The sequence below is a fragment of the Dendrobates tinctorius genome, unplaced genomic scaffold (assembly GCF_039654945.1).
Source record: "Dendrobates tinctorius isolate UK_male_01 unplaced genomic scaffold, ASM3965494v1 ptg000104l, whole genome shotgun sequence".
In the NCBI taxonomy this organism is placed as follows: domain Eukaryota; kingdom Metazoa; phylum Chordata; class Amphibia; order Anura; family Dendrobatidae; genus Dendrobates; species Dendrobates tinctorius.
In genome coordinates this window covers 7,425,959-7,570,137 of record NW_027361772.1, presented here as the reverse complement: position 1 = coordinate 7,570,137, position 144,179 = coordinate 7,425,959, and the positions used below count along the sequence as shown (strand labels likewise).

The following is a 144,179-nucleotide window of genomic DNA, read 5'->3' as shown; positions in this document are numbered from 1 at the left end:
GTTCCTGCAGCAGAAACCGGGGGAAGTAGCAGGTGTGAATGCTCTGTACCCAACTAAGGCTCGGAGGCCCCAGCATCGACGTGTGCGAGGCAGAAGGAAAAGGCTACAGCTGTCTGCCATACAAGTAAAGTCTGAGGAACATCTGTTAGACAGGAGGCGTTTCAGTGAACCACGGTCCTGTGAGTGCTTCCCCCACAAGCGCTAGAAAGGAGACGTTCAGGAAGGTACATGTTGGCGGAGTGTTGGAAGGGAGCTTTCCATTCTGGTCCCGGAGGTTGGCAGAGGTCCTGATCCGGAGGACACAGCACGGAGGCAGGCATCTGTGTAACCTGCAGACTGTGAGTAAAGCTTTGGAACTGCACGCTCTGGTGTCCTACAGTTATTCCAGCACCGCTACATCTGGGTACCAGCACCTACACCGCCTGTGCCTTTCCCCCATCACTACATCTACACTTCCCTGGGACTCCAGCTCCACCTGTGGGGAGCTTCACCATCTTTGCTGCACAACACCATCAGTCCCAGAGGATCTGCATGCAGCGTCGGCCTAACATCTATGTTGCCGAACACCACAGGTGTATATAAACTCTTTACCATTATACCACGCCATTTACATGGGCGCCCAGGGCCACCGTCCGGGTCACCGCTGCTGTGACACATCCGACTGACACTGGCCCGGTACCGAGTACCCCACAGCCCTGGGAGGGCGACCCATATGCCGACTGCTGATCGGGCGGCATTATTCCCACGAACCTCCAAACAGCGTCCCTGAATGCAAAGTTTTTGGTTTCCGGGGGCAGTATGATTGCAAAGCTGAACCTTAAAGGAATGTCCAAAAGGGCACCACCAGGAGTGGAGCCTGTGGCTTAATTGGACTGCACCCGGGAAACCACTACCATACAAGCTACAGAAAAGATGGACAGATTGCAAGCTTTGTCGATTCTGTGTGTGGTGTGGTATGTCCGTTTGTAGTTGTGCTAGCGATTTCTCAGCTTTATTCCGTTAACGACCGAGACTCCGGCATGGCCCCGCGGTACGCGTCAAGCTTACTAGAGGGATACGCGAGGCTGTGGCACGTGAGATCGAGCAATAACAGGTCTAGCATTCCAGTACACGTCCGGGGCTGCATGCACGTTACACTGAAAGGACCAGCTTTTGTCGCTTACAGGTGCAGATAACCTGCTGAACTCCGTTAGTGATGGGGATCAGGGATTCAGATTATTCCCCGCGAACGATGATTTCCCAGTAAGTTCAGGTCAACCGCAATTCCGGAGTTAGGCCTAACCGTCATTCCTGAAAAAATTACGTGTCCAAACCACAGGTGCTGTAGCTTGCTTAACAGCTCGGCAGCCGTTCTCAGGCCCAGTATGGATTCAACAACATTGTAGAAAGTTGATAAAGGGTACAGTTTCACCGGATAACACGTATATATGTAGCCTACTTTACACATTAAAAATATATGTCTATAGATCAGGAGGCAGACTCAGATGTTCTCAGGCCCAGTATGGATTTGACCAGATTGCACAAAGTTGAGAAAGGGTACTTCATCACTGGATAGCAGGTACATATAGCATAGTTTAAACATGTAAAATCTCCGTGTTCTCAGTATGGATTACACAGCAATCTAAAAAGTGGAAAAAAGGAAATGCATTTGAGGCGTACACAACTATATACTTTTGGTGTTATTTTTAAATCTTCATATATATTTCTGTCTCAGTAACACAGTCCAGCCTCTCCGCAATAGGAAATGAGATGCATACAATTAGTGACATAAAGGCTATTGATTGCAGAAATCTAGGAATTATTATTCACGGGAAAAACTTCCGTCACAATTCTCATAGGTGATGCTGACCCTCAATTAATTTGTGTGTTGAGACAGTGAAAACATATTTTTGTGAATAAAGTCTTGCTGTATCGCACTTCCGTTGATTCCATCACTGTTACTCATCTCAATCCAATTTTTATCACAGGGAGCGATGTAAACATGATGCTCACTGGCTATCATGATCTGTCACGTAACTTTGGAGTGCAAAAGACAGAAGCCACAGGCCGTAGGCGATTCTATTTGATTGGCATGAGAGGGCACATTTTGAAATGTGCGCCGGAATGTCACACGTTTGTGAGTAGGAAAACTGTGAAAGCTGATGATAAACCACCACTGCATGTAATTGTGAGTCGACGTCCATAAGAAATGGAAGCCACTGATCATCTGGAGCTAGAGCCCGGCCAGCAGGACAGGGCATAGCTACATCTTAACCATCATCTTTCAGTTCAATCAATTTGTAGTGGCAGTCCCAGTGAAGGATTTGACAGCACAGACTACACAGCGGAGGAGCAGGGAGAGGTAAACATTGCAAATGCTGGAGCCCTGCCCAAGCAAGGGGGGCACACTCGTGGGCGTTGGTACTGGCACTGGGCCCCTCATAGTACGGCGGTGTGTCTGACGGCGGGTGTGCACCACCACTGTCAGAGACACTTGATTGCACTATGAGGGACCCTATGCCAGTGCCCGCACCCAAGAGTCGGCCTACCCACCTGTCCAGGGCAACGGCACTCGCACGGTTTTGTGCGCTAGGAGGTGACCCCGGCCATGGGGGGGGCCACCCACTTAGGGAGGTTTACAAAGTGGCATATGTAGATGTGGGTCATTCAGCTGCTGCAAAAGGCGAAATAGGTCAAGTTCGCGGAATAGGAGGAGGACCAAAGCAAGCCATTTTTTCTGGCAACCTATGTGTCATCAAGGGAAGGTGGGACAAAATCCTTGGAAACCCATGCATGGTTCATTTTAATGAAGGTTAGATCATCCACATTTTGGGTTGACAGACGGGTCCTTTTTTCTGTCAGGATTGATCCAGCTGCACTGAAGACTCTTTCCGATAGCACACTAGCTCCTGTAAGGCATAATGTGCCAATTCAGGCCAGGTGTCCAGTTTAGCGGCCCAATAGTCAAAGGGGAATGACCTGTGTGGGAGAACATCGATATGGGAGGAAAAGTAGTTGTTAACCATAGTTGACAACTGCTATCTCCTGTCACTTTCCATCGATGCTGTATTAACAGTTGTGTGAGCGGTCCATGAAAAATCAGTACACAACATTGTCATGAAAACCCCTGTCTCCAATGCCACTTCTGCTGTGTGCACCACGAACACCTCTGCCAAGCTGCCCCCGGCCCGTACGGCTCGTGTGAGAACCATCACCGCTGCTGTGTGCTGGGAATGCCTCAACCAACCGGTTAACCAGAGTTGCTTGTTTAGTAGCCAATATTAGGTCAAGGTTCTCCTGTGGCATGATGTTTTGTAATTTGCCTTTATAGCGTGGATCCAGGATGCTGGCCAACCAGTAGTCGTCATCGTTCATCATTTTGGCAATGCGTGGGTCCCTTTTTAGGATCTGCAAGGCATAATCTGACATGTGGGCCAATGTTCCCGGTGTCAATGATGCACTGCGAGTGCTGGTTGGAGGAGCACTTTCTGGCAAATCCACATCCCTCCAGTCACGCACAAACCCTGTACCAGACATTGCCACGCCAACATTTTCACTTGCCCCACGAGATGCATCCTCCTCCCCTAAGTAATCATCCCCATCATCCTCCTCCTCCTCTTCTTCCTCCACCTCGTCCAGGAGAGGTCCCTGAGCAGACAATGGCTGAATGTCATCAAGGATTCCCTCCTCCTCATCAACATTGGCTGCAGACGCCTGCTCCTTAAGGTGCGTCAAAGTTTGCATGAGCAGACGCATAAGTGGGATGCTCATGCTTAGGATGGCGTCGTCTGCGCTTACCAGCCGTGTGCATTCCTCAAAACACTGAAGGACTTTACAGAGGTCTTTCAGCTTCGACCACTGCACACCTGTCAACTCCATGTCTGCTCTCAAAGTGCCTGGCCGTGTATCCTCCCACAAATGCATTATGGCCTGCCTCTGCTCGCACAGTCGCTCAACCATGTGCAGGGTGGAGTTCCACCTTGTTGCAATGTCGATAATGAGGCGGTGGTTGGGAAGGTGGAGCAATCGCTGCAGCTTCTGCATACGAATGGAGTGTACAGGCGACCGGCGGATGTGCGCGCACAGTCTTTGCACCTTCTGGAGCAGGGCTGTTAACTCCGGATAATTATTGAGGAAGCACTGCACCACCAGGTTCAAGGTGTGAGCCAAGCAAGGTATGTGGCTGAGTTTTGAAAGGGCTATGGCTGCCACAAAATTACGGCCGTTATCACTAACTACCTTGCCTGCCTCAAGATGTACACTGCCCAGCCATGACTCAGTTTGTCGCTGAAAGTACTCGGCCAGCACCTCGGCGGTGTGTCTGTCGCCCAAACACATCATCTGCAACACAGCCTGCTGACGCTTTCCACTACCTGCTCGATAGGGGGACACCTCGTGTGCAACAGTGGCAACTGCAGATGGAGTGCTCGTACGACTGCGCTCTGTGGACGAGCTTTCGCTTCTGGAGGAGGAGGAGGGTCGAACGCCTACAGCCAACTGTTTCCTATATCGTGGGCTAGGCAGCACTGTCCCACCACCGCTGTCCCCTGTGGACCCTGCATCCACCACATTAACCCAGTGCGCAGTGATGGACACGTAACGGCCCTGGCCATGCCGACTGGACCATGCATCAGTTGTGAGGTGCACCTTTCCACTCACTGACTGCTTGAGTGCATGGACAATGCGGTCTTTCACATGATGGTGGAGGGCTGGGATGGCTTTGCGAGAGAAGAAGTGGCGACTGGGTAGGTCATAGCGTGGTACTGGATAGGCCATGAGTTCGCGGAAAGCAGCGCTTTCCACCAACCGATAGGGCATCATCTCTAACGAGATTAGTTTGGCAATGTGGGCGTTCAAACCCAGTGTACGCGGATGAGAGACTGAGTACTTTCTTGACCTACTCATAGTGTCTGGGAGGGTGAGCTGGACTTGAGAGCTGCATATGGTGGAAGTAGCGGTGGACAGGGCGGACTGAGAGAGAGTTGATGATGGTGATTGAGTTGGTGTTCTTTCTGATGGCTTAGATTCAGTATTTCGTTGATATAACAGTGGGATTCCCTGACTGCTGTGGCCTTGCAACGACACCTCAACATTTGCTGCTGTGCTAACCGGTGGGCTTACAGTGGGGGAAACAATGTAGCGTTGCTGACTACCTTCTTTGTGATCAGTTGCACATGTGGTACTTGAGGTTTGGTGTTGTGTCCACGCTTGCAAGTGCATGCTGGTTAAATATCTAAGCATGCAACTGGTATTCAAATTTTTCAGATTTTTCCCTCGGCTAAAGGTCTTTGCGCACTTCTTACAGATAACCTTGGCCTGATCATGAGGATTTTGTTCAAAAAAGTGCCACACTGCACTCTTCCTACTTTGGCAGACATTTTGCGGCCTAGCACTCTGTGATATTTTGACCCTCAGGACACGCTGTCCAGCAACTCTTTTGATTTTTGGAACCTGTCTTTGAAGTGCTCCGGGCCTGCCAGATAACAGCTGTTGCGATGTCGATGTCTGCTGTGGATGCTCCTCCTCATCTGAGTTATTGGAAGCAGCACCCTCTTCCCCCAATGGATGCCAATCTGGGTCAACAACTGGGTCATCCATCACCTCCTCTTCAATGTCATGTGCACCTTCCTCTGTGTCACCGTGTATGGTGGTATAGTGTGCGGGAAGGGGCACCTGAGTCTCATCAGGGTCAGAATCTGGCTCTGTACACTGCGAGGACAATGTAGTGGTCTGAGTGAATGTACCAGCAGAATCATCCATCAGCGGCTGTGCATCAGTGCACTCCATGTCAGATTCATCTTGGCCTGGGTAATTCACCATTTCACTTGATAATCCAGGCATGGTATGTGAAAACAGCTCCATGGAGTAATCAGTAGTATGGCCCGCGTCATCCTTCAATCTTGGTTGGGGTGAAGGACACAAGGAAAGGTGTGGTTCATGAACATGAGCCTCCAATGACGACTCAGTGCTTTTATTTTTTACAACTTCAGAAGAGGAGGCGATAGAGCTGGAGGCTGAGTCAGCAATGTAAGACAAAACTTTTTCCTGAAGCTCTGGCTTTAAAAGCGGTTTGCCAACTCCTAGAAAACTAAGCCTTCGAGGCCTTGTGGAGCCAGACGATGACGCAGGCTCAACACCTCCTGCATTCGGTCCTAATTTGCTTTTGCCACTACCATCAGATCCACCACCAACACCATCATTACCAGCTGCCAACCCCCGCCCAATTCCATGGCCTCTTCCACCAGCCTTCCTCATTTTTGGTAGAAATGTAGACAAAACCCAACAAACTATATAGTAATGTAAAACAAGGTACAAGGTGTCTATAGGACAGGGGAGATTTTGAATTTCTGCACACACTTGTGGACACTGGACACTTTTGGATTGTGTGAGGCCCACTGAATATCACAGCGCTATGTCACAGGCTCGATGTCGCAGGTGTGAAAAATGTCACTAGAGGATAACGGAGATTTTGAATTTCTGCACACACTTGTGGACACTGGACACTTTTGGATTGTGTGAGGCCCACTGAATATCACAGCGCTATGTCACAGGCTCGATGTCACAGGTGTGAAAAATGTCACTAGAGGATAACGGAGATTTTGAATTTCTGCACACACTTGTAGACACTGGACACTTTTGGATTGTGTGAGGGCCCACTGAATATCACAGCGCTATGTCACTGGCTCGATGTCGCAGGTGTGAAAAATGTCACTAGAGGATAACGGAGATTTTGAATTTCTGCACACACTTGTGGACACTGGACACTTTTGGATTGTGTGAGGCCCACTGAATATCACAGCGCTATGTCACAGGCTCGATGTCGCAGGTGTGAAAAATGTGACTAGAGGATAACGGAGATTTTGAATTTCAGCACACACTTGTGGACACTAGACACTTTTGGATTGTGTGAGGCCCAGTGAATATCACAGCGCTATGTCACAGGCAGAAATTGGCTTGTGTATGACAAAATACAAGGTGTATATAGAATTGGGCAGAATAGGAATCTCCCTAGAGTGTAGGTCTGTAAGAATGGAACAAGTCCTCGACTTATCCTTACAGTGCGACACACAGATAGCTTCACTGTGGCCGTGATAACAGCCGTTACACGGTACTGAGAGAGGAGTGTGCACGTACACGGCTGTCCGGTGTACGTAAAATTGTCAAGCTCTGTGTTTTTTAAGTATACGGACTGACACACGCTGTCTCTCTATAGTTTTGAATGTGATCAAACAGCAAATATATTTAACTGTTTGAAAACTAGACAAAACTAGAAGGTGCAGGTCTGTAAGAACGGAACATGTCCTCGACTTATCCTTACAGAGCGACACACAGATAGCTTCACTGTGGCCGTGATAACAGCCGTTACACGGTACTGAGAGAGGAGCGTGCACGTACACGGCTGTACGTAAAATTGTCAAGCTCTGTGTTTTTTAAGTATACGGACTGACACACGCTGTCTCTCTATAGTTTTGAATGTGATCAAACAGCAAATATATTTAACTGTTTGAAAGCTAGACAAAACTAGAAGGTGCAGGTTTGTAAGAATGGAACATGTCCTCGACTTATTCTTACAGAGTGACACACAGATAGCTTCACTGTGGCCGTGATAACAGCCGTTACACGGTACTGAGAGAGGAGCGTGCACGTACACGGCTGTCCGGTGTACGTAAAATTGTCAAGCTCCGTGTTTTTTAAGTATACAGACTGACACACGCTGTCTCTCTATAGTTTTGAATGTGATCAAACAGCAAATATATTTAACTGTTTGAAAGCTAGACAAAACTAGAAGGTGCAGGTCTGTAAGAACGGAACATGTCCTCGACTTATTCTTACAGAGTGACACACAGATAGCTTCACTGTGGCTGTGATAACAGCTGTTACACGGTACTGTGTGAGGAGTGTGCACCGCTGTATGGTGTGAAAAAATGCACGCTCAGTACCTCACCAGGACAAAAAAAAAAATGAGATTGCTTTTAAAAAAGCAGTTTGCAGAGCAGTGGGTAAACAGCAATGCAGCCATCAGGAAGCCTTAGAAGGCAGCCTAACCACCAACACCGCTGATCCAGCAAAATATAGCCTCCACTTGCACTGCACACACAGTGACTGGTGTGTTGTACAGGCAAAATCGCTAGCAGCAGAAGCAGTTTTTGGTGTCTTCTTCCCTGCATAACGCTCTCCCTACAGAATCTGCAGCAGCAGCAACCTCTCCCTATTCTGAGATCAGCATGAGTAACATGGCGGTCGGCGTGCACGCCCTTTTATAACCCCTGTGACGCCCACCAAAGCAAGCCAATTACTTGCATGCCTTTCTGAAAGATGTTGGTGACCCCTGCCTATGTCATCACGTTGCCCACAGTGTCCGTGGATCCTGATTGGCTGAAAAAGAGCGCAAAACAAACTTTTGAAACGCGACTTTGGCGCTTAAGTCGCCGACCTCGTGGCCGACCTCATCCTAGGGTCGGGTTTCGTTTCATGAAACCCGACTTTGCCAAAAGTCGGCGACTTTTGAAATTTTTCGACCCGTTTCGCTCAACTCTAGTCATAACTCATTAAATTTACCGCCTTAGTACAACCCTGTGTCTCTAGTACTTTGTATATCAAAGAAGGTTTCCCTCCCAGAAATTGAGGATGACCCTCGAATGGCTGAAATGGGGAAGAGTATATAGAGATATCAAGCCCACATAGTTTTCGAACCCTACGCCAGGTAAGAATTGTGGACCAGAGTGTTGGGTGTTCCTTACCATCGTTAGGAATTTCTTCATTATGTAGGTGTATTAGGGTTGCTAATGAAATTTGGTGACAAAGTTGTTGCTCTACCTGTACATTAGCAAAGTGGGACTTCCCCGTTATCCAGTCAATTGCATAACGAAAGTTCACCGCTAGGTTATATTTATAAAGATCTGGGAAGTTAATTCCGATTTATGAAGTAACAGGGGGAGTGTCTGGAACAAATACATTCGTTTGGGGAAAATTACCATTTTAATTAGATGACATCTGCCTAAGAATGTTAAAGTAAAATGTTTCCAGGAAGGAAGAATCTGAATTATGGATGTAATTAGGGGTTTGTAATTAATCCTTTAGAGTTGTGTTGGATTAGCTGGGAGGTGTACTCCCAAATATTTAATGGAATCAGTTCTACAGTGAAATGGGAATGAGTCTAGTCCAATTTTTCCCGCCCTGAATAATGCTAGGGCTTCTGACTTGGTATAGTTTATTTTAAATCCTGATATTTCCCCAAAGCTATTTAGAGTCTCCATTATAACCGGGATTGCTTGGGATGAATTAGAGATAAAAACTAGGATGTCGTCTGCAAATGCTAAAATTTTAACCATTGCTGGTCCTATCCCTGTTCCCTCATATATTGTCAGGTTTTGCAGTGTTCTCAGTAAGGGATCCAAAGGCTATGTTAAAAAGGAGAGGCGAAAAGGGGCATCCCTGTCTCTGTGCCTCTCTGAATATTGAAAGGCTGAGAAAGGGTGTTATTGATCATCATTCTAGAACTAGGGGCCTTGTATATCATTCTGACAGAATCCCGGAACCAAGGACCAATTGTCTAGTCTCTAGTAAAATCCCCCCACTCTTAAGAGTCTTAACCCCTTTATACCCCTTTATACTATATACTTATACTTTATAACCAGGGGAAGAGTCTTGAGGAGATCATTTGCATATTCCCAGTGCCTTCTGGGATAAGTGAAGAGTCTCCGCGAGCTCAACGATCACTGGGTTTTGGCCGTTGCAGCTGAAAAGAGGAAATTGGAAAAACCGCGCGCCGATAGGTGCGCGAAATTTGGCTCATCTTTCATCGTTTTTAAGAAATCTCAAGATGGAAGAGGCCAGGAGCCATTTGGTGAGCTGCATTTCTTGCTACATGTTCACAGATTTACCAGTGGAAAAGCCAAACTTCACATGCCACAAATGCAAGCTTGTGTCCCTGTTGGAGGAAAAGTTGCAAAATCTCGAAGAGAGGTTAGCTACGTTGAAGATCATTAAGGAAGGTGAAGAGTTCTTGGACAGAGCAGAATTATCTCTTCATGTTACAGAAAGAGAAGAAATTCGAAGTGCACCTGAAGAAACAGAGGAATGGAGACATGTGACCCAGAGAAGCAGGAGGATCAGGAGGCAGTCAGCACCCATACTGCTCAGGAACCAGTACCAGGCTCTCACGCAGGAAAACGATGAAGAAATACATCAGGATAAGACTTTGCCAACAAACAGCAACCTTGTACGCCCTCAGAGTCCTCCTGGATGGAGAAAGAAAAATGTTGTGAAGAAGAAACGGAGAGTGGTGGTCATGGGGGATTCCCTGTTGAGAGGAACAGAGGCCGCTATCTGCAGACCGGATATAACTACAAGAGAAATGTGCTGTCTTCCAGGTGCAAAAATTAAAGATGTGTCTGACAGGATATCAGGACTCTTCAGACCTACAGATGACTACCCATTCCTGCTACTACATGTGGGGACAAATGACACCGCAAGAAACGACCTGGAAACCATCTGCAGAGACTTTGAAGACTTAGGCAAGAAAGTGAAAGAACTGGGAGCGCAGGTGGTCTTCTCTTCCATCCTCCCAGTGGATGGCCATGGAACAAGGAGGTGGAATAAGATTCTGCAGGTGAACAACTGGCTACGTCGATGGTGCCGTCAGCAACTATTTGGATTTCTGGATCACGGAGTGAACTACTTATACGATGGACTACTTGCTAGAGATGGGGTGCACCTTACGAAGACTGGAAAGCATGTATTTGGAAGTCGCCTTGCTACACTTGTATGGAGAGCTTTAAACTAGAACAACATGGGAAGGGAAGCAAAAGACCAGAAAAAGCCATACACCTGACAAATGCTATTGAGAACTCTGCTATTAGAAGTGGAAAGGAAGAACAAAGACGAAAGAATCTAATTAATAAAAATATTGGAGAAAGAGAAACCAATCACAAACTAAAATGTTTCTATACTAATGCACAAAGCATGGGCAACAAACAAGGAGAATTGGAACTACTAACACAGGAACAGAAATATGATGTAATTGGAATCACTGAAACTTGGTGGGACAATACACATGATTGGAATACAAGACTAGAAGGATACAACTTATTTGCAAGAAACAGACTTGATAAACGAGGAGGGGGTGTCGCATTGTATGTTCGAAACGCGTATATCTGCACAGAGATTGAAGCTTCAGAGACTGGGAGTTCTGTGGAAACTGTTTGGGTAAGAATACAAGGACAGAACAATGGAAAGGACACCATTTTAGGCATTTACTACAGGCCGCCTGTGCAAGCCGAAGATATAGATGAACTCTTTATGCATCAGATGGCCAAGTTCTCCAAAAAATATGACATAGTTGTCATGGGAGATTTCAACTATCCAGACATTTGTTGGGAATCTCTCTCAGGCAAAACTAACAGGTCAAGGAAATTCTTATCCTCTCTTGCTGACAACTTTATCTTCCAAAAGGTAAGGGAGAAAACAAGGGGAACTGCTACCTTGGATCTAATCCTTATAAACAGGGAGGAAATGGTTGAGGAGGTAAAAGTGGCTGGGACCCTAGGAGGTAGCGACCATGCTATTTTAGAATTTTGGATTACTAGAGGTGGAAGACCTGTGAAGACTCAGACGTCAAGGTTAGATTTCAGAAAGGCAGATTTTAAGGGATTCAGAAAGAGAATTGGAGGGATCCAATGGCTGGATATCCTTAAAGACAAAAATGTCCAGGAAGGATGGGAAATCTTGAAAAATGAAATTCTCAAAGCACAGTTGTTAACAATTCCGAAAAGAGGGAAGAATAGGAAGCATTTAAGGAAACCAGGATGGATGAACACAGAACTTAAGCACATGCTAAAAAGGAAGAAAAAAATGTTTATAAAATGGAAAGAGGGAGGCATATCTAAAGAAGAATATAATGCTGTCTGCAGAACCTGCAGGGCACAAATCAGATTAGCTAAAGCTGAAAATGAACTGAGGCTTGCAAGAGATGTCAAAAGCAATAATAAAGGATTTTGGGGATATGTCAAAAGTAAAAGAAAAGTCAAAGATGCTATAGGATTTTTACAGGATGAAAATGATGAAATGGTAAGACAGGATGTTGAGAAGGCTGAACTTTTAAATTCCTATTTTGCATCTGTTTTCTCTCAGAAAGGAAATGCAACATCAACTGTTATTCACTGTCCTATTAAGGGAATAGAAGAATCCAGGATATCTATAAACAGAAAGATAGTGAGGAAACACTTAGCTAACCTAAATGAATTCAAGTCTCCAGGTCCAGATGAATTACACCCCAGAGTACTGAAGGAGATAGCAGAAGAAATTTTTGAACCCCTCTCCATAATCTTTGAAAATTCTTGGAGAACAGGAGAAGTGCCAGAAGACTGGAGAAGAGCAAATGTTGTTCCTATCTTCAAAAAGGGGAAGAAGGTGGACCCAGGCAACTATAGGCCGGTGAGTCTGACTTCTATACCAGGAAAGATCTTTGAACAAATTATTAAACAACATGTATGTCAATACCTGGATAAGAATGAAGTGATTAAACAGAGTCAGCATGGGTTTCTAACTAATAAGTCATGTCAGACTAACTTAATTTCCTTCTATGACGGTATCACTGATTGGGTGGATCAAGGAAATGCTGTAGATATAGTATATCTTGACTTCAGCAAAGCATTTGACAAAGTCTCTCATACAATCCTTATTGAAAAAATGACTAAGTATGGAATGGACAAGGCAACTGTTAGGTGGATTCATAACTGGCTTAGTGATCGGACCCAAAGAGTGGTCGTAAATGGCTGCACATCCAGTTGGAAGAATGTCTCAAGTGGGGTACCACAGGGCTCTGTCCTGGGCCCTGTATTGTTCAACATCTTTATCAACGATTTAGATGAAGGAATTGAGGGTAAACTGATTAAATTTGCGGATGACACAAAGCTAGGAGGGATAGCTAATACTAGAGAAGAGAGAGAGAGGATTCAAAAAGATTTAAATAAACTGGAGAAGTGGGCAGCAACTAACAGAATGGTTTTTAACAGGGAGAAATGCAAAGTACTACATCTGGGCAATAAAAATGAAAAAAGCATATATAGAATGGGAGGAATAGGGCTAAGTGACAGCACATGTGAAAAAGACTTGGGTATACTAATAGATCACAGACTGAATATGAGTCAACAGTGTGATGCAGCAGCAAAAAAGGCAAATGCAATTCTAGGATGTATTAACAGAAGCATACAGTCTAGATCACGTGAAGTCATTATTTCCCTCTACTCCTCTTTGGTCAGACCTCATCTGGAATATTGTGTCCAGTTTTGGGCACCACATTTTAAAAAAGACATCAACAAACTGGAGCAAGTTCAGAAAAGAGCGACCAGAATGGTGACCGGTCTGCAAACCCTGTCTTATGAGGAAAGGTTGCAGGATTTGGGAATGTTTAGTTTGCAAAAGAGAAGACTGAGAGGAGACTTAATAGCTGTCTACAAATATCTAAAGGGCTGTCACATTGTAGAAGGATCAACTTTATTCTCATTTGCACAAGGAAAGACTAGAAGCAATGGGATGAAACTGAATGGGCAGAGACACAGATTAGATATTAGAAAAAACTTTTTGACAGTTAGAGTGATCAATGAGTGGAACAGGCTGCCACGAGAAGTGGTGAGTTCTCCTTCAATGGAAGTCTTCAAACAGAGGCTGGACAGACATCTGACTGGGATGATTTAGCGAATCCTGCTTTGAGCAGGGGGTTGGACCAGATGGCCCAGGAGGTCCCTTCCAACTCTACGATTCTATGATTCTATGATTCTATGATTCTACTCAAGGGTGGTTTGCAAGTCAATGACCGAGGTCACCGCGCGTACAACAGGGGGCCGCGCTTTGGGCAGAGCGGGGTTTCTGCTGCGTCCAAAGCGCTTAAAGTACGCAGCGTGGAAACATACCCTTATAGGTCGAGTCGTTGTGTACGTGGAAATTCCAAATATGTGTACTTTTATTGTTTACATATTTTTTTCATTCAAATATTTATTTATAGATACAATATCTTTAGATTTTTTAAATTAATTTTGATTTTTTTTAAAAAATGTTTTTGCAATTATTTAACTTTTTTTTTACTTAGCCCCACTATGGGACAATCATTTTTTGCAGGATGATCATTTGTACAGCAAGGATATGCAGCAGCATCCCCATGCTGTAGAAACTGTCAGATCTGTACTGACAGAGAGACTTTCAGATCATGCACTGCGCCTGATCAGCATGTTTCCTAGCTCTTGTGACCCGGATGTCGTCATGACGACATCTGGTCACCATGGCAATGATCAGGACCCCGTGTCAAGCCACAGGGTCTCCCCGATCCAAAGGCAGAGGGGCTGTCAGTCCTCTGCCGGATCTCGGAATGCTGCAATCTCGTTCTATTGCAGCATTTTGCGGGTTAAAGTGTCGGGAGCGGTGCATGACCGCTCCTGGCACTTAGTGCTGGGTGTCAGCTGTCAGAATCAGCTGACACCCGGTGGTAATCGCCCGCACACCACCCGTGTGTGTGGGCGATCGCACAGACGTAATAATCCGTCCATGGTCAGATAGGCCCAGGTTACATGGACGGATTATTACGTCTAATGTCAGAAAGGGGTTAATATAAATAAGTGCAATGCATTGACACCTTTTAAAATCTGTCATTGCAAAGATCATATAATAGAGATTAGCAATTTTTTGTTTTTAAATTAAAATTTACAAGTTTTGCTGAACTTTTCCTAAATTTTATTCATGGCAAATCGATTTCTGGGAATCAAAAGTACTGCAAATGATCATAAAAACATTTGTAGCACTCTGAGGTCTCCTAAGAATATATTCAACAATTTTCAAGTTCTATAATGCAAACACAGCCCTAGTAATGTGAAAGTAAATCCAACATACGGTATATAATTATAGGTAACCAGATGGCAGTCATTCTTCACTGCTCTCCTGTCCCTCTCACTATCCAAATTCCCTGTGAAATGGCTGCTGCATTCCCTGCCTCAGCTTTTACACAGGCTATGATAGTCTCTCCTGATTGGCTGTGCTATGACATGTGATTTGATAGGTACAAGGCATTTTGAGGACCTCAACTAGTCACATTCAAAGACATGTGAGCCTACTCTGGCTTATGCAATCTTCTGCAATGTTTAAAATGCAAAAAAGAGGGAAGCAAAATTTGACAATAAGCCGATAAATACAGACAATGAGAAAAACACAATCTTTATGACATAAATATCTCGAGATAAAAGCACGAGTCCAATCGTTTGAGAAGTAATACAGGAAACTCAACATTGGTATAAGTAATGTAGCAGCCATATAAATAAATCAAGAGGACCCAATAAACGGAAGTGAAATAAAAACTGTGCCTATAAAATGGTTCTGAAAATTTTAGAGCTGCAACCTAATGCATAACGGATGTCAGGTGTAAGTGTACATAGTCTAGCAGTGTACAGATAAGTCTCCAAGGGGTGGTAAGTGTACCCATGAGAGTCGTCTCCTGCTGGAATGACGCCAAGCCCATAATTAAAAGTGGCAGAAGTCATTTTAGGCAATCGAACTGCAAATTTTCCTTTCACATGCCCACAAACTTCTCATTATTATAAAATAGTCAAACCCTTTCGAACTCTGTGGTCCAATTACAAGGAATGTCTCAAAAAAAAAACCAACCCAGCAAACGTGACTAATGGTAAGTTTTTTCGATGGCCATTCCACCCAATATAAATGGTCTACCGGTCCGGCACTTCTACTCAATATGAGTGACCATGGGGGATCTTCAAAAAAAGCATGAGAGTTTTGAGTTGCATCGTTTGTTACTAAGCTATACCCTAAAAAATATTTGAGTCTCTGCAAGACTAAAAAAGTGTTCATTAGATTAGACTACCTAATTAAAAATTACAATGACACATTTCAATTTACCACCGCCTTCATTTAAATAGAACATATGCAAAAAAAAAACCTAGAATAAACTATATAATTATCTGTATTGATCAAGGAACGAAGTTGCAGGAAAAAAAACACATCACAGGTGAAGTGTTATCCACACCTGTAGAGAACATGGGTGGAGAGCCAACCGGACCTACCCTCTAATACCCAAGCTAAATTGCCTTATTGCATCACTGAACAAATATGTGTAATGATTGCTCAAGGCTGTTTCTTCCATACAGGAAAAATATTACAGGGCATAAATCATATTGTTAAAAGTTGCTGGTGGTATAACGCCTACCAATTTGAGACCCGATATGGGACAAGGACTAATGTCAGTGATGACAATCTCTATATAGTGTTGTGGACTATGTTGGTGATGTATAAGGAAAATTAAAAAGAACATTGAGCAGTAAAGTCAATTATTAAAAGAGTTAAAAAAAAACATGAATCTATAAATCTGCCATCAGTAGATCATCCGTAAGTAGGTTGCTCTAACAAATTGGGTGGCAAATGGCTCAAATGAAAAGCAAAATAAATAAAAGATGGGTCAAGAGATCGACGAGGTGAATGTGGCTTCTTTTAATCATTCAGATTTTAAAAAAATGTCATTATTGGACAAAGGCATGGGTGAGGAATGCAGTTACTGAGCTTGTGCAATAAAATGTTGCCAGGTTGTAATTTTATGGAAAAGTCCCTCCGCCCAAAAAAAAAGCCTCTAAGGGGTAACGTATGTCCTTGTGGAGAGTGACATTCTTGACATGCTAGCGTAAGGAGACTTAATGACTTTTATCCTAAGTCACGTGACAAGGCTCGTTAAAAGGTCGATATTGACTTATAGGATTGTTACTTCCAATACGTTTCACTAGAGTTCAGGTCCTCTTCCTCTCTAAAGATGCAAATAAAGAAATCAAATCGACAAAGGTTCTAGGCCCAGAAGACAAGGCAGGGGTATAAGGGGAACCACACTCATTCCAATGAAAACTCTAGATGTGTATTAGATACAGCACAGCCAGAAATTATATAGATTTTTTCCATCTCTCTACATGGCGGCTCTCCTCCATCGCTATAATCTAAAGCATGCCATACATCTTACATAGCTGTCAACTGATCACTTGTTCCACCATCAGCTATCTCTCAGCTCCCCCCAGTCACATGAATGTTCGGCTTGGCCAAGCGTTCTTGTGCTTTTAATGGGAAAAGGGAAGAAAACAGCTGTCAGATATCTCTGGAAGAAGCTTATTTTCCCTAAAAAGGAAAGGATTGGGCATAAATATTTCAACAGGCTGATCCCGTAAGTTCCTCATACAGGTTAGATGAACTATTATTATTATTATTATTATTTATTATTATAGCGCCATTTATTCCATGGTGCTTTACATGTGAGGAGGGGTATACATAATACATACAAGTACAGTAATCTTAAACAATACAAGTCAAGACTGGTACAGGATGAGAGAGGACCCTGCCCGCGAGAGCTCACAATCTACAACGGGATGGGTGAGGATATAGTAGGCTAGGGTAGAGCTGGTCGTGCAGCGGTTTGGTGGATCGGTGGTTACTGCAGGTTGTAGGCTTGTCAGAAGAGGTGGGTCTTCAGGTTCTTTTTGAAGGTTTCCATGGTAGGTGAGAGTCTGATATGTTGTTGTAGAGAGTTCCAGAGTAGGGGTGATGCGCGAGAGAAATCTTGTATGTGATTGTGGGAAGAGGAGATAAGAGGGGAGTACAGAAGGAGATCTTGTGAGGATCGGAGGTTGCGTGTAGGTAAGTACCTGGAGACGAGGTCACAGATGTATGGAGGACTGAGGTTGTGGATGGCTTTGTATGTCATGTGACTTTTCCCTGGCAGATTCTGCAGTTGAAACTTGGATGCTGATCTTCTGTTTTCAGAGATGATAAGCTGCAAACAAGATAAGCTACCCTGAGCTGAGTACTCCTGGGTATGGGACAGTCAGTGGTAACTTTCAGCCCAACGAGCATAGCCAGTTTACCGTACCTCCCCAAACATCATCTGACAGGGGATAGTCCAAAAGGTCCCACCAAAATCAGCGATAAGACCAACTTCCATTTAATGTGCATAGGGGGTTTACAGAGAACCTATAGGGTTGAAAAGCTCCATGTTATAGTGAAATCACCAAACTAAAGTAAGCGTACTGACAAGATAAGAATTTCTTTACCAGAATCTGGATCAAAATTTGATGGAGTCAAGTCATTTGTAGCTCCGGCGTCTGAGTGTTTTCCCTCTCTCCCTGCAGAGAAGCCAGCATACTCATCGTCGCAGCCCCTGTTGTTCTGCTCCGTCTCTTCCTTCTGGGTCTGCAGCTGCCCGGGGTGCGTGCACAATACACAAGTCCCCGCACACTGTGCTTAGGGCACGCGCGCACACTTACCCTTTCTTAAAAGTGCTGTGTGCATTCTCCTAATGAGTCCCCAGCCAATAGCTGGAGGACACTTACTATTTAAGGCACCTCCTATAACATGGAGGTGCCTGTGCAATGTGGTGAGTTTGTTTCCTAACACTCTTGTTTGTTCTCGGGTCCCTGTACGCTGCAGCTGCTAGAGCTTATCTCCATGCTAGCCAGTCCCGATGCACCTGCCAGAGCTCATCTCAATGTCAGCCGGTCCAGTGGCACCCGCCAGTGCTCATCTTAATGGCAGCTGGTCCCATTGCACCTGCCAGAGCTTATCTCAAAGTCATCCGATCCTGCTGCAGCTTCGAGTTCTCACCTCTAAGTCACCTGGTCCAGCTGCATTTGCTAGTGCCCATCTCTCCGTCAGATGATCCAGTCTACAACCGTGGTTCCTGTCATCATACTCCGTCTGCCTGCGTTTGTTGGACATTCCCTTGAGCCTCCACCCCAGAGCTACCCGTTCCTAGGGGGTCGGCTGCCATCTACCCAAGGTCAGTCCCGGAGTAGCATCTGGATCACCTCCCTTGTCTGTCCTTGGATCTCGGTATTGTATGCTGCTGTGTATCCATGGTCAGATAAGGGAAGGCTCCTAGTCACGCCTCTCCAGGTCTTCCTTGGGTTTTGGCAAAGCGGGTCCACCACCCAGCCCATAAACATCAATAAGCTTTATGACATCTTTTGGTAATTATTTTACTGGTGATCAAATGTACAGATTCTTTACAATCCCTTTTTGGAGGGTATCACGTCCTTAGTCATAGCATCTTCTTTTTCTTTGTTTTTGGTAATTTAATTCTCCAGCAGTACCAAAACAGGGCATTAACTGCGCAATGTGCAGAAATAAAAGGTGTTTTAGTGGTATGTTATGAGAGAAGATGATTTGTTCACAAGTAGGCCATTTGAAAATGGGTTTTATCGAAATGAGACAACCCTGTTAGGAGGAAGATACAAGAAGCGTCTGGCGTTTTTATGGTCGCAAGAAGTTGGAATGTTATGCTTCCTCTTTCCAAATCCAACTCAATCTTCTTCTTTCTGTAGAAATGTTAAAATGTTATAATATCATGTATTGAGAGAATTAATTGCATGCTCTTACTTCTGCTTTTTTTTTTATACATTCTTAGAATAAAAACCCATCCAGAATTTTATTTGTACAGTGTATCTGTATTTCCTTTATTTTGTCACCACACATTACAGCTTAAGGGCTTATTCCAACTTGCAATGAAATCGGACGAATGCAATCCGATAAAAAATCGGATTGAATTCAGACCACTATTGTTCTATGATTGTGTCTTCATCTGCGTATTTTTTTTCCAGCTCGGATCGGATCATGATCGGACTGGAAAAATAATCGCAGCATGCTGCGATTGTAATCGGAAATCAGATTGCATCCCGCAATAAAAGTCAATGTGTGCGAGAAAAAAATCACACAGCACTCGCACCATGCAAGTGCTGTCCAATTTTTACGCACCGCTGTCCTTTGAAAAGCCGGCAATTCATGTGCGGCTACAGTAAAATCACACTGACAGCTTAAAAAAGAATAGATAGAATAGATATATACACATAGAATTCATATATATATATACAGTATATATATATATATATATATATATATATACACACATCAGTGACACACACACACATACATGTATTTATATTAGATAGATAGATAGATAGATAGATAGATGAAAAGACGGTAATTCATATGCAATGTACAGTAAAATCAAACTGACAGGGTAGAATAGAATAGATATATACACATAGAATACATGTAGATATATATATATATAGATGTCAGTGACACACACACATATATACAGTATGTATTTATATTGCATAAAGAGATAGATAGAAGTAAAGCCAGTAATACATCTGTCGTGTTCTGTAAAATCACTGCAGGAGCCGACAGGATAGAAGACATGGTTTACATACAGTAAAGACAAATGGAATAGGTTGATATATATGCCAGTGACAAATACAATTAGTACAATGTGTGTGCAAATTATTGGACAGGTATTTAATAAATGATTATTTTTCTGAAAAAAATGGCGTGGGTTCCCACGCAATTTTCATAATTAGCAGAGGGTAAGCCAACGGCTGGGGGCAGATGTTTATAGCCTGGGAAGGGGGTAATACCCATGGCGCCTCCCAGGCTGTTAATATCAGCTCACAGCTGTATACTTAGCCTTTCTGGCTATTAAAATGGGGGACCCCCAAAAAAATGACGTGGGATCCCACTATAATTAATAGCCAGCAAAGGCTATGCAGACAGCTGCTGGCTGATATTAATAGGCTAGGAAGGGGCCATGGATACTGCCCCTTTCCCCCCCCTGGCTACAAACATCAGCTTTCAGCCACCCCAGAAAAGGTGCATCCCTAAGATAAGCCAATTCTGGCACTTAGCCTTGCTCTTCCCATTTGCCCTGTAGCGGTGGCAAGTGGCATATTAGTTGGTGGGGTTGATGCCCCAAGGTTAGTAATGGAGAGGCGTCAATAAGACGCCATACTAAAGCCATAATCAAATTATAAAGAAAACACAGACAACCAGTAAAAAACCCTTTAATTGAAATAAAGACACAGAAGACTCCTTTAATATTCTTATTTAAACCATACTTACGAACAAAGCCCTCAATCTCCTGTAATAAAAGTAAAATAATAAACCAACAAATATACAATACCTGTCCGTTGTTGTGTCCCACGCAGTAATCCATATCTGGGGTATATACAGTTTTCAACATAGACAGTGCCAGGATGCGACCGCCTCAGCTGAAAACCACTGGGTGAATGAGGAGATGCTGCGAGCGCAGCCTCAGTGACTAGCGGTGACATCACTGAAGCTGCGCTCCCTCACAGCCTGAACTGCGCAGACCTCTGGACCATGTGAATATGCCAGTGATGAGGGCACCACAGTTCATGCTCAGTGTATTCACAGCAGATGACACATGCATTACATTCATCCGACTCTCCTCCATCAAAATCGGGCCGATTTTAAAATCGCTACTGTGTCTCCAGCCTAATGCCACAGGTTACAAAAGAAAAGATACCACTTTAACAACTTATTCTTACAAAACTCTTTTAAAGAAAAGTTATTTTGAAGAGGGGAGAGTGGGCTATGGATAACCATTTACACTAGCCATTGGTTGGTCGTTAACAGCCCTTTTGCCCCATAGAAAGACAAGTATATTATACATGTGAAGTGTGTTTGACACAAGAGTAATCAGGAGTATGTAACGGGTGAGACTCTGCAGCAAAACATGTGAAAGCAACTTACTTCACCCTCTATATCCAATCACTTGCACGCTGTTATTACCTGCACCTCAAAAACATCTGCAGAATCTGACCATTTCTTACCTTTGGAACTGTAATAACTCGTTCGATTCATTCTTGTCTTAATTACTGCAACTCATTACTAGCCAGTCTCCTTAAACTTGCCCCTATGCAATCTATCCTAAATGCAGCAGCCAGAGTGATATTTCTATCCAACTGCTACACCAATGCCTCTGGCTCTGTGCCAGTCATTGCACTGGTTCTCCATCCACTAGAGAACACAACATAAACTTATCGCAGTCACAAAAATTCTCCACCATGCTTCACTGCCCTAAATTGTCTCCCTCATCCAGTCTACAACCCTGCCCTTGCTCCTTATTTTGCTAATGATCCTCCATAATCCAAACTTCCCACTTTCATCTCCAAGACTTTTCTTGTGCTGCACCAGTTCTCCGGAATGCGCTTTCCCAAACAACAGTTTTAACCATGCCCTAAAATACATCTTTTAGGCACTCCTATCATATCTCCTCAACAATCTAACTTTTCTCAGTTCTCCCTTCCTAGATTAATCCTCTGCTTTTGATCCCTTTTATCATCTGTTCCCACTCAGTGGAAATTTATGGCTGTATATAATAGATCAGGGGTCGTCAAACTACGGCCCGCGGGCAACATGCGGCCCACCGAGGACATTTATCCAGCCCCTGAGATCAGCAGACATTGAAGTTCACTACAGTTCAATGCCGGCGAGCCCTCTAATCGCGGGCGTAATGACGAGGCAGCGAGGAAAGGCTATGCGCAACCCTCCATATGCAGCACAGACCATGTGATTGTCATCATGTCGCCTGTGCCAGAAGAAGATGGAATCGAGCGGGCGCCTCTTCAGTGCAGCGGGGAACATAGGTGAGTTCTGGTATTTTTTAAATTTTTTTTAACGCCGTATCCGGTCTATCATGCAGACCTATACTGCCTATTGGGGACATTTACCTGCCTATTGGGGACCATGCTGCCCATTGGGGACAATTACCTGCCTATTTGGGACTCTCGCACCACACCAGCCTGAGCCTGAGGTAAAAGAGAAGTTCCAGTTATATGGGCACTGGTGAGGCTGAAATGATATGGACTAGCAAAGCTGCATTGATGGGAACTGATCAGACGGCATTGATGGGCAGAGCAGTCTGTATGTCTCTGTGTGGGAAATTTTATTGCTGGTATATTGTTTTTGTAGCACTGTATTTTATATTAGAATTTTACTAAGAGCAATTTGGAATCCCTAGGATACCATGATATCAAGAAAGAGAACAATTGCTTCACTTGCTACGACTCATCAAAAAACAAACTAATCATAAAAATTATCTTTATTAGTCACGTTAAAAAAACATCAAAAATTGAAAAAAATGACAAAACCAAGCAACCAATTTGCTGATCAAAATCACATAATAATGCACAAAAACAAAAGAAAAAAGTGCAACAAAAAAGTGACTAATAAAGATAATTTTTTATGATTCGTTTGTTTTTTTGATGAGTCTTTTTGGAGAACTAGGCTTCTGTGATCCCTAATTAATTTCTTCACTTGTTAGGACCAGCAGTGACAAATATTGAACCAGACATTGATCATCTCATTAGCCAAAAGCAGGCCCATACTTCCCCTTGAAATACCGGTAAGTTTGTTGATTTAGCTTTACTTGTTCTTCATTTTAAATATTGTATTTGTTCCTGTCTTGTTTTGTTTTTTTACATCAAAATAAGATATGTGCAGTGTGCATAGGAATTTGTTCATAGTTTTTTTTTAAACTACCATATATTCCGGCCCTCCAATGGTCTGAGGGACCGTGAACTGGCCCCCTGTTTAAAAAGTTTAAGGACCCCTGTAATAGATACTGGCTGGTGGCAAATTCCTGCAGCTTTCCACAAATGCTTCTACTATATAAACATTATTATTAAGGGAATGCTAGATGAGCGCAATACAGTTTTAATGCACTGTATGGCAGTGACAGTACAATACAATTTAAGTGTCTGATTCAAACAATCAAAAACGTGTTTAGATAAACTCTAAGGGTCTGTGCACATGACATCTTAAAGACACCTGTAAACCCGCATCATTTTTTAAGCAGAAAACCATTCTGGAAAATGCCAGCAGTGATTGTCAAAAAGCGTCTGCCTTCTCTTTTGTGAAATTTTTGCAGCGTCTTTGCCACTGGCATCTTTTTATTAAATTCGATATATAAGTGGTGTAAGTGGAAGCTCTTTGAAGCAATGATCATATCAGTGATTGCTTATTGAGTGACTGTTCACCAGAATCCACCTGACAAAGACACCTTGTGCCCCAACGCTGTGCAGAACAATAATATCGTAATTGAATTCATCCCAACAACGTAGTAAGTCACAAATCCCCTGATCTTATACTGCACAGTTTATTTCGTGATTTCATGAAATACTACTTTTTATTTTAACTGCTTTGTAGAGAAGGGATAAAATACTATAGAAGCCTAGAGCTGCTTTAGTGATTAAAATAACACTATGCTGCACTATAATCTACAGAAATACAGAAGTTTAGTCCCAAAATTACAATAATGAGAAATTACCACCACCAAATTGATACTAAATAATGTTACAATACTGAATAATATCACCATGTTGTGACCAAACAATAACTCCATACCGATCAGGGCCGTATTTGCCACTAGGCACTTGAGGGCACGTGCCTAGGGCGGGACTCTGTGGGGGGCGGCACCTAAGCGGTGTTTTTGGATTTTTTTCTTTTAGTCCGGTGGAGCCATAATCATCCCTGCAGACAGGGGGCGGCAGAGCGGCAGTCAGTACACGTGGTGCTGGTGCCGACTGTCCCTCCTCCCTGCTGACACACAAACTGAGACAGTTACTGCAGGGGCGCACCTACCATGAGGCAAGTAGAGGGCAGCATATCCTCTCCTACATCTGCTTGGGTTGCTCTCATACATGACTACTCTGTGCGCACAGGACCTGTTACGAGGTCGCAGGAGGGGAGGAGTCAGGGGTCACATGATCAGAGCCCTCAGTGGATGCAGGACTCTGCTGTGCTGGTTGTCATGGTGCTGGATGAGGGGAAGTTTCTGTGTGGGGTCAGGAGGGGTTTACTACACTACAGGGTGGATGTAGCAGAGCTGTATGTGTACGAGGTGTGTGGAGCCGAGCCGCGTGTGTACGAGGTGTACGGAGCGGAGCCACGTATGTACAGGGTGTACGGAGCGGAGTCGCGTGTGTACGAGGTGTACGAAGCCGGGCCGTGTGTGTACGAGGTGTACGGAGCGGAGCTGCGTGTGTACAAGGTGTACAGATCCGAGCTGCGTGTGTACAAGGTGTACGGATCCAAGCTGCGTGTGTACGAGGTGTACGGATCCGAGCTGCGTGTGTACGAGGTGTACGAAGCGGAGCCGCGTGTGTCTACAAGGTGTGTAGAGTCAAGCTGCGTGTGTACAAGGTGTACGGAGTAGAGCCGCGTGTGTACAGGGTGTGTGGAGCGGAGCCGTGTGTGTACGAGGTGTACGGAGTGGAGACGCATGTGTACGAGGTGTGTGGAGCGGAGCCGTGTGTACTTTGTGAGCAGAGCCGCGTGTGTATGAGGTGTGCAGAGTGGAGCCACATGGGTGCGAGGTGTGCGGAGTGGAGCCGCGTGGGTACGAGGTGTGTGGAGCAGAGCCGTGTGGGTACGAGGTGTGCAGAGCCACATGTGTGCAAGGTGTACGCAGGAGAGTCATTTGTGTACTTGGTGTACGGAGCGGAGCCGTGTGTGTACTTGGTATTCGGAGCAGAGCCCTGTGTGTACGAAGTGTACAGAGCTGAGCCGTGTGTGTATGGAGCGGAGCAGAGCCGCATGAGTACGAGGTACATGGAGCAGAGCCACATGTGAACAAGGTTTACGGACTGGAGCCATGTGTGTACGAGGTGTATGTATCGTGGCTGCGTGTGTACAAGGTGTACGGAGGGGAGCCATGTGTGTACTGAGTGGAGCCGTGTGTGTGCGAGGTGTATTGAGCGAAGCAATGTGTGTGTGCGAGGCATACAAAGTGGAACCATGTGTGTATGAGGTGTGCAGAGCGGTGTATGGTGGGGAGCATTCATACCTCCCAACAGTCCCAGATCGAGCAGGACAGTCCCGATTTTGAGCGTCTGCTCCGCTGTCCCATCTGGGAGCTTACTTTTCCTGTGGACACAGGAGTACACGGCGGAGCCCTGAGGAGCACTTTAAAATTCATACGTGACGTTCCACCGGAAGTGACGTCCTGGAAGCTGACCGGAAATGAGGTAATTTCGGGAGGTGATTGTGACGGAACCATGGAGGCACTTCAGGGAATGCTTCAGATCCATCACCGTGTCCTCCAACAGTGCGGACAGCGAGATCGCCTTGGAATCGGGGATGTTGACCATGTGAGCGGATCATGATATGTCCTGCATCAGGAGGCTCAGGTGGGCACTACAATGGAAGTCGGGCTGTTTTGTATCTTTATAGAATCTTTCTTTCTCTGTTTCTTTCTTTCTCTGTGTGTTCTTTCTTTCCCTCTTTAATCTTTCTCTCTGTTTCTTTATTTTCCCTCTCTTTCTCTGTTCTTTCTCTCTGTTTTCTTTCTCTCTCCTTTCTTTCTTTTTTCTCTCTCTGTTCTTCTTTCTTTCTCTCTCTGTTCTTTATTTCCCCTCTTTCTTTCTGTTTTCTTTCTTTCTCTCTATTCTTCCTTTTTCTCTCTCTGTTCTTTCTTTCTCTCCCTGTTCTTTTTTTCCCCACTTTCTTTCTCTCTCTCTGTTCTTTCTGTTTCTTTCTTTCCCCTCTTTCTTTCTTCCGCTCTCTGTTTTTTCTTTCCCCTCTTTCTTTCTCTGTTCTTTCTTTCGCTCTCTGATCTGTCTTTCTTTTCTTTTTTCTTTCTCTCTCTGTTCTTCCTTTCTCTCAATAGATCTATCTATTATTTATCGGTGTGTGTAACCATTCTTCACTGGAGTATGTAAAATAAGAGGTTGGACAAAGAAATGACACCACAATTATTTTTCTCGTTAAATAATAGATCTTTATTTATAGATCTTTATAAGGCCTTTATAATAATTTAGAAGATCTTTACAATAATAGATGTTTATAAGGCCTTATTCAGAGACTGGACAGTAATAGAATAATAAAATCCATCTTGTAATCCTCCAATGTCTGCTGGACATGGTATGGGGAGAGTTTATAGCTCAGTTAGTACACAGACACCATACTTCTTGTTGTTAACCAGTTAATGCTTTCTTGTCCACCACACTGCAGTGTCAAAAGAGGAAGACAGCGAGACAAGCAGCAGCATCGCATCAGAGAGATCTTGACCTCGAAACAGAAGATCATCAGATCCTGGTATTATGACATAATATTAAGAATATTTATTCATTGATATTACGCTATCAAAAGGAACCTGTCACCTCGTTTTGCTGCTATAAGATGTGGCCACTGCCATCAGGGGCTTATCTACAGCATTCTATAATGCTGTAGATAAGCCCCCGATCTAACCTGAAAGAGACGAAAAACAAGTTTTATTATACTCACCCGGGGTGGTCCGGTCCGATGGGTGTTGCAGCGATCCGGCAGTTTTTCCGCATCTGCCACAAAATGGATCACTTAAGACAACACTGCGTTCGGCCTCATTGATTCCCTATGGGACTTGCGAACATGTGCTACACTTGTGGTTTTGCACTTGCAATGAAACAAAAAACCACTGCTGGCAGCGTTTTTTTCCGTTGCTGCAAGTACAGCATTTACCGAATGGCGGCAAAACCGCAAGTGCCGCACATGTTTGCAAGTCCCATAGGATGCGGAAAAACTGCCAGATCTTCCGCGAATGGCAAAAATCGCTGATGTGAAAGTAGCCTAAGTCACTGCCGACAGTGTCTGCATTAGTCATACTCACCAATGGGGGAGGCAGCACTAAAAGTGCCTAGGGCAGCACAAACTCTAAATATGGCACTGATACCGATACAGGAAAGATGTATATCTTTGTACCGTGTTAGCCAGTAGATAAGAATATATACAGTATGTCAAAGAAATATATAATGGGGATGCTGGTGGTGCACAATTTTATTCTAATGGACTTTATGCTAATGGTGGTACAATAAAATTGGGGTATCAGATTTGAAATACTACCACACTGTTACTAAATAATACTAACATTCTGTTACTTAATAATACTACCATGCAATTAGAAAATACTATGACCATATTGTAAATGAATACTACCACCTTTACGTTACTAAATAATACCACAATACTGTATACCACCAGAATAATTTAACCGAATAATACCCCGATACATACGAAACATTACCAATATACTGTGTAGAGATGAGAATACTTAGGAAGGAAGGCACAACAGTCATAAATGTCCATTAAAAACAAATATTTTTATTAATATAGATAGATAAAACATAGACCAAGAATTAGACAGGGAGGGGAGAAAAAACCAACAATATATGGCATACAAAAGGCAATAGCGACCAAATACGTCACCAAGATACTCCAGGAATTAGTATACATGAATCTATGTAGAGCATGCTATCAGGCTAAATAACCATGAACATGGAATGCCAAAACCGAAGAAGGGGAGATTTAACACATTAGTAGTAAAGATCATCCCTTGTGGGAACTCACGGCACAGCATATACATGTAAATATGGAATAATGAGTTGCATATATTGCCAATATCAGCAGCCATCTGCATTCCATGTTCATGGTTATTTAGCCTGATAGCATGCTCTACATAGATTCATGTCACATCTTTATTAGGGGAATATGCTCTAATGAATGCACTTATGGGACATTTTCCCTTTGTATACTAATTCCTGGAGTATCTTGGTGACGTATTTGGTCGCTATTGCCTTTTGTATGCCATACATTGTTGGTTTTTTCTCCCCTCCCTGTCTAATTCTTGGTCTATGTTTTATCTATCTATATTAATAAAAATATTTGTTTTTAATGGACATTTATGACTGTTGTGCCTTCCTTCCTAAGTATTCTGTATATTGTACAGTTGTCCGCGATTTGGTCCTGCAGGTATATGTGGCCTGGAGTGACATTTCGTCATTTATCTGACCATCTGTTTGGCCACATGTATACCGTTTGTTCCTCAATCTTTGTTTACTGTGTAGAGATGAGCAGATTGATTTGTGTGGCACAGATGATGGCGCACCAACCCTGACAAATCAGGTACAGCACCAGTGACACCAATAGGTAAGAGATTTATGGGCCTCCAGTCTAGCTGTCAACTACAGTGGGTACGGAAAGTATTCAGACCCCTTTACATTTTTCACTCTGTTTCATTGCAGCCATTTGGTAAATTCAAAAAAGTTCATTTTTTTCTCATTAATGTACACTCTGCACCCATGAATGTACACTCAGCCACAGTGATCTTGGGGTTCTTCTTTACTTCTCTCGCCAAGGCTCTTCTCCCACAATTGCTCAGTTTGGCTGGATGGCCAGGTCTAGGAAGACTTCTTGTGGTCCCAGACTTCTTCCATTTAAGTATTATGGAGGCCACTGTGATCTTAGGAACCTTGAGTACTGCAGAAATTCTTTTGTAACCTTGGCCAGATCTCTGTCTTGCCACAATTCTGTCTCTGAGCTCCTTGGCCAGTTCCTTTGACCTCATGATTCTCATTTGGTCTGACATGCACTGTGAGCTGTGAGGTCTTTTTGTCATGATCCAGCATGGATCTGACAGATTAAATGGATAAGTGAACTTTTTTTCCTTTGGCTAGGTGCCAAAGTGATGTGATTGCCCCCGGTGGCCATTAGAATTATTACACGTGGTGTCGTTCATTCTAAGTTGCCCCGGTGGTGGTGAGCGGTAGTACACTTTAGTTTCTTTGGTTTAGTGCATGTAATTATAATTCAGGTGTGAGGCTCTATAAAAGAGAGCCAGGTGTGTTCAATCACTGTTGGTGATATTGTGTGTTAGTCATTCACAAGGAAGCCTGGGTGAAGGAAGGAGCTGAACCTGAGTCCTGCGCTGCCCAGCCAGAGGGGACGAGTGGCAGCTATGTGGTCTGCAGGAAGGGCTGGCATGGCGTAGTGGAGTCAGTTTATGGTGTCGGCAGGAAGTGCTGGCATGGCTTGGTGGAGTGGCGACGATGGTGAGAGTTGCACTCAGCATGCTGGACTTGGTTGCTGAAAACTGGACTCAAGCATGCTGGACTTTTTGGCAGAAGCTGGACTCATCTTTGGGACTCTGTTTACTGGGCAGCTGCAACTGGTGGTGGACTCTGCTCCAAGGCTGCACTATGGTGAAGGATCCAGTTATGGTGATGGATCCGGGTGGAGGAGAAGATGCACACAGGTGGTGGGCTCTGTTGCTAGGAGCGTACGCAACAGAGCAAAGCTAAGTGGTGTTTCCCCTGTATTGTCATTTTCCCTTGTGTGTGTTTAGTGCAGTGGTGGGATTAGTTTCTGCACCGACCAATTCCCTAGTGAGGGTTTAGGTTCAGGGCGAGCTAGGGTTTTTAGGTTCCTGTGCGTCGCCCGGTGCGGAACCGGCATAGGGAACATTAGGAGTGCAGGGACACTGGCTCAGCGGAGTTCTGGAGGTCTCCACTTCCCTATTCCCTATTGCAGGGCCCACCATTGTTAATGTTACCCAGGTTCCCCCTTTATTATTTAAATTCGCCTTACTGGAGGCGGGGTTTCCAGACTACTGTATGTATAACGTGTAATACCTAAATTCGCCAGTTGGAGGCGGCGTTTCCAGCTGCACATTTTATTATTTAAATTCGGCCCACTGGAGGCGCTGTATCCAGGGTCACGGGTGTCTTATGGTTTCGCCTTGCGGTACTCGCTGCGTCCAGACACACGTGACCGTGACACTTATATAGACAGGTGTGTGCCTTTACAAATCAAGTCCTATCAGTTTCATTAACCACAGCTGGACTCCAATGAAGGAGTAGAACCATCTCAAGGAGGATCACAAGGAAATGGACAGCATGTGACTTAAATATGAGTGTCTGAGCAAAGGTCTGAATACTTATGAACATGTGATATTTCAGTTTTTCTTTTTTAATAAATTTGCACAAATGTCTACATTTCTTTTTTTTCAGTCAAGATGGGGTGCAAAGTGTGCATTAACTGTGTTTTTATTAGATAGAGAATGAAGTTTTAATATTCCCTATAACAACCAAAAGATCGATATGATCCGTGAGAGACGGTTTCGATTAACCAATAACGTAATGTTTCTGATAGCAATGAAGATAATGACATAGAACATGCGTAATCTACAATGACTTGCAATAATTTTAGATGGAAAAACACAAGTGACGTAATGTAAGTGGAAAAGACTTAATTTTCTCTATAAAATAAAAACCATGCTGTTCCGCCAATAAATCAGAAATCATTTTGAGACTCAACTGCTTCTGTTCAGACTCCCCACATCTTCTGTTCTGATGTTTGTCAATCTCTACTAGTCTCTAATTTCTGGTTCCATCTGGACACAGGAAATGGCCTCAACCAGTGTTTCCAAATGGAGCAGAAAGTGAAGGACTGGACATATGTCGGGATGGGATCTGCAGGGGATCATTGAGGGTGTTACTTTTTTTATTTTTATACTAGGCAGCCCTTAAAAAAAAAAAGTTATTATAACCCCCTATAGATCCAAAGATTTAAAGGTGATTGATTCAATGAATTTTTTTGTTTGCTTTACCAGTCTTCTCCGTCCAACCCAGACCATCATGAAGACGTCTTTCACCTATGACTTGTCTTTGCGGATTTTGATGCACAGACATATTAGGCTCCACTTTATCCCAGCACATCCTGATTATGTTCACAAGACCCAAATCCTGGAGCCCCCTTTAATAATGTCAAATAGTGGTCCAATAAATAGTTGTATAATATAGTGCTCCATATAAAGTGGTGCCGTAAATAGTAGTATAACATAGTGCTCCATATAAAGTGGTGCCATAAATAGTAGTATAATATAGTGCTCCTTATAAAGTGGTGCCATAAATAGTAGTATAATATAGTGCTCCATATAAAGTGGTGCCGTAAATAGTAGTATAATATAGTGCTCCATATAAAGTGGTGCCGTAAATAGTAGTATAACATAGTGCTCCATATAAAGTGGTGCTGTAAATAGTAGTATAATATAGTGCTCCATATAAAGTGGTGCCGTAAATAGTAGTATAACATAGTGCTCCATATAAAGTGGTGCCATAAATAGTAGTATAATATAGTGCTCCATATAAAGTGGTGCCGTAAATAGTAGTATAACATAGTGCTCCATATAAAGTGGTGCCGTAAATAGTAGTATAACATAGTGCTCCATATAAAGTGGTGCCATAAATAGTAGTATAATATAGTGCTCCTTATAAAGTGGTGCTGTAAATAGCAGTATAATATAGTGCTCCATATAAAGTGGTGCCATAAATAGTAGTATAATATAGTGCTCCATATAATGTGGTGCCATAAATAGTAGTATAATATAGTGCGCCATATAAAGTGGTGCCATAAATAGTAGTATAATATAGTGCTCCATATAAAGTCGTGCCATAAATAGTAGTATAATATGGTCACAGAAATAACTTGAATCTGACAAAAGTAATAATAAATCAAAAATCTATAAAAATGAACAAATGAAAGTCAGACATTGCTTTTCAACCATGCTTCCACAGAATTTGTAAAAAAATAAAACTCAGGAAACAGGCCAGGACAGAAATGATGGGACCCTTAACTTTTGTTGCACAACCTTTTAAGGCAATCACTTCAATCAAACGATTCCTGTAACTGTCAATGAGACGTCTGCGCCTCTCCACAGGTATTTTGGGCCACTCCTCAAGAGTAGTATAATACAGTGCTCCATATTTAGTGCCCAATATAAAGCTTTGTCCTCACTGACAGCTGCACTAAGGAGGATTGCGTCTCTATTACCTGGGGCAAAATACCTCCCTGCCTGGAATCTGGTTACTCACTCACTGCTCTTCCTTTCTTTCCTCAGGCGCGCATATGACACAAACACTACAAGAGTTATCCCATACATTGTAGGAAAGTTTCTGTGAAGTGCCGGTGAAAGTCTTCTGAGGCTACAAAAACACTTTGGAATATACATATATACCAATACTATGTACATACATGTACTATGGTGATAGAACAAGTACGTATTCATCGGAAGTCTGAATGAGGCCTTAGTCCTATTATTCCTCCGTCATTTAGATTACACAATAATATCACGTTGATAGCGCTGCAGACAATCACCGAGCTCAGCGCACAGGCACAAACCCTTAGAGCTGCTGAGCTCAGCGATTGGCTGCAGCGCCGTCAGCCTCATGTCAGTACTGCACACAATAACAGTATCAGGAGCAGCAGTGGAAACCAGTCACTGGACCAGGGAAGGGTGAGTAAAGAACAATTGGGAAAAGCCTTTAAGTAAATTTCTGGCCACTCATTGGGTATGTGCAGACGTTGAGTCTTTGCAGTGGATATTTCTGCATTCAAAAAACACGTCTCTTGGCAGGAAAAACGCAGAGTATAATGCACACATTTTTCAATTCCATTTTTTATGCTTTTTTATTGCGCATTTTTTTAGCAATTCATTTGAATGGGTGAAAAACGCTGAAAGAATCGACATGCTGCAGATCTGAAAAGACGCATGGTAAAATACACAACGTAAGAAGAAAAAAGCATAATGTGCACGAGGTTTCAGAAATCTCAGTCATTTTTCCTGGTACTGTAAGGGTGTGTGCACACGTTGCGGATTCTACTGCGGATTATTCCTCGCAGATTTGGCTAAATCCGCAGGTCAAATGACCTGCGTTTTACCTGCGGATTTAGTGCAGATTAGCCTGCGGTTTTCCCCTGCGGTTTGACACCTGTAATGGAGCAGGTGTCAAACCACTGCGGAGTCTGCATGAAGAAGTGACATGCTGTGGATTTAAAACCGCTGAAAAATCCGCAACGTGTGCACTGCGTTTTTCATTTTCCATAGACTTAAATGGTACTGTACAACGCAGCAGAAGCTGCTGCGGATCTGCAGCAGAATCTGCAACGTGTGCACATAGCCTAAAACACTGCATTTTCTTAAGTACAAAAACACACTGAAAAAAAAATACTGAAAAAAAACCACTAAAAAAGAAAACACTGAAAAAAAACACTGAAAGAACAGTTGCAAAAAATCAGTGCGTGAACAAGCCCCATAGTCTTTTGAGATGACGCTAGGAAGTAAATACCATCAGAGATCGGGGACGCGTCTGATTAGGAGTTGCTGGAGGTCAATTAGGGTGAGGGTTTATTGTGAAGGGAATCGGTCTCTATTATTCTACCTGTGCCTGCTTTATTGTGAAGGGCATTAAGGGCCCGTTACACATAGCGATATCGCTAGCAATATCTCTATAACGTCACTGGTTTTGTGACGCAGCAGCGATATTGCTAGCGATATCGCTGTGTCTGATACTTACCTCCGACCGCTCCCCCGCTGGTTATCGCTGATCGCGCGAGAACGTCCTGGACCATTTCTCGTCGTCAGCTTCCTGCTGTGGCGACGCGTGGACGCGGGCGGGAGGACGTCAGGATCGTCTCGTCTGACAGGTAAGTAGCGACCCCCGACCGCTGCTATGTCGCTGGTGAGATCTGCCTGTGTGGCAGCTCACTAGCGACCACTTAGCGGTGCACCAGCGATCCTGACCGCGTCATATCGTTGTCGGGATCGCTGGTGCATCGCTAAGGCTACTTTCACACTTGCGTTTTTTTGCTGCGTGCTTTTTGCACACACAAACGCATGAAAAAAACGCATCATGCGTTTGTGTGCATTTTTTGCGGGTTTTGGTGCCTTTCTTAAAAAAAAATGCATGCTTTTTTTGCGCATACGCGCACCCATACGTGCACCCATAGACTTTAATGGGTGTTTTGCTGTAAAAAAAAAAAAAAAAACGCATTGCGTGCGCATGCGTTTTTTTGGGGCAAGTCGGACGCACAAAAAATGCAACCGGAAGCATTTTGTGCGCCCGAGCGCACACTGCAAAAAAACGCAGGCGCATACAAACGTGTACGTGCGCATATGTATGCGCACATATGTTAAAGTATAGCGGGAAAAACGCCTGCTTTTTTGCGCTAAAAAGCAGCGCAAAAAAACGCAAGTGTGAAACCAGCCTAAGTGTAACGGTACCCTTAGTCCGAAACTAAGGAAACCCCACTGGTGAAATCTACATGTACATGTGGTATCTTGAAAATCCAGTTCTCTAAATACAAGGGAGAAGAATAAATAGCACAATGACAAAAAAGAAAAAAAGGAAGCCGGGAAAAACCCCGGTATTGTGTAAGATCCTGAGCAGTCGCCTGTCTATAAAAGCAGCCGCCCGTCTGCAGGCAGATCAGTAGCTACGAGCACACAGGAATCAGGACGTCTCCAGGACTTCTTATTTTCTACAGCTTTTCTTTTTAAGGTATTATCATTTTTCCTTATTGCGCGTTTTATGTGTCACCTAGACATATTTGTGTCGGTCTGGATCTATTCCCTATATATTTATGTTGTATATTTATCTCTACAGACATAATGGCAGAAGTCCCAGAATATAATGACATTTCAATGGAGTACAGGTAATAAAAGAAGGTCGGGGCTTGTATTAGGATATGCACAGGGCTATGCAGAGCGCTCAGTGTGCTGCCGTAATAACTATAGGAGAGAATATCACCGTGATGTAACATAACACACATGCTTTACATAATTTAAAAAAAGAATAAAAAAAAAATTATAAAAAAAAACAGAAAATCCGTCATTTGTACAGGGTGAAAAGATGTAAAAGATGTTATATCTAATATACATGTTACACAGAGAAATATTAGTTAAGTTCTAAAGAATTTTGGAGGCTTCGGGCTACAGAATAATCAGGTCTTACATCACAATGTTTTATTGCCTTTTCCTTGCAGTGAGCATGTGGAAGACTTTTACACTGATGAAGTATCCATCAAAGCGAAGGTAATGGACATTTGATTTTATATTTTAGTTTACTGAGGATTATTTTTTATTGAGTAAAAAGTGTTTGAAATGAAAAGTTGATACTAAAATAAAAATTTTTTGCATTGTTGCAGCAATTTTGTAAAACTTTAGACGATTTAAGGGTTTGGCCACTACATTTATTTATTGATAGACCATCCTTAGAATAGGATATCGATCTCTGATCGATGGGGGTGTGACGTCCGGTAGGAAGTTTTCGGAGACTGAGGAAACACAGCAGCTCCATTACCTCCATAGTGGCCGCGTTGGGGTACTACAGATCCACACCCACACCCATACGGGAAGGATCTGCCGTAATCGGCCACAGCCATTGTACTTTTGAAAGTGTTCCTGCGTTCTGATAACCCATTAATAAAAATGTATCAACACTAGTGCATAGGGAATCAGCTTGGATCTCTCATATTTTAATTTCCCCTTGAAAAAATAAAATTGGCAATTTGATTGGCCGCTACGGACAACCGCTACACTTTTCTCATGCACTAGGTTCTGAAAAATATCCTAGAGAAGAATGCAATATGTTAATGGACAATTTATTAAAATTAATAAATGTACAGATACATCCAATAATATCATCTATGCTCTCTTCCACAGACGATATTTTTGCATTGATCATAATAAATTTTTCATTTTGCCGGTGTCGAATGTTCAAGAACTAAAACAGTTCCTATGCGGACAACAGATCTTTAAGGACCATTCCAATAACAAACCTGTAATTTTTTTCTCTCCAGACCAATAAGAAGCATCTACAATGGAAACACCATGAGGAATGTTGGTCAACTTATCTTCCTCAAATAAAGCCTGAGATAAGAAAGCCCGAAAAACCAATGAGCTGCTTCAAGAAAGTCGTAATGCTTGTGGTAGTGGTGGAAAAGCTGAAGGGAATAAAAGGAATTGATAAGTTGAGCTTTTTCAATGATGATGACCTGTTGAATCACATCCTTGTGCATGGTAAGATCATTCACAATTATTCAAAAATTACCTTACCGATAATATGTCATTTTTTTACTTTATGTAAATGTCGCTTTTCCCCTGAATCCGGCGTTGTTTTCCCTTTGCTCCTGCGCTGCTTCATTCCTGAGATACAGCCCCTTCTTCCTTGTATGTAAATCGAGCCTTGTTATCAGAGTGGGTGTGGTCAGGAACTCTTCTCTGTGGGAGACCACGCCCAGTTAGCTAACAAGACTAAATTTACCTACAGGGAAGAGAGGGCCATATCTCAGGAATGGGGAGGCACAGAAACAAAAGAGGAACATCGCCAGATTCAGGAGAACAGCAGAATTTATTCCAGTTAAAAAAAGTTACACATTTATGGGAAATGACACGTCCCTTTTAATAAATAAGGGTCTTATTAAGGTAAAACAATAATGACGTATTGCCAACTGATTTCATTGCACCCTATGTAAAAGTATTTTTTTTTAAATTCTAGGTTGTTAACATATAAGATAAATGCATACTTATGATAGTAACAATTGCTATGTATTTAGTTCACAATCATTTTGATATGTTGCATTTTCTCCACTACCAAGTTGTAACTCTTATCAGAGAGAGATGTCGTCGATATATCGGTGCATGAATTACTGATAAAATTAAATACTTGTTTCATTTTTTCTTATAACAGAAGACATCACTTGCAGTTCAGTTGAAACGCAAAATGCAGTCAGCACTCAATTTCTGTACAATAAGACGACAGTGCACGTTATTCGTGACCAAAGACAGAAATGCTTAACTCTGCAAGAATTCCAAGGCAATGCCCGTCTTTTGGCCTTGTTTTTACAAGGGCAGAATATTCAGCAAGAAGGTAAGGCTTTACTTACAGATATTAATTTTGTATTCTAAAAAATAATGTATTTCACAAAATATTTGCGTCTAAAATATTGCGTGATTTTAACACTTTGGCTTCTCTTGCAGCAAAAATAAATGTGGGCACCTACTTTACAGCAAAACCTGATCTAGAGAAGCGTCCAGTCACATTGGGTATTGCGGGACGCCAACTTTATTTGTGCTGCACTCCTGAAGAGGGTACGACAGATCCCGTCCTAAGCCTAAAGGTCAGTACATCCCTCCATTCATTGTCTATGGGAAAATCCAGTCATGGCTTCATTATAATGGAGCATTTCAGAGCTCTGTTCTTGGGATTAGTGGAGGTCTCAGTCTCACAATGATCAGCAGTTCATTACCTTATCCATATATATGTGATAACATTCATTGTTGGGAAAAATGCTTTAGTAAATGTAGTAACAGATATTCTGGAGCCACAAGCTGGACACTTGGGGACAAAAATGATGTCCAAAATGCAAAAGTTGTCACACTTGACCTATGGTGGCTTTTTGCTCTTTGGCCCCAGTAGTGAAACATGTTCAAAAAGGCATCATGACCTATCACCGCAAGACAACTTTAGTATAATGAATGCCATAAATTAGTGTACATTGCAGCTGAAATCAATGCCAAATTGGGATTGTCAAAGATTTTATCTTACGGCACATGGGCAGCCCAAAAAATGTACTTCTTATCAAATTTGGCAGATCTTAGGGCATGTTTCCGTGTTCAGTATTTGCTGCGGATTGGATGCTGCGTACAGCTGCAGCTTCCAATCCGCAGCGGCCAGATGTTACAGCATAGTGGAGGGGACTTTATGAAATCCCATCTCCACTATGCATTCAAAGACGCAGGTGGCAGACCTGCGTAACCGGACATGCGGTGCAACCTTATAGACAGCAGCATGTCTATTTATCGTGCGGAGACGCTCAGTCTCCGCAAGTTAAATATCACCATCTATGTATTGGATGCGGTGATTCCGCGTGGTGCAATTAATACATGCGGAATCACCGGGCATACAAAAGCCGGCAACGCTTTGGACGGAGCTGCGTCCAAAGTGCTGCCTAAATGGAACATGGAAACATACCCTTACTCCGACAGGCTTTAGGTTCAAGACTAGCATGCAAAATATTAATCCATAAAATTTCAACTTAGTTTAGATTTGAGCTTTGACCTTCTTGGGCTGGGTGTTTGGTGATGTCTACATTGTTATTAGATTGGGGAGAAAAAAATGTCAAAGGTGTTGAGCCTCCCCATACACATAGCCTATTCTGTCGATAACAATGGTTTTGGTCAACACTCTAATATGCACAGTAGTCTTAGACAATTGATTGCCGGGAAAGTTAAGGATCCGGCACGTCTGAATTCAATCTGGCGATCCTTTTGTTCTCCTGGAGATAAGTCTCCAACAATCATGTCTGGTGGCGGGACTCAGAGAACACAGGAGCTCTTAACCGAACAAGCGATCCCTTGTGTGGACGGATGATCGGCCGAACCATGTGATGTGTATGGCGGACTTTACACTTCCTGTCTCGCTATATGAATTAGGGATCCCTTCAATTACATTTCTTTTTAGATATTTGGTGAATGTCTTTATTCCTGGAGTTTCCTAAATTTCTCTTTTGTGTCTTTCCTTTAGGAAGTGGCCGACATTAAACAAAAACAGAGCGATGACTTGTTACCCTTCATCTTCTACAAGAAAGCGAGCAGCACTAGGTACAACTCCTTTGAATCCGCCGCCTTCCCGGGCTACTATATCAGCACATCTCAGCAAGAGCGGCAGCCGGTGCAATTAATCCCGGAGAACAATCAAACCTTCCTGCAAGATTTCATAATGAATCCAAATTTATAGTTTGCGATCCAACCATTGTGTATATGTACCGTGTACATATTGTAATTAATTCTTTCAATCTGTATATTATTATTATTATTTATTGTTATAGCGCCATTTATTCCATGGCGCTTTACATGTAGAAAGGGGTATACATAAAAACAAGTACAATAATGTTGAACAATACAAGTCATAACTGGTACAGGAGGAGAGAGGACCCTGCCCATACCAACACTTCTGGCCACAATTTTGAGACATTTGTAAAATTTCCCCCAACATCGTCCTGAAAATAATGAACGACTGAATGAAAATTTTACATAAATTTCACCTTAGTGTCTCGCTCATAGAGAAAAACCGTACAAAGCGTCCTTAGAAATAACAGAATCTGTTGTATTAATAAACACTTTCATAAAGTTTCATTTCTCAGTGAGAGAAGAGATCAGTAGCTCCATGAAGAGTTAATATATTGTGTAAAGCTATATTTAATATTATTATTTTATATTACATAAAAGTTTATATTTTTTTCCGTTTTGTATTTTGTCTATAATTTGTAATTTATTATTTTATGAAAAAAAATGCTGCTTTTATACTATTTCAGGATGCATTAATAAAAACATTAATTAAAATATACTGTACAGTGTTAATATATGGAATTGTTATATTAAAGAAACACACTTAAAAAAACAATGAGTTTGTAATTGAGATGATGACAACAATGTAAGTGATATATTTGATAGAAAGCAAGAAAAAATAGGGGCAAACAAGTATAAAACATAAATAAACTTAATTATGAATATATGCAAAAGATAAATGCACAGTAGTAGGGAAAGATCAGACTAAAAGAGAAATATCAGAAAATATAGATAGTAATTATGATCTATAATTGGACCAAAGTTACTGATGTAAAAGGCAAAAAAAGAAACCCCCAACCTCCATTGTAATGACAAAATAAACTAGATAAGGAAAAACATTGGCAAGAAATAAGTCCAAAATTTAGACTAAATACCTAGCTGTATGTGTGGCACTCGTGCCTGCATGTGTAATATACTTATATATGTACTGCCAGCTATAGTGAGGGATGGGAAAACTGCATCCACACATTTTACCTGATCCCTTAGGCTGTGTGCACACGCTGCGGATTCTGCTGCGGATCCGCAGCGGATTTGGCCCTGCGGATCCGCAGCAGTTTCTGCTGCAGTGTACAGTACCATGATTCCCTATGGGAAAAGGAAACCACAGTGCAGATGCTGCTGAATTGTCCGCGCGGATTTTGCTGCGGTTTCTAAACCGCAGAAAGAATTGCATGTCAATTCTTTCTGCGGATTCCGCAGCGGTTTACCATCTCCTCCATTGTGGAGATGGTAAAACCGCAGGGCAAAACCGCAGGCTAATCCGCAGGTCAAAAGACCTGTGGATTTATCTGCAGATTTTGAAAATCCGCGCTGATCAATCCGCAGCAGATTCCGCAGCATGTGCACACAGCCTTACTCTGGAAGATTGTGCAGTTTTGCCTGAACCAGAAAGTGTGCACAATCCCTCAGGGGGGAGGAGGTGCTTCTGAGAGGTTGCAATGTTCTGAGCAGAGACCATTTAGGAAGAGGTAACATGTTGGAGATCCGCAGGCATAGGAGAGGAATGTGCTCTCCCTGCCAAGACAAGCTGCATGAGGCAGGGTATCAGTCCCTATAGCACAGAGACTTCCAGGGTCCATGCTAAACTGATAGAAGGCTCCGTTTTCAAGTAACGAGCTGCCCAGGAGCACAGCAGCACATACACTGGGGCAGGGGCTGGCTGGCACTTTTCAGCCTGGGGGGCAATCACAAGGCAGTGGCCCTCCAGTTGCGGTGCTTTTGCCCTGCTTATCTTTGGCCGCTGCATTAAAGAAGCAGAGATAACAGGCTTTAAAAACAGGGTGGTACATAATTATGGGAACAGAACGGAGCTAGCTTCATATATATGGAAGCAGAACCAAGCTTACTGCCTACATAGATACTGTAACAGAAGCAAGCTGACTACATAGACACGAGACCGGAACCAAGATTGTTAAGTAGATAAGGAAACAGACTGGAGCTTACTACAGAGATATGGGAGCAGAACCAAGCTTACTACAGAGATATGGGAGCATAATCAAGCTTACTACAGAGATATGGGAGCAGATCCAAGCTTACTACAGAGATATGGGAGCAGAACCGAGCTTACTACAGAGATATGGGAGTAAAACCGAGCTTACTACAGAGATACGGGAGCAGAACCAAGCTTACTACAGAGATATGGGAGCAGAACCGAGCTTTCTACAGAGATATGGGAGCAGAACCAAGCTTACTATAGAGATATGGAAGCAGAACCGAGCTTACTACAGAGATATGGGAGCAGAACCGAGCTTACTACAGAGATATGGGAGCAGAACAGAGCTTGCTACAGAGATATGGGAGCAGAACCAAGCTTACTACAGAGATATGGAAGCAGAAAAGAGCTTACTACAGAGATATGGCAGCAGAACCGAGCTTACTACAGACATATGGGAGTAGAACCAAGCTTACTACAGAGATATGGCAGCAGAATTGAGCTTACTACAGAGATATGGGAGCAGAACCGAGCTTACTACAGAGATATGGGAGCAGAACAGAGCTTACTACAAAGATATGGCAGCAGAACCGAGCTTACTACAGAGATATAGGAGCAGAACTGAGCTTACTACAGAGATATGGGAGTAGAACGGAGCTTACTACAGAGATATGGGAGTAGAACAGTGCTTACTATAGAGCTATGGGAGCAGAACTGAGCTTACAACAAAGATATGGGAGCAGAACCAAGCTTACTGCGGAGATATAGATCAGAATGGAGAATACTCCAGAGATATGGGAGCAGAAAGGAGCATACTACAGATATATGGGTGCAAAACCGAGCTTATTACTGAGATATGAGAGCAGAACCGAGATTACTACCGTGGTATGGGAGCAGAACCAAGCTTACTACAAAGATAAGGGAGCAGAACCTAGCTACCTACAGAGATTTGGAGCAGAACCAAGCTTACTATAGAGATATGGGAGCAGAACCAAGCTTACTATAGAGATATGGGAGCAGAACAGAGCTTACTCCAGAGATATGGGAGCAGAACCGAGCTTACTACAGAGATATTGGAGCAGAACAGAGCTTACTGCAGAGATATGGGAGCAGAACCAAGCTTACTACAGAGATATGGGAACAGATCCAAGCCTACTACAGAGATATGGGAGCAGAACTGAGCTTACTACAGAAATATAGGAGCAAAACGGAGCTTACTACAGACATATGGGAGCAGAACGGAGCTTGCTACAGAGATATGGGAGCATAACCGAGCTTACTATAGAAGTATAGGAGCAGAACGGTGCTTACTACAGAGATATGGGAGGAGAACCGAGCCTTAAGAAAAAATAATGGAACCTGGGTGCCCCTATCACTAACTAATAATGTCCCCATTTATAACAAATAATGTCCTCTGATTGCCCACAAACCTCTGAAAATATAGAATGAAGGCCCTACATAACACAAAACACAATACGATGGTCCCCAAAGCCCTTTATTATACATTGAGGACCCTGGATCTCCCTATATATGGTAAAATGGCTACATAGCCCCTATATAAAATAAGATGTTCCCATTGCCCATAAATATAGTATGAAGGTCCCCACTGCTCCCTGTAAATAGTATGAAATCCCCACTGCCCCCTATGTATATACAGTTGAAACCAGAAGTTTACATCCACTATATACTGTATAAAAACACAAATCTGCATGTTTTTCTCTATCTGACATGAAATCAGAATAAACCTTTCCCGTTTTAGGTCATATGTGTCTTTTTATATAGTGCATGGGAACTTCTGGTTTCAACTGTATAGTATGATGGCCCTACTGCCCTGTATATATAGTATAAAGGTCCCCACTGCACCAAATAAATAATATGACCCCAGTTCCCTCATATATAAAGTATGATGGTCCCACAGCCCCTTATATATAGTGTGAAGGCACCAGTTCTCCCCATATATATATAGTAAGATTTCCCCAGCTCACCCCATATATATGAAGACCCCAGTTCCTATATATATATATATATATATATATATTAGTAGAATGGCTCCAGTTCCCTCATATATATAGTAGGATGGCCCCAGTTCCCCCACATATATAGTTGGATGGCCCCAGACCCCCCTGTATATAGTATGATAGCCCCAGACCCCCCTGTATATAGTATGATGGCCCCAGATCCCTCATATATATAGTCGGATGGCCCAATTTCCCTCATATATATAGAAAAAAACAAAAATTGAGCTTGGTTTGAGTTGGTACACATGCAGCATATACCGTAAATGCATGTTCACATGGCCAGAAAGCATACAAAATCTACAAAAGACAAAATGAAAAAAAAACATGCTATAATTAAATAAGTAAAAAGCAAAAGTGCATTTAAATCATACAGAGTTCTTAGTAATACTGTATTTGATCAAACATAGCATAAAAGCCGTCCCACCATCGACAAGGTGACTCTGTGGTCGGGGAGGTCCTACACTGTCTAGTATTAGTAACCTTATCATGTGTCAAAGTTGACATCTGTGTGAATAAGGGCAGACAAGGACCGGGTCCCGACCACCGGACACCAGTCAGGGGAAGCCTTTAAATACAATTTCCAGCTCAGGAGAGGGTGGCCACACTCATATATATAGTCCCCAGCCCCCATATATAGGATAGTAGGATGGCTGCAGTTCCCCCCATATATACAGTAGGATTGCTGCAGTTTCCCCCCCATATATACAGTAGGATGGCCGCAGTTTCCCCCCATATACACAGTAGGATGGCCGCAGTTTCACCCCCCATATACACAGTAGGATGGCCGCAGTTTCCAACCCATATATACAGTAGGATGGCCGCAGTTTCCCTCACATATATATAGTAGGATGACCGCAGTTTCCCCCCCCCATATATATAGTAGGATGGCAGCAGTTTCCCCCACATATATATAGTAGGATGGCCGCAGTTTCCCCCCATATATATATAGTAGGATGGCCGCAGTTTCCCCCCCCATATATAGCAGGATGGCCGCAGTTTCCCCCCCATATATATAGTAGGATGGCCGCAGTTTCCCCCACATATATAGTAGGATGGCCGCAGTTTCCCCCCCATATATACAGTAGGATGGCCGCAGTTTCCCCCCCATATATACAGTAGGATGGCCGCAGTTTCCCCCCCATATATACAGTAGGATGGCCTCAGTTCCCCCCCCCATATATACAGTAGGATGGCCGCAGTTTCCCCCACATATATATAGTAGGATGGCCACAGTTCCCCCCCATATATAGTAGGATGGCCACAGTTTCCCCCACATATATAGTAGGATGGCTGCAGTTTCCCCCCATATATAGTAGGATGGCCGCAGTTTCCCCTGCATATATAGTAGGATGGCCGCAGTTTCCCCCCCATATATAGTAGGATGGCCGCAGTTTCCCCTGCATATATAGTAGGATGGCCGCAGTTTCCCCCACATATATAGTAGGATGGCCCAGTTTCCCCCACATATATATAGTAGGATGGCCGCAGTTTCCCCCCATATATACAGTAGGATGGCCGCAGTTTCCCCCCCATATATATAGTAGGATGGTTGCAGTTTCCCCCCCATATATAGTAGGATGGCCACAGATTCCCCCACATATATATAGTAGGATGGCAGCAGTTTCCCCCCCCCATATATACAGTAGGATGGCCGCAGTTCCCCCCACATATATAGTAGGATGGCCGCAGTTTCCCCCACATATATATAGTAGAATGGCCGCAGTTTCCCCCCACATATACCCCCACATATATACAGTAGGATGGCCGCAGTTTCCCCCACATATAGTAGGATGGCCGCAGTTTGCCCCACATATATAGTAGGATGGGCGCAGTTTCCCCCACATACACCCCCACATATATATAGTAGGATGGCCGCAGTTTCCCCCACATATACCCCCACATATATATAGTAGGATGGCCGCAGTTTCCCCCCCATATATATAGTATGATGGCCCCACAGCCCGTTCATATCAAAAATAATAAAGTTTATACTCACCTCATCTTGATTCCTGGCACTGTGGCCTCCGTGTCCCTCTTCTGGCCTGTAGATAACTGGAGCGGCACGAGACAATGACGTCATCGCGCTGCCTGCGTGCACATCACAGTCTGTCTCATAAGCCGCAGACCGCGGCCAGCAGGAGCTCGGGGCTGACATCAGTCAGTGTACCACTCAGAATACACTGATGTCTCAGCCGCACCTTGTGAGACCTGGCCAAAACCCTGTATGTGAATTGTAGGGAAGCTTCTGGAACTGTTTGCAGAACTTCAGGAAAAGGTACAAACTGATCATTACCCTAAAGACCACGTCACACACAGCGATCTCGCTAGCGAGATCGCTGCTGAGTCACAAGTTTTGTGACACAACAGCGATCTCACCAGCGAGATCGCTGTGTGTGACAGCGATCAGCGACCGGCCCCGGTATCGCTGCTCGCTCTTGGGAAACCTCTGGACTTTTCTTTGGTCGCTGGTCTCCCGCTGGCCAGCACGCATCGCTGCGTGTGACAGGCGGTACACCAGCGATCTGCTGGTAACTAATGTACACATTGGGTATCCAAGGGACGTGCGTCCCTTAGATACCCGATGTGTGCGTTAGTTACCAGCTCCCTGCATCAGCGCGCTGGTAACTAACGAACACAGCGACGACGCGCGCTCGGCATCGCTGTGCTGATCGCTGGTGAAGCTGTCTGTTTGACAGCTCACCAGCGATCATGTAGCGACTCACCAGCGATCCTGACACGTTGATATCGTTGTCGGGATCGCTGGTGAGTCGCTATGTGTGACGGGGCCCTAACGCTGATTATTCTCTGCTGTACCATTCCTGATCCAATTCCCCTGGGAGCCAGCCCTAGTTGGGAGGGGTTAATCCTCTGCCACTGTCTATCACCACTAGTGATGAGCGAGTATGCTCGTTACTCGAGATTTCCAAGCACGCTCGGGTGTTCTCCGAGTATTTTGGGCGTGCTTGGAGATTTAGTTTGTGTCGCCGCAGCTGCATCATTTGCGGCTGCTAGACAGCCTGAATACATGTGGGTATTTCCTAACAAACAGGCAATCTCCACATGTATTCAGGCTGTCTAGCAGCCGCAAATGATGCAGCTGCGGCGACACAAACTAAATCTCCGAGCACGCCAAAATCAGAGAACACCTGAGCATGTGTGGAAATCTTGAGTAACGAGTATACTCGCTCATCACTAATCATCACCTAACTCCCTGGGTCCCTCATTAGTGCCCAGCCATACCAGCCCGAACATCCCAACTGGTGTCACGAACCTTTTAATTACTTTTATCATTAACACCACAATTGACAAAGAGTGGCACGTGCCCCCAGTCGGACTCGACAAGCACTTGGCTGTGACCCAGTAATGTTACAGCAGTGGCCCAGCTGGGGTGGCACATAGGGCGTAATTGTATAAAGGCCTTAAATATTACCCCAAAAGAATATGGCAAGGACAACTCCCATAACAACATAAGCCTAAGGGATGCCCAAAATATCAAAAGGACCCACATGTGCCTGGATACAAACTACATGGTTGTGCATAAGTAATATATACGAGACGTAGAGACATGGTGTGCCAGCAGAAAAAAAAAAGGAGGATAAGTGACGCAGAAGCACCTCGGCGTGCGTTTCACCAACATTTGGCTATATCAAAAGACATGGCTTATTTAGTATGTGGAAAACTATTTACATAATGTCTTATCTGCACATAAAAATTGCTGCACATCTCAGAATGATGCATGACTGCCCGCGATGTCCTGACAACGACCATTATTGCGCACATCACCTGGGCAACAAGCAATGTGATGAAAAAAGCCATCATATTTTGTCACCTCCTGAATGGGAAAATGCAGACTATACTTACAGGCCGGACACCCATCAAAGGTGTCTCCTCCTAGACCTGCTCCTGCGACATCGGCTCCTGTCACCATGCACAGCCATATTCATTCTGTAGGTGGTGCTGGAGGATATATTGTGACCAGAAGCTCTGGCGGTGCAGGCTTTGTCCAGCCACAGAGACTAAGGGGTGTGGGACCTGTAGTGTCACCTAGTCTGGAAGTATTGGTGATTGTCACAATGAGTTTGTGATTAGGGCTCTGGAGTCTGAGTTGGAGACGTGGAGTCGGAGCCCATTTTGGTGGAGCCGGAGTCATGGAAATTGAGGAGTCGGAGGTTTGGCTTACTGACTCCACAGCCCTGTTTGTGATATATCTTTTCTGTCCATGTGAGCTTCAATACATAGGAAGGACCACAAGAGAGAATTTATGCAAGGACCACAAGTTTGAAGTTTTAGTAGGGTGTGGTACTGTCCCTGTGTAGTGTCGGTGGTGGGGTGCCGAGCTGGGGGGGTGGTCCTACTTTTATACCGCGCAGAGATGACAACAGAGACGAGATGGAGGCAGATTCTGGGTGCAACAGGTCCAAGTTTATTTCTTCACTTGCCGTCCGACTGACGGCACACCTCGCGGCCCTCCGTTTCCAGAGCCGCTTCTCACACCGTACACTGGAGACGTGTCTGCACACACCGTCCCCTCCTTTACTGTCGACGCTCCTGACAGTTCCGTCACTGTGGCCGCCTTAGGCCCATTAACCAACAGCGCTTCTACTGCTCAGTCGTCGTGTCACATATGGTGTCTTACACCCAGTACCTCGTCTCAACTGCGGTCCTTTCCTGTCAGGACCACCCCCCTGACGTCCTCTCTCCTCAGTCCCCCTGGTCTGGATTCTCCTCAGAGTGCACAGACTGTCGTAGTCCTCCTGTCACTTGAGCTCCCCCTGGGGACTGGAACTTTCTGGAACCCTCCCTCAGTATTTATAACTCCCCCGGTTCCTTGAAACTGTCACTCTAACTGTCACCACGCCCCCCATGACCAACGGTTTCTAAAGCCCTAAGCTGCTGTAAAGTCCTTTGCTCACACTCCACCCTGCCATCTAATGGTCATCCCAAGGTACTGCACGTCCACTACACTTTCCTAGTTGTTTCCCCACTGTAATCACTGACTCCTACCTACACTGTGCAAACCTATCTTTCTTCACTCTGACTAGTCCGTCCGTCCGTCAGGTCACCTTCCCTACACTCCTCCTTCCTTTGTCCATTGTCGTCCTCGACAATCGTCATCCCTGCCTTCGTCGTTCTGAATCTACACCTACATTCTGTTGTCGGACCAGAAGTTGAGCCAAACCCACTATCTGCGGGGGCCGAACTATACTGGGAGCACTATGCTCTGAGCAGCCTACTGCTACTCACCAGCGCGCACGCCACATGACAACGTCTTTCAAATTGGGCAAGGTACACCCGTATTCTCTCTACGGCGTGTATCTTTCCCCTACTCTCCCCTACTGTTACCTTTCACTATCCGGTACGCCATGATCGAGGCCACTCACCTACCAGATCATTGCCGGCGCCCGCCTTTCCTTCTTCAGGGGTGTCCGTGGCGTCGGGGACCTGACCTAGGACGGCTGTCTTTCTCACATCTTCCCATTCATTTTCCTTCTTTCAATTACATGTCATGGTCGGCGTCCCGGTCTCCCAGACCTCAACTCTTAGATCCCTACCGGATCTCACACTTTCCTTTGGTCCCGCAGACCTTCCCTTAACCCGGACCTGTTGCATTTTACTTTGCATATTATACATCATACAACTTTATAATAGCACAAGTACCCCATTTTTTTTAATTTTTTTTTTTTCATTTTCTCTTGCTTTTAAAACCAAAATATAACATAACATTGCATTTCCTCTTTCTTCCTCCCCCCCTTCCTTGGACCTGGACACTCCTCCACTTTTCCGTATCCCCGTTCTGTCAGGTAAACATATTTTCGTATATAAAGAACATAGAAAGAAGAAAGAAAGAGAGAGAGAAAATAGTTGCATCAGTTAAACAACAACAAAACTTTTTTCTAAATGCAACTGTCCTTATAATCTGCACAACGGTGCATCGAACTCCTGACAGTCTATACCACTCTCAATGGATAGAGGTGAGGGCTCCACGGGGATACTGAGGGTGTCCATTCAAGTCCTCTTCTTTTCCATGACGGCCTCTCCTTGAGTGTGGAGCAGGTTCCACACTTCCTGCTCCCGGGCCTTTTTCTTCCTGATCACCTCCGCTTCCCACACGGAGGGAACAGCACGGGCCCTGGAGTCCGGTGGGCGGGACTCCGCTGAAAAAGACCGCAAGACAGAAACGGCCGAAGATTTCTGCGGCCCAGCAGCCGCTGGGGTCAGGTGGCAAATGGGGAGAACCGGGTCCTCGGGGGCTGGAATCACAGGGCCCGCTAAATCGGTCGCAGCCGACTCCAGCAGCGGCATAACCGCGGCCTCAGGACAGGCCGCATCCACTACTTCCAACGGAGTCGGAGTAACGGCCGATTTCAACAATGCAGCTGCTATTAGCAGGGAAAGCGCAGCAGCATCTTCTTTGGGTGAGCTCTGCACTGGTGACTCCGGGCGGGGTAGTTCGGGGACATGAGCGGGGACCTCGCTCAGCTCTGCATACACCACGGGGCCCGTGGTAACTAGGCCTTCCGGTGCGCAGGGGGCCGCGTGCTGCAGCAGAATGGTGGGGGCCGCTTGCGGAGGCACTGGTAGGGCCGGGGGTACTCTCACCTTCCCCGGCGCTGCGGCCTCCGTTTCATCATCACGCAGTTTCCCCCGCAGCCTCCGTTCCTTGCTCCACTGTCCTGCGGGCCTTCCCTCCGGACTCGGGGGCTCCGCTGAGAAGTCCTCTGCTGGTATTGGTGGCAGCCGTTCTCGCTGACTCCCCTCAGGCTCCGCTCCCCGGCTCAGCATCCCGCTGCCTGCCCGTAAATCTGAAGATGACTTCTGATGCAGCTCCATCTCTCGCCGCCATTGCCACTCTAGGCGGCCGATGCCCCGACACCCGCAGCATCTCATACCGTCCGTTGGGCAGCACTCGAATGGCATCAGACAGCCGCAGCCAAGTTTTTCTTCTGTGCCACTCCTCCTGCTGGGTGGGGCGTTGGCAGACCTTTCCATCCATCTGCCAGGGTCCAATATATGGAAACGTCGGTCTCCGGGCATATATTGCTTCCTTTTGGGGTACGTTGGAGGGGGTCCCAGTCCATTCTGAACAACTGCAAACACCCGGACCTCTCCTCTGCGCTGAAGTAATACCGCCATCTTGGGCAGAATCAGCTACTGCCTTGGATCCTCTGCAAGCAACACAGATCCGACACAGCGTCCCAATTTGTAATCCACAGGTCAGTAATTTTTAGTCCACAGGTGTTTATAATCCGAAATAGAGTAGTCCAAGTTTTCCTCAGTCCTTCAGTTGCAGGCCTGCCGCAGAAGATAGCGTATTAGCGGCGGCGATCCTGCCGACTACGCCAAATGTAGTGTCGGTGGTGGGGTGCCGAGCTGGGGGGGTGGTCCTACTTTTATACCGCGCAGAGATGACAACAGAGACGAGATGGAGGCAGATTCTGGGTGCAACAGGTCCAAGTTTATTTCTTCACTTGCCGTCCGACTGACGGCACACCTCGCGGCCCTCCGTTTCCAGAGCCGCTTCTCACACCGTACACTGGAGACGTGTCTGCACACACCGTCCCCTCCTTTACTGTCGACGCTCCTGACAGTTCCGTCACTGTGGCCGCCTTAGGCCCATTAACCAACAGCGCTTCTACTGCTCAGTCGTCGTGTCACATATGGTGTCTTACACCCAGTACCTCGTCTCAACTGCGGTCCTTTCCTGTCAGGACCACCCCCCTGACGTCCTCTCTCCTCAGTCCCCCTGGTCTGGATTCTCCTCAGAGTGCACAGACTGTCGTAGTCCTCCTGTCACTTGAGCTCCCCCTGGGGACTGGAACTTTCTGGAACCCTCCCTCAGTATTTATAACTCCCCCGGTTCCTTGAAACTGTCACTCTAACTGTCACCACGCCCCCCATGACCAACGGTTTCTAAAGCCCTAAGCTGCTGTAAAGTCCTTTGCTCACACTCCACCCTGCCATCTAATGGTCATCCCAAGGTACTGCACGTCCACTACACTTTCCTAGTTGTTTCCCCACTGTAATCACTGACTCCTACCTACACTGTGCAAACCTATCTTTCTTCACTCTGACTAGTCCGTCCGTCCGTCAGGTCACCTTCCCTACACCTGCTTTGACCAATGGGACTGCATCACACCCTACTAAAACTCCCAGCTTGTGGTGCTTCTATATTTTCTCTCTCATAGTCTTTACTTCTTAAATATTGAAGCTCACAAGGACATTAAAAATAAATCATGAACTCATTGTAACAGGTCAAAAATGGTTTTATCCAAAATGTGCCTCCCTGATACATTACTCAAAGTGTTTTCTTTGAGAAAACAATTAACTAGGTAGAAAGATAAAATGAGCAATTGTAACTACACAGTGCCATATAATATGATGACTGCAATATTTTAAGAGGATAAAAACTTTGATAGGAGGAGGATGAGGAGAGCTTCTTTAAGTAGATTTCTGGCCACTTTTAGGGTATGCTTATAGGGTAAGTTCACATGTTGAGCTTTTGCAGCCGATATTTGTGCAGCAAAAATACAGAATGAATGTGGTACTCGATGTGCTTGTATTTTATGGACTTTTCATACATTTTTACTTGCATTTTGAACACATTTTTACTTGGGTTTTTTAGATATTCATTTGAATGGGTGAAAAATGTTTTAAAAAAACGATAAAATCGACATGGTGCATATTTAAAAAAAACCGCATTGATGATTAAAATATGCAAGTAACAAAAAACAAAAAACAGCAGCACGTGCATAAGACTTCAGAGACCTCATTCACTTTCCTGGGACTGTAAAATGCAAGCTTTTTTTAAGCAGAAAAAAATGCACTGGAAAAATGCTGCAAATAATTTTAACAAGTGTTTTGAGTTGAAACTTGGAAGTAAAGACCAGCAAATAACGGGTGTCGGAACAGGAGCTCCTGGGGCTCAAGGATGATATTTTATATTTTGTTGCATTATTATTATTATTATTATTATTATTATTATACTAGATGGTGGCCCGATTCTAACACATTGGGTATTCTAGAATATGGCAAAAAAAATAAAAAAAAAAAAAGGTTATACTCACCTTCTGACAGCCACCGGACTCTTTCCCTCCTCTCACCACATGCCCGGCATCTTCCGGTCCCAGTAATGCTTTGCGCGAAAGACCACTGATGACGTCGCGCTCTCGCGAGAGTGACGTCATCTCCGGTCCTTCGCGCTAAGCATTAATGGGACTGGAAGATGCCGGGAGCGTGGAGAGGAGATCGGGGGCTGTCGGAAGGTGAGAATAAACTTTTTTTTATTCTCACCTTTCGACGGCCCCTGATCTCCTCTCCACGCTCCCGGCATCTTAAGGTCCCAGTAATGCTTAGCGCGAAGGACCGGAGATGATGTCACTCCAGCGAGAGCGCTACGTCATCAGCGGTCTTTTGCGCAAAGCATTACTGGGACCGGAAGTTGCCGGGCACGTGGTGAGAGGCAGGAAAGAGTCCGGGGCCATCGGAAGGTGAGTATATCACTATTTTTTATTTTAATTCTATTTTTTACAGGTTTATGGTACCCAGGGCCTGGAGGAGAGTATCCTCTCCTCTGGACCCTGGGTACCATCCGCACATTGAGCGCTGCACCGGTCATCTACCGGCTGCGTCGCCGCTGACCTCCGTGCGGCAGGAGATGACCCGTGGCAATGATCGGGAGATCAGCGGCTAGCGCCGCAGATCTCCCAACGGTAGCAGTGGCGTGCGTCGTTCGAATGCCGCGCCAATTCGGCTGGGCTCAACCAATCAGCGACGCGGGATTTCCATTACAGACAGACAGAAAGAATTAGACGATTATATAGTAGATTTTTTACATTCTCATATTTTTTTAAATAAATATTGCTATCATCCTTTTAAAAATTATTTTAACCAATGAAAAACCCCTTTAAATTTCAAGATAGGGTCGATCATGTCAGCAAAATGCTCCAACTTAAATGGGAAATTCACATAATAAATAAATTGCATGCTAGGTATCAGTCTCTGTTATTCTACCTGTGCCTGATTTATTGTGAAGGGCATGATCCCAAAAGTAAGGAAACCCCACTGGTGAAATTAAATACTTTGTACATGTGAAATCCAGCTTTATAAATGTGAAAAGAATGAACAGCACGCTCACAAAAAAAAAAAAGAGTAAGTCGGGAAAAACCCCGGTATTGTGTAAGATCCTGAGCAGTCGCCTGTCTATAAAAGCAGCCGCCCGTCTGCAGACAGATCAGTAGCTGCGAGCACACAGGGATCAGGACGTCTCCAGGACTTCTTATTTTCTACAGCTTTTCTTTTTAAGGTATTTTATCATTTTCCTTTATTGCGTGTTTTATGTGTCACCTAGACATATTTGTGTCGGTCTGGATCTATTCCCTATATATTTATGTTGTATATTTATCTCTACAGACATAATGGCAGAAATTCCAGAATATAATGACATTTCAATGGAGTACAGGTAATAATCTACATCCATCCCGCTAAAGAAGGTCGGGGCTTGAACTAGGATATGCACTGGGCTATGAAGAGCGCTCAGTGAGCTGCCGTAATAACTATAGGAGAGAATATCACCGTGATGTAACATAAGACACATGCTTTACATAATTAAAAAAAATAAATAAAAAGAATAGAAACCTAAAAAATTATAAAAAAAAATACAAAGTCCATCATTTGTACAGGATGAAAAAATGTAAAATATGTTACATGTACCATATATGTTACATAGACATATATATATATTAGCTAAGTACTAAAGGATTTTTGAGGCTTTGGGCTACAGAATAATTAGGTCTTACGTCGCAGTGTTTTATTTCATCATGTCTTGAATGCCATTTCTTCTCCTTGCAGTGAGCATGTGGAAGACTTTTACACTGATGAATTGTCCATCAAAGTGAAGGTAATTGACATTTGATTTATACATTTTAGTTAAATAATTATTTTTTCGCATTAAAAAGTGTCTGAAACGAAAAGTCGATTCTGAAAATTTTGTATTTTTGCAGCAATTTTGTATGACTTAATGGTTTGGCCACTAGTTATTTATTGATGGCCTATTTTTAGGAAAGGCTATCAATATCTGATCGGTAGGAGTGCGACGTCCTGCACTTTCGCCAATCAGCTGCTACCGGCCCCAGACAGAAGTTCTAGGATGTTGCCCGAACATAGCAGCTGTGTGACTTCTATACAGGCTGTGGCCAGGTACGGCAGATCCTGACCTTCTTCAGAAGTATAGGGGGGTGGAGCTGGAGTATACAGCTGTGGTCACTATAGTTTTTGACAGAGCTGCTGTGTTCCTGCAGCATTCGAGAACTTTCGGCCATCTGTAACGGTTGACCAGCAGAGGTGCCAGATGTCGCATACCCACCAATCAGATGTTGATAGCCTATCCTAAAAAAAAGGGTCATCAATAAATAAGTAGTGGACAACTTCTTTAATTCTTAAACCTGGGGTGTACCTGCAGTACCCAGCCACGGCTACTGTAGTTTTGACAGCGGTGCTATGTTTTGGTTGCATTTGAAAACATCCGGTCACCAGTAACAGCTGATGGGTGGAGGTGTCGGGTGCGGCCAACCTCTTGATGTATTAAAGCTTATGAAGCCACGTTTGTTGTATAATGATATTAGTAAAAATATATCAAAACTAGTGTGTGGAAAAAATGGAGCAGTTAGCTAATGCAATTAATCACATTGGAGATCTTATATAATAATTTCCCTTTGGAAAATAAAATCCGCAATCTGATCGGTTGCTACCGACCACGGCTCCACTTTTCTCATGCGCTAAGGTCTGAAAATTATCCCCCATTGCAATACGCATATGTTCATGCACATTTCTGTGAGATAAATGAATGTATAGCTACATCCCATAATATCATCTATGCTCTCTTTGATAGACGATATTTATGCATTTATCATCATAAATTTTTCATTCTGCTGGTGGCGAACGTACAAGAGCTTAAAGTGCATCTACGAGTGTGATAATAAGACAGCGGATCTTTAGGGACCATTCCAATAACAAACCTGTAATTTTTTTTGCTCTACAGACCAATAAGAAGCATCTACAATGGAAACACCACGAGGAATGTTGGTCAACTTATCTTCCTAAAATAAAGCCCGAGATAAGAAAGCCCGAAAAACCAATGAGCTGCTTCAAGAAAGTCGTAATGCTTGTGGTAGTGGTGGAAAAGCTGAAAGGAATAAAAGGAATTGATGCGTTGAGCTATTTCAATGATGATGACCTGTTGAATCACATCCTTGTGCATGGTAAGATCATTCACAATTATTCAAAAATTACCTTATATATTGCATTTTCTCCACTACCAAGTTGTAACTCTTATCAGAGAGAGATGTCGTCTATATAACCTTTTGAGAGTTACTGATAAATGAAAAAAAAATATTAATTGTTTTTTTTTTTATAACAGAAGACATCATTTGCAATTCAGCCGAAACGCAAGAGTCAGTCAGCACTCAATTTCTGTACAATAAGACGACAGTGCACGTTATTCGTGATCAAAAACAGAAATGCTTAACTCTGCAAGAATTTCAAGGCAATGCCCGCATTTTGGCCTTGTTTTTACAAGGGCAGAACATTCAGCAAGAAGGTAAGGCTTTACTTACATTCTTTTTAGAATATAGAATTAATTAACTGTAGCTCACAAGACCTTAGCTCCTAAAATATTGCGTGATATTAACACTTTGGCTTCTCTTGCAGCTAAAATAAATGTGGGCACCTACTTTTCAGCAAAACCTGATATAGAGAAGCGTCCAGTCACGTTGGGTATTGCGGGACGCAAACATTATTTGTGCTGCACTCCTGAAGAGGGGACGACAGATCCCGTCCTAAGCCTAAAGGTCAGTTCATCCCTCCATTCATTGTCTATGGGAAAATCCAGTCATAGCTCCATTATAATGGAGCATTTCAGAGCTCTGTTCTTAAAACTGGTGAAGGTCCTAGTGGTCAGACCCACAATGATCAATACAGTATCACCCATCCTATGGATAGGTGATCACATTTGTTGTTGGGAATAACTCTATTAAAATATGTATCAGATATTCTGAAGTCAAAAATTGGACACCTAGGAAGCAAAAAATTATGTCCAAGGTTGCAAAATTTGCCACACTTGCTCTTTGGTGGCTTCTTGCTCTTTTCCGCTAGCCCTGAACCTTGTTCACAAAGGTATCATGACATCTCTCCGCACGACTACCTTAATGGATGTGATAAATTAGCGTACAGTGTAGCTGAAATCAACAGTAGACCAGGATTGGCCAAGATTTTATTGTATGGTGCATAGGCAGCCCAAAAATGTACCTCTTAATAAATTTGGCATCTTACTCCAGCAGGCTTTAGGTTCAAGACTGGCATCCAAAATGCCAGTCTTGATAAATTCCCCACTTAGTATAGACTGGAGGTCTGACTCTTCTCAGGTTGGGTGTTTGTCTATGTCTGCGTTGGTCTAAGATTGATGAGAAAGAATGCCAAAGGTGTTAAGCCTCTCCATACACATAGCCTATTCTGTCAATAGCAATAGGTTTGGGCAACACTCTAATATGTACAGTCGTGTTAGACAATTGATTGCCGGGGAAGCTAAGGATCCTGCACGTCTGAATCTGAACTGCCGATCCTTTTGTTCTCCTGGGATAAGTCTCTACCACTCATATCTGGTGGTATCTCCTGGAGATAAGCCTCTACCACTCATATCTGGTGGTATCTCCTGGAGATAAGTCTCTACCACTCATATCTGGTGGCGGCACTCATAGAGAACACAGGAGCTCTTAAGTGAACAAGCGATCCCTTGGACGGATGATCGGCAGAACCATCTGATGTGTATGGCGGGCTTTACGCTTCCTGTCTCGTTATATGAATTATGGATCCCATCAATAACATTTTTTTTTAGATATTTGGTGAATGTCTTTATTCCAGGAATTTCCTAAATTTCTCTTTTGTGTCTTTCCTTTAGGAAGTGGACGACATTAAACAAAAACAGGACGATGACTTGTTACCCTTCATCTTCTACAAGAAAGCGAGCAGCACTAGGTACAACTCCTTTGAATCCGCCGCCTTCCCGGGCTACTATATCAGCACATCTCAGCAAGAGCGGCAGCCGGTGCAATTAATGCCAGAGAACAATCAAACCTTCCTGCAAGATTTCATAATGAATCCAAATTTATAGTTTGCGATCCAACCACTGTGTATATGTACCGTGCACATATTGTAATTAATTCCTTCACTCTGTATATACCAGCACTTCTGGCCACAATTTTGAGACATTTGTAAATTTCACCCAACATTGTCCTGAAGATCATGAGCGTTTGAATGAAAATTTTACATAAACCCGACCTTAGTGTCTCGCTCATAGAGAAAAACCGTACTCTTGACTCTTATGTACAAAGTGTTCTTAGAAATAACAACAGAATCTGTTGTAATACCCAATACTTTCATAAAGTTTAATTTCTCAGTTAGAGATCAGTAGCTCCATGAAGAGTTCATATGTTGTGTAAAGCTATATTTAATATTATTGTTTTATATTACGTAATAGTTTTTAATTTCCTACCGTTTTGTATTTTGTCTATAACTTGTAAATTATTATTTTTATGAAAAAAATTTGTTTTTATGCTATTTCAGGAGGCATTAATAGAAACAACATAAATGAAAATGCACTGTACAGTAAGATAACTTTACAATGTTAATATATAGAATGATATATTAAAGAAACACGTCTTAAAAAAATACATATGTGTATTTTTGGAAAATCAAGGTTCAAATTTAAATTTGTACATAAAATTTTAAATGAAAAAGTACAATACGAATACCCACATGTAAACTCACATATCGTGTAGTTTTGTAACATCGCAGAGGTGAGACATTAGAACTGTGGTTCAGGTGATAATTCACAGGCATTAGAAATTTTATGACATCTGGAATAGATATCAACCATCACTGGAATAGTGTCACCTCTCCTCCTGCATCTGCTCCTGTGACTTCTGCTACTGTCACCAGACTCTGCTGTATTCATTCAGTGGGCAGCGTGGGTGATGGAGGATACGTCAAGACCAGGAGCTCTGGGTGCATGCTTTATCCAACCACACAGGCTAGGGCGGCTGTGCCCTGTACAGTCTGGCAGTATGGGCGAATGTGCTGTCCAGCTGGAGTAATCAGCTCCCTACTTTGACCAATAGAACAGCACCACACCCTATTTAAACCCACAGCTTACTGCTGGGAGTTGCCAGTTATAGTTTAGTCTTGCCCTGGTTTTATTCTGCAGTTGTCCTTCTGCTTGACTGTTTGATTTCCAGCTTGAACTTGGTTCGTTCACCGACAATTCTTCTGACCAACAATTTTGTCCTTTGTCTAACCTCCTGGTTTGAACCTGGCGACCTGACCATTCCTGCTAGACTGTTCCACCAGCCAGTGCCTACTCTGTGGACTCAATCCAGGTCCCTGTGTAAGTAAACATTCCTGAACAGGAGTTAAAGGGTGAAGGTCAGGGCAACCCTGGGACTTGATAGTCAAGAGTATCTAGCACAAAGCATGTCTATGGAAGCCATATTTAGAGCTGCCAGGTGACCATGCATACAGCCACTATTACAAATCATCATATTCTAAATTCTACCCTTGTGAGGGCTCCTATCTAAAATCTTCCAAAGATTTCAGCTGACTTAAACTAACCCCAAATCAGGTCTACGTACAGCCACAACCAGTGCCACCTCTCTGCCAGGCATTGGTGACATAGCTGCAGTAGTGATCTCATGTCTAAAGCTTGTGACCACTTGTGCAACTAATCATGAGGCTCCGTGGTCTCATGCTAATTACCTCAGCATGACTGCCAAGTCCAGTGATTTAAGTAACCTAAGATCAAATCAATTTCTCTTACAGACAGCCGCTCCGGCGCTGTCTCTCTGCTGTCCCCAGTCTTACCTGACATGGATGCAGTGTGAACGGTATGTCTACAGTGACCACTTCAGCCAATCAGGGGGTTCCATGCTGTCTACCACAGCATGACTGTCGAGCCCAGTAATTGGATGTAGCGGTCGCATGATGTAGACATGAAGTCACCTGTGCAGCCATGTCAACAAAGACTGGGAGCAGCAAAGAGGCAGCAGAGGAGCATTCGTTGAGAATAAATGGACTTTATCACTTTGAACCAGCTGAAGTTTTTGGGACATTTTAGTTTGAAAGCGGACATCATTCTTGGACATTACATGTAACTGGCTTTCTCCAACAGTCTTCAGTATTGAAGTATGTGGACCTGCAAAGGTGGAGAAATCGTTCCAACACCCTCTCTGAAGACATTGCTTTTATATAATGTCTTCACTTTGCTATTTTTCTTCTTGTGGCCTGCAACAGTGGTCGAGGAATTGGCTCCGGTAAGAAGGAGCCATAATGACGTTTGTTGGGTGAGTGCGCACTTATGTTCTGTGCTCTTCCCGCAGTAGGGCAGATGAATGTGCGCCTGCATTAGCCGATGATGCTAATGCGCAGTCGCAAGATTTCTTATGCTATGTGGATGATGCTAGATGCGTCATCCACATTAATCAAAGCCGGAAGATGTCTTTTGAGGACAAAGAGGCGGCACAGACGAGAAATGACGCTCATCGGATCAGACCAAAAGCATTTACATAGAGTGGAGGAGAAAATAAAAAGGTATTTTTGGTGGCATACATGGAAAGTTAGGGGATGATGGACACATTTAAGTAATGCAGTACAAGTGCTCAAAAAGGTGGTGACATTGGTTCACACCTAAAAAACTAGCAACAGGTTCCCTTTAAAGTGGTTGTGTGATTAATATAAACCTTACCCCAGCTCTCTTATAGCACAAATAACCCATCCAATACCACTCCGCCATCTTACTAAGTGAGTAGGGGAGTAGTATTGGATGGTTGAGCGGTACAACAGGTGGACAGGAATGAGCATGTGCTGGAAAAGTCAACTGGCGCTGTAAGAGAATGAGAAGTCCTCGCATTCTGGGCGGCCATGTTGGCTCTAGCAGCCATCTTGTGCAAAGTTAGAAACCAACTGATTTTGCTTATAAAAAGTTAATAAGATGCACTTTTGGAAGCCCTAGACAGACTGGAGACACCAGACGAGATCATGGCCATTAGCAGGTATTGTGGACATACACATAGGTTAACTGAATCAGCTGCAGGGCAACATATGGTACTAAATAAGTGTATCTGTTGTAGTGATATTGGAAAACAGAAATATACAGTATAGTTGTCAATATAGTGATAATTACAGGGCAGGGTTAAGATGTGATGTGATTAATGACAGTGGCTAAGAGGAACATGGAGATTTAGGAGTTCGAATGGAGTTTGGTGAAAAGAGCCTTAAAATCATTACACTTAACCATTGTATGTTATCATGTATACGCCCTTTTGCTGATGTGCGTTCTTTGTCTGTGTCTGTATCATGTATAAAAAGCCCCTATGATATAGTTCGGGGCCAGACCATCGCCAGATATCCCAGCGTTACTATGTCTGTCTGGACTCCTGTTCGTGCCTGCATGCTTCGTCTCACTGACTTTTCCATGTGCTGTTCTGCTGCGAAATCTCCGAATAAACTTCAGTCTCAGCTTGATAAGAGGATTGTCTACATATTTTTCCCGGCTCTTCCAGCTCTCAGTAAGGACTGCTTTACAAGTGGTGAGCCAGCCAGGAGGAGCGGCTCTGGAGAGCTGCCTCTAGAAGAACCACTGGATGGATTTGTAGATGAGGGTTTGAGGCTGGAAGGGTGAAAAAAATAAAAAATCGCGCATGGCCATGCGTTAAATCGCTCAAAGTAAGCCAGCCTGAAGGAGAACCTTTCGTGAATCGCTCCAAGTCTGTCCGATTTTGATAAGTACAAAAAAAGGACTATAAAAATATATGCGCAACCAAGAAGAAACCGCTACATGAGTTATCTACAAGGACGTGAGAAGTTTTGTGCCTGGTAGCAAGAGGCTTTAAAAGGGGATGGGAGACGCCTGGCAAGTGTAGCAAGAGAGGCTGGAAAAGCAGCCACACCTCTTTTGGTCGACTCAAGTCTGCAGCAGGTCCTCCAAACAGAGAGGTGTGAGTATCTAACTTTTGCTTGAATTGCACTGGTTCATACCAGTACAGAGAAAACTCATCCTTGTAGGCCACTAAGTATGGAGTAGTTACGGTAGCAGGCAAAGAAGCATGCTAGCACACCCCAGCTGGAGGGGGTTAATGTTGCAAACATGTGGTTAAACTATGGGTTGGTTCACAGAATAAAATAGGGAACTAGATAAGAAAAAGTAGCTAGAGAAAGCTAGTAGCTGGGTAGCGGCTTTGTGTAAGACAGTCGTAGCTTTTGATCAGGCTATCAGGCTATTGATAGGCAGCCTACATGACAATATGTTAACATGATCACCTGGGGAGGGGCAGCATATGGGGAGAGATTAGAAAAGCTGAATGAGATGCTGAAGCTAGCAGAAGAAGCAGAGCGGGATGGGTGTGAGCTGCAGCAGCTGAGAGCAGTTATGTCACAGATGGACATGGAAGCTTCTAAAAGTGGTGCTGATGTAGATACAGTTCTAGAGTGGAGAAGAAAGTTAGGAGAATGGGTGAGTGAGTATACAAGAAAAGAAGATATAGTGTCCCAACAGCTGCAGGTTATGACGACACAGTTAAGGAAAGATTTTGTAGATGATGAGGAAAGAGATGATTCATCCCAGGTGGAGTTTAAATTTGATGCAGCTTGTACCACTAGAACAGCCCTGGCCAAATGTCCCTGGTCCATCTTAAATTTGTTAAAAATCAGCCTAATTGGGAGGAAAGTAAGGAAAGTAAGGGAGTGTTTTGTAATGTTCTTGGTTTTGAATCATGGCTGGATAAATTTCAGATTAAATCTAAGGAAGATGCTTCCCATTATTTCATGTCTTTTGTGCCTCCTGAGTTCATGTCCCATCTTAAAGCTCAGCAAGCACAAGGAATTCAATATGATCTAACAGAATCCCAAGGGAGAATGAAGTTTGCGATCTCACACAAGTTAGAGGGAGGAAGCCTTCTCCGGCATTGTTAGATTCCTTTAAAATTAAGAAGGGGAGTGATCTCAGAATAGAAGCAGATAAATGGGTTGCAGCCTGGTGTGTTGTGTTCGATAAAACCTTAGATTCTATGACCGGGGTGATAAATTTGCTATGATGGAACAATTTGTGAAAAAGGTACCTTGGAAGGGGTTTTTAAATCAGGAGTTTTGCAGAATGCTGAATCTATTGAAGGTGTTGGGAGGCTATGTTGACCAATGTTAGGACAATGCAGAGGTGAAGGGTGATGAGTCCAATGTTTTTGCGTACCATTCACCTCGGGGTGCATCTACTTATTCAAGGGGACCAGGAATTCCTGGGGTTAGGCGCAGCTGGCAAGAATGGGCAGGTCCCATTCGACAGATCCCCCCAGAATCCCACAAGGGGTCCTCCTATGTGTTAATTTTGTGGGCAGCTTGGGCACTTTAGATGTTTTTGTCCCAATTTTGTACCAGGGACTAAACCTCAAGAACCCCGGGTTCCATTTAACCTCCAGCATCTCCGAGAGTTCTCCAAACCTCCTTCCGGAGTTAGACCTCCGTATCCAGTGGTGAATGACCTTAGGCAGTATCAGCAGTATAACGGTTTTCAAATGGTTAACCCAGTCTCTCAGGAGCCTTTTGCTCCTGCTCCCTCCCCAGTAGCTTGCAATAATTCATGCCAGAAGATCCATGCCACTCAGGGAGTGGTCACTCCTCCTCATCCCTATGCTCCTCTGATCAGGGAGTTACGGGAACATGAGGACCGAAATCTTACTGAGGATTTCTCTGGGGCAGAGGTTGGAGTTGTTGAACGGAAGCTACATATTGATGAAGATGATGGATTTTTTGGGCTTCCCACTGCAGGAAACATCGAATGATGGGGTGCTCCCCCTGTTCCCCTTGACATCCTTGCTCCCCTCTCCATGGGCAAGGACGGACGACCTTATGTCAGGGGTCAGGGGGAGAGTAGAGGGGTTGCCTTGAGATGACATCCTCATCGATACAGGAGCCTCAGTTTCAGCAACAGGACAGAAATTGCAGTCAACCTCTGGACTGCCTGAGACTACCACTTTGGTAGGATTTGAGGGCTCCTGTGTTCAAGCAGAAAAAAGTCATCTAGTGAACCTGAGATTTCAGTATGCAGGGAGATCGAAGAAAAAGGTTCTTCAATGTGCTTTTTGGGTATATCCACAGTTGCGGTCCACTATTTTGGGTACTGATGTTTTGGAAGCAATGAGGATTGTTGTTAATTTGTGCAACAAAGTCTTGTGAAGGAACAAAGAAGCAACTATTTGTTCTGTAATTGTACCTGTGGAGGAAGAGGAGGAGGAGAGTCACAAATTACCCATTGCCAGTCTAGGATTATGTACTAATGAAAATGTTGACAATGATGTTTTAAAAATTGAACTGAAGCAAAGGTTCCCTGAATTGTGGATCTAAAAGAAAACTGATTGCGGGTTAATGCAAACTCAAGTTAAAATTGATGGTGAAAGGTTGCCACATTTCCACGCCAGTATTTCATTCCCGAGGATGCAATCCATTACATAAGGGTTGCGGTCAGTGAATTAGAAAAACAAGGTGTTGTTGTGAAAGGCAATTCTCCATGTAACAGTCCCATTTTACCTGTAAAAAAAAAACCAAGATGGCAGCTTTAGAATGGTTGTTGACTTGAGACTTGTAAATAAGTACACCCCCTCAGCAGCTCACCTTGTTGCATCTTTCCCTGAAGTTATGTCACAGCTGAGGAGTGATTGTGTTTTCATGTTTAGACATTGCAAATGGCTTTTTCTCAGTACCCCTAACACCTGAATCTGCACTCCGCTTCGCATTCACTTTTGAGAATGTGCAATACTTGTTTACGCGGTTGCCCATGGGATTTCACAGTTCTCCTGTGTATTTCCATCAGACATTGGCTCAGGTGTTAGAACCTCTTGGCTACGAGACAAAGTCCTACAATATGTGGATGATTTATTGACTCAAACTGTTGATGAATGTGAACACAAAGAGACCCTTGAGAATGTTTGCCAGGCTTTACAAGATGCAGGACTCAAAATAAGTCTAGATAAAGTACAATTGATGAGGTCAGAGGTTAAATTTTTGGGTGTGTCTGTCTCAGTAGAAGGAAAGAAACCCATGCATGATAGGGTTAAAGCTATTCAAGCTGTCCACATGCCAACTAAAATTACTGAGCTCACAAATTTTTTGGTCATCTGGCTAAGCCACTGTATGATTTACTAAAAGATGTTAATAATGATTTTGTCCCTGTCAATATAGAGGGAGACGCCTTGCAGGCTTTTGAAGGTTTGAAGCTCTCCCTTACGTCAGCCACCACACTGGGTAACCCTGACCCTACCCAACCCTTTTCCATCCAAGCTCACACCGATGATATATTCATTTCCTCGGTGCTTTTACAAAAATGGCCCAAAGATAGCCCCAAAGTGTCTAGTCATCTGTATGCCCTAGGCTACTACTCTAGGTTGCTCACCCCCATGGAGAAAGGATTCACTTTGTGCATGAAGCACCTACCAGGTGTGCCCTGGACTATGAATCAAGTGAGACACATAGTGGGATTTGCTTCTTTAATTTTGCAAACCCCACGTCACTTTAAAAACTTTGTTGACAGGAAAAGCTTCAGGTATTAATTCACAGAGAATGGCTCAATGGATCATTGAATTTGAGACCAGAGACATACAAGTCGAAGATGTTGAGAAATATCACCTAACCCAGATGATGCAGTATGCGGGGGGGAGTCACGATTGACAAATTGAACAGGCTAATGTCACTCCCTCCCCCTTCTGAGCAGATTTCCAGGAGTGAATCCCTTGTGCTTATATTGACGAAGCTCGATATTGGCATGAAGGGCGCTACGTTGCATGATTCGAGGTGGTTCCAAGCTAAGCCACTGCTACTGCAGTATAGACTCCCAGGTTACCTCTATTCCCACAGAGCTGAATTGGAAGCAGCTCTACAGGTCATTCTTGTGTGCACCGAACCTATGAACATTTTCAGTGATAGTGCATATGTTGTTTCCTCCCTCACTCTGTATCTCAATGTTTGGGTCCTGAGGGGATGGTAGATTTACAAAATAAGCTCTTACAACATGCAGATATTCTCAAATTGTGCAGCGGGGCAAAGAATTCCCAAACTTATGGTCCTTCTGTAAAATTGAAGGCCTCCAGAAGCTGACTCCTGACCCACACACTCTTGGCAATGCATATGTGGATCACTCAGCCAAGGAAGCCGCCCTTACAGGTGATGACAAATATCCCCAAGAGGTCATCCCTGCAGTCACTAAAAAGCCCCGAGAGCCCCCTTGTTTTTTCTCCTTTTCAAGACCTCATAAAGGCACAGGAGAAGGGCGGAGACTCATCCCTATTCCCTTGAGTACCTCCTATTCAATTGCCTTGATTTTGTCACGCCGGCGCTGCCTGGCAGGTGGATACTAGTGCCGCCTGTCAGGTCGGGGCTGGCGTCACCTGTCTCGCCGGGTCCCGCTCTGCCTGCTCCTGGGGTCTCCCCCCTCATGGAGGTACCTTATTATCGTGTGCCTTCCTTACGGTACTCTGGCCCCGTCTGGTCGCTCCTGACTCCGGTCGCTCCTGACTCCAGTCGCTCCTGACCCTCTGCCTTGTTTGTCTTATCCGCACCTGAGCCGCCCCTCTTGGTATCAGCTGTCGCGGTATTCGACTCCTTCGGGCCTGCTCCTAACGGTCCCTGTATAGGGTACCGCACCACCTGGCCAGCTCGCCCCAGGGATCCAGGTACCGTGACCAAGAGGGTCCACTCTTGCTACTCCTTACAGCTTTCCTGCCCATTGAAAAAGGGGAGTGCCAGTATTACAAAAGGGTTAATGATAGGCTGGTGCCTTACATCCCCACAACAATGATCAAGCCTTTGATTAAATTTAACCATTCAGTTTTCGCTCATCTAGAACCAGAGGCTCTACTGGAGCTTGTACAAAACAAAATGTGGCATACCCAATTAAGAACTTTGTGCCATGAGATACATGATGAAAGCCTTATTTGCTTACAGAACAATCCCAAAGGAAAAGGCAAACCCCATCTCCGCAGAATACAAATAGCGGAGGGTCCTTGGCAGTCTATCCAAATAGATTTCATTGGCCGCTTCCCTCCTGCTAAAGGTCGCTTCCGATATGCCCTGGTCTTAGTGGATGTCTTTTCAAAATAGGTAGAGGCACTCCAGGCCACAAACAATACTGCCCTTACCACAGCCAGACTCTTGTGGAAAAATGTTTTATCACATTAGCGTTTCTCTAAAATAATTGAAAGTGACAATGGCTCTCACTTTGTGGGACAGGTTATGATGCACCTTTGTGCTCTGCTGGGGATCCAGCATTGGTTTCAAGTCCGTTATCATCCGCAATCTGCCAGGATGGTAGAATGCATGAACAGAACCCTAAAGTTCAAACTGTCCAAAATGATTCAAGAAAAAGGCAATGATCGGGTTAGTAATTTATCGGCTATCCTGTTAGCCGTCCGAGCTGTTGCATCAAAATCCACCGGGATCTCCCCATTTGAATTAATGACGGGGAGACAGATGTCTGTTCAGTTGCCAAGTGACATTGTACTTCCTAGTCCGCAACAAGCCGTAGTGCAAAGGGATGAATGGTTACAGCAAGCAGTGGCGGATTATAATGAGGTCAATTTGGGCAGTTGCCCCGGGCCCAGTGGGGTTAAGGGGCCCACAGCCCAGGCCAGTAAATTGCCCCATTATAATCCGCCACCGCGCAGGGCCGGATTATAGGCAGGGCAGGCGGGGCTTCATCCCCGGGGCCCCCACCACAAGAGCTTCTAAGGGGGCCCCCACCACATTCCTGCTGGCTGCTGCAATGGCACTCCATCTTCTCCCCACCTAAAAGTGAGTGACCGTGGGGGCGGCATTATGTGCTCTGCTACCAGCAGCATCTACAAGTAGCGTGAACGCTGGTGCTGCTGGTAGCGTGCAAAGGCTTGTGATGAGATCACAGGAGGTAAGGTGTCAGGGCCCCATGTGACCCCTGTCTCCTCCCCTCCTGTGACCTCATCACAGGTCCTGTGCGCACAGCACAGAGCACTGAGAGCAGCCATGTATGTGGAGTGCGGCTCTGCGGATGGAGGTCAGTGCTGGAGGCTCCATTATTCTCTATGTGGAGTGCGGCTCTGCGGGTGGAGGTCGGTGCTGGAGGCTCCATTATTCTCTATGTGGAGTGCGGCTCTGCGGGTGGAGGTCGGTGCTGGAGGCTCCATTATTCTCTATGTGGAGTTGCGGCTCTGCGGGTGGAGGTTGGTGCTGGAGGCTCCATTATTCTCTATGTGGAGTGCGGCTCTGCGGGTGGAGGTCGGTGCTGGAGGCCCCATTATTCTCTATGTGGAGTGCGGCTCTGCGGGTGGAGGTTGGTGCTGGAGGCTCCATTATTCTCTATGTGGAGTGTGGCTCTGCGGGTGGAGGTCAGTGCTGGAGGCTCCATTATTCTCTATGTGGAGTGTGGCTCTGCGGGTGGAGGTCGGTGCTGGAGGCTCCATTATTCTCTATGTGGAGTGCGGCTCTGCGGGTGGAGGTCGGTGCTGGAGGCTCCATTATTCTCTATGTGGAGTGTGGCTCTGCGGGTGGAGGTCGGTGTCGGAGGCTCCATTATTCTCTATGTGGAGTGCGGCTCTGCGGGTGGAGGTCGGTGCCGGAGGCTCCATTATTCTCTATGTGGAGTGCGGCTCTGCGGGTGGAGGTCGGTGCTGGAGGCCCCATTATTCTCTATGTGGAGTGCGGCTCTGCGGGTGGAGGTCGGTGCTGGAGGCCCCATTATTCTCTATGTGGAGTGCGGCTCTGCGGGTGGAGGTTGGTGCTGGAGGCTCCATTATTCTCTATGTGGAGTGTGGCTCTGCGGGTGGAGGTCGGTGCTGGAGGCCCCATTATTCTCTATGTGGAGTGCGGCTCTGCGGGTGGAGGTCAGTGCTGGAGGCTCCATTATTCTCTATGTGGAGTGCGGCTCTGCGGGTGGAGGTCGGTGCTGGAGGCTCCATTATTCTCTATGTGGAGTGCGGCTCTGCGGGTGGAGGTCGGTGCTGGAGGCTCCATTATTCTCTATGTAGAGTGTGGCTCTGCGGGTGGAGGTCAGTGCTGGAGGCTCCATTATTCTCTATGTAGAGTGTGGCTCTGCGGGTGGAGGTCGGTGCTGGAGGCTCCATTATTCTCTATGTGGAGTGCGGCTCTGCGGGTGGAGGTCGGTGCTGGAGGCTCCATTATTCTCTATGTGGAGTGTGGCTCTGCGGGTGGAGGTCGGTGCTGGAGGCTCCATTATTCTCTATGTGGAGTGCGGCTCTGCGGGTGGAGGTCGGTGCTGGAGGCTCCATTATTCTCTATGTGGAGTGCGGCTCTGCGGGTGGAGGTCGGTGCTGGAGACCCCATTATTCTCTATGTGGAGTGCGGCTCTGAGGATGGAGGTCGGTGCTGGAGGCTCCATTATTCTCTATGTGGAGTGCGGCTCTGCGAGTGGAGGTCGGTGCTGGAGGATCCATTATTCTCTATGTGGAGTGTGGCTCTGCGGGTGGAGGTCGGTGCTGGAGGCCCCATTATTCTCTATGTAGAGTGTGGCTCTGCGGGTGGAGGTCGGTGCTGGAGGCCCCATTATTCTCTATGTAGAGTGTGGCTCTACGATTCGTGACCCCCGTCACGTGACGAGGGGGGCCCACAGAGTCTGAACTGCCCCGGGCCCTGGCTACCCTTAATCCACCCCTGACAGCAAGTACAGCAGCACGTTAGACACCTTCAAGAATATGCTGCTTTTCAGATGGCAAAAAGCTGTGCAGATCCTACTGAAAAATCCTACGAATCTACTTTTGTTACAGGAGCTCAGGTCATGGTCAAAAATTTCAGAAGAATAGGACCTTGGTAGCTAATTAAGAAGGTCCCTTTCTTGTTACTCAAATTATTGGCCCCACAGTTTTGGGAGTATGGAGGGGTAGCAAACCAAGGGACAAGGGTGTCAAAATTGTTCACATTGATCAATGTAAGCTTCTTAAGATTTCTACCAAGACTATTGGTAAGAACTGATACTTCGCTTTTTGTTTTTCATAGATCCTTGATGGGACTCTGGAGCCATGAATCCATCGGCGTATCTGGAGATGGAGCTTCACCTTGTTTCTTCACTTTTGGTGTTGACTGAGTATGCTTCTAGACGTGTCGGTCTTTCACGCAGAAAAGATTATGTAACTACAGAATCTGTATGTGTCAAGGAGTGTTGTATAGTGAATAGAGCATTAAGTATTAATATTGCAGCATCATTAGATAACCCTACATTGACCCTGCGCTTAGGACGTGTGCTACAAGTGTAGACATTGTGACCCCATAATGAGTTCAAATGTTTACTCAGTTTACAAATGAGACTACACAGGGTAATTTTTCATACACAAGAGAAGAAAAAATGTCATCAAGAAAATCCAAAAACACTAAATTCAAAGTGCAAAATATATTGTTTTATTGAAAATATCAGGATATTTGGTAAAATGTGAGACAGAGGTCAAAGGACCAAATTGCACATGGGAAAGACTTAGGGCACAGTTAAGGTGGAGAGCACATGGGATATATATAGATTACATTTCAATTTGTTTTGCACTTTGAATTTAGTGTTTTGGAATTTTCTTGATCGCATTTTTCTTCTCTTGTGTATGAATTATTGACAGCGATTGTCCTGTTATGTCGGTAATTAAAAACTCATTCTTTAAAAATTGCATGATAGTGATCACTAATATATTATTGCATTTTTCAATGGGTGATTTTTCCATGAAGTTGTTATGGTACAGGGTAATTGTTGTGTCATGATTGGTAAAGAGTGGAGGGATCCCTTTAGGCTGGAGTCAAACTAACCTGCGCAAAATACGCTCCGTATTTTACATGCGTAATACGGATCAATGACCACTAAATAGTGGTCCGTAGGTCATCCGTAAGCAAGGTGAGGTCGCGTATTTTGCGCATGAGTGTATCAGTATGTAATCCGTATGCAATCCGTATGGCGAGATTTTCTCGCAGCCTTGCAAAATGGACATTTAACGGTTTTGAGGCCTGCAAACAATTTAAATCATTAGCCTGCACCCTATTTATACACTCAGAAACAGGTGGCTGCCTACATTCTGTACATTTGTCACCTTGCTTTCACGAGGTGTGTTGGTGTTCTTTGTGCAGCATGGCAGAGGGTCTGACATTCAATACAACCGAGCAGGTTCTCTTTACCTGGCTTTTGTCACGGCGCTTTGGCCAACCATATCCTGTGATAATGGATCCGCGGAGGAGGAGACGCATGTGGGTACATCCACTTTTGAGGCAACGACTCATAAGAGGTCATTTTCACCGCCTCTATTCGTCTCTGCGGGAGCATCCGGACAAATTTTACCAGTACTGTCGAATGAGCATTTCCACATTTGATCGCCTCTTGGAGACAGTGCGCCCTGGGATAACCTTTCAGGACACTAGGATGCGCAAAGCTATATCTGCAGAGGAGCGACTTCTACTCACAATACGGTATGTACTACACAACCACATTCTCTATGTTCATAATGTGTGTGTTAATTTATGTTTTTTGGCCTTCTTGGACAAAGTTTAATACCCTCATCTTACTCAAAATATGTTTCACCTGACACAGCAGAATGTTACATCTAATATGTACTGCATATCACTTAGTCATTGTGCCACCAAATATGTGTGTGTTGTTCTCTCTCATTTCCTACCAAGTTTGGTCGGCATGTAACTGATTTTTTTTTACTTTAGCAATTCTAACCTGTACTATTTCTGCTGTTCTACAGCTTCCTGTCCACTGGCCTGTCTTATGCCGCCCTCCACCATGAGTTTCTCATTGGAAGATCAACCATTTCAGGCATAGTGAGGTCTACATGTGCAGAAATCTGGACAAGACTCCATCAGGTGGTCCTACCCGAGCCCAGGATGGAAGACTGGTTAAGGATTTCAAGGGACTTTGAGGAGGACTGCCAGTTTCCAAATTGTATTGGGGCCCTGGATGGCAAACATATCAGGGTGCGTAAGCCGCCGAACTCAGGCTCCCAATTCTTCAATTATAAGCAATACTTTTCCGTTGTATTGTTGGCTCTGGTAGACCCTCAATACAAGTTTATAATTGTTGACATTGGGGCCTATGGAAGGACGGGAGACTCTAGAGTCTTCAATACTTCCATAATGGGTCGGCGGCTACGCACCAACCAGTTGGATCTACCACCACCACGCCAGCTACCAGGCTCCCCCGAACAATCAGTCCCTTATGTCCTTGTGGCAGATGAGGCCTTTCAGTTATCACGTAATGTCATGAGGCCATATCCCCGGCGCAACCTTGACCACAGGCGCAGAATTTTTAACTTGCACCTATCACGTGCTAGGCGACTGGTGGAGTGTTCCTTTGGGATTCTTTGTGCCAAATGGCAGGTACTCCAGTCTGCCATTCAGTTGAGTGAGCAAAATGTGAATGAAGTTGTGAAAGCCTGTGTGGTTCTGCATAACTTCACCAGGATACATGATTGTTCCTCCTCTGATGGTGTTGTGCGTAGGCCGGACAATGTGCGCAGGGTGAGACCACCTATCATCCCTCAACGTAGACCGCTCTCTGGCCTCAAAGTGCGTGATATATTCACAAATTACTTTATCTCACCTGAGGGGGCAACTTCTTGGCAAGAGAATGCTGTGTCTATGTTATAATTTGTTTTTTTAAAAGTGTGTCTAAATATATATTACTCAAGCCTTTTTATGATTCTATGAGTGTTTCTTTGCATTGGTTGGTGTCTGTTAGTATGTTGTGAGGGATAGTGAAAAATCACACAGAGACGTTAACTAGAGTAGACAAATTTTTAGTTTTGCCTTTTTTTTTTTGTTTTGCTTAAAGGCAAACATAATTTTGCCATAACACAAATTTGGCAATGGCCAAAATGACCCTTTGTGCCTTCTTTAACTTGGTGTAACATTAACATTACAGAAAAAAACTGCAACAAACATTATGCAATAACAACATTGCTGCATGACTAGAGTAACCTGGATTAGGCAACAAAGGGTGAGCTCCATCACCTAAATAAAGTCAATAAGATAACACTCACATTTCCTCATAATGTTTTCCAATCATAGAAAGATTCCACCATGACAGGCAAGGCTACCTCACATCTTTCACACAGATATTACCTGTCTGTAGAACAGACAATATTTAAGCATGCTATACTGGAAAGGATGAAAATACAAAACTCACTTGTTAAGACATAGAGAGAGCGTGATATTGTGAATGCTGGTCGCCTCAAATTGGTTTACTAGAGAATGCTAATAACAAAGTTGACTACTTAACTAAAGGCAAGCACGCCTTTCCTATGCATTAGCAAGTGATTAGTGTATTTTCATCCTTTCAGGTAACAGTATAGCGCATTTAAATATTCTCTTTTATACACACATGTAATATCTGTGTGAAAGGCGTGAGGTAGCGTTGCCTGTCATGATGGATTGTTTCATATGTTTGGAAAACATTGTTTAAAAATGTGAGTGTTAAATTATGTTCTAAATGTTGGTGAAGGAGAACACCTGTTTTTTTGTCTAGATAAGGCTGGTTTCACATTTGCGTTTTTTTTCGCGGTAATTTAGCGCTAAATAGCGCATGCGTTTTTTTTTCCTATACTTTGCATGGGATGCGCTTATGTGCGCATACACATGCGTTTGTACGCGTTTTACCGCGCATGCGTTTTTTTGCGGTATGCGCTCGGGCGCACAAAATGCAACTTGTTGCATTTTTTGTGCGTCCGATTTGCCTCAAAAAAACGCATGCGCGCGCAATGCGTTTTTTTACAGCAAGACACCCATTATAAGTCTATGGTGAGCATATGTGCGCATTGGCATGCTTATGTATGCGTTTTTTTGCACATGCGTTTTTTTTTTTACCATTAGTTTAGACAATGGAATTTAGGGGTTTGGGTAAAGTTAGGGTTAGTTAAGGGGGTTTAGGGTTAGGGTTAGGGTCAGGGTTAGGGTCAGGGTTAGGGTTAAGTATGGTTTGGTTAAGGGTTAGGGTCAGGGTTAGGGTTAGGGTCAGGGTTAGGGTTAAGTATGGTTTGGTTAAGGGTTAGGGTCAGGGTTAGGGTTAAGTATGGTTTGGTTAAGGGTTAGGGTCAGGGTTAGGGTTAAGTATGGTTTGGTTAAGGGTTAGGGTTAGGGTCAGGGTTAGGGTTAAGTATGGATTGGTTAAGGGTTATGGTCAGGGTTAGGGTTAGGGTTAGGGTCAGGGTTAGGGTTAAGGTTAGTTAGGGTTTGGGTTAGGGTTAAGTATGGTTTGGTTAAGGGTTAGGGTCAGGGTTAGGGTTAAGTATGGTTTGGTTAAGGGTTAGGGTTAGGGTCAGGGTTAGGGTTAGGGTTAGGGTCAGGGTTAGGGTCAGGGTTAGGGTTAAGTATGGTTTGGTTAAGGGTTAGGGTCAGGGTTAGGGTTAGGGTTAAGGTTAGTTAGGGTTTGGGTTAGGGTTAAGTATGGTTTGGTTAAGGGTTAGGGTCAGGGTTAGGGTTAAGTATGGTTTGGTTAAGGGTTAGGGTTAGGGTCAGGGTTAGGGTCAGGGTTAGGGTTAGGGTCAGGGTTAGGGTCAGGGTTAGGGTTAAGTATGGTTTGGTTAAGGGTTAGGGTCAGGGTTAGGGTTAGGGTTAAGGTTAGTTAGGGTTTGGGTTAGGGTTAAGTATGGTTTGGTTAAGGGTTAGGGTCAGGGTTAGGGTTAAGTATGGTTTGGTTAAGGGTTAGGGTCAGGGTTAGGGTTAGGGTCAGGGTTATGGTTAGTAAAGTCATGGTTTGGGTTAGTGTGAGGGGCCACCTAATGTTGGAAAAAAACGCAAACGCGGTAAAAACGCACTAAAAACGCATACAAACGCATAAAAACGCTGCGTTTTTTTCATGCATGCTCATAAAAATGCTTGAAAAAAACGCAGAAGTTGTATGCTTTTGTATGCGTTTTTCAATGCGTTTTTTTGCGGGAAAAACGCGCTGCAAAAAAAAGCAAGTGTGAAACAGGCCTTAGAAGCACCAGTTACATGTAACTGGACATCTCCAAATTTTTGTTTCATAAATCCTCATATGTAGGGGAAGGGGAACGGGGAGGAACAGCCTGTGGGTGCTGCTGGACATTGTGGGCAACATCGCCCTGTGTGGGGCCATACTGTTGCCCATGATGCTGGAATTGTCCTGCCTCCTGGGCCTGTTGGTGATACTGGCCAGAGTAATGATGATGGTGAGGGGCTTCTTGTTGGCTCTGGTAGGCCCGTGGCTCATACCCACCAAGATAGCCAGATCGTCCCCAACCAGGTTGGGACCAGCCTCCAACACTGGGTGGGTACAAGTGGCCATATTGGTGGGGTTGGCTTGAGGAAGACATTTGGGGCTGCGGAATAGAAGGATGGGTAGGGGGAGGAAGGGCTTGAGGTGTTGGCCCACGTATTAGGGGCTGTTCAGACCCTGCTTGACCAAGCATCTGTGTGGATGGTCTCATGCGCATTAAATTTCTTGGTGAGAGCTGCCACCTCTCCAGAAATTCAAACACCTCATATGGGGTATTGGGGGGGGTGCTTGCATCAAGCAGGATCTGAATACATCCCCTAATACGGAGCCTGACCTCACGGGTAAGGGCACGGAGATAAAGGGTGAGGCTACGTGCATAGGCCTCCTCACCATCATCTGTAGTGACTCTGGACAAGTAATTCAGCACCCCAGTGTCCACATTGGTCCTGCTCTCTTGAATGGTGACCTGGCGCCTTCTTCTTGTTCGCCGTGATGTAAGAGCAGCCTGCGGGGAGGGCCTGATCTGGGCAGTTGGGCTGCTGCTCAAGTTGCCCATCTCTTCCAGGATGGGTGAGGTTGCAGCTGCAGACCGTCCTGGTGGTGTGTTGTGTAGGGCAGCCATTGTGTGTTCTGGTGATGCCTCCTCTTCAGCCATCCTTCTTGTAGGGGGAGAAGATGGGCCAGCCACCTCATCCCCTACAGGATCTATAATGGGCTCTGCCTCTGAGGCCGTTCCTCGATCCGTAAGGTTGGATTGAGTTCTGTTATGAAATAGAACAGAGGCAAAAATACATCAATATTTTTGTCCCTGTAAAGTATTTGTGTAATGTTTTTGTGTCATGTGGTGTGAGGTATGTACTTACGGTCTCAGAGCCAGAATTGGGGCGAGGTAGTTCAGCCGGTCATAGTAGATATATTTCCGCTTTACATGGCCAGCATCCCCACTCCTGGACCGCTGCAGGCGTTCCCGGCGGTACTGGTCCCAGATGCTTCTCCACCGTTTCATCACATCTTCCACTGCAATGTGACAGGAAAGATTGTCAAAATCACATATTTGAGAGGTCACATTTTCAAACAGTAGTCTAGGCATGGGGCCTTATGGGGTGTGCGTTCTACCCATGGTGGCATATGTAATTGGGCCGATACCCAGGGTCTCATTAGCTCCCCTGAAACTAATTTTATTGGCTAGGAGGATGAGGAGCTTGTGGCCTAACCCCTAATTATGGCTGTGTGAAGCCACGTGTCACATCCTAATGTAACGGCCTCATGAGGCTAATAAAAGTACATGCACAGGAAGGGGGGTGCTGATTGTAGATTCATTTTATAGCGCGTGCTAACGTTAATTATATTTTTATGGTTGCACTTACGAATTTTATGCTGCTCATCACGTGGTCTGTCACCAAAGTCATGGTACATCTGGCGACAGATGCGCCTCCATGACGCCTCCTTTCTTGTGCGGTTCGCATAGTTTGCGTCGCGTGGGTCCCATATTTCTGGACGCTCCTGCACCAGCACAATTAGTATCTCTACATTAATATATGTGGACGCCATGCTGCTGCTGTACTCCGTGGAGGCGTACTTCCTGGATGTCTGGAGCGCTTTTTGAGCTCATTTGCATGTCTAGGCTTCCTGATGATGGATTTGCCCATTTCCTGTTCACCAGCCAAAAGACCTGCGTATTGCTCGCAGGTCACACGTGTGTTCCGTGTGTAATGCGTATTTTTTGCGCACCCATAGACTTGCATTGGCGTACTACGGGCGTAGTACGCTGACAATCGCAGCATGCTGCGAGTGGCACGGAGCGTAGGATACTGAGGAGAAATATACGCCTGGTGCGAGGGACCCCATAGAGAATCATTTGTCCGTGTCTAATGCGTGCTTTTTGCGCCTCTCACTCTCCCGTATTCCTCGCCAGTGTGACTCCAGCCTTAGTGGGAAAATGGTAAAGAGAAAGACGTCCTGGGGCTGTGCTACTGATTTTACAGTGTACCCTTTACACCCCAAGACCTTGCCCCCAGAAAGTACTACAGACTATCTCGATTTCTTTGCATTATCTACCAATTACACACGGCCCCACAAAGCTTCTCGTTACCCAGCATGGATCAGTATAATATGCCCTCTAGAACTGACACTCCAGTACCATAATTGGTCTAAAACCTTGGGAACAAAGACATACTGATATCCATGATAGCCATCACCCATCGGGGACAGTGCAAATAATGTCTGTAAGGGTCCCGTTTCACATAGCGACGCACCAGCGATCCCGACAACGATATGACCTGGTAAGGATCTCTGGTGCATCGCTGCATGGTCGCTAGTAAGCTGCCAAACAGGCAGATCTCTTCAACGATGCAGCAACGATACGGCGATCCGTATAATGACCTCGGCGGTCGTTGGGACCTTGTCACACAGCAGCTTTTCTGACGACTCATGCCTGCGTCCCTGAGTTCTGCGTCGCCAACGAGGTCGCTCATCGGCGTCAAACACAGCGATGCATGCTGGCCAGCCGGACGCCAACGATCAAAAAATGGCCCAGGACATTCGAGCACGATCAGCGATATCCAGCGGTAACGTTTCAGCGATCTCGCTAATGGTCTCGTTATGTGAGACGGGGCCTTAAAGCGCTGTGGAATTAATGAAGCTATATAAGTGAGTAAAATAAAATAAATGAACAAAAATGGGTTTACCAGCCAGTCATCCTGTTAAAAAAAAAAAGTACAATGTAACATACCGTACTCCAACGTTGGTTTCTCCCCATATATCGATGTGTAAGTTCCTGTGTCAGATGATTCAGAACCTGTTAGTTTTGGAACATTTCCATAAACTGTACAATCAGACCGGTCAGAGAGATTTAATTACTGTAGCCCACAATAAAGAAAGAAGACGGTGATTAAGCAATATGAGGAGTTGAATATCTCTTGGTGGGATGAAATTGTCAAATTTTTCACAGGAAAATTTCCCCCACTCTGAAATGCAGCAGGCCACTTCTTCACACATCCCGTACTCTGGGCGTTCCTCCTAGGTGGGATTGTGTTTGGCTGTCTTCTCTGTATATGTTGCAAGGAAACATTTCTGAGCAGAAATCTAAGCCATGTCGAGGAGCTGTGCCAACTGCAAACCCCTGTCCACAATCACACCCCTTTGTTAAGGTGTTACAGGAGACCCCTTCCCCCAGGGGTTGTAATCCTGAAAGATCTACTCCCCCTACCACTGAGTCAGGTACCGACAGCCCTTCTACCACTGCGTCTCGAGTATATGAAACAATGGATCCTGTTTACCACAATTGTATTACATCACTGTGAAGATTGTACTCTGGATGGAGTACAAGAGGGGGACTTGTAAGAGAATGAGAAGCCCTCGCATTCTGAGCGGCCATGTTGGCTCTAGCAGCCATCTTGTGCAAAGTTAGAAACCAACTGATTTTGCTTCTAAAAAGTTAATAAGATGCACATCTGGAAGCCATAGACAGACTGGAGGCACCAGATGAGATCATGGCCATTAGCAGCTATAGTGGACATACACAGGTTAATTGGATCAGCTGCAGGACAATGAGACAATAGAAAAAGGGTAACATTTGGTAATAAAGAAGTGTATCTGTTGTGATATTGGAAAACAGACATATATAGTAGTCAATATAGTGAGAATTACGGGGCAGGGTTAAGATGTGATTAATGACAGTGGCTAAAGGGCCCGTCACACTAAGCGAGATCGCTAGCGATGTCGCTTAAGCGTCACCGATTTTGTGACGCAGCAGCGATATTGCAAGCGATATCGCTATGTCTGATACTTACCTCCGACCGGCTCCCCCGCTGGTTATCGCTGATCGCGCGAGAAAGTCCTGGGCGTTTCTCGACGGCGGCTTCCTGCTGTGGCGACGAGCGACGCATGGACGCGGTCAGAACGTCATCATTGCCGCGTCTGACAGGTAAGTAACGACCCCCGACCGCTGCTATGTCGCTGGTGAGATCTGCCTGTTTGGCAGCTCACTAGTGACCATTTAGCGATGCACCAGCGATACTGACCGGGTCGTATCGTTGTCGGGATCGCTGGTGCATCGCTAAATGTGGCGGTACCCTAAGAGGAACATGGAGATTTACGAGTTCTAATGGAGTTTGGGGAAAAGAGCCTTAAAGTCATTACACTTAACCATTGTATGTTTTGTCCTTGAATATGTGTTTTTCTCCGCAGTATGATGTTTATCATGTATACGCCCTTTTGCTGCAATGTGCTTTCTTTGTCTCTTTGTCTGTATCATGTATAAAAAGCCCCTACGATATTATTCGGGGCCAGACCATCGCCAGATATCCCAGCGGTACTTTGTCTGTCTGGACTCCTGTTCGTGCCTGCATGCTTCGTCTCACTGACTTTTCTGATTGTTTCTAAAGACATGGCGGCTATTTAGCTGTCAAGCTCATCAATCAGAACAGGGAATGGCAGACGGGTTCAATCCTCCCCTAACTTTATAGTGGACAGTAGAAAATCCATTGGGCTACCCTAAGAAAGGGACGATGTTGCGCATCACAAGAGTAGCACTTTCCATCCATTTCTGTGGGAGTTTTGATAATTACAGAGCCCAATTTCTTGATAATTATCGTAGCTCCCATAAGAAATGAATATACAGAGTGAGCTGCGCGTGAGTGATCGCCTCTCCATCATGGACAGTTTGTGACGAGTCTGGAGGAAACTATGCGTACACGGGTAAGTAACTGGCTTAGTGAAAGAAAGCAGAGGGTGGTTATAAATGGTATATTCTCTAACTGGGTCGCTGTGACCAGTGGGGTACTGCAGGGGTCGGTGTTGGGACCTATTCTCTTCAACATATTTATTAACGATCTGGTAGAAGGTTTGCACAGTAAAATATCGATATTTGCAGATGATACAAAACTATGTAAAGCAGTCAGTACAAGAGAAGATGGTATTCTGCTACAGATGGATCTGGATAAGTTGGGAATTTGTGCCGAAAGGTGGCAGATGCGGTTTAACAATGATAAATGTAAGGTTATACACATGGGAGGAAGGAATCAATACCCCCATTACACACTGAACGGTAAACCACTGGGTAAATCTGACCTGGAGAAGGACTTGGGGATCCTAGTTAATGATAATCTTACCTGGAGCAGCCAGTGCCAGGCAGCAGCTGCCAAGGCAAACAGGATCATGGGGTGCATTAAAAGAGGTCTGGATACACATGATGAGAGCATTATACTGCCTCTGTACAAATCTCTGGTTAGACCGCACATGGAGTACTGTGTACAGTTTTGGGCATCGGTGCTCAGGAAGGATATAATGGAACTAGAGCGAGTACAAAGGAGGGCAACAAAATTAATAAAGGGGATGGGGGAACTACAATACCCAGAGAGATTAGCAAAATTAGGATTATTTAGTCTAGAAACAAAGACGACTGAGGGGCGATCAAAAAACCATGTATAAGTATATAAGGGGACAATACAAAAATCTCTTTGAGGATCTGTTTATACCAAGGAAGGTGACGGTCACAAGGGGGCATTCTCTGCGTCTAGAGGAGAGAAGGTTTGTCCACCAACATAGAAAAGGATTCTTTACTGTTAAGGCAGTGAGAATCTGGAATTCCCTGCCTGAGGAGGTGGTGATGGCGAACTCACTCGAGGGGTTCAAGAGAGGCCTGGATGTCTTCCTGGAGCGTAACAGTGTTGTATCTTACAGTTATTAGGTTCTTTAGAAGGACGTAGATCTGGGGATTTATTCTGACGGAACATAGGCTGAACTGGATGGACACATGGCTTTTTTCGGTCTTGCTATGTTACTATGGGTCACATTCTCAAAGAGATGCAGACCTATTTGTAGGATCTATCATGAAATGTATCATGCACTTACTTAATCTATACATGAAAAAGATGGAAATATCCCCTCTAAAGGTACTGTCACACTAAGCGATATCGCTGTGTCTAATACTTACCTCCGACCGGCTCCCCCGCTGGTTATCGCTGATTGTGCGAGAACGTCCAGGACTGTTTCTCGTCGTCCTGTGGAGAGACGAGCGACGAGCGTGGAGCCGGGTGGGAGGACGCAGGATCGCCTAGTGTGACAGGTAAGTAGCGACCCCTGACCCCAGCGATGTCGCTGGTGAAATCTGCCTGTGTGGCAGCTCACTAGCGACCACTTAACGATGCACCAGCGATCCTGACCGCGTCATATCGCTGGTTGGGATCGCTGGTACATCGCTAAGTGTGACAGTACCTTAAGTGCCATGTTTTTGGCCCATTTACACCTACACTTTACGGTTGAATTGAGAAGCTAATTGAGAAAGCGGATGATAGCAGTGTCTCCGTTCATCAGTTCATCAAGTGCGAAAAGGTGCATTTTTGGAATGAATGAGCTGTAGGAATGCATAATCCAGACATGCAGAAACAAACACTGATGACGCATGTCTATAGTAAAAAAGAAAAAACATCAGGGGTGAAAGATCAGCAAATTGTGATAAGCACTATGGTTAATTACAGTTTTCCATCTCCTGCAAATATTTAGGATGTGGAATTGCCCACGGGGTAACACATGTTGTTAAGCCTCACCTGAATAGTTAGATTGATAGCTTTATCATTATCTGTAGTATTGCATAAAAAGGCAGGAAATGATACATACAAATATATGACGCTCGGGGGAACATGACGACAGTCCACACAAGTCTGAAACCTCCGGATTAAACTTGTCAATTTGTGCAAGCAAAATCTACAGTGCATTATAGCACCAGGCAAGGAAATCTTGTACATGTGCGGACCTATTTTTTCTGCAAGGTAATTTAATTGTGGGTATGAATTTTTTAAGGGGTAAGGTTTCTCCCTGTGGAAAGTGACATGCCAGGGCTGGCATGCTGGTATGAGGAGACTTAATTGTCTAAAAAGACAATTTGCATAATTGATTTTTAAAAACAATTCTTATGTGAATTTCTGCTGCAGATTTCACCTCTTTCAGGTTGCAGGTGAAAACATGACGCATAAATGCGACATGGCGGCAGACCTGCCATCCTGGCTATAGTATGAACGCTGTCAATCACTACCATGGAGGCGTCATTAGAGGATCTGATACGAGACTAGTCTGGGGTAAGTAATGCTGCCCGGGCTAGTCCTGCGTAATTATCATAAAAGGTTTACCTCTGGTCACTGGCGTCAGCTGATGAGACTACAAAATGATGATGGGACTGGCGCGCTAAATAAATAATTTAAAATAAAACAGTGTGGGTTCCCCTGCATTTTTTATATCCAACCAGGCAAAACTGACAGCTGCAAGTTGCAACCCTCAGATGTCAGCTTTAACAAGGCTGGTTATCGAGAATAGAGGGGTACCCACACCATATTTTTAATTATTTAAATAAAAAATAAAATAAAAAGGTGTGGGGTCACCCTCAATTTTGATAACCAGCCAAGCTAAAACAGACAGCTGTGGGCTGGTATTCTCAGGCTGGTAAGGACCCATAGATATTGCCTCCCCAGCCTAAAAATAACAGCCCAATTGATGCCCCAATTCTGACGCTTTTCCCACTTGCCCTGTAGCAGTGGCAAGTGGGGCTCATATTTGTGGGGTTGATGTCACCTTTGTAATGTCCGGTGACATCAAGCCCACGGCTTAGTAATGGAGAGGCGTCTATATGTGTGTCACTGACATCTATATACCTATGTATTGTATATGTATATATCTATTCTATCTATTCTAATCTGACATTCTGTGATGAATTGCCGGCTTTTATTCTATTATATATATATGTATGTGTTTTGATGAAGAATATTTCCTTTGAAAACGATGTGTAAATGACAGAGAACTGTAAAAGCTCAAGTTAAAAACACATTGCCATCGGACAGCATTCGCGCAGCATTCAGATGTAAGTCAGATGCTAAGTGTGAGAAATTGGATTGTACTTGCATGAACCTCGCATGACACTCCTGCGACTCTCGGCAGGGAGACTCGGACCGATTTTTCATACGTTTAGTGTTACTCCAGCCTTACAAACATGGAATTTAATACAAACTATAGGAATCCTTACATCTTGGACAGTTTTATTAGGTTGGGTTAAAAAATAATCCAGAAATAATGATCCCACAGCAGTGAATTCCCCACTGTTCTGTGGAAATATGGTACTTCTTACATCCTGAAATTCAAGTCTCATGACCGAAGATCACAAAGGAAGGGCGGGGGTTTGTGAGGTTGGAAGCAAAAAAAAGACAAGAAACTCCCACCTTACGTAAGATATTCGCATGCTTATAACAGGAGTTGGAGGACTCCTCACATATCTGATAACATTCCCACCACCTGGAGATAGATCTCCACTGGGACCAGTCTCCTGCTGATAGAGGTAATGAGTCACATCTGCCTATTCTCCAGACTGTGTCTGCACCATGCATTGTCTGATATCTTTTTATCTCTACAGAAACAACAATGGCAGAAGTTCCAGATTTATGCGATCTCCCTATGGACATCAGGTAATACAGATTTTTTTTTTAGCGGTATCTTACATTTCACTTTCTTGGAAACAAAATATAGCAGCAGCTTGTTGATGGTCTCCACGTAGCACTTTAGATCTTTCTCCACACAGGCTTGTGCACACCACCTTATTTTCGGTCCAAGTGTGATTCGACAAAACATTGATTGTTTTGATCAATGTTATTCTATGGGGGACATGCACATATCAGATTTTATTTTTGGTCCCAGGGAAAATAAATCACAGTATTTCGAAGTGGAATACGATTCTAAGATTCAATGGGTCCATTGAAAACATTTAACTGCACTCGGATGGCATCTGAGTGTGGTCCAATTTTCACAATGGAAAAGATGGAGTGACACAATGGAGAAGATGGAGAAATATTTTTTCTCCATCCTCTCAGAGAGAATCCAATCACACTCTGATCAAACTCTGATCAGTGTGATTGAATATAGAGGGATTTCTTGGGAATAGTTATAGTAACCACATGTGGTTATTTCCTGATGAAGAAGTAATTTTAACTTCGAAAGGTGTCGAATAAACCACAATTCTTTCATCACAACTTGCCTGGATTGATGGCTCTACTTCTTCAACAGCGCGGAACTATCCTACAGAAATCTCTCTATATTCATGACATGTCGGTGATCCGGGAGTCGGATACAAATCGGCAATGCAAGTCAATGGGTCTGTGAAAAAAAATGGGCTGCACTCGTATTACATCAGAGTGCAGTCCGCTTTACATGGACTGTCAGAAAGGAGGAGGGGGAGAAATTGTCTTTTTTTTAAAAAAAAATTCTCCTCATTTGAGAAAATCAGATGACACTTGTGCTAATCCGTGATCAGTCTAATCAGAGTACTTAATTTGATTTTCTCATAAGCAAAAAAAATTCAGACATATGAATGAGGCCTTAGACAAAGAAATGAGTAATTATTTAATGATATTATAGCACAAAGGTGCTAGATTTTACATTTTCTCACAATTCAGATTAATATACGCCAGGATTGTATCCTAAGGAGGTGCAGAGGTGGCCGTCGCTCCCCCCGACCCGGTGCTTACAGCGGCCTCCTACTGAATAGAAAGTCATGAGTATTACAAGTAGCATATAACAGGTGGACCCAATGGAGCCAGGATTCTTACTCATACGCCGTACATGACATTCATTGTTAGTTTTTACAGCAATAATAGATTTTTACTCTTTATATTATTGTTATTTACGTTTGTTTCTTTTGGTCTATAACCGACTTTTGCAATTTTTTTTTTTTGTTTTCTTTAGTGAAGTAGAATTTTATGCCAATGATGTCCCCAACATAATGAAGGTAAGTGACACCTGACAATCTTATCATTCATGTTTGATGAGATAAATGGTGTCGCCGTGGGTAGTTATAGCTCTTACTTTATTACTTCTGATTCTGAGGTTTCTGTTTTTTTTACTTGTTTTTTTTGCTCTTTATTGCTGCCCTACGGTTCCATAAATATGCCCTTTTTTAGTTAGTGTACGCAATATGATACTTTTTTTATGATTTTTGCCAAGGAGGCGTCGCTCACAGGATAATTATGCAAAGCAGCCTAAAGACATGCCCCCAGACTAAAAAAAACCACAACTGTGAGCCACACACCCTTGGTAAAGATTATAATTATTAGTACTAAATAAAAGGCCCATATCTCTGGAACTTTATGGTGGGGGTGACCTGTATAGAAAATTAACACAGGGCCCCTTTAAAACCATTAAGAAGATGCAAATATGTCATTTTATTCCCAGGTCAATAAGCGTTTATACAGCCATGAAGGCCGGGTAAGCTGCATCTCCAAAATAAAGCCATCCACAGGAAAGCCAGAACATTCAGTGCATGTGTTCAAGAAAGTGAAAGCGTTCTCTACAATTGTGAAGAAATGGAAGAAAGATGGAGGGTCAGCCAACCGGCGCTTTTTCTATGATGATGACCTGCTGACTCCAGTCCTGGTAAATGGTAAGATTATCTTTAAAAAAAAATATATATATATATATAAAGCTCAATGTGGGTGTGTGTATATGTATTTATGTGTGTATGTATTTATGTGTGTATGTATTTATGTGTGTATGTCCGGGATTGGCATCTGCACCGTTGCAGTTACAGCCATAAAATTTGGCACAGTCACACGTCTGGACCCCGAGAGCATCATCGGCTATGTTGTGAGGCGAAATTTTAACCCCGCGTGTTCCAATTCACCACACAATTTTGCCCCTATCTACATAATGGGGAGAAAAGAAAAGGAAAAGTGTTGGAGGCAAATTGACAGCTGCCAGATGTGAACAAGGGGGACTTAAAGAATGAGAGCGATGGCACCAAAGAGTATATACCGTACAGCTGCTAAGGTGGGGCTCTGACATGGGATACTCACCACACACGAGGATGTGAACACATACACAAAATGCGCCACACACTACCACCTGCTTCAACACATATACCACCCTCCGCACACATTTCACCACACATACACCGTCACCACATAAAAGTCGAAACACAAAAGTCGCAACTCAAAACTCGCCACGCTGTCCCAGAGCTGTTTAAAAGATGAAAAATGAGCTGTGATTGGTTGCTATCAGCAACAGTTTTATTTGTAGACAGTTGTGGTCACTGAGGCCTATTATTCTTATCATTTCTATGGTGTTATCATCCTTCTGTAATGCTGGAAATAACACAATTTATTACCGTGCCAACACAGACCACCCTCTGACACAGACTGCAGGGGGAGCCCAGTATCACAAAGGATAGGATTAGATACACGGGTCAGCAGTCAGTATCACACAGGATAGGATTAGATACACGGCTCAGCAGTATCACACAGGATAGGATTAGATACACATCTCAGCAGTCAGTATCACACAGGATAGGATTAGATACACGGCTCAGCAGTCAGTATCACACAGGAGAGGATTAGATACACGGCTCAGCAGACAGTATCACACAGGATAGGATTAGATACACGGTTTTATGTGCAATATAATCATTATAATTTGTTATAACTAACCACAGTTGGTTACTATGCCCAGGCAACGCCGGGCTCTTCAGCTAGTATATATTTACACATACTTCCTTCCTGGTCTTTTTTTTTGCCTTTCCTCATTCTCGGGTCCTCTATCAGAGGCCTGGGAGTTAGGCTAGTTTCACATTAGCGTTGTTTGCGCAGCGCATCGGGCGCATAAAAAAAGCAAAGAAAAACGCAAAACAAGCGAGCTTTTTTTAGCGTCATGCACATGCTGATGCGTCAAAAAAACGCAGCGTTGCTTGCGTTTTACATGCGTTTTTGCATGCGTTTGCGGTTTTTATGCACATGCTTTTTGAGGTGTGACATTTTTTCCATTGTCTAGAGAACATTCTAGACTTGTTTACCTCAAAAACGCGTGCGCAAAAAACGCAAGCGTGTGCAAGACCATGCGCACGCATGCGTTCCCATAGACTTCAATGTGTTGTTTTTGCGCATTCCGTGCGCAAGCGTGCGCATGCGTTTTTTTGACGAGACAGGGCGGACCAAAAAAATGCAACATGTTGCGTCTGGCGCAAAAGACAAAAAAAGCATGCGCACGAAAACTAAAGTCTGCGCAAGACCATGCGCACATCATGTCAAACATAGGTGCGCAGTACGCATGCGTACGGGTGCGCACGATGCGCTGCGCACAAAAGCGCTAATGTGAAACCAGCCTTAGAGGGTTCTGCGCAGGATCTTAGCTGTTCCCAGAACTGCTCTTTCTGAGAGCTCCTGGGATCTGTTGTAGCCATTTGTCCAACTTAGAGGTCACTGCGCCATGTGCTCCTATCACCACTGGAATCAAATTCAAATGAGCTTTATTGGCGAGACTAAGTACATGTTAGCTCCATGGAGGTGAAGTCTGGGAGGAAATCAGACAGACAGTCTCTTGAAGTGAGTGTCCCTTGCTGCGGATTATTTGGGGCACCTGAGTAGGAAGTGGGCCTCGTCCTCCACAGCCTCCTGGGGGCACTGGTGGCAGAGTCTGCTCTCTCGGAGCTTGTAGTTCTGTCGGTACCGCCCGGTTTCGATGAGTAGGCTGTGGGCGTTCAGTCTGTACTGGCTCAGGATCTGTCACTCTTCGGGGTTTTCTGGTTTCTCTAGATATGGGGCCAGTTTGTACTCCCTCTGTAGGTTCTGATATATCATCAGTTTCTGGGATTTGTTTGTCATTCCTCCAGATGTTGAGATATTCCTCTTTGACTTTGTGTACCGCCTTTTGCCATGCCATGTAGGTTGATGGCTTGGTCAGGCTGGCTTTGGGTACTTTGTGCTGTGAGGCTTCCTGGGGCTTCCTGGTGTCAGAAGACTTTGTGATGGTAGGAGCTGGGACTACTGCTTTGTAGATGAGCCTTGAAAGACTGCGTCTTCACCTTCCACATCTTCTCCAGTTCTCCTTTGAGGCCCTGGTATTTCTCCAGCTTCTCATATTCCTTCTCTCATGTTGCTGTCACTTGGCAATGCCACATCTATTATCATTGCTGTCTTCTGATCCTTGTCTACTATGACAATGTCTAGTTGGTTAGCCAACACCTGCTTATCAGTCTGGATCTTGAAGTCCCACAGGATTTTTGCCCTTTCATTCTCCACCACTTTCTCTGGGGTCTCCCACCTGGACCTAGGGTGACTTGGCCCATATGCTGTGCAGATGTTCCTGTATACAATTCCCGCTACTTGGTTTTGGTGTTCAGTATACGCTGTATTTTGCATCCTGCCACTATGTGTTGGACGGTTTCTGAGGTTTCCTTGCATAGTCTGCACCTTGGGTCTTGTCTTGTGTGGTAGATTCCTGCTTCTATGGATCTGGTACTTAGTGCTTGCTCTTGTGCTGCTATGATTAGTGCCTCTGTGCTGTCTCGGAGTCCATCTTTCTTCAGCCATTGGTAGGATTTCTACATGTCGGCCACCTCCGTTATCTGTCCATGGTACACCTCATTCAGTGGCTTGTATTGCCATGGTGCTTCATATTCCTGTTCTTCCTTCCAGATCTGTTGTTGTTGCTACCTTAGGCTTTCTCTCAGCATCTCATCTTTTGGTGCCATTTTTCTGATGTATTCCTGGATACTCCTTGCTTCATCCGTGATGGTGGCTTGGATGCTAATCAAGCCTCGACCACCCTCTTTTCGGTTGGTATAAAATCTTTGAGTGCTAGACTTCGGGTGGAGACCTCCATACATTGTGAGGAGCTTTTGTGTCTTCACATCTGGAGCTTCCATCTCTTCTTTTGGCCAGCACACTATGCCAGCAGGGTATCTGATAACTGGCAGGGCATATGTATTGATGGCATGGATTTTATTCTTCCCATAGAGCTGGCTCTTCAGGACCTGTCTTACCCTTTGATGGTATTTGGATGTTGCTGCTTTCCTTGCCTCCTCATCATCATGGTTACCATATCCCTGTGGGATGCCGAGGTACTTGTAGCATGTCTGTACATCTGCTATGTGCCCTGCTGGTAATTCCACTCCATCAGTCTTGACTACCCTGCCTCTCTTTATTACCAATCGGCTGCACTTCTCTAGTCCGAAGGACATCCCGATGTCTTTGCTATAGATCCTTGTCAGATGGATAAATTAATCGATGTCTCGTTCGTTTTTTGCATACAGCTTGATGTAAACCATGTAGAGGAGGTGGATGATGGTGCTTCCACTCTTGAACTTGCATCCATAGCCAGACTCTGTAATTATCTGACTGAGGGGGTTCAAGCCTATGCAGAACAGCAATCGGGACAGTGTATCACCTTGGTATATCCCGCATTTGATCGTCACTTGTGCTACTTATCTTGAGTTGACTTCCAATGTTGTCCTCCATGGCCCCATTGAGTTTCTGAGGAAGTTCTTCATTTCCTATTTACATTGTAGAGAGACAAGCATTCACAGTTCTATGTGTGTGGCATTGAGTCATAGGCTTTCCGGTAGTCAATCCAGGCTGAGATTGGTCTGTCTGGATCTTGATTCTTGAGCGACTGCTCTATCTACTGGGAGTTGGTGCTGATCCCAATCCCTTTTGCCTTTCTGAGCTGGATTCATGCACTGGTTAATATGGTTCTGTTGCTTGGTGGCTATGATGCCTGACAGGAGTTTCCATGTTGTTGTAAGGCAGGTTATTGGGCAGTAGTTGGATGGAACTGTTCCTTTATGAGGATCCTTCATGATCAGCACTGTTCTACCTTGTGTTAGCCAAGCTGGATGGTGGCCTTCTTCTAGTAGTTGGTTCATCTGCTTTGCCATGCGTTCATGTACCGCTGTTAATTTCTTTAGCCAGTAGGTGTGGATCATGTCTGGGCCAGGTGCTGTCCAGCTCTTCATGTTCTTTACCCGGTTGTAATGTCCACACGTTATGAAGAATTCAAGGTATTAAACTTTAGATATCTTTTATTCTTCATCCTCCAGCACACAGCATAACAGTTGCATTCCCATGCTACACAGAAGTGAAACTGAAACTTCCCTTCTCATCCCTCTTGTCTCCACCCCCCAAGCCCCATAAGTCTGGCTTGCTTAAAGAGACAGATCTAATTATTATACATTACATCATCCCCTTTTTTTTTTTTTTTTACTATAAATAACCCATATTACTGATAAATGCAACAACATGAAAACGTCCAAAGAAATCATGTGTCCGTTTAGTCTTATTTGTTCAATTCCAAGACCACAGAAACAAACAAAAAAAAACAAACAAAACAAAACTGTAGTTATACTTCTTCAATAAGCCTCGATGGAGCTCTTCTCTCTCGTGTAGGATAACGTCTGGGCTCATTGAGAGGGTTCAGTATTGATGGACCAGCTACCTCTTGTTGGTCCTCTCCACCATCGGATACTAAATCTTCCACCAAAGAGAGTTCATTGTCATCATTCTGTGGTATGATTTTAAAATATGAAGAATTTCGCGTTATGGAGTGTCCATCTCGTTCAGCCGTGATCATGCTGCCTTTCCTTTTAGTAACATAATATTTTGCAGGACCATATACAGGTGAGGTCTTGTTGGTTGGTCTTTGACGTACCACCACGACATCCCCTCTTTCGATGACACTTGACTGTGTCCTTCGCCTTCTGTCTGCATAACGTTTCATGGCTTGTTTGTTGGAGAAATCTGTGGATCTCACTGAGGAGTCACTCGGTCGGGGATGGCTGGTCACATCAGGGAGACGTATACGAAGGGTTCTGCTGAACATTAACTGAGCTGGAGCAGCATTAGTAGTGGAGTGTGGCGTATTGCGGTAATTACGCATGAATTTGTATAATGACTGTTTCGGTGGGATGTGCTCCAGGCTCGCTGCCTTGATACGTTTCCCCAGAGTGCGCATAAAACGTTCCACAATTCCATTAGCTTGCGGCCAGCAAGGTGTGATTTTCCTGTGATTGAATCCCAAGTATTCAGAAAATTGTGTAAACACATGTCCATTGAAGGGAGGTCCATTGTCTGTTTTGACCACTCTTGGAATACCATATGCCGAGAAAATGTCGTCCAGCTCCGGTATGACATTATTAGCAGATGTTGAAGAGATAAATGAAATGACAGGGTATCGAGAATATTCATCAATTGTTACGAGAATGTATTGGCCATTTGGCAATGGTCCATATATATCGACTGCCACTTCCTCCCAGACAGCAGTGGGTAACGGAGACATTTGTAATGGCTCTAAGTTTGATGATGGAGTGATTAATTGACAAGTAGAACAGCGTCTAATCTTTTCTTCCACCAAGTGATCCATATTTGGGAACCACACTTTTTCTCTGAGTAACTTCTTTGTGCCAACAATTCCTAAATGACCTTCATGTGCTATCTGTATGACTAAGTTACGCAAAGTCTTAGGTACAACTAGTTTGGTACCTCGAAGAATGAGGTGTTCTTCAGTGACTGATAATTCCTCACGTACGTTTGAGAATAGTTTTAACTCTTTCAGATCAATCTCAGAATCAGGAAATTTTTCCTTTTGAATTTCATGCCACCTTCGATTTTGGATGATTTGTATTAGGGCACAGAGTGTCTTGTCTTTTGTTGTTTCATTTATAAATTGATCAAGAGAAAGTGCTTTTGGCACGGCATGATCTGTAACAAAACGTAGGTATTCTTCAATGGAGGAATGCACAGGTATATCATCATTAGTAGGATGTCTTGAAAGATAATCAGCCGGATTACTGTATTTTCCAGGTTTGTGAACAATTTTATAGTTGTAGTCCTGTAGACGTAGGCCCCATCGTTCAATTCGTGCAGGCATTTTTGCTCTGGGATTTCCAAAAATTGTAAGAAGTGCTTGATGATCTGTGACAATGGTGAAGGGAGCTCCATAAAGAAATAAGTGAAAGTGTTCACATCCCCAGACAACTGCCAAGCTTTCTTTTTCAGGTTGAGAATATTTTCTTTCAGTGTTTGTTAAGCTCTTACTTGCATAACAAATGATGTGAGGGTTTTGAGTGTTATCCTTGTACTGCGCTAGAATAGCACCCAGTCCCACGGGACTGGTGTCCACAATCAGTTCAGTTCGAAGAGCTGGATCAAAATAAGCCATGGTGGTCGTCGAGCAGAGTTCATTTTTAATTGTTTCAAAAGAGGCCTGACAGTCTTGAGACCATTGAAAAATACAACTTTGTTTTGTAAGTTCCCGTAGTGGATTGCTGATTGTTGAAAAATTCGGAATATATCTAGCACAGTAACTTGCCATTCGAAGGCAAGAACGCACTTCACTGGCATCCTGTGGAATTGAGGCTGTTCTGATAGCTTCCACTTTCTTGGGGTCTGGTTGTACTCCTTTTGCCGAGAAGATATGACCATAAAATTCTAATGAACCCTTGTCCAACTCGCACTTCTCTTTGTTTAAAGTGAGTCCAGCAGAAAGCAGACATTCGAAGATAGCATATAGAGCACGATTATGCTCAGCTTGAGTTTTACCAAAAACCAATATGTCATCACTGTAATTAAAGGCATTTGGGATGTGTTGAATGACACTCCTTATTGCATCCTGAAAAATTTCTGCTGCTGAGCAGACTCCAAAAGTCAATCTTTTGTATCTTCTGAGGCCCACATGCAAAATGATTCCCTTTTCCACATTTACTGCAGGTTTGTCCCATAGCTGGACATTTGTTCTGGTGGTGAGGGAAATCCTGTCCACATCTATAACATTTTTTCTGTTTCTGGGCTTGTTTGTCTGGTAAATTTTTCTGTTTGAGATTATGCACATGTAATTTATCCCCATTCTCCATTACGGTAGCCTGATGATCTGCTATTTCTATAGCACGGGCCATTTTGAGCAAATCATGTAGAGAGATATCCTGCTGCAGAGCCTTACGCCTTAGGTTATTAGACGAGCAGGTGACAATTATTTGAGTTAGGATTTCATCATCTACATCTGTAAAGGCACATCCATGTGCTAACTCTTTCAGCCGTGTGAGATGTGTCTATGGACTCTTCTGGAAGCTGCTTGGCAATCCTGAATTTATATCTTTCATATCTGATGTTCTGTTTGTGGTTGAAGTAGCCAGTGAGAGCTTTAGTGCAGTTGCTGTATGTATCTGTTTCTGCTGCAGGTAACGTACTGTATATGTCATAGACTCCTGTGCCTGCACAATGCAGGAGCAAAGCTCTCTTTCTTTTTTCCCCCTTTATGTCCATGGCTTCTAGGAAATTCTCAAATCTGTTTAGCCATTTTCTCCAGTTATGGGAGAGATTAATGACATCAGTCATATCGAATTGTGGGAATGTGTGCAAGTAGTCAGCCATGATAGAGTCTCTCAGTGGTGCTGGCGTGTGAAGCGGTAAAATATAGTCCGTACTCACAGCAGTAGGTGATTATATCCCATCCTCGTCGCCAGTTGTAATGTCCACACGTTATGAAGAATTCAAGGTATTAAACTTTAGATATCTTTTATTCTTCGTCCTCCAGCACACAGCATAACAGTTGCATTACCATGCTACACAGAAGTGAAACTGAAACTTCCCTTCTCATCCCTCTTGTCTCCACCCCCCAAGCCCCATAAGTCTGGCTTGCTTAAAGAGACAGATCTAATTATTATACATTACACCGGTGTTGGATGCCTGCTCCTGTAATGGTGACTGGTTCTTGCTCTAGGTGGTTGCTGTGTTTCATTTTCAGATCTTACAGCCACATTGCACTGGTGTTGTGTTTTTTTTTCTTATCCCATATGTTCCTCCAGTATTGTTCAGTCTCTGCTATTGGTGGAGTTGCTGCCTTTGTGCTGTTACTCTGTAGTTGGGAGTACACTTTGGATGGTTCTCTGGAGAACAGGGCATTTATCTTCTTGGCCTCAGCTTCTCTAGTGAATGCTGTGAGCCTTTGTTTAGCAGTCTCTAGGGCTTCAGTTGGGGTCAGGCCTTTGTCCTTCTCCAGATTGTTATATTTATTTATATTGTGACAAAGTCACTGGCAAAGTACCGGAGGGGAGATATGTATCACTGAGGTTGTTAGCTTCAGTGATGTGAACCTAGAAAATGCTTCAGCACACTAAGAGGTTGACTGAACATCTGTAGAGTGGGTGGGAGGCTGTTCACCATCCATATCTCCACCCCAGGGTGGAGTCCAGAGGATAAATACACAAACTTCTGGCTTATTAGGGTTGGGTGTGCCTGGAGATGGGAGCTCCAGAGCTGTGTGTGAAGATAATGGAAAGTTTGACTTTTTTCTGCCTATGTTTGTTTTTTGAGCAGCGGATTTCCACAGCAACACAGACTGGTATATTTTGTTATGAACATGCTAATATGGCAGACAGAGGGGCTTTAGCAGGTCCCCAGCTGCCAAAATAACCCATCTGCAACCCATGATGAGATCTGGAATGCCAATGGGGTGACAGAGGGACCTCTCCTTTGTCTTACTGATTAGATGCTGTAATCAATATTGACAGCGACATCTAAGGGGGTTAAACTGCTGCCATCTGACTCCATTGCTGCAGTTAGAGGTAAGTGTCAGCTGTGTAACACAGCCAGCACCTGCTGGGTAACGGATGGAGCACAGCCCAAGAGCCTGCGTCGTTGCCCGTTAGGCTATGTTTGCATACAGCGGTTTGTTTTTTTTAAACAAATTAAATGCTGCTTTCTACAGTATCAACAAAAGCTATCAGATTTCAGAAATCTCATGCACATTTTTATTTATCATGACTGAATTTGAGAACTGTCGCGTTTTTCAAATCTGCAGCCTGTAAATTTTTTGGCATTTTTGTAGCATTTTTCACTTATAGTAAGAAATAAGAAAGTGAAAAATTATGCAAAAAAACCCCAAAAAAACGCAGAGGCATTTTTAGTGAATAAAAAGTACGGGTAGATAAAGCACACATGTAATGTGCACCCAAAAGAACAATGCAAAAAGAAAAGCAACAAAAACGTCACTAAGACAATGAAAAAAACTGAAGCATCTTATTGCTAACAGCAGATTTTGGCTACAGAAAAAAAAAAAATGATGCGTGTGAACATAGCCTTAGTCTTTATTAAGGGTATCCAAACTCCAGGACATGTTGTGCAGAAGCTGAACAATGCTCAGGAGTTTGCACAAAACAGGCAAGAAGAGCTGCAGTATAAAGCATGGAAAATGGATGAGATGAGATATGAATTTGTGATAACATAGATGAGATGAAGTTACAATAAAGCAGCCAAGTAGTCAACTGCAGATGATTTTTTAGTGTAACCCACAGATTAAGTGCTAAACATTAACCTGCTCTCTTTCTTTTAACAGAAAACATTAGCATCAGTAATGCTGAGATTGAAGCTGCCCCTAGAACGAGGTTCCTGCACGTAAAATCATCGCAGCACAATATTCGAGACTCTAAGCAGAAGTCCTTGAAAATGAATGGCAATAACAGTCTTGTGGCGTCGTTTTTAGCAGGAGAGAATGTGCAGCTGGAAGGTTAGTCCTATGTCCCAGACTCTGTGCCCCGTGGGCCTTCTGTAAAGCATAGCCCAGGCAATGTGCTCAGTGTAACTTTTTTTTTTAAATTCCTGAGATTTAACCCCTTCTCGCCAACTGCCATACATATAATTTCTCCCAACAGATAATATTGGGGTAGATAAGGATCAGGTAGTCTGAATTTTACCCAACCCTTTTGTTATAAAAAAAAAAAAAAAAAAAAGCACCTGCCAGAAGTGTCTGGCAGCAGCTTTCTCTGACCCCACTTTATAGAAACCCGTGAGAACGCATGTGTTTGGGCAGTCTGGAGAGAGAGCTGAATGTTCTGCCTACTCGGAGGTCAAAATGATCTTTTAATCTTTTTCTGTAACATAATAATGATGTAACGCATTTCTTTGCAGTAAAAATAAAGGTGGACACTTACTTTGAAGCAAAACCTGATAAGGACAACCTGCCCCTGGCATTGGGGATTGTAGGCTCCAAACTCTACTTATGCTGCACTACAGAAGAAGGGACCACAGATGGGGCGCTCAGTCTCACGGTGAGTATCCGTACCTAAACTATAACAATGATCCTCTTCAGAGAGTACCTGTCACCTGTCCGGACTCATCGATTTTAAATACTATCACCTACTTTTTCTTATACAGTTGTGGCCAAAAGTATTGACACCCCTACAATTCTGTCAGATAATACTCAGTTTCTTCCTGAAAATGATTGCAAACACAAATTCTTTGTTATTATTATCTTCATTTAATTTGTCTTACATGAAAAAACACAAAAAGAATTGTCCTAAAGCCAAATTGGATATAATTCCACACCAAACATAAAATGGAGGGTGGACAAAAGTATTGGCACTGTTTGAAAAATCATGTGATGCTTCTCTAATTTGTGTAATTAACAGCACCTGTAACTTACCTGTGGCACCTAACAGGTGTTGGCAATAACTAAATCACACTTGCAGCCAGTTGACATGGATTAAAGTTGACTCAACCTCTGTCCTGTGTCCTTGTGTGTACCACATTGAGCATGGAGAAAAGAAAGAAGACCAAAGAACTGTCTGAGGACTTGAGAAACCAAATTGTGAGGAAGAATGAGCAATCTCAAGGCTACAAGTCCATCTCCAAAGACCAGAATGTTCCTGTGTCTACCGTGCGCAGTGTCATCAAGAAGTTTAAAGCCCATGGCACTGTGGCTAACCTCCCTAGATGTGGACGGAAAAGAAAAATTTACAAGAGATTTCAACGCAAGATTGTGTGGATGTTGGATAAAGAACCTCGACTAACATCCAAACAAGTTCAAGCTGCCCTGCAGTCCGAGGGTACAACAGTGTCAACCTGTACTATCTGTCGGCGTCTGAATGAAAAGGAACTGTATGGTAGGAGACCCAGGAAGACCCCACTTCTTACCCCGAGACATAAAAAAGCCAGGTTGGAGTTTGCCAGAACTTACCTGAATAAGCCTAAAACGTTTTGGAAGAATGTTCTCTGGTCAGATGAGACAAAAGTTGAGCTTTTTGGGCAAAGGCATCAACATAGAGTTTACAGGAGAAAAAAAGAGGCATTCAAAGAAAAGAACACGGTCCCTACAGTCAAACATGGCGGAGGTTCCCTGATGTTTTGGGGTTGCTTTGCTGCCTCTGGCACTGGACTGCTTGACCGTGTGCATGGCATTATGAAGTCTGAAGACTACCAACAAATTTTGCAGCATAATGTAGGGCCCAGTGTGAGAAAGCTGGGTCTCCCTCAGAGGTCATGGTCTTCCAGCAGGACAATGACCCAAAACACACTTCAAAAAGCACTAGAAAATGGTTTGAGAGAAAGCACTGGAGACTTCTAAGGTGGCCAGCAATGAGTCCAGACCTGAATCCCATAGAACACCTGTGGAGAGATCTAAAAATGGCAGTTTGGAGAAGGCACTCTTCAAATATCAGGGACCTGGAGCAGTTTGCCAAAGAAGAATGGTCTAAAATTCCAGCAGAGCATTGTAAGAAACTCATTGATGGTTACCGGAAGCGGTTGGTCGCAGTTATTTTGGCTAAAGGTTGTGCAACCAAGTATTAGGCTGAGGGTGCCAATACTTTTGTCTGGCCCATTTTTGGAGTTTTGTGTGAAATGATCAATGTTTTGCTTTTTGCTTCATTCTCTTGTGTTTTTTAATTTAAGACAAATTAAATGAAGATAATAATAACAAAGAATTTGTGTTTGCAATCATTTTCAGGAAGAAACTGAGTATTATCTGACAGAATTGCAGGGGTGTCAATACTTTTGGCCACAACGGTAACCCTACATTATTCTTTTTTTATTGTTATTCCTCCCGGAAATGTATGAATTCACATTTGAGTATTATCCTTCACGATATCAGGAATCTGATACTGTCAGCTCTGATTGGACACGGTGTGCCAGGACACATCTCCAACTGCCTACTCCAACTGTTAAAGGGGTTGTCCGGGTCATCCATGTCTGATCGGTGGAGGTGCGACACCCAGTACCGCTGACAATCGGCTGTTCCTGTTACCGTCCGTCATTGGTCAGTTGCAGAGCAGCACAGCACAGAATAGTGGCCACGGCTGCTACTGCGCATCCACCCCCTTGATTTGAATAGGTGGTGGATGTGCAGTACCTGTCGATGGCCACTATACTGTTGATGGAGCTGTGCTGTGCAGCTCCACAACTGAGCAGTTCTGGTTGCCGCCAACACAGGGAACAGATGATCGGCGGGTGCTGGGTGTCACACCCCCACTGATCAGATATTGATGGGCTATCCTAAGGATAGACCATCAACGTTAAAGTCTTGAACAATCCCTTTAATTTATTAATTTCCAGGGGGAATAACAGAGGAACTGCACAATACAGAATGAGAAGTAAGGATGCATAGTAGTGCATAGTAAGGCGACATTCCCACTATGAGCTTTTGGTGAGTTTTGATGTTGCAGATTTTCTGCACCCATTGAGTAAAGTAGGTTACTTGCATTTTTGCGAAAAAAAGGAATATTAAAAACTCAACAGAAGCTCACGGTGGGAGCTCAGCGCACTGCGCCTCTATAATGCAGCACGCTATAGTAATAGACTTTTTGGAATGGCGCGTTACTTTGATATTCTGGTGAGCACTGGCGCTCTTATTACATAGACCACAGTGCGTCTCTTAGCTTTTAGATGCACCATGCACGTCACCGGTGTATATGAAGGATATAGCTGACCTAGAGAGGGTGCAGAGAACAGTGGTCAAATAAGGGAAAGGAAGAACTGCAGGAACAAAACAGCTTATTAAATATGAGTTATTCAGGTTGGAAAAATGAAGGCTTAGGGGCAATCTTATTACAATGTACAAATATGAGAGGACAGTACTGAGGTCTTTCTAACAATATTTTTACACTTAGGCCTGCGATAGGGACAAGGGGGGTGTCCCCTTAGGTTTAATCATAATCACAGACGCAGATCCCTTACTGTAAGACCAGTGAGATTATGGATTCTTCACTATAAGAGCAGTGAGATTATGGATTCTTCACTATAAGAGCAGTGAGATTATGGATTTCTTACTGTGAGAGCAGTGATACTATGGATTCTCTACTGTCAGAGCAGTGAAATTATGGATCCCTTACTGTAAGACCAGTGAGATTATGGATTCTTCACTATAAGAGCAGTGAGATTATGGATTCCTTACTGTGAGAGCAGTGAGATTATGGATTCCTTATTGTGAGAGCAGTGAGACTATGGATTCCTTACTGTGAGAGCAGTGAGATTACGAATTCCTTACTGTAAGAGCAAATGATGAATCCAAAGGGAGTTTGTAGCTATATTCCGCGCTGCCGCTTTAGACAAATTCCAGGAGAATGCTGTATGATTGCAGTGGTTTTATTCTACGCGTTTCAGGGGTCTCATGCCCCCTTCATCAGGAAATACCACAAATACATACAGGTATCACAGACATAAATAGGTTTGTAAGGATGCTGGATTTCAAAAAAATGAGCGCCAACAAGTCAGATGATGCAGTGTCAAAGTTCAATGACACCACATGGTTAACAGTTAACCTAAGATATATTACAAAAGAATACGTATTTTAAAAGATTTTTTGATTAAATTTTCGTTTACAAAACAGATAATAAAGTCAAATTTACGATTTAAACAAAAAAAAAAAAAAAGGGGAAGGGGGGAGTTTATTCCTGTTTAGAGGTGGATACCTTACAAGTGGACTATCGTATGGAAACAGCAAACCGCTTTTTTTTCATTGAAAGCATTGCAATCTTAATACAAAAAGGGGAAAAAAGTAAAAACATAATTTTAATTCATTACCAATAAAAAATATATAATTTTAGTTAAATTCTAAAAAATTAAATATAAAATTATTTTTTAGTATAGAGGAAATGGGTTAAAAAATAATAAAGGATGCTAAAAGCAGCAACACACGAGAAGCTGCACAGCAGCCAGCGCTGCTCAGAATGAGAACGCAAACAACATGGATTCATTACTTCACTAATACAAAGATCATGGGCAAATTTTAGATATAACATGAAGCACATAAATAAGGGGGTTAATATCAGATGCAGCAACACACAGAACGCTGTGCAGGAGCCAACTACTGCTCAAAGAAAAAACGCAGGATAAAGCGGCAGAGTGAATGGGTGGCTTCATTAATAGATAAGATCGCAGGCAGCTTTAGTGTTCACCCCCTGACACATAAGTCTTTTTACTGTGAAGGAGTGGCAGTAACATTCTTGCACTGTTCACTAATCTCTATGATTAGGCAATATATGCATGGGAGCTGAGTTAAAGGAGAAATAAGATACTATTATCAGCCGGGGTCATTCTTTCATGTCAGACTAGTAGAATTAGTAGCGCTTACCCGGGCTTAATTAAAGAAGAAGAAAAAAAAAAAAAAAAAAAAAACTCTTCAAAAAATTCTTCAAAAAATGCAACTAACAGAGATAATGTTTAAGACAGAGGTATGAAAGTGATTGCTCCCAAGGGCAAAAGGAGCTAAACCTGATAGGAGGCTATACAGGATTTTCATATATATAACACTCTTTTAGAGCTAACGCACAAGCAATATTTAAGCAAATACATAAATAATTTTTTTTTTTTTTTTTATTAGACCAAGGAGGCACAGTATTGTAAAATTAATTATAAATATAAAATTGCAATTAGGTATTGCATTAAGTGCAAACAAATCTATAAAAAAATATATTAAAAACCACAAGGCGGGGACTGCATAACTAGGTTGACATTATAAACAAGGGAAACTGACACAAATAGTGCAAATAAAATTTTAAATTTAAATAGAACAAAGAGAAATTATCGCAAAAGAACTCAGAAGCCATCTATACACATGAGGGTTTTTTTTTTTTTTTTTTTTTTTCTTCCCTTTAAGGTTCCTCCCCATTCAGGGTGTAACCGTTAATGGGGCTAGCATGAGCTCTCAGGCGGCTAGGGGCTATTAGATTCCCTGAATTCAACTAAAGGAATCTTTAAATGTGGCACGAGGAACTGCTTATGCTGTTCTAATATAAATCATAAAGCTGATTATATAATTTCATTTTCTACCAAAGAGAAATTTATGATCCCTTTTGTTCTAAATTGTAACTCTGACTTTGTCATTTATGTCATTGAATGTCCCTGTGGTAAGCAATATGTGGGGAGGACCACACAACCCCTACACCTCAGACTGAACTCCCATCGGCATAATATTAAAAAAGGCCTGCTTACTCATGGGCTGTCCAGACATTACGCCTTGGTACATAATAAGAATTCGAAACTATTAAAAATTAGCCCTATCGATCATATACCTAAATGTGCACCGAACAGATCTACGAAACTAAATAGAAAGGAAGCCTATTGGATCTACAAATTAGGGAGTCTGAAACCACAGGGTCTAAATGAAATAACTGAGGTTTTTACCTAGACAGTGGAATTTTTGTTTATATCTATATTCACATGCTCTGCAACCTTAAAGGGAAGAAAAAAGAAAAAAAAAAACCCTCATGTGTATAGATGGCTTCTGAGTTCTTTTGCGATAATTTCTCTTTGTTCTATTTAAATTTAAAATTTTATTTGCACTATTTGTGTCAGTTTCCCTTGTTTATAATGTCAACCTAGTTATGCAGTCCCCGCCTTGTGGTTTTTAATATATTTTTTTATAGATTTGTTTGCACTTAATGCAATACCTAATTGCAATTTTATATTTATAATTAATTTTACAATACTGTGCCTCCTTGGTCTAATAAAAAAAAAAAAAAAAAAAAAAAATTATTTATGTATTTGCTTAAATATTGCTTGTGCGTTAGCTCTAAAAGAGTGTTATATATATGAAAATCCTGTATAGCCTCCTATCAGGTTTAGCTCCTTTTGCCCTTGGGAGCAATCACTTTCATACCTCTGTCTTAAACATTATCTCTGTTAGTTGCATTTTTTGAAGAATTTTTTGAAGAGTTTTTTTTTTTTTTTTTTCTTCTTCTTTAATTAAGCCCGGGTAAGCGCTACTAATTCTACTAGTCTGACATGAAAGAATGACCCCGGCTGATAATAGTATCTTATTTCTCCTTTAACTCAGCTCCCATGCATATATTGCCTAGTCATAGAGATTAGTGAACAGTGCAAGAATGATACTGCCACTCCTTCACAGTGAAAAGACTTATGTGTCAAGGGGTGAACACTAAAGCTGCCTGCGATCTTATCTATTAATGAAGCCACCCATTCACTCTGCCGCTTTATCCTGCGTTTTTTCTTTGAGCAGTAGTTGGCTCCTGCACAGCGTTCTGTGTGTTGCTGCATCTGATATTAACCCCCTTATTTATGTGCTTCATGTTATATCTAAAATTTGCCCATGATCTTTGTATTAGTGAAGTAATGAATCCATGTTGTTTGCGTTCTCATTCTGAGCAGCGCTGGCTGCTGTGCAGCTTCTCGTGTGTTGCTGCTTTTAGCATCCTTTATTATTTTTTAACCCATTTCCTCTATACTAAAAAATAATTTTATATTTAATTTTTTAGAATTTAACTAAAATTATATATTTTTTATTGGTAATGAATTAAAATTATGTTTTTACTTTTTTCCCCTTTTTGTATTAAGATTGCAATGCTTTCAATGAAAAAAAAGCGGTTTGCTGTTTCCATACGATAGTCCACTTGTAAGGTATCCACCTCTAAACAGGAATAAACTCCCCCCTTCCCCTTTTTTTTTTTTTTTTTTTGTTTAAATCGTAAATTTGACTTTATTATCTGTTTTGTAAACGAAAATTTAATCAAAAAATCTTTTAAAATACGTATTCTTTTGTAATATATCTTAGGTTAACTGTTAACCATGTGGTGTCATTGAACTTTGACACTGCATCATCTGACTTGTTGGCGCTCATTTTTTTGAAATCCAGCATCCTTACAAACCTATTTATGTCTGTGATACCTGTATGTATTTGTGGTATTTCCTGATGAAGGGGGCATGAGACCCCTGAAACGCGTAGAATAAAACCACTGCAATCATACAGCATTCTCCTGGAATTTGTCTAAAGCGGCAGCGCGGAATATAGCTACAAACTCCCTTTGGATTCATCATTTCTTTGGTCACTGAAGACCTGTGGATCTGCAGCAGCCGCTACCTACACGCTCTTATCTCATCCTAACCAGGTGAGCATATTTCATGATATACTGTCTTTTGTAACGTGGATAAGACCCTATTGCGCTTTTTTGTCTCCCCCTTTTTTTGCAATAGTTACTGTAAGAGCAGTGAGATTATGGATTCTTTACTGTGAGAGCATTGAGACTATGGATTCTTTACTGTGAGAACAGTGAGATTATGGATTCCTTACTGTGAGAGCAGTGAGATTATGGATTCTTTACTGTGAGAGCAGTGATATTATGGATTCTTTACTGTGAGAGCATTGAGACTATGGATTCTTTACTGTGAGAGCAGTGAGATTATGGATTCATTACTGTGAGAGCAGTGATATTATGGATTCATTACTGTGAGAGCAGTGATATTATGGATTCTTTACTGTGAGAGCATTGAGACTATGGATTCCTTACTGTGAGAGCAGTGAGATTACGAATTCCTTACTGTAAGAGCAGTGAGATTATGGATTCTTTACTGTGAGAGCATTGAGACTATGGATTCTTTACTGTGAGAACAGTGAGATTATGGATTCCTTACTGTGAGAGCAGTGATATTATGGATTCTTTACTGTGAGAGCAGTGATATTATGGATTCTTTACTGTGAGAGCAGTGATATTATGGATTCTTTACTGTGAGAGCATTGAGACTTTGGATTCTTTACTGTGAGAGCATTGAGACTATGGATTCTTTACTGTGAGAACAGTGAGATTATGGATTCCTTACTGTGAGAGCAGTGAGATTATGGATTCATTACTGTGAGAGCAGTGATATTATGGATTCATTACTGTGAGAGCAGTGATATTATGGATTCTTTACTGTGAGAGCATTGAGACTATGGATTCTTTACTGTGAGAGCAGTGAGATTATGGATTCCTTATTGTGAAAACAGTGAGATTATGGATTCCTTACTGTGAGAGCAGTGAGATTACGAATTCCTTACTCAGAGCAGTGATTTTATGGATTTTTTTACTGTGAGAGCAGTGAGATTATGGATTCCTTACTGTGAAAGCATTGAGACTATGGATTCTTTACTGTGAGAGCAGTGAGATTATGGATTCCTTAAGCCCCCGTCACACTAAGTGAGATTGCTGCTGAGTCACAAGTTTTGTGATGCAATAGCGATCTCGCTGTGTGTGACACGTATCAGCGACCGGCCCCCCTGCTGGGTATCGCTGATCGTGCTCTAATGTTCAGGACATTTTTTTGATCGTTGGTCTCCCGCAGGCCAGCATGCATCGCTGCGTGTGGCAGCGGGAGACCATCCATCAGCGAGCTCCCAGCGCTGTAAGCAGACGCTGGGAACTGGTATCCAAGGTACACAGCAGGTAACTAAGCGACGCGCGCGCTTGTTACCCGCGTCGTCGCTGGTCCTGATCGCTGGTGACATCTGCCTGTTTGACAGCTCACCAGCGATCCTGACCAGGTCATATCGTTGTCAGGATCGCTGGTGCGTCGCTAAAGGCCCCTTTACATTTAGCGATGCACCAGCGATATGACCCGGTCAGGATCGCTGGTGCATCGCTAAATGATCGCTAGTGAGCTGCCACACAGGAAGATCTCACAGCGATACAGCGGTCGTTACTTACCTTTCAGACGCGGCGATCCTGACGTCCCCCGTCCGCGTCCACGCGTCGCTCGTCGGCGCCAGCAGGAAGCCCAGCAGGAAGCACCCGACGAGAAGTGGAGCTGCGCGATCAGCGATGGACAGCGGGGGAGCCGGTCGGAGGTAAGTATCACACATAGCGATATTCCTGCTGCGTCACCAAATCGGTGATGCTTTAGCGATATTGTTAGCGATATCGCTATGTGTAAAACCCCCTTTAGTGTGACGGGGGCTTTACTGTGAAAGCAGTGAGATTATGGTTTCTTTACTGTAAGAGCAGTGAGATTATGGATTCCTTACTTTGAGAGCAGTGAGATTATGAATTCCTTACTGTGAGAGCAGTGAGATTATGGGTTCTTTACTGTAAGAGCAGTGAGATTATGGAACTCTTTGCTAGATGATTTTGTAATGGTTGATTCACTACTAAAATTGAAGGAGTTCCTGTCTTTCTTGATAAGCATAATATTACAGGTTATGGACACTAGATTTTGTTATGCGGCGTTGATCCAGGGACCTACTCTGATTGCCGTATGGAGCTGGGGAGGAATTCTTCCCCTAATATGGCGCTATTCGTGTCTACCCCCTGGGTATTTTGCCTTCCTCTAGATCAACATGCTAGGGTATAGGCTGAACTCGATGGACATAAGTCTACCTTCAACTTTATAACAATGAATGTATGATAAGTGAAATTCTCAGAATCTGATTTAATTTTTTTTATTTATTTCATCTGTTTAACTCAGGAAGTCGAAGACATAAAATCAAAAGCCGATGATGACTTGTTACCCTTCATCTTCTACTACAGAAAAATCGACAGTCACAACAATACCTTTGAATCGGCGGCCGTCCCTGGATATTATTTAAGCACCTCTCAAAATGAGGGAGCGAAATTACATCTAAGGCCAGGGAGCGAAACCTTCATCAGAGAGTTCAGACTGACACCAAGCTTAGTGTGAGATGCAGCCGCTCACTCCTACGTACTATGTACAGAGCACGGTAACTCCGCAAACATTTCCCCAAATCATGGTCACATCTGCACCTCCACATCCACGTCAAGAGGGACATGGAGAACTTTCCTAAGTGTCTCTATAACATCAGCAGCAACAGGAAAACCAGTCAGTACATCTTCCCTTTCATGCACTACTCACAGAAGCAATGCACTACCGTACTATTAAGACTGATGGGGAACTATTGGATCTGATGGCGGGAAAGCTGAAACCTAATGGCATATTAGTGATGAGGGACCATGCTCTGATGAGGTGTTATCTCAGCATGCTCAGGTAATAACCAAGTGTCTTTGGCTTTCTCGAATACTATGTTCTAGTCTCCGTGGCTGCATGTCTCGCGGCTGTTCAAGGTATACTTCAGAAGTTCTGAGGTTTTCTTCAGAAGTGCTAGAATAGGTTTTACCAAAGAGGCAAGGTTTGAAAAAACATACCTGGTTTTTATTAAAAAAAAACAAAAACACAGCGCCACATCTACCTACAGGTCATGTGTGGTATTGCAGCTCAGTCACTTTCTCTACAGTACAATAGAGGAAAACTGCACTATCAGACACAACCTGCAGTCAGGTGTGATGGGGTTTTTGGAAGAAAGAAGCAGTATTTTATTTATTTATTTTAGCTTTAATGCTCAGAGAAGAAATAAGAATAACTCCATGAAGAGTTTATTTTTGTTATTTATAGCTGTATTTATATTAGGCAAAAGATTATAATATTTTGTATTGTATTTATTTTGGTGAATTATTTATATTATTTGTCATTTTTATAATTATTGCCATATTGAAAAAAAAGAAACAAATAAAACACTAAGTTTTGATGGTTGTGATGGTATCTTATTTATACTGACTGGTGATGGAATACATAATATTGTAATGAGACAAATACTGTATCCTCGTAAAGGAAACAGCTGAAGGGGGCAGAAACTTTCTCTGAGAATCTTATTTTTATATTTGAATATAGAAAAGCATTTTTGGGAGCCGTATTTATTGGAAGGCTGGGGGAATAGCAAAGTCAGAGTTCATGTGTAGTTTTAAAGGAAAAATATCATCATAAAATAACCAATTGTTTGAGGTGTTTATGTTAAGTGTATTTACAATTGTTATCATTTTTTTATATCATATTTCAAAACAAAAAAACGATATCTTGCAATTTTCACACTTGCCAGTAAGCCTAATACACAAATTGCTTTCTTTTCAGCAGTCTCATTATCATAGCAGTCAGGATTACAATGAAAGGCAATACATCTGTATACAGCAGATAACAGAGAATTTAGGTAACGCAAATGCCAGCGTGGCCCTGCTCGTTCCCTCTCCCTCCTCAACACTCCTGCCGCACAGTGGTGTCCTCATTCCCTGATGTGGATTCTTGCTTCTCTGGGCCTGCACACGCCACACAGGTCTCCCAGCAGCACACCTTGTTTGCGCATGCTCCGATTCTTAAAGGGGCAGCGCACGAACTTTAGTATTACCTCCAGTCAAAAGCTGGGAGGCATCTGGTATTTAAGGCACCTTCCCCAGTAGAGGGGTGCCTGAGCAACCCTTGCACTTTTCCTACTTGGTGTGTGTACACAGTATTCTTCACTCTGGTTTTTGACCGGCGCAGGCACTCTGGATCTCATCTGGCGTCGTCTGGATTTTGTCAGATAATGACCAGCACGTTAGACCTTAGTGCAAGACTCACGCCACTATCACACTGGGTTTGGCACCATCACTGGGCCGCACCTGCTCCGCTTGCCTTTCTGATGCCAAATCCTCCAGTGTTTTGGCTTTCAGGGCTCTTATATCCACTGTACACTATATAGTATATAGAAAAAAAAACAAAAATTGAGCATGACTTGAGTTGGTATACATGCAGCACAAACGCATGTTCACATTGGCCATAAAACATATAAAACCTACAAGAGAAAAAATTAGCAAAAACCCAGCTGTAACTAAGTAAATAAAAAGCAAAGAGTGTGTCAAAGGCTATTAATATGAGACAGTGTAGGACTGTCCCTATCTAAGTTACCTTATCGTGGTGAGATGGCTTTTATGCTATTTTTTATCAAAAGCAGTATTACTAAAACCTCTATTTAAATGCACTTTTTGCTTTTTATTTACTTAGTTACAGCAGGGTTTTTGCTCATTTTTTATCTTGTAGGTTTTACTATATAGTATATACAGAGCTCCTGTGTATAATGTCACTGGTGATCACTGTATTATCTGTACACTGACACTATATACAGAGCTCCTGTGTATAATGTCACTGGTGATCACTGTATTACCTGTACACTGACACTATATACAGAGATCCTAATAATGTCACTGGTGATCACTGTACACTGACACTATATACAGAGCTCCTGTGTATAATGTCACTGGTGATCACTGTACACTGACACTATATACAGAGCTCCTGTGTATAATGTCACTGGTGATGACTGTATTACCTGTACGCTGACACTATATACAGAGCTTCTGGGTATAATATCACTTGTGATCACTGTACGCTGACACTATATACAGAGCTCCTGTGTATAATGTCACTGGTGATCACTGTATTACCTATACACTGACGCTATATACAGAGCTTCTGGGTATAGCAATGGTGATTGCTGTATTACCTGCATACTATACACTATATACAGTCATATGTTAAAGTTTGGGCACCCCTATTAATGTTAACCTTTTTTCTTTATAACAATTTTGGTTTTTGCAACAGCTATTTCAGTTTCATATATCTAATAACTGATGGACTCAGTTATATTTCTGGATTCAAATGAGGTTTATTGTACTAACAGAAAATGTGCAATGTGCATTTAAACAAAATTTGACCAGTGCAAAAGTATGGGCACCCTTATCATCTTCTTGATTTGAACACTCCTAACTACTTTTTACTGACTTCCTGAAGCACTAAATTGGTTTTGTAACCTCATTGAGCTTTTAACTTCATAGCCAGGTGTATCAAATCATGAGAAAAGGTATTTAAGGTGGCCACTTGCAAGTAGTTCTCCTATTTGATTCTCCTATGAAGAGTGGCATCATGGGCTCCTCAAAACAACTCTCAAATGATCTGAAAACAAAGATTATTCAACATAGCTTTTCAGGGGAAGGATACAAAAAGTTGTCTCAGAGATTTAACCTGTCAGTTTCCACTGTGAGGAACATAGTAAGGAAATGGAAGAACACAGGTACAGTTCTTGTTAAGCCCAGAAGTGGCAGGCCAAGAAAAATATCAGAAAGGCAGAGAAGAAGAATGGGGACAACAGTCAAGGACAATCCACAGACCACCTCCAAAGACCTGCAGCATCATCTTGCTGCAGATGGTGTCACTGTGCATCGGTCAACAATACAGCGCACTTTGCACAAGGAGAAGCTGTATGGGAGAGTGATGTGAAAGAAGCCGTTTCTGCAAGCACGCCACAAACAGAGTCGCCTGAGGTATGCAAAAGCACATTTGGACAAGCCAGTTACATTTTGGAAGAAGGTCCTGTGGACTGATGAAACAAAGATTGAGTTGTTTGGTCATACAAAAAGGTGTTATGCATGGAGGCTAAAAAACACAGCATTCCAAGAAAAACACTTGCTACCCACAGTAAAATTTGGTGGAGGTTCCATCATGCTTTGGGGCTGTTTGGCCAATGCCGGCACCGGGAATCTTGTTAAAGTTGAGGGTCGCATGGATTCAACTCAGTATCAGCAGATTCTTGACAATAATGTGCAAGAATCAGTGACGAAGTTGAAGTTATGCAGGGGATGGATATTTCAGCAAGACAATGATCCAAAACACCGCTCCAAATCTACTCAGGCATTCATGCAGAGGAACAATTACAATGTTCTGGAATGGCCATCCCAGTCCCCAGACCTGAATATCATTGAACATCTGTGGGATGATTTGAAGCGGGCTGTCCATGCTCGGCGACCATCAAACTTAACTGAACTGGAATTGTTTTGTAAACAGGAATGGTCACAAATACCTTCATCCAGGATCCAGGAACTCATTAATAGCTAAAGGAAGCGACTAGAGGCTGTTATTTTTGCAAAAGGAGGATCTACAAAATATTAATGTCACTTTTATGTTGAGGTGCCCATACTTTTGCACCGGTCAAGTTTTGTTAAAATGCAGATTGCACATTTTCTGTTAGTACAATAAACCTCATTTGAATCCAGAAATATAACTGAGTCCATCAGTTATTAGATATATGAAACTGAAATAGCTGTTGCAAAAACTAAAATTGTTAAAGAAAAAAGGTTAACATTAATAGGGGTGCCCAAACTTTAACATATGACTGTATAGAGCTACTGTGTATAATGTGAAATGTCACCAGTGATCCCTGTACAATATACACTATTTTTAGAGGGCAATATCAGTATTGTGTTTTTTTAATTAATGATCAATACTGTAGCAGTATTCGGTCACTAGGTGGTGAAACTGGTAAAATGTGATTAGCATGGGGCCCTGAAATTGTTGGTGGCAGCCCTGTGTGAGAATGTTAGACAGTTAGAAAGAAGACTGCGCAATACAAATGGCAGATATGTCTGACTACAGGCTTCTCTTTCTCTTTGACACTTTATTAGGCAGGAAATATAGGAATCAGCCAAATAAAAACTTCAACCGCAGCTGAATCTGTGGGGAAATGCAAGTCAGTGGCAATAGGAAGTTACCCAAGCTGATTCCAGTCCCATAATGCTGTTTAGGTTATTGCTTTAGGCAATAGATGAAGAAATCCTACAAGTGAGGACACAAAATGAGGAACCTGCTGCTGACGTCAGCGCCTGTTGTTTACAGCACAAGCTATTTAGGCGGCACTTATACTTTTAGGCTGCACTTAAAGCCCCCCCTAGTGGATGTTAATGGAAAAACGGATAATACAAAATCTTTAGACATCTAGGTACTTTATTTCTGCTGTTCTGAACATTACCAAGCAGTATGTTCTACTTGCACCATTTTTAAGAGTATACTGGGACTGATATGATAGCATTAGACAAGGATGCATAAAATATACAGTAGAATATAAAAGTTTGGGCACCCCTGGTCAGAATTACTGTTATTGTGAAAATTAAGCAAGATAACCCCTTCCCGACCAATGATGCCACATAGGCGTCACGAAAACCTGTGCCATTATGACCAGTGATGCCTATGTGGAGTCATGAATTAATTGCCCTCCTGCGGGTCCGGGTGACCGGGGTCACTGAAAGGTCACCCGACCCACGTGCACACACAGGGGGCTTTGTACTTCACCACAGGGGGAGTGGTTTCGCCCCCACGTGGCTACGATCGCTCTGATTGGCTGTTTCACTTTTAACAGCCAATCAGAGCGATAGTAATATTTCATCATTGAAAATTGATGAAATATTACAATCCAGCCATGGCCGATGCTGCAGTAGCACCGGACATGGCTGGAGACACGGATCTGACCCCCCCCCCCCCCACAGGCGATCTGCCCCCCCACCACTGAATGACAGCGGCGATCTGCCGCCGCTGTCCTCATCTGCTCCTCCAGCCTTCCCTCTGCTCCCCCCCACCTTCCGATCGACCCCCCTCCCACTCCCCGGTACCTTCCGAGTGTCGCTGTTGCTCCCGGTGTCTCGCGGTCCCGGCACATGGGTGCCGCCATCTTGGAAAATGGGCGCCCGCTCGAATCTGCGGCTGCAGATTCCATTCATTCATTTTGATCACTGTGATAAACTCTCACAGTGATCAAAATGAAATGAAAAGTAAATAAAACCCCCCGTTTATCACCCCCATAGGTAGGCACAACTAATAAAATAAAGAAAATATTGTTATTGTTCCATTAGGGTTGGAATTAGGGTTAGGGTTGGAATTAGGGTTAGGGATGTATTGGGGTTAGGGTTGGAATTAGGGTTATGGTTAGGGTTGGGATTAGGGATGTGTTGGGGTTAGGGTTGGAGATAGAATTGAGGGGTTTCCACTGTTTAAGCACATCAGGGGGTCGCCAAACGTGACATGGTGCCACCATTGATTCCAGCCAATTTTGCGGTCAAGAAGTCACACGGTGCTCCCTCCCTTCCAAGCCCCGATGTGTGCCCAAACAGTGGTTTACCCCAACATATTGGGTATCAGCATACTCAGGAAAAATTGCACAACAACTTTGGGGGTCTAATTTCTCCTGTTACCCTTGGGAAAATAAAAAAAATTGGGGGCTAAAAAATTTTTGTGGAAAAAAATGATTTTTTATTTTCACGTCTCTGCCTTATAAACTTCTGTGAAGCACTTGGGGGGTTCAACGTGCTCACTAGGGGGTCTAGTTTCCAAAATGGGGTCATTTGTGGGGGAGCTCCACAGTTTAAGCACATCAGAGGCTCTCCAAACACGACATGGTGTCCGCTAACGATTAGAGCTAATTTTCATTTCAAAAAGTCAAATAGCGCTCCTTCCCTTCCGGGCCCTGCCGTGCACTCAAACAGTGGTTTATGACCACATATGAGGTATCGGTGTATTCAGGAAAAATTGACCAACAAATTTTAGGATCCATTTTATCCTGTTACCCATGTGAAAATGAAAAAAACTGAGGCTAAAAGAAAATTTTTGTGAAAAAAAAAAAGTACTTTTTTTTCACGGATCAATTTGTGAAGCACCTGGGGGTTTAAAGTGATCACTATGCATCTAGATAAGTTCCTTGGGGGGTCTAGTTTCCAAAATGGCATCACTTGTGGGGGAGCTCCAATGTTTATGCACACAGGGGCTCTCCAAACGTGACATGGCAACCGCTAAATATTCCAGCATATTTTCCATTCAAAAAGTCAAATGGCGCTTCTTCCCTTCTGAGCTCTGCTGTGTGCCCAAACAGTGGTTTATGACTACATATGAGGAGAAATTTCCCAACAAATTTTAGGATCCATTTTATCCTGTTACACATGTGAAAATGAAAAAATTGATGCTAAAAGAAAATTTTTGTTGGAACAATTGAAATATCCATTTTTTCCTTCCATATTGCTTTAGTTCCTGTGAAGCACCTGAAGAGTTAATAATCTTCTTGAATGTAGTTTTGAGTAGCTTGAGGGATGCAGTTTTTAGAATGGTGTCACTTTTGGGTATTTTCTGCCATATAGACCCCTCAAGGTGACTTCAAATGTGAGGTGGTCTCAAAAAAAAAAGGTTTTGTAAATTTTGTTGTAAAAATGAGAAATCACTGGTCAACTTTTAACCCTTATAACTTCCTAACAAAAAAAAAAATTTTGTTTCCAAAATTGTGCTGATGTAAAGTAGACATGTGGGAAATGTTATTTATTAACTATTTTGTGTCACATAACTCTCTGGTTTAACAGAAAAAAAAAATATCAAAATTTGAAAATTGCGAAATTTCTGATTTTTTCACCAATAAACGCAAAAATTATCGACCTTAAATTTACCCCTAACATGAAGCCCAATATGTCATGAAAAAACAATCTCAGAATCGCTAGGATCCGTTGAAGCGTTCCTGAGTTATTACCTCATAAAGGGACACTGGTCAGAATTGCAAAAAATGGCCAGGTCATTAAGGTCATAATAGGCTGGGTCATGAAGGGGTTAAAGATTAAATAATGTCTGAAAGGTTAAAGTTAAAAATGACACATTTCCTTTTTATTTTAGGCCAAAAAAACTATACTGTCATTTTTTACATTTTAAAAATTACAAAGAGGAAAATGGACTGATGCAAAACTACGGGCACCCTTGGAGATTTGTGTGCTCAGATAACTTTCACCAGGACCGGTTTTAGACAAAGTGGGGCCCTGGGCAAAAAGTTTAAAGTGGGGCCCCAAATGCTCACATATTGCACATCACACAGAAACATTTCAGCTGCATTCACATGCGCTGAGTTCAGGCCGTCAAACGAGCATGATGGACAATATTGAAGTCGTTCGCTTGTTTCCCGGCCTCTTTCCACCGGCTGATGAACAATGATGGTGACAGAACGATCACTATTAGATGAATCTGTCCCCATACAGTATCATGTTATCAGCAGCACATCTACAGTTTACACCGGTGATGTGCTGCCGAGAACAATGATTTTTATTCCGGCATAAACAATCCAATCACTCGATGAATAGGCAGCATTTACCTCGTTTAGTATAATACACCCCACAGTCCTCCATATTGTATAATGCACCCCATAGTCCTCCATATAGTATAATACACTCCATATGTGGGGCTCATACTGTATATTGCAGGCGATGTGAGAATTCATACTGTATGTAGGGGGCTGTGTATGGGCTCATACTGTATGAATGGGGCTATGTTTATAGGGGGCTGTGTGAGGGCTCATTGTATGTACAGTTGTGGCCAAAAGTATTGACACCCCTGCAATTTTGTCAGATAATACTCAGTTTCTTCCTGAAAATGATTGCAATCACAAATTCTTTGGTATTATTATCTTCATTCAATTTGTCTTAAATGAAAAAACACAAAAGAGAATGAAGCAAAAAGCAAAACATTGATCATTTCACACAAAACTCCAAAAATGGGCCAGACAAAAGTATTGGCACCCTCAGCCTAATACTTGGTTCCACAACCTTTAGCCAAAATAACTGCGACCAACCACTTCCGGTAACCACCAATGAGTTTCTTACAATGCTCTGCTGGAATTTTAGACCATTCTTCTTTGGCAAACTGCTCCAGGTCCCTGATATTTGAAGGGTGCCTTCTCCAAACTGCCATTTTTAGATCTCTCCACAGGTGTTCTATGGGATTCAGGTCTGGACTCATTGCTGGCCACCTTAGACGTCTCCAGTGCTTTCTCTCAAACCATTTTCTAGTGCTTTTTGAAGTGTGTTTTGGGTCATTGTCCTGCTGGAAGACCATGACCTCTGAGGGAGACCCAGCTTTCTCACACTGGGCCCTACATTATGCTGCAAAATTTATTGGTAGTTTTCAGACTTCATAATGCCATGCACACGGTCAAGCAGTCCAGTGCCAGAGGCAGCAAAGCAACCCCAAAACATCAGGGAACCTCCGCCATGTTTGACTGTAGGTACTGTGTTTTTTTCTTTGAATGCCTTTTTTTTTCTCCTGTAAACTCTATGTTGATGCCTTTGCCCAAAAAGCTCTACTTTTGTCTCATCTGACCAGAGAACATTCTTCCAAAACGTTTTAGGCTTTTTCAGGTAAGTTTTGGCAAACTCCAGCCTGGCTTTTTTATGTCTCGGGGTAAGAAGTGGGGTATTCCTGGGTCTCCTACCATACAGTCCCTTTTCATTCAGACGCCGACGGATAGTACGGGTTGACACTGTTGTACCCTCGGATTGCAGGGCAGCTTGAACTTGTTTGGATGTTAGTCGAGGTTCTTTATCCAACATCCACACAATCTTGCGTTGAAATCTCTTGTCAATTTTTCTTTTCCGTCCACATCTAGGGAGGTTAGCCACAGTGCCATGGGCTTTAAACTTCTTGATGACACTGCGCACGATAGACACAGGAACATTCAGGTCTTTGGAGATGGACTTGTAGCCTTGAGATTGCTCATGCTTCCTCACAATTTGGTTTCTCAAGTCCTCAGACAGTTCTTTGGTCTTCTTTCTTTTCTCCATGCTGAATGTGGTACATACAAGGACACAGGACAGAGATTGAGTCAACTTTAATCCGTGTCAACTGGCTGCAAGTGTGATTTAGTTATTGCCAACACCTGTTAGGTGCCACAGGTAAGTTACAGGTGCTGTTAATTACACAAATTAGAGAAGCATCACATGATTTTTCGAACAGTGCCAATACTTTTGTCCACCCTTTTTTTATGTTTGGTGTGGAATTATATCCAATTTGGCTTTAGGACAATTCTTTGTGTGTTTTTTTCATTTAAGACAAATTAAATGAGGATAATAATAACAAAGAATTTGTGTTTGCAATCATTTTCAGGATGAAACTGAGTATTATCTGACAAAATTGCAGGGGTGTCAATACTTTTGGCCACAACTGTAGGGGGCTATGTTGGGGCATGAAAAGGATAATGGGCGCATGCAAGAGTTTGGGCACCCTGCATGGTTAGTACCTAGCAGCACCCCCTTTTGAAAGTATCACAGCTTGCAAACACTTTTTGTGTCCAGAGAAGAGTCTTTCAATTCTTGTTTGAGGGATTTTCATCCATTCTTCCTTGGAAAATTCTCCCAGTTCTGTGAGAATCCTTGGTCGTCTTGCATCCTCTGCTGTTTTGAGGTCTAGCCACAGATTTTCAATGATGTTCAGATCAGGGGACTGTGAGGGCAATTGTAAAACCTAGTACACATGTGCACAATACCTACAGAAACGGAGTGGTGCCGGACCACCATATTAAAAAGGCAAGCGGTTTTCTTTTACACCAGGTGTGGAGAAAAGCTGCTGTCCATTGGACAGGAGAGATAGAGAAGCTACCATCCAACACCCAACATGTGTCCTATTAACTTGTCATATGGGACAATTGCCTCGCTATCCCATGCGGAGTGTAGCAAGATTTTTTCTCACCTGATGTCAGATCGGGCAGGAAATAGGCACTGTAGAAGCTCTGTTATTTGGCCATTAGGGCTGCTATCCACTAATATTCAACATATCAAAACAATGTAGATTATATAGGATATGTGTTCATCGTGTAAGGGGATGGACACATTGCCAGCTTTTCCACCTTGAAGAACAACTACTGTAATACTGTATATTGTTATACCATGTAATGTGAATTATGTGATGGTTTAATAGTGTTACTGAGGCGTGTAGTTTGACAGTAGAGAAATTAAGTGTTAATGGTTGGGACTAGCCCAGAGAGGGAGTTACTTGGCTGAAGGGATAGAGACAGTTTCCGGTCTGAAAGACAGAAAGGGCCCAGTGTGCATAGAGAACAGACCTAAGGTCAAAAGTGAGCAATGCTGCAAGAGAGAGGAGACAGAGGATAGCGAGATCCTGAGCAAAGAAGTACAGGAGAAGTGACTGAAAGAACAGAGTGATCGATCAGTGACGGGGTCAGGATGCCTAGCAGTATGGCCCAGAGTTTATAACTCACAGAGGTAACAGACCTAAATGGGACAGAGTATGTAAGACGAAGAGAGTGACCCGGGCGGGAGTTCAAGAGCGTTAGAGAAAGAAGAGATAAGCAACAGCCATAGTGGCAAAGTAGCTTCCCTAAGAGGAGAAGGACGCAGGACCGCCGGCTGAACATAAGAGTCTTATATACTGGACTGTGGTACTGAGCTGGGCAGCGGTGAACAAACGAGGAAAAGCGAAGACAGAAGACAAGTGAGAAAAGAGGAAGGAATCTGTATGCGGAAAATGCTCTGTGCTGTAAAATAAAAGTTCATTAAGATATGTACCCACTATCTCCTGTATATAATGCCCCTTTCCCCATCCCACAAGTTATCATTGAGCAAAAAGTTTATTTTTGACTGGTGGTCTCCCTCTTGGAAAAGTCAGACATCTGGTCCTGGCCAACCAGCAACATCGGTTACATTCAGCCTGCACAGGCATAGCACCATGACAGCACAAGTCCACACACCCAGCCAGGACCTCCATCTTCATGTAACGTGCTTTCCCTCTCTGGTGCAGAGAATTGCGCGGGAGCCTATAAAATAATCATTTATTAAATGCATGGAGGTACCCTAATTTGCACACACTATACTAATTATATTGAACACACGCATCTATATATCTAACTATTCTGCATGGATTTACTCTATGTAAACCATGTTTCCTATTATGTCGGCTCCTGCAGTGATTTTACAGAAGCCGAAAAATGAATTAACCCCTTCCCGACCAATGACGCCACATAGGCGTCATGACTACCTGTGCCATTATGACCAGTAACGCCTATGTGGCGTCATGAGTTTAAAGCCCCCCTGCAAGTCGGGTGACTGGGGTCACTGAAAGGTCACCCGACCCGCAGATACAGGGGGCTTTGTACTTTACCACGGGGGTTGGCTTCGCCCCCATGTGGCTACGATCGCTCTGATTGGCTGTTAAAAGTGAAACAGCCAATCAGAGCGATAGTAATATTTCATCAATGAAATTTGATGAAATATTACTATCCAGCCATGGCAGATGCTGCAATAGCATCGGACATGGCTGGAGATCGTGATCCGACCCCCCCCACCGGGCTGGCAGCGGCGATGTGCCACCGCCACCTTCTGACGGCGGCGATCGGCAGCCACCGCAATAATCTGCTCCCCCTACGCTTCCCCCCGCTTCCTCCTGCCTTCCGATCACCCCCTATAGCCCCCCTGGTACCTCATGAGTCCCGGTACCTCCCGGTGTCCCACCGTCTTCCTTCCATGGGCGCCGCCATCTTACAAAATGGCGGGCGCATGCGCATTGTGCCCGCGAATCTGCCGGTCGGCAGATTTATTCATTCTTTTTACAGGTACACTTTGATCACTGTGATAAACTATCACAGTGATCAAAATACAAAAAAAAGTAAATAAAGCCCCCCTTTATCACCCCCTTAGCTAGGGACACATAATAAAATAAAGAAACTATATTTATTTTTATTTTTGCTTTAGGGTTAGGGTTAGAATTAGGGTTAGGTTTGCAATCAGGGTTAGGGTTGCAATTAGGGTTAGGGTTGCAATTAGGGTTAAGATTAGGTTTAGGCTTGTGGTTAGAGTTATGGTTGGGATTAGGGTTGGGGTGTGTTGGGATTAGGGTTAGGGGTGTGTTGGGGTTAGGGTTGAGTTAGAATCGAGAAGGTTTCCACTATTTAGGCACATCACGGGGTCTCCAAACGCGACATGGCGCCACCATTGATTCCAGCCAAATTTGCGTCCAAAACGTCAAACAGTGCTCCCTCCCTTCTGAGCCCCGACATGTATCTATACAGTGGTTTACCCCCACATATGGGGTATCAGCGTACTCAGGAAAAATTGCACAACAACTTTGGGGGTCTAATTTCTCCTGATACCCTGGGGAAAATAAAACATTGGGGGCTAAAAAATGATATTTGTGGAAAAAATAATGATTTTTTATTTTCATGGCTCTGCGTTATAAACTTCTGTGAACCACTTTGGGGGTTCAAAGTGCTCACCAGCCATCTAGATAAGTTCCTTTGGGTCTAGTTTCCAAAATGGGGTCACTTGTGGGGGGTTTCTACTATTTAGACACATCAGTGGCTCTGCAAACGTAACATGACGCCCGCAGACCATTCCATCAATTCGACATTTCAAAACATCACTACTTCCCTTATGAGCCCCGACGTGTGCCCAAACAGTGATTCCTCCCCACATATGGGGTACCAGCGTACTCAGGACAAACTGGACAACAATTTTTAGGGTCCAATTTTTCCTGTTACCCTTGTGAAAATAAAAAATTGCGGGCTAAAAAATCATTTTTTTAAAAAAATGATTTTTTATTTTCACAGCGTTATAAACTTCTGTGAAGTTCTTGGGGGTTCAAAGAGCTCACCACACATCTAGATAAGTTCCTTGGGTGGTTTAATTTCCAAAATGGGGTCACTTGTGGGGGAGCTCCATTGTTTAGGCACACAGGGGCTCTCCAAACACGACATGGTGTCCACTAACGATTGGAGCCAATTTTCCATTCAAAAGTCAAATGGCGCTCCTTCCCTTCCGGGCCCTGCCGTGCGCCCAAACAGTGGTTTATGATCACATATGAGGTATCGGTGTACTCAGGAGAAATTGCCCAACACATTATAGGATCCATTTTATCCTGTTGCCCATGTGAAAATGAAAAAATTGATGCTAAAAAAAAAATTTTTGTTGGAAAAATTAAAATATTCATTATTTCCCCTCCACATTGCTTTAGTCCCTGTGAAGCACCTGAAGGGTTAATAATCTTCTTGAATGTAGTTTTGAGTACCTTGAGGGGTGCAGTTTTTAGAATCTACCATATAGACCCCTCAAAGTGACTTCAAATGTGAGGTGGGCCCTAAAAAAAAATGGTTTTGTAAAATTTGTTGTCAAAATGAGAAATCGCTGGTCAACTTTTAACCCTTATAACTTCCTAACAAAAGAAAAAAATTTTGCTTCCAAAATTGTGCTGATGTAAAGTAGACATGTGGGAAATGTTATTTATTAACTATTTTGTGTCACATAACTCTCTGGTTTTGCAAAATTTTCGCCAAATTTCCACTTTTTTCATAAATAAACGCAAAAATGATCGACCTAAATTTACCACTAACATGAAGCCCAATATGTCATGAAAAAAAACAAAACTCAGAATCGCTAGGATGCGTTGAAGTGTTCCTGAGTTATTACCTCATAAAGGGACACTGGTCAGAATTGCAAAAAATGGCCTGGTCATTAAGGACAAAATAGGCTGGGTCATGAAGGGGTTACGGGCTAATTCTAGGTGTATGTATTCTATCTTTTCTATTCTAACCTGTCAGTGTGATTTTACTGTACACCACACATGAATTGCCGGCTTTTCAAAGGACAGCGAGGGCTGCCTGATTTTTTTCCTTGCACCCATTGACTTGCATTGGCGAGTCTCGTCCGCGATTTTTTCTGTCCGATTTCAGCTGAGGAAAAAAAAAAAAAAATCGCAGATGAGATGTCACCCATTGAATAACATCGGTCCGAGTGCAATACAATTTTTTATCGGATTGCGCTCGTCCAAATAAAAAAACAGAAAATCACGGTGGCCTGTGAAATCCAGCTATAAGTCACGTTCACACGGTCAGTTTTTTACCTCAGTATTTTTAAGTCAAAACCAGGAGTGGAACAATCAGAGGAGAAGCATAATAGAAACCCGTCACCACTTCTGTATTTATCCACATAACAAAAGTATAATCCGCACAGCAAAAAACCTGGCCCTCAATACAGGTGCATGCAACTTAAGAAGCACTCACATGTTAACGGGTCACCCGTAGAAGCACAACTTCAGAGCAAAATGGCCGTCGTCTCCTGCACTCCCGCTCCCATTCTCCCGACGAATATGTTTTAATTGCTGCAATAAAAGGTGAATTTTTAATAGGTGAGTGCCTTCTGTCTTCTTCTCAGTCTGGACTTCAGTATTTATCACACACTCCTGGTTTTGGCTTACAAATACTGAGGTAAAACACTGACCAAATACTGAGGTAAAACACTGACCAAATACTGAGGTAAAACACTGACCAAATACTGAGGTAAAATACTGACCAAATACTGAGGTAAAATACTGACCGAATACTGAGGTAAAACACTGACCAAATACTGAGGTAAAACACTGACCAAATACTGAGGTAAAACACTGACCAAATACTGAGGTAAAACACTGACCGAATACTGAGGTAAATCACTGACCGAATACTGAGGTAAAACACTGACCAAATACTGAGGTAAAACAGTGACCAAATACTGAGGTAAAATACTGACCAAATACTGAGGTAAAACACTGACCAAATACTGAGGTAAAACACTGACCGAATACTGAGGTAAAACACTGACCGAATACTGAGGTAAAACACTGACCAAATACTGAGGTAAAACACTGACCAAATACTGAGGTAAAACACTGACCGAATACTGAGGTAAAACACTGACCGAATACTGAGGTAAAACACTGACCAAATACTGAGGTAAAACACTGACCGAATACTGAGGTAAAACACTGACCGAATACTGAGGTAAAACACTGACCGAATACTGAGGTAAAACACTGACCAAATACTGAGGTAAAACACTGACCAAATACTGAGGTAAAACACTGACCGAATACTGAGGTAAAACACTGACCGAATACTGAGGTAAAACACTGACCAAATACTGAGGTAAAACACTGACCAAATACTGAGGTAAAACACTGACCGAATACTGAGGTAAATCACTGACCGAATACTGAGGTAAAACACTGACCAAATACTGAGGTAAAACAGTGACCAAATACTGAGGTAAAATACTGACCAAATACTGAGGTAAAACACTGACCAAATACTGAGGTAAAATACTGACCAAATACTGAGGTAAAACAATGACCAAATACTGAGGTAAAACACTGACCAAATACTGAGGTAAAACATTGACCAAATACTGAGGTAAAATACTGAGGTAAAATACTGACCAAATACTGAGGTAAAATACTGACCTTTCCCGGTGCCTGTGCGCTGCAGTACTTGGCTCTTCCCTCAACAGGGTGGAGAAGTACGCCTGCGCAGGAGTGCGACATGAAGCAAGGAAGATGACGACATCGCAAGAAGATGGGAGGCGCTGGACCCGGACCTGCGACACCCATCGGACCGGACCGCCCCGGCTGAGTATAATAAAACTTATTTTTCTTATCTTTCAGGTCGGATTGGGGGCTTATCTACAGCATTATAGAATCCTATAGATAATCCCTGAAAGGCAGTGGCTGCTGCTCATAGCGGCAAAAAGAGGTGACAGGTGCACTTTAAGTGGATAAAGTAAAATAAAATATGTAAAAAAAAAGTTTAAAAAAAAATGCACACAAATCACTAAAAGCCGTTTCGCCACACAAAATGCAGAGTTTGTGATAAAACATACCGTCAAAAAAAAAAAAAAAAAAAAAAAAAAGGACACACGTCCGGAACGACCCGCTCTATAAAACTGCTATGTTATTTATTCTGTATGGCAAACACCTTAAAAAAAAACAAGGAAAAAACATACCAAAAATGTAGCTTTTTTTCATTATACTGATTCACAACCGTCCCGCAAAAAAAATTAAAAAAAAGTTACAGCTCTCAGAATATGACGATGCAAAAACAAATTCATCTTTGTAAAAACAGCAAAGCATAAAAAAGCAAAAAAAACCAATATAAATCTGGTAACGCTGTAATCGTACCGACCCAACAAAAACAAATCAGCCATCGCTTTTACCGTGCGGTGAACGGCGCAAAAAAACGAAAAACAATTGCTGGGTTTTGCTCATTCTGTGTTAGAAAAATCCGAATAAAAAGTGATCAAAAAATATTATGTGCCCCAAAATCGTACCAATAAAAACTAGAATTTATCCTGGAAAAAAAAAAAAACAGCCCCCACTCAGGTCCATCATCTGTCACTCCCGCCCCTCAAATAAAATCCAGTGAAACCTTTGTGCGCCCCACTGTGCCTAAACCAGTGTAAGCGGCCACATTTGGCATTGTTGTAGTGGGGACAGAGCACTTAACAAGCTGGGCACAGTGTGTGGAGGCGCTACAATATATGGGGACACAATGTATGGGCACTAAACTGGCAGACTTGTAGTTTTCCAAAAAAACAAGCCTGGCGTAGATGTAACAACATAGCCACTGCAGCCGCTCATGAATTCATTGAGAGGTGCAATTTCTACAATGAGGACACCTTCAGGGCTTCTAAAACCTTGCCCGTAAACTATTGTGACCAAACAGAAGTTTTTGACCACATATGGGGTATCATCGCGTTCAGGAGCAACTGCATAACAAATTATGGGTTCCTATGGGTTTTCTCCTATTATCCATTGTGAAAATTACAAATTTGGGGCTAAAACAAAATTTTTGTGGAAAAAAAAAAACGAAAATTTTCAATATAACGACCTAATGTTATCAAATTCTGTTTAGCACCTGTGGATTCAAAATGATCACTATGCCCCTAGATAAAATCCTTAAGGGGTGTGTTTTCCAAAACAGAGTAACTTTTGGGGGGGTTTCCACTGTTTAGGCACATCAGGGGCTCTTCAAATGCGACATGACGTTTACAGACTATTCCATCAACGTCTACGTTCCAAAACATCATTCCTTCCCTTCCAAGCCCTGCCGTGCACCCAAACAGTAGTTTTCCCCCCACATATGGGGTGTCGGTGTACTCAGGAGAAATTGCACAACAAATTTTGGCGTCCAATTTCTCCTGTTACCCTTGGGAAAATAAAAAAGTACATTATAGTGATGGCGTCAATGTCTCCACCTTTGTATGATCTGAACAGGAAAAGGTACATTAAGTGTAATGAGGGGTTGGCCTAGTAGTCGACAACCCCTTTAAGGTCAAAATTGGCTCTGTCACTTAGAGGTTAAAGAGGTTGTTCGTTGTCAGATATTTGGCTCCAGTTTCTTAAAACATAACACATCGTGCTTACTCACCTTTGCCTGGTCCACCGGTGAGATTCCGCTGCTACTCAGGGCATCTGATAATGACTGTGGCAGCCAATCAGTGAGCCCAGTGCCTCTGATGGGGACGTTCTCTCTACACGGGCTAAGCCGCTGAGATCACTGATTGGCTGCCAGTGTCAACCAATAGCAGATGGGGGGAGCAGCGCTGCACCAATAGCAGACGGGGGGAGCAGCGGCTGAGACTCACCGGTGGACCCGGGGAAGGTGAGTACAGCCCTATTTGTAATGTTTTAACAAACTGGAATATTATCTGAAAGAGGACAACCCCTTTAAGTGCATTCTTGTTAGTATGTTCCCTTTTTTCTTACAGTTTGGCGTTCATCGCGTGAGATAAATATTATTCTATCTGCACAATACTGTAATACTTCAGGGTGTTGTAACATGATCTACTTCTAGGAGGCAGAACCAGGCTGCCAGGGTGTACAAAGATGGCGGACAGCACGCATGGTTTTCACACTGTTAAAAACATTACCAGCTCTTACCACGCCAACCTACAATTAATATCCAATGAGGAGCGATGGTTAAATACGACTCTCCAATAAGGTACACGCCTTTCGCTGCAGCTGTCCAATCCCCGCAAGCTGCGCTGCTGTTCTCGTTGTTTATGTCAATAAAGTTTAATTGGGGAAAAAAAAAGCTAGCAAAAAGGTGATTGGTTGTGCGTGTCTAGATCGCGGAAGCTGATTGGCTGCTTCGTTTGAACTGCGGCGGTTTTGGAGAAAGTGAATTCAGTCGCGACTCGCGACACACAGCAACACTAGGAAATATAATGGAAGCGACGAAGAAGCTGGCGGCTCAAGGTGAGCGCGGCCATGTGTGGCGGGGTGTGCGGCAGTCACTGAGCATGCAGCGGTCCGCGCCGCACTCCCTGCTGTGCTTATACCCAGTGCATTGCTTCATGTAACGCCTCTGTATACCGCGCAGTACCCTCCAGTAATTATTGCTTGGGTCTCCTCTTTCTGCCCATAGGATCAGTGATATGCAAAAAAACAAGCTGTGCTTTACGCCCCCTCCCCTGGTCCAGCGCTGATTATCTGACGTTTTTGGTGTCGCTTTTCTGCAGCGCTGATTTCACGACGACTGTGCTGCGGACAATATGAGACGCCAGGTGCAGCAGAGACTCGGACCTGGGGAGGGGGGAGTGAAGGTTGGTTTAAGGCCCCATTGAGAGGATACTGTCACTCAATTCATTTTGACCAAATCAGAGCCCGGCTGCACGATGTGCGGATAGGTACGCCTGCGTGTTACTGAGAACCTAGTGTGAGGTGCCGATCGGGGACTGTGAGGAAAAATGAGAAGTCCGCTCCCCCCAGCTCCAGGCCGGCTTCTCCTTGCTCCAGGTGATTCTCAGGTGTCTCCCATGTGTGTACATCGCCGGAGACCTGTCAGTCACTGGGAGCGGGGCTGGGAGTAGCAGGCCAGATCTGATCATGCTTTGACCGGTTCCCTTTAAAGGGTTATGCCGAATATAGTTATGCCCAAACCATAGTAGGACGATTTCCTGACGCCTGGGGTCCAGCCGCTGGGACCCTCCCGACGCCTGGGGTCCACAAGAGCTGCACTTTGCTGAGCTCTTTCCTGAGTGTGGAGGAGGTGCAAACGTTCAACCACCGCTCCATTCATTGTCTATGGGACAGCAGGAAGCAGCGTAGCCCAGTTTTCTCCCATAGTGAATGAATGGAGGTGAACTCAGGCATGTGCCAATTGAGGGCGAGGTCCTGTTAATCTCGGGGTCGCTGCGAGGCCCAGTGGTCAGTAAGGTATGCCCTATCTAGGGAGTTACCCCTTAAAGGGATTTTCCATGCCTCTTTAGAACGTAATGATGACTTGTCACCAGTTCAAAAGTGCTCCAGTTTAATGTCCGCCGTGCAGTTCCAGAGATATGGAGTTTTTTTTCTTTAGTACTAATTTTATGGTCTTTACCAAGGGGGCGGGGCTCACGGTGTAATAATGCAGAGCAGCTTAAACATCCCCCCAGAGTCCTGTGAGCCACACCCCTTTGTAAAAAATCGTTAAAACCCCATAAACTGTCACTAAATAAAAAGGCCCCACAGCTCTGGAACCGTATGGAGGAGTCGTGTGGCTGTCATACATGCGCACTACCGCTCCATTTTAATGGGGATGAAATTGCTCCGTTCTGCCGATGGTTGCGGGTCCAGGGAGGTTGGACCTGCGCTAATCTAGAAGTTATCACTTACTCGTTGGGTAGGTGATAACTTGCCTTAGGGAAGCATCAGACGCCGTATAACTCGGAGGGGGATCTCAGCGCAGTGCTCAGACTGGCCGGCGGCGCTCCTCACCAGAACGTGAGAGCTGCATAGAAATACACGCTGCCACACTCAGGTCGGGCGAGCCGCCGGCCAGTCCGAGCTCTGCGCTGAGATCCCCCTCCGAGTTATACGTCCGTCTGATACTTCCCTTAACCTGACAACCCCTTTAGTAGCGGGAAGCAATGCCAATGAACGATAAAAGAAGCCATGTTTGCATCTACAAGTCATTGTTCTGAAATAGGGGAATTAGGCGGTTTATTGTGAGCCATCGAATCAAGGCCGATCTGATAAAAGGGCCACAGAGCCGTCCTAGAGCCTGATAGTTTCCAGAACATATATGACATCCTTTTGTTTCTTTGCAGAGGAGCTGCGGCTGAAGCTGCTCGAATACTTGGCAGCAAAAGGGAAACTGAAACCTCCAAACAGCAAGTAAGTGTACGCTTATTGTGGGCACGGGATGGGTCAGCACATTAAAGGGACTGTGGGGTTATCACCTATTCACAAGATATACGACAGCTAGTGATGAGCAAACATACTGGATAAGGTGTTAACTGAGCATGCTCAGGTCTTCAGCGTGCTTGAATAATATTTTGCAAGTCCCAGGCTGCTCGACAGCCACAACACATGGAGGGGTTGCCTAATGAACAGGCTGTTGAACAGCCAGGAAACATGCAGCTGCGGCAACTCGAGCATATTATTCAAGCACGCTGAAGACCCGAGCATGCTCATATAACACCTTATCCCAGCACGTTCACTCATCACCAGTGATAATTTATTGATTGATGGGTGTCCGACAGTTGGGACCCGCACTGATGGCAGAATTGATGAAAGCTGGAGCGGCAGGTCGGAGGCCCGATCCATGATCCCTGGATTCTGTTTGGGGGATTGCAGGGAAAAGCCGCTGTTGGAGACGTCCTGACGGAGCTGCTACCAGCCACAGATGGCATCTGAGCACTTTCTCAGTTTTTTCATAGACCCACTCACTTGTATGGGCGAGTTCAGTCTGCAAATTTCATCAACCTCGTACATGTGTGATTTTTTTATTTTTTTTTTTTCTATTAGAAGATCATCAGTCCACAAAAAATCAGAAAGGAACTATAGATGTGTTCAAGTGTCATTCATAGAAAAATAAATGGATGGCATGCACATGACGGTGACGGACATGGGGTAAAGAGGTTCCGTCACCAGTGTGTGCAGGATAAAGCAGCCACATCATGGAACAGCAGAGCTGTCACTTTTTTTGTTGCGCTGATTTATCACAAACCTGAAAGGGTTTCCTGATGCCAGCGGAGTGAATGAAAACCCTGAAGTCTCATATCCACCTTGCAGATTTGGAGCAGATCGTTGTCTGGGTAGGCTCCCTGCTCTCCGGTGCAATCTTACCATCTTTCACTGTCCTGCATGAATGATGCGGTTTTTGGTTTTAGGCTGTTTGTACATTATTGTTTTAAAAGAAAATTGTCTTGGATGCACGAGCGTTTCAATAAAAAATGATCTGATTTAAGAAAAAAAAAAAGCAAAGTACAGAGGCAGGTCTGATGCCTGATCGCCACTCCATTCATTCTCTGAGGTGGCAGAAAACTGCCCCATAGAGAATGAATGGTGCAGACGTGGAGCAGGCGCACCTCCGCTTTATTGTAACGGTGATTTAAGGGCCAACTTCACTGATCGGTCGCATCCCCGCCAATCGACAAGTTATTCCATCTTAGGACTAGGTGAGAACTTGTTCTCCCAGAACAGCCCCTTTTAAGTCTTATTTGAAAATGTACATAAACGATTGCAAAGTATAGTGAAAGCCTGGAGTTATTGCAGAGCAGGTGACGGCCGGCCTCTGAATTCTTACTTGTGTTTTCATGTCTTTGTGCAGACCGTATCTAAAAGATTGCACCAATCTACAGAAAAAACGGCCACAAGAGTCTTCTAAACAGGTATATTTATCTTTATTTTTTTGCATAAAACATCACATTTTTGTCCTGACACTAATGCACACTATACAGGAGATGAAGGCCTTACAATCGAAGAATAAAAGAAAAAGGAAGTGGCCCATAATGGGTTTTTTTTTTTGTTTGTTTTTTTACCATTAGATCCCACTAATTTTGATCCACTTAACCCGTTGTTTACATCTACCCTACATGTACAGTAGGTGTGCACACCAGGGCTGTGGAGTCGGTAAGCCAAACCTGCGACTCCGACTCCGACTCCTCAATTTCCCTTACACCAACTCCGACTCCACGACTCCGACTCCCACACATATTGCTTATATTTAAGTGAAAAATTTATTGTAGTACAATGTGAACCTCAGACATTTAATCATTTTTATGATCCAATAATCAAGATATTTAGATAGAACAGAATATATATTGGTGTACTACCCGGTTTTCATTCTTTTTGGTACAGATACGATATGGATAGACAGATATGGATAGATAGAGCAAATTTCTAATCTGCTTTTGCTATTGAAAACATTATCTATGAGCTCAAAAACCTTTCAGGTGATGCAGTTTTTTAAAAAGCTGATCTGCTTTTGCAGCTGAAAAACGTATCCTCAAAAAACACAGGAAAAACGCTGTGTGTGAATGTAGCCTTAGATCAGGAATAGAACAGCCATTTATAGGACATTTCATAACTTTCCCAAACTCCTATGAAAAAATATTCAGCACATCCTGCATTGAATTACTGTACCCAATTTATTATATATTTTAGGAGTCGGAGTCGGTCCATTTTATACCGACTCCAACTCCGACTCCGACTCCACCAAAATGAGCACCGACTCCGACTCCACGACTCCGACTCCACAGCCCTGGTGCACACCACTTGTATGGAGCGGTGTCAGAAGCTGCGTCTTCTCCATATAACACGGATGCCGGCTGTGTTATACAGCCAGAACCAAAAAGTAACTGCTGCAGTTGGCGCTAGCTGTGAGTGCTGCAGTTGGCGCTAGCTGTGAGTGCTGCAGTTGGCGCTAGCTGTGAGTGCTGCAGTTGGCGCTTGCTGTGGGTGCTGCAGTCCTCTTTGCATGCCGTGACAATACCCTCCTCAACATTGAAATTGTATCACTAAGGCTGGTTTCACATTAGCGTTGTTTTGCGCAGCGTATCGTGCGCACGCATGCGTACCTATGTTTAATATGGCGTGCGCATGGTCTAGCGTTTGCACGCGGTCGTATGTGTTTTCGTGCGCATGTGTTTTTTTAAGGTGTGTACCTAGGCGCGCCAGACGCAACCTGTTGCATTTTTTTGGTCCATCCAACGGCGTCAAGAAAACGCTTGCGCACGGAATGCGACAAAATAACGCATTACAGTCTATGGGAATGCAGGCGTTTTAAGAGTTGTTAACATGGCTAGAAACTGGTTAAAACGCATGTGCCTAAAAAAACGCAAGCACATGCAAAACGCATGATGCGTTTTTTTGCATGTTTCTATTGCGCACGAAGCACAGCGCTAAAAAACGCTAGTGTGAAAGTAGCCTAAGAACGATAGAAATCACAGGATGGGTAGACGTGGTAATAACATGCAAACTGAAAAAATGGAAACCTTTTCAAAACATCTTGATTTGGGCTAGTTTCACACTAGTGCTTTTGAGCGCAGCGACGGCCTGCGCACGGCCGCCGCTAAGCCCCGCCCCCTGTCGCGCCTCCGCCAGTAGCTCCGCCTACCGGCGCATGATTCTGCATGCGTCCTGCGTCCCCTATCTTTATCACTGGGGGCGCAGGCCGTGCGCAATATGCGTTTGGCGGCACATGCGCCTTTTTGACGGTGCGCCGAGCGCAACCAAACTGCAGCAGGTTGCGTTTGGCGTAGGGCGGCGCACCGTCAAAAGGACGCATGCGCCGCCAAACGCATATTGCGCACGCCCTGCGCCCCCAGTGATAGGGGACGCAGGACGCATGCAGCGTCATGCGCTGGTAGGCGGAGCTACCGGCGGAGGCGTGGCAGGGGCGGGGCTTAGCGGCGGCCGTGTGCAGGCAGTCGCTGCGCTCAAAAGCGCTAGTGTGAAACTAGCCTTATTCAGTATTGAGTATGAAGAAAGAAATGCCGGCACTTACAGCCTCGGCAGCTATCAATGATGTGATTAATGGTCGTCTGAGGAAAGTTCTGCCGCCCTGAATGCACTTGGTGAATCGGGGTCTTTTTTGTAGTATTCCGACAAAAGAACGTCTTTATATAAAATCACTATAACCGTAATGAGGTTGTAAGAAGAAAACCCCCAAAAACACTGGAAACGTTTTATTTTTTCCTTTCCTTAAATTCTATCTTAACTTAGGATTGTTCTCTAGTACATTATATGGGAGAATGAATGGTGTCATTCCAAACTACAACTCGTCCCCCCAAAAACCAAGCCCTCATACTGGCATGTCAACGGAAAAATAAAAGTTATGGATCTTAAAGGGAATCTACCTGTCACGTTAAAAAATGCTATTAACCTGCAGATATGGGGTTAATCTGCAGGTTAATGTCATTCTGAACATGACCGGCGCCCGTACTGAGACCCCCTCTGCCGGTAGTTAATTAACTTTATCCCCCCTGGCAGAGTTCGTCCTCCAGTTATGGAGCTGGCGCCGCTGCGTGTTTAGTCACTGCTCTGTATATAGAGAGCGGTGGCTGTATCTTGCCCCCCAACACTGCCTGACAGCTGGCCATAATGCTGAGTGAGTGTCAGTCAGTACGGGGGGCACGCTACAGACGCCACTTTATATGCACAGATCAGTGACTGAAACCGCACCGGTGCCACCCTGTGACTAAACTCCAAAGGCTGCCGGGTGGAATAAAGGTAATTTCCTCCTCCGGTAGGTTCAGAACGCTATTAACCCCATATTGCATTTTTTTTTCACGTGACAGGTTCTCTTTAAGGGGGCCGCAATGTTCTCTTACTTTAGTAGAACTTTTGTCTGTCGTGTGATTGCGTTTAATCAGGATGCATAATAAAAGATTGACCATAAAATCCCCATTAATGGCGGTAAATGTATCGGGATGTTACATTTACGCATCGGTTGTTTTATGTAGATAACGATCGTACATGGAAAGTCTGCATGGGAAATGAGTAAAAGCCGTCCACGCTGCCATATATTGTTCTTAGTGTGACTTTAAAAATTTTTGTTATTTGTAGATCGGTGAGAAATCTGCTCCTAAGAAAGGGTCACATTTCGCTCTCGAATCGAATAAAAGCAAAACTTCAAACACTGGATCCCATCCCCATAGATTGGGTACAGGAAAGATACCCACCGAGCAGTCATCCAACAGATCGGTGAATAAAGCTTCATCCAGAAACCCTCCACCACCGAAAACCACTGTGCCAAGGGTGATACCTAACCAGCGGCACCAAACAGCAAAGACGTTACACCCGTCATCCGTCACCAGCTGCCGCGCTAAGAAGGAAGAAGGCTCTGATGTCACATTAACCGTGATATTGACTAAAAAACAAGATGGAGAGAAGCCTGAAATCTCTGTGATGGACAAGACTTCTCTGGCCATGAGAGGTGGGCATGCACCAGGGCTAGGCACAGGTAACCCCTCCAAGAGGGGCGAGCAGAGGATAGCTCCGGCCAAGCAACAGGCTGTAACTAAAACCATAACGCAGGCCACCGCCAGGGGAAAAAGCCTCCCTCATAACTGTAGGACTGGTAAGCCAGTGGCCAACGGTGGGCACATCCGCATAGTTTCTAGATTAAGCCTGTCTGGAGCTAAAAGTCAAAGTGCAAATGAAAGAAGTTTCCTTCTTAAGTCTTCACGGATAGACGGCACAAAACAGCCACCAAATGTGAGCAAGGAGCGGCCAGAGGGTAATCGGCAGACGATTGCTCATTCTGCAAAGCCCAGCACAACCCAACCAGTGACCATGGCTCCTAAGAAAAGGACGATGGCTCCGGTGGCTGCTCCTAAGACGAGACCATCCATTGTAGATTACTCTTTAAAGAGACTGTCCAATACTCAGAAGACTCAGCCTCTGAATAGGCAGGTAGGACCTCGGAGAAGCTTGGTGACCACCGGATGCAACAAGGAGGTAGATGAATCCAAGAGTCTGTACAGTAAACGGGAAGGCGTGAAAGAGATCAAGCAGCAAGGTGTGACCGGTGCATCTAAGGAAACCGCCACTAAGCCATCCAACCTGACAGCCCCTGACGCCAGCAGCAGACCGCAGACTCCCCACATGACTGCAGAAGACCTCAAGTATGTGACAGTCCTTATATTGTCCGAACACTCGTAGACCTTACATGTTATCACAGTAAGCAATGTTATCATACGGGCTTCACGGGGGCTGTCCTATGAGGATCCGTTAGGAAATATGGTGGTCCATTAATTTGGAGCATTTTCTGTGACTCAACATGGGAACTATCAGGCGGCGGCTCTCGCATCATAGCGGCGGTCACATGCCGACTAGACTCTCCTCTGTTGTTCAGTGTTTTAGTGGATGAGAGTCTTGTTGCTGCCCCCCTGAAGCTTCTTGCTTGACTGAAGAGGTGACGTCCTGTATGCTCCATATGACTGCTGCAGCCAATCATTGATCTCAGCCTTATACCTCTAGGGGCTAGACATTGGCTACAGCAAGGACATGCTGTAGCTTTGAGCTTTAGTACCAGTGGAGAGATGGAGCTGGAGTGGCCCGGGGGGTGGGGGGCTACAGTAAGTAATGCTTGCTTTGTTATCTCATGGTGCTACCTGCCCGTGACCCTATTTACCTGAAGATGTACAACCCCTTTAATAGTAATGTACAGACACACATTAAGCATCATCATAATCCTATACAATAGTTATGTCACTTCTGGATAAAACATAATTATGGCTTGTAGGGGATGTCCAGGACCTCTGATTTCCACATTGTAGGGGGCTGCTGTCATTGCATTTATGGCCGCGCACTTGGTCTTGTGCAGATACGCGTAGATACCTGCCGGCCGTGCACAAAACCTGGGGAGCAGCGCTGAGGTTTGGTGTTGCATATCAAGAACTGGATTTTAAAGGGAATCTGTCGGTAGGTTATTCATAATGTCCGTACTACGGTCGGCATGAATCTGACCCTGGCAGGTTTATGTTTTACTCCGAAATGCTGCGGCGTCTCACAGAAAACCATACTTTGTCCCCAACCGGCTTCTTAATGTGTTTAGTCCGATGCTGGTCCTTGGGGGCTTCTCCCCACCCCAATTTTGTAGACTGACAGGTCTCTCCCTATTTGTGAATAGTCCCCTGCCACCTTTTCAAAGAATGTTTTATCTGAAATGTCGCAATGTTTCAGAGTAAAACATTTCCTGCTTCAAAATTGTAGCCGGTCTCTAAATCACGCTGCCCATGTCCAATCCGTTGTCAGGTTCCCTTAAAAATTCAGTTCTTGGTGCAACACAAAGGGTGAAATCTGCAAGAAAATCCATATGGGAATACACGTAGGTTTTGCTGCGTTTTTCTGCCGCAAAGCTTTCCCTTAAGGCTATGTTCACACATTGCATTTTTTTTGTGTGTGTGTTTTTTTTTTTTATGCAAATTTTCAGCTGTGTTTTACAGTTCCAACAAAGTCTGAGATTTCAGAAATCTCATGCACACAGCTTGTTTTTATTTTTCCTGACTTTCGTAAAAAAAAAAAAAAAAAAGCTACGGTTTTGCAAACTGTGGCATGTCCCTTCTTTCAGTGTTTTTGCAGCTTTTTTCACGCTGGTATCAGGTTTTACTGCGTTTTTGGTGCTAAAACCCGATGAAGTTGAATCAGATTTTTTTTATGTGCTAAACTTTCAGTATGCACAAGAGACAAAAACTCACAGAAAACTAAGCAAACCCTGCTTTTTGTAAGCAGCTTAATATTTGCTTTAAAAAAAAAAACGCTGCAAAATAATAATAAATATTTATATAGCGCCAACATATTCCGCAGCGCTTTACAGTTTAACAGTTCCAAACACAAGTCATAAGTAACAACATTAACAATACAATAATTAAAGCAAAATTAGACGACCCTGCTCGTGAGAGCTTACAATCTACAATGAGGTGGGGGAGATACAGAGTACAGGTGTGTATTTACAATGATGTATTTACAATGAAGGTCCAGCCATCTTGAGGGAGTGAGGGATGGATGGAGATAGTGAATGGGGCTACACATGCACACTTACACATAGAATGACTGATAAGGGAACTTGACAGGCCGCTCTGAACAAATGTGTTTTGAAGGAGCTCCTGAAACTATGCAAATTGTGGATAGTCCTAACTTCTTGGGGTAGAGCATTCCAGAAGATTGGCGCAGCACGGGAGAAATCTTGGGAGTCGGGAGTGGGAGGTACGGATTAGTGCAGAGGTTAGTCGAAAGTCGTTTGCAGAGCACAGCGGTTGGTTAGGCCGATAGACAGAAATGAGGGAACAGAAGAGTGCCGCACTGTGGAGAGCTTTGTGGATGAGAACAAGCACTTTGTATTGGATCCTATAATGAATAGGCAGCCAGTGTAACAATTGGTGAAGAGCAGACGCATCCGAGTACCGATTAGCCAGATAGATGACCCTGGCTGCTGCATTAAGTATGGACTGAAAGGGGAAAGTCGAGTAATGGGGAGGCCAATTAATAGAGCATTGCAGTAGTCCAGGCGGGAGTGGATCAATGCTACAGTGAGGGTTTTTGTTGGTTCCATGGTGAGAAAAGGGCGGAATCTGGAGATGTTCTTTAGGTGTAAGCGGCAAGAGATTGTATATGGGATGTGAAGGAGAGATTGGTGTCAAACATAATACCCAGACAGCGCGCCTGCTGCCGGGGTGTTATTATAGTGCCACCCACAGAGAGGGAAATGTCAGATTTAGGGAGGTTAGTAGATGGCGGGAGCAGAAGTTCAGTTTTGGTGAGGTTGAGTTTCAGATAGAGAGTGGACATGATATTGGAGACTGTGGACAGACAGTCACTGGCGTTCTGTAGTACAGAGGGGGTAAGGTCAGGGGATGATGTGTATAGTTGTGTGTCATCAGCATAAAGATGGTATCGAAAGCCAAATCTGCTGATGGTCTGTCCAATTGGGGCCGTGTAGAGAGAGAAAAGAAGGGGGCCAAGGACTGAGACCTGAGGTACCCTGGCCGCGAAAGGAAGAGGAGATGACGTGGAGCCAGAGAACAAAACACTGAAGGAGCGGTCAGAAAGATAGGAAGAGAACCAGGAGAGAGCAGTGTCCTTAATGCCTAGTGACTGGAGCCTAGAGAGTAGGAGATGGTGGTCAACAGTGTCGAAAGCTGCAGAAAGGTCGAGAAGAATGAGCAGAGAGTGGTCACCGTTACGTTTTGTTGTCAGAAGGTCATTGGTCACTTTGATGAGTGCAGTTTCTGTCAAATGTAGGGGCGGAAGCCGGACTGTGAAGGGTCAAGGAGGGAGTGAGTGGAAAGGTAACGGGTAAGGCGGGAGTATATCAGGCGCTCCAAGAGTTTAGAGATGATGGGGAGATTGGAGATTGGTCTGTAGTTGTTTGTGCAGGATGAGTCGAGAGCTGGTTTCTTTAGTAATGGAGAAAAACAAACAAAACCGCAACGTGTGAACATAGTCTCATAGCCTAAGGAGGTTTTCTAGTTTCTGAAAACCCCCTTCCCCTCTCTGCATTTTGTTTTAAAGAAAACAAACTCGCTTTGCTCACCCTCCTTGGGTCCAGCTCTGAGTCTCCACCGCTGCTTTCAGTGTCTGTTATTGCGGGCAGTGCTGATGTCACATAGAAAGTGGTGCTGCCACCAATCAATCTAATTGGCAGCAGCGCTGTCGACAGTGGTGAACACCAGGAGCGGTGGTGGTGAGTCAGCGTGGGACCTGGGGAGAGTGAATAAACCACAGACAGGGGAAACTTTTTTTTTTTTTTTTCTTCAGGTGGCCAAACACGTTAGAATGAACATCAGCCAAACCTGTGTATAAAATGTTCAGCCATGAAACTCTCCATGTGTTTGTTCCCAAGGCAAATAAAGCTTTTCCCCTCTCCCCATTGAAAGCAGATACGAGCCAATGAGAAGGTACAGATTCCTCATAACATTGTTTTCTCTTTTATAAGGCGAAAGTTACAAGAGTGGCAAAGGTCTAAGGGGAAGTCGTACAAGAGGCCGCCAATGGTGCTGCCACCAAAGAGGCCACCCACCGCGAAAAAGCCAAACCCGTGTAACCGTTCTCTGTGGGAGGGCATCGAGGAAGAGGAGGAGCTGCTGGCGCTGTCACAGAAAATCAACCAGACGCTGAGCGAGTGTCTGCAACTCATCGAGCAGGTAGAGGTGGTCCCCCAGGCCTCGGGCTAAGAGAAGGCATTCTATGACATCTCATAGAAGATAATGGGGACTGGTCGTTTTCTGTTCTGATAATTGGCCTTTTCTACCGTTCCATGTTCCTGCGCACGGTGCAGGGGGGACTATAAACCTGTATATGATCTATATTTACTGATGCTTCCTTACGTTGAAGGGAATTCCAGGAGACGATATTCGCGCAGCCCTGGACAAGGTCCCGGAAGCCAAGAAGTTTGCCAAGTACTGGGTGTGTGAGGCCCGGCTGCTGGAGAGGGAAGGCGTCTATGACGTGATTGACGTGTACAAACAAGGGGTGCAGTTTGGGGCCACGGTATGTTTCGGCCACTATAGGACACTGCACGGCATTAAAGCGCTAGATTTAAAGATCTGAAATCATTAGGACTGGGCAATTTTTTTTCGTCTTTGTAGTTTGTTTTTTTTACGCCCCTTCTCCCAAGAGCCATAACTTTTTTTTTTTTTCTTTTTGTCGCTGTAGCAGTATGAGGTCTTGCTTTTTACGGGGCGAGTTGTAGTTCTGAATGTCAGCATTCACTTTACTATATAATGTACCGGAAACAGGGGGAAAAAATACTTTCAGCGGTTACTTTCAATGGCAGGTTAGTAAAGTGCTCAGCTTTTCTCCTTCTTTCCCTGCGACCCTGCGAGAAAGGCTGTGGAAGGGTTGTTGGATTCTGTTCTGCATTCCGGGATCCCACAACTCAGAACTTCAAGCCTGACGTTGGTGGAAAGTCAGAGCCATTCAGGGGGCATTAGGAGCACTTGTCAGCGCTTTAAACGCTAACTTATATTTAATTTAATCGCCAATCCAGTGCTGCCCACTCTTACTAATGAAAAAGGGCAGACCAAGATTGGTGATGGCTACTCTCCTGTGACACAGCACTTTCAGAAAACGTGACATGTCAAAAGTTCTAATCATTAGAAGTCCAGGTCCTGAGATTCCGACCAATCGCTGAAACAAAGCCGTGTAAGTGATCAGCAAGCGCTTCTCTCCTCGAGTAGAAGAGGTTAATTGGCACCTACACTTTCTACCTTGCCCTACCCGCCTTCTCGCATTCAGCTGAACGCTTCTGCCTCCTTGTTTCAGTCGTTAGTGAGGGTCTCAGCACATAGATCCCCCACCGATTAGAACATCTAGCATTTCAAGATATCTTTTTAATAGTGATGAGCGAGCGTGCTCGGATAAGGCGTTATCAGAGTGTGCTCGCGTGATTAGATTAGCACAGGTGCAGTAATCTATTAACACTGTATATTTCACAGCCAATCGATGAGCTGAGAGAAGTTGTCTTTGACATCATGAAGAGCACAAACAAGAAGACGAAAGGTGATTGATGTTCCTATATTGTTGTTGTCCTACACCAAGGTGGGGGAGAGACTCATATAATGCTTATGACTTGTCTTCCTTAGTGGTCACATTTGGACCTTTACCAGCTGAGGAGGAGACGGAGAATAGAAACTATGAGGACCTCCAATTAACGCCATTTACAAACCGTACAGAAGAGGCGCAGACCCCCTGTATGGGAAAAAGTGTATGTGACCAAGGCTCTGCAGTGAAACTCCAGATTACATCTCTTTCCAGGTAATACCCATTCATCATACTTATGACCACAGAAGAATCCTAGAATGTTAGTTAGAAGGGACCTCCAGGGTCATCATGTCCAACCCCCTGCTCAATGCAGGAGTCATCGTGGCAGCCTGTTCCACTCATTGATCACCCTCACTGTCAAAAAGTTTTTCTGATATCTAATATGTATCTTCTCCCTTTCAGTTTCATCCCATTGCTTCTTGTGTTTCCATGTGCAAATGAGAATAATGATTATCCCTCTACAATGTGACAGCCCTTGAGATATTTGTAGACAAAGTCTTCTTTTTTGCAAGCTAAACATTCCCAGATCCTTTAACCATTCCTCGTAGGGCATACTTTGCAGTCCGCTCACCATCCTGGTAGCTCTTCTCTGAACTTGCTCTGTTTTTTTTTTTAAATGTGGTGCCCAAAACTGGACACAGTATTCCAGATGAGGCCTGACCAAGGAGGAGTAGAGGGGGATAATTACTTCACATGATCCAGACTCAATGCTTCTCTTAATACATTCTAAAACTGTGTTTCCCATGTTTTTTTTGCTGCTGCATCACACTGTTGACTCATGTGCAGCCTGTGAGCTATTAGTAAACCCAAGTTTTTCACACGTGGGGTTCAGAAAAGGCAAAACTTTCCTATATTTTATACTCTATACCAGCCAAAGACTGTTGCAGATCAGCCATTGAGTATATGTGGTCTGGTATTGTCCCACATATGTGAGATGTCTGCATATCCAGGGCCGGATTACAGACCGTATATTGCTTCACCCAACGTCTCTTCATTTCAGGCTACGGCTCATTGTGCTGCCAAGCATTGTGCACTTATTGTGCCGCCTGCTATTTTATCAGCAGCTACAGTGAAAAAATGACCTATCCTCCCTGCAGCCACTTCCTTCCAGTCATTGGGGCGGTGCAGGGAACTTTTGGTCTGCACCCACTGTACGTGTGATCTGCAGTGTGTGTGTGTGTGTGCGTGGAGCAGGCTGCAAATAAGAGTGATTATAGTCCACTCATTGTATAGTGACCGGTGTCTGTAACTGCTCCCTGCGCCATCCAATGACTAGAAGTGAGCAACTACAGGGATAATATAACTTCATCTTCCCCCAGTTGCCGCTGCTCCAAGCGGACAGGATGTTACCAGGATTCACCTGCAGGTTAACTAAGTCTGTAGGTAAATAGCATTTTCCGCCATAACAGGTTCTCTCTAACATGCGGTGTCCAGCTTTCTGATATGTGCCTAGATTTTCAATCTTTCACTTCTCTCTAAATAGCAAGAAGATGGTTCCTGGAAGTGGCCAGGAGTGGAAGCGTCTTACTCCAGTGAGGAGGTCGCTGCGGATCTATCAGTCAGCGTCGCAGTACCCAGAGGTGGTACAGGAACATGACCCTGTGGTGGCCTCCTTGGAAGAGCTCCTAGATCAGGCGGATACAGATGCCTACTTCTACATGAGGAACGAGGCACTGCCAGAGGAAGCAGACCACAGCATCATTAGCTTAACGATCAAAGACCCCACGGAAGATCAGCAGGAGGCACCGGTGTGATGGCGGCAGTGCACTGTGACGTCTGTCTAGCAGCATGCACATTGCTGTGTACTTCATGCCCTCGATGCTCAGGACTGAACACTGTCCCCCTTTTATTAAAAAGACAATTGCACAAATAGTATCAGCACTTTGAGAGGTCTAGTGCCATCTGCTGGCATGATCCTGTGCATAACAATACTATACACTGTGCTGTCAGATGAAATATATACAGTATGGTTTAACACGCTAATATATTACATGTAGCAGATTCTGCTATATAGCTGCCTGTAAGGAACACTTTTTATGTAAAAGCTCATTCAAACCTTCTGATACACAATTTATAACCTGCTCCTTTTTTCAGACTTTCCCTCTCAGTAATACATGCTGAGTGTGAAGTTTGTGTGTCCGGGAGGCATTTACATAGCTTTAATGTACCAGCACAGCTTCTTTCCTGGAGAGATTTCTCTGTCGACAAATGAATGGAGAATCACTTCTCCTTTGTATTGACAGCCACTGGTGAGAAGTGTGTGATTCTCCCTCCTCTCTGCTCTTAACATAAGCCGTGTATGGGTGGAGAAATTAATCTTCCTTTCCTTCCCCAGTAAACTGCCTGCCTTTGCTGATCATTCCTTCCCAGCTGATACCCCTGTGATCTTTCCTCCCTGTTTAAATGCTTCCCCCCTCCATGCATTAAGTAAAAAGGCTCAAAACTCTGGAACTATATGGCAGATAAAAAAATAAACTGCACACTTCTGGAGCAGCCAGAAGAAAATATGAAACTGGACACTTTTTAAAAAAAAAAAAAAAAAAACTTAGGAGGAAAAATAGTTTGTGCTTTTTGTCGCTGTTTTTGAGCCCCATAACGATATTCTTTTTTTTATTTTTTCTTCAGTTTTCTCTTATGGTGTTTACCATATGGGATAGTTATTTTATATTTTGACCAGACTTTTTGAGATGTGGTGATGCCAAATATATTTATCGGGCAGGGGGACGGGGAGAGTGAGATTGGAATTTAAATTTTTTTTTTTTTTTTTTTTTTTTTTTTGTCCCCTTAGGGGATTTGTACCTGTGACCAGAGTATTGCAGTATGTAGGGAAAATCATGGTCTTCTATGGAGCTCAACCTGTGGTCACATGGGTACCTTGAGACCCCGGCTGCCATGGCCTGCAATCACAACACAGGGGACTGATCGGAAATTGTGCACAGTACATCAGCAGCCGCGCTCTTATATATCGCTTTCAGAAATTGACAGCAGCATCCAAATGGTTAACGGCCAGAGCTCAGATCTTGCTGTGCTGCAGCTATTAGACACAGATGCCAACTGTGTAACACAGCCGGCATCTACCGCATGTGGAAGGTAGGCTCAGCTCCTGAGCATCCTCCACACTTGCGGACCCCTGCCCAGGACGTTTATTGACGTCCTAATGTAGGAAGGGGTTAAAGTAAGATGCGTTCCTTTCCGATCCCCCACTGCTTTGGTGGTCTTTGTTGGGAGCAGAAGTGATGACTTCATGGACAGGATCTCATCATTTCTGGTCCTGGGGAACACCGGAGTGGCTGCTATGGCGGTGGGGGTTCGGAGAGGTAACATTTTTTTTTAGATTACAACCACCCCTTTCTTGTGGCCGCTTCAAAATACAGCTCTGAAGTACACATTAAAAAAAAGATAGTTACCCTATTAGTAAATTATTGCCTGACTTTGCATACTTTTTACATAATTGGATATAGAATGCAACCGTAGAAATGTTTACCACCCAGTATTTGTAAGAAATTGATCCAAGTTTTTATTGCAATGTACCTGCATATTATTATTTTTTTTAAATTAAAAATCCAAAGTAAAACTGACGATTCTGGAAAGAATAAGTAAAGAATGGACTATTTTTTATTTTAATCTCCATTTTCTTTCTTTTTTTTTTGTGTGTGTGTAGTTTAGTGTGAGAATGTGGCCAAATGCATCCCAACAAGTTCTCCATAGTGTCGGGCTGAAAAGTGCTGTAAATTCTATCAGAACCTCCCCTCGTTTGTTGCTGGAGTAGATTTCTGATCATGCGGGTGCCAAACTGCTATCTGAGGATGGAGGGGATGGGCAAGTGATCAGAAAGACAAGACAAGGAGCAGAGTGGAGAAGCCGTCCTGGGGAAGCACAGGACTTGTCAGGTCTTTTGTCCTCGGCTGGATCTTCTATGTTTTCTCTAAAAAAAAAAAAAAAAAAACACCGGCAGCGTTTCAGAGTAAAATACATCTGCATGCAAGATCTGATTCGTGCTGCCCATGATTCGGAAAGCATGAGTCTAATGGCACGATCCCTTTTTATTGGAGGCAGTGTGTGGTGACCTAGACGGAATGCGTCATGTCACCTCCTAGTCCTGTATTGTGCCCCTCCGCTGCAGTGCACAAACGGCTCCTCCTCACCACTCACAGAGCTCAGCAGTTCTCCTCCCACGGTGCCCGCTCCACCTTTGCCATTTAAATACTATTTCTACAGCTTTCTAGATATTCGTGCTAAAGTCATTGGGACCCTGTACCACCCTGATGACGGGAAGCCAGCAGCTTCAGGGAGAATATAACTTCAATCTTCATTTCCCCTTCAGCCGCTGCTCCAGTGAACTAATTCCATAAGATTTTAATGCTATTTATCGTCAGATTAGCCCTATATGTGCAGGTAAATGGAGAATTTCTGGAAGTGACAGGTACCCTTTAAGTGGTGGGGGAAAGGGGTCTATCCCATGGGGCTTGGGCCTTTGATCTTGACCCTGGGGTGTACACACATTTACTAGAATCAACACGGCAGGAGAGATGATGGCTCCCCTTAAGTGGGTGGGCACTCAATCTACGGGATATTTGGGGTACATAATGGGGGCAAAATGAAAGATGTCATGGACTTATCATTCTTTTCTCACATTCTACTTCCAGAAGTATTACATGCACTTAAATTCTACCGTAGGTTCATCTAGGAATATAATTTGTACATTTATAAAAAAAAACACAATAAAGATGGATAGAAAATAGATATCCTGCATGGCAGTGTAGCTGAGCAGTGCTACAAAGGGGATCTGACATGTTGGAAATGGAGCTGCAGGCAGGACGCCGTCCCTGTATGATGGTGTGTGCAGAGATAGCTGTCAATCACTAGTAGACCCGCCCACTGGACTGGTCTACAAACACCAGGGATTTCAGTGAATAGCATACAAGTCATCTTGCATCTTTTCCCATAAACCTATATATCATCTACTCAGGTTCTCTATACCGTGATGGCCGCAGATCGGACTCCAGGTACAATGTGACCGGCTCCCTGGAGATTACCCTCATTGCTGGGAATTTGTGTAATCAGTTTATTTCGCACCGCTGCTTTTGGTGGCCGTGTTTGCAGCATCACCAGGATTTGTACTGCTGTCCGTTCAGCACGTGTGCGCTGCCCCCCGTACAGATCTACGATGGGCCTGAGGCCACATTCATACAGCTGTGCCCATTCTGATCCATTTTTCAAACCTGAAGGCGGTAACTGCCCATTATTTACCCACAGACCCTTCTCAGTGAATCTGTGTAAAATGGCTAAAAAGAAACACTGATGTCTTCCATTTACATCTGTATTCTGCAAAATGGATGAGAATAGGACGTGCTGAGAGTCAGACGGGGCCGGTCAGGGCCTCCGTCACGTGTCCGTATTTCAGGGACGTGTTACATCCATGTTTTATTTTCACAGATACGACGCATACCCTTTATAGTCTATGGTGCTGCACACGTCCCTTTTTTACCGGCAGCACGGATGACAAGAGCCAATACAAGTGTATGGGTCCGTGTAAGACACATACTACGCACCGTGTGCCCACCATGTCTAACATTGCAGAGTATAGGAGAAGCTTTGTAATTGATTTTTCTTAAGCCATACTGGAAAAAAATGGATGGCACGCTGATGATACACTCTGATAGCATGTTGACCCTGATGGCACGCTGATGATACACTCTGATAGCATGCTGACCCTGATGGCACACACATGACATTGGCACACATGACACTGACACGCTGATGGCACAGAGAAGACACTGGCATGCTGATGGCACACTGGTGGTATGCTAATGACACTGGCACACTGATGACATGCTGATGGCACAGAGAAGACACTGGCATGCTGATGGCACACAGGCGGTATGCTAATGACACTGGCACACTGATGACATGCTGATGGCACACATATGACCCACTGATGGCATGCTAATGACACTGGCACACCAGTGGCACGTTGATGACACTCATGGCACACTGATGATACTCTGATGGCACACTAATGACACTGGCATGCTGATGGCCCGCTAATGACACTCTGGCAAGCTGATGCTACACCGATTACACACTGATCCAAAAACACTGGAACCAGTACTATTTTTTCCGGTATTATACATACGTGTGAAGGAAGCCTAAGAAACACAGGACACGAATGTAGCCGCACACAAATGGCTGGCAGCTTCCCGTAGATCTTTTATGCTGAAAGACCCTGGAATCACAGAAAGGCTCCCTTCCAGCAGTCACACAATGCCACCCTCACCCCAGTCTGCATACTTAATGCACTACTCCAGCGGTTTTGGTTTTTTTATTACACCGTCAGAGTTGTGTTATTAATGTAAGGTCCCTGCCCCTAGTAATATACTTACCGGTCACAGTCTTCTTCTGTTCTCTGCACCGCTCCGGTCGTCTCCTGTTAGTTGTGACCTGCCATTGGCTCCAGTGTTTGCTGGGTGAACAATGCAAGTTTATCAGATGCAGAACAAGGATCTCATAGACTTACACTGAGAGTTTGTGACTGTTACCTCCCACTTACGGTCAGAAGCTGCAGTCACAAGATGACGGTGCGTTCATGGAGCGGCCCTGGGAAGAGTTGAAGACTACGACTGGTGAGTATATTACTAGGGGCAGGGAATTTAGATTAGGGGCACCACTCCATCAGTATCACTGGAGTTGGTGCTTTAATCCGATTTTTCGGGGATTAACTGTGAGCGGCGATCCTCTGTCACTACTTAAATAAAGACGAGTACACATAGGCAAATGTCCGGAAAACAAGCAAGATACTAATTTGTTCAGTGCAATGGTTTTTAAGCTTGTATATCAATTATTGTTCTCGACAGCACATCGTCCTGTGTAACCAGGTGATGTGCTGCCGATAACCTGATACCGCAAAAAGATCATATTCTTTGCACATAGAATTGTCTACGGCCGGTATAAATGAGCCATTAAACAGCCACAGGCTAGCTCACATGTGTTGTTTAATGGCCATGGTCGGCACGTGTGAAACTGGTAGGCCCCCTCCACATCTCCTGGTGTACTGGCCTGTCTCCTGGTAGCACCTCCAGCCTCTGGACACTACGCTGACAGACACAGCAAACCTTCTTGCCACAGCTCGCATTGATGTGCCATCCTGGATGAGCTGCACTACCTGAGCCACTTGTGTGTGTTGTAGAGTCCGTCTCATGCTACCACACGTGTGAAAGCACAACCAACATTCAAAAGTGACCAAACCATCAGCCAGAAAGCATTGGTGCTGAGATGTGGTCTGTGGTCCCTACCTGCAGAACCACTCCTTTATTGAGGGTGTCTTAATAATTGCCAATAATTT

General features: G+C 43.9%; 4 protein-coding genes and 1 long non-coding RNA gene across 11 annotated transcripts; 4 read left to right on the top strand and 1 right to left on the bottom strand.

Annotated features, from left to right (window-relative positions):
* The first annotated feature begins 32,815 nt into the window (after nucleotides 1-32,815).
* Nucleotides 32,816-39,866, top strand: LOC141100307 (interleukin-1 beta-like). Of its 3 annotated transcripts, none has more exons than XM_073588691.1 (7): nucleotides 32,816-32,917; nucleotides 35,067-35,115; nucleotides 35,446-35,494; nucleotides 36,262-36,481; nucleotides 37,152-37,331; nucleotides 37,442-37,581; nucleotides 38,988-39,866. In XM_073588691.1, exons 2-7 carry the CDS (start codon nucleotides 35,072-35,074, stop codon nucleotides 39,198-39,200), a joined length of 846 nt encoding a protein of 281 aa, XP_073444792.1. In that variant the 5' UTR covers nucleotides 32,816-32,917; nucleotides 35,067-35,071; the 3' UTR covers nucleotides 39,201-39,866. The 3 variants fall into 3 exon arrangements, with proteins under 3 accessions (XP_073444792.1, XP_073444791.1, XP_073444790.1); XM_073588690.1 differs by lacking the exon at nucleotides 32,816-32,917 and adding an exon at nucleotides 33,859-34,107; XM_073588689.1 differs by lacking the exon at nucleotides 32,816-32,917 and adding an exon at nucleotides 34,848-34,961.
* Nucleotides 39,867-53,502: 13,636 nt separating this feature from the next.
* Nucleotides 53,503-57,984, top strand: LOC141100306 (interleukin-1 beta-like). Its single transcript, XM_073588688.1, has 7 exons — nucleotides 53,503-53,564; nucleotides 53,672-53,720; nucleotides 54,110-54,158; nucleotides 55,299-55,518; nucleotides 55,677-55,856; nucleotides 55,967-56,106; nucleotides 57,213-57,984. The coding sequence occupies exons 2-7, from the start codon at nucleotides 53,677-53,679 to the stop codon at nucleotides 57,423-57,425; spliced, it is 846 nt and encodes a 281-aa protein (XP_073444789.1). The 5' UTR covers nucleotides 53,503-53,564; nucleotides 53,672-53,676; the 3' UTR covers nucleotides 57,426-57,984.
* A 9,376-nt stretch (nucleotides 57,985-67,360) lies between these two features.
* Nucleotides 67,361-105,864, top strand: LOC141100304 (interleukin-1 beta-like). Of its 4 annotated transcripts, XM_073588684.1 has the most exons (9): nucleotides 67,361-67,376; nucleotides 69,332-69,477; nucleotides 81,489-81,616; nucleotides 82,939-82,990; nucleotides 84,264-84,306; nucleotides 84,750-84,957; nucleotides 94,674-94,844; nucleotides 95,246-95,385; nucleotides 104,786-105,864. In XM_073588684.1, the coding sequence occupies exons 3-9, from the start codon at nucleotides 81,553-81,555 to the stop codon at nucleotides 104,996-104,998; spliced, it is 891 nt and encodes a 296-aa protein (XP_073444785.1). In that variant the 5' UTR covers nucleotides 67,361-67,376; nucleotides 69,332-69,477; nucleotides 81,489-81,552; the 3' UTR covers nucleotides 104,999-105,864. The 4 variants fall into 4 exon arrangements, with proteins under 4 accessions (XP_073444785.1, XP_073444784.1, XP_073444788.1 ...); XM_073588683.1 differs by lacking the exons at nucleotides 67,361-67,376; nucleotides 69,332-69,477 and adding an exon at nucleotides 81,171-81,310; XM_073588687.1 differs by lacking the exons at nucleotides 67,361-67,376; nucleotides 69,332-69,477; nucleotides 81,489-81,616 and adding an exon at nucleotides 81,178-81,310.
* A 239-nt stretch (nucleotides 105,865-106,103) lies between these two features.
* LOC141100305 (uncharacterized) lies at nucleotides 106,104-119,874 on the bottom strand. The gene is made up of 3 exons (XR_012234672.1): nucleotides 119,775-119,874; nucleotides 119,306-119,444; nucleotides 106,104-106,836 (listed from the first exon to the last, which is right to left on the bottom strand). It is a non-coding gene; the product is annotated as an uncharacterized lncRNA (long non-coding RNA).
* A 3,749-nt stretch (nucleotides 119,875-123,623) lies between these two features.
* Nucleotides 123,624-140,415, top strand: CKAP2L (cytoskeleton associated protein 2 like). 2 transcript variants are annotated; one of them, XM_073588682.1, is made up of 9 exons: nucleotides 123,624-123,781; nucleotides 125,614-125,680; nucleotides 127,119-127,179; nucleotides 130,358-131,418; nucleotides 135,231-135,438; nucleotides 135,629-135,784; nucleotides 136,732-136,795; nucleotides 136,879-137,050; nucleotides 138,321-140,415. In XM_073588682.1, exons 1-9 carry the CDS (start codon nucleotides 123,751-123,753, stop codon nucleotides 138,589-138,591), a joined length of 2,091 nt encoding a protein of 696 aa, XP_073444783.1. In that variant the 5' UTR covers nucleotides 123,624-123,750; the 3' UTR covers nucleotides 138,592-140,415. The 2 variants fall into 2 exon arrangements, with proteins under 2 accessions (XP_073444783.1, XP_073444782.1); XM_073588681.1 differs by lacking the exon at nucleotides 123,624-123,781 and adding an exon at nucleotides 125,033-125,186.
* The last annotated feature ends 3,764 nt before the right edge of the window (nucleotides 140,416-144,179 follow it).

Excerpts from the sequence above, each read along its gene's own strand:
- LOC141100307 (XM_073588691.1), top strand. The coding sequence starts at position 35,072 with ATGGCAGAAGTCCCAGAATATAATGACATTTCAATGGAGTACAG. Across the intron at positions 35,116-35,445 it reads GACATTTCAATGGAGTACAG|TGAGCATGTGGAAGACTTTT; the intron begins GTAATAAAAGAA and ends TTTTCCTTGCAG. Across the intron at positions 37,332-37,441 it reads GCAGAATATTCAGCAAGAAG|CAAAAATAAATGTGGGCACC; the intron begins GTAAGGCTTTAC and ends CTTCTCTTGCAG.
- LOC141100306 (XM_073588688.1), top strand. The coding sequence starts at position 53,677 with ATGGCAGAAATTCCAGAATATAATGACATTTCAATGGAGTACAG. Across the intron at positions 54,159-55,298 it reads AATTGTCCATCAAAGTGAAG|ACCAATAAGAAGCATCTACA; the intron begins GTAATTGACATT and ends TTTGCTCTACAG. Across the intron at positions 55,857-55,966 it reads GCAGAACATTCAGCAAGAAG|CTAAAATAAATGTGGGCACC; the intron begins GTAAGGCTTTAC and ends CTTCTCTTGCAG.
- LOC141100304 (XM_073588684.1), top strand. The coding sequence starts at position 81,553 with ATGAACGCTGTCAATCACTACCATGGAGGCGTCATTAGAGGATCTGAT. Across the intron at positions 81,617-82,938 it reads TGATACGAGACTAGTCTGGG|AAACAACAATGGCAGAAGTT; the intron begins GTAAGTAATGCT and ends TTATCTCTACAG. Across the intron at positions 84,307-84,749 it reads ATGTCCCCAACATAATGAAG|GTCAATAAGCGTTTATACAG; the intron begins GTAAGTGACACC and ends TTTTATTCCCAG.
- CKAP2L (XM_073588681.1), top strand. The coding sequence starts at position 125,048 with ATGGAGGAGTCGTGTGGCTGTCATACATGCGCACTACCGCTCCATTTT. Across the intron at positions 127,180-130,357 it reads CACAAGAGTCTTCTAAACAG|ATCGGTGAGAAATCTGCTCC; the intron begins GTATATTTATCT and ends TGTTATTTGTAG. Across the intron at positions 135,439-135,628 it reads GTCTGCAACTCATCGAGCAG|GGAATTCCAGGAGACGATAT; the intron begins GTAGAGGTGGTC and ends CTTACGTTGAAG.